The 121,896-nt window shown below is 44.9% G+C and overlaps 2 protein-coding genes and 2 long non-coding RNA genes across 7 annotated transcripts in view; 3 read left to right on the top strand and 1 right to left on the bottom strand.

The window, feature by feature from the left end:
- Positions 1–15,355: 15,355 nt before the first annotated feature.
- CNIH4 (cornichon family AMPA receptor auxiliary protein 4) lies at positions 15,356–34,661 on the top strand. Of its 3 annotated transcripts, none has more exons than XM_044267428.1 (5): positions 15,356–15,493; positions 18,792–18,860; positions 23,545–23,657; positions 24,893–24,894; positions 30,601–30,692. In XM_044267428.1, the coding sequence occupies exons 1-5, from the start codon at positions 15,425–15,427 to the stop codon at positions 30,690–30,692; spliced, it is 345 nt and encodes a 114-aa protein (XP_044123363.1). In that variant the 5' UTR covers positions 15,356–15,424. The 3 variants fall into 3 exon arrangements, with proteins under 3 accessions (XP_044123363.1, XP_044123361.1, XP_044123362.1); XM_044267426.1 differs by lacking the exon at positions 24,893–24,894 and adding an exon at positions 34,026–34,661 and having other exon boundaries at positions 15,382–15,493; positions 30,552–30,692; XM_044267427.1 differs by lacking the exons at positions 15,356–15,493; positions 18,792–18,860; positions 24,893–24,894 and adding exons at positions 15,547–15,568; positions 34,026–34,661 and having other exon boundaries at positions 30,552–30,692.
- Positions 34,662–42,937: 8,276 nt separating this feature from the next.
- Positions 42,938–83,141, bottom strand: WDR26 (WD repeat domain 26). Of its 2 annotated transcripts, none has more exons than XM_044267425.1 (14): positions 82,632–83,141; positions 80,706–80,805; positions 80,504–80,608; positions 74,903–75,039; positions 70,736–70,833; positions 69,476–69,632; positions 63,740–63,878; positions 57,230–57,370; positions 53,939–54,058; positions 52,111–52,256; positions 51,736–51,814; positions 51,341–51,470; positions 47,271–47,456; positions 42,938–44,944 (listed from the first exon to the last, which is right to left on the bottom strand). In XM_044267425.1, the coding sequence occupies exons 1-14, from the start codon at positions 83,036–83,038 to the stop codon at positions 44,919–44,921; spliced, it is 1,971 nt and encodes a 656-aa protein (XP_044123360.1). In that variant the 5' UTR covers positions 83,039–83,141; the 3' UTR covers positions 42,938–44,918. The 2 variants fall into 2 exon arrangements, with proteins under 2 accessions (XP_044123360.1, XP_044123359.1); XM_044267424.1 differs by having other exon boundaries at positions 80,552–80,608; positions 82,632–83,107.
- A 661-nt stretch (positions 83,142–83,802) lies between these two features.
- Positions 83,803–85,825, top strand: LOC122918697. The gene is made up of 3 exons (XR_006386658.1): positions 83,803–83,918; positions 85,068–85,136; positions 85,556–85,825. It is a non-coding gene; the product is annotated as an uncharacterized LOC122918697 (long non-coding RNA).
- A 35,278-nt stretch (positions 85,826–121,103) lies between these two features.
- The window catches only part of LOC122918696, a 2,777-nt gene continuing 1,984 nt past the window's right edge, over positions 121,104–121,896 (top strand). Inside the window, exon 1 of the long non-coding RNA XR_006386657.1 lies at positions 121,104–121,896. This exon is cut by the window's right edge and continues 498 nt beyond it. This is a non-coding gene — a long non-coding RNA (uncharacterized LOC122918696).

Raw genomic sequence — 121,896 nt, 5'->3', positions numbered from 1 at the left:
CAATATCACAATCCCAGACCTGTGGATTTACTTCCTTCCAGACATTGGAAGCGACAGTTGGGTATGGTTCTAGCTCTCCAGATATTAAAGAGAACAGGCCATCCCCCTCTACAGGAAGAGCAAATTGGCTACCCAGTTTATACATTAAGTCTCATCCAAGTAATGGACTGAGACAAGACAAAGGACTAGAAAAACATGAGTGACCAACTGACTTTTGTATTTATAGGTTAAGGACCTTGTCTGACAGGATGTTTTAGTTTCCCCTTCTATGCCACAACTTTAAGGTTAGAAAGGCAAGTAGGGCTGGAGTGCTGAATAAGGACAGAGAAAGGGGCTCCTGTGTCTGTAAGAATATTGATAAATTTGCCTCCCATACCTAGAGTAACCCAGGGCTCAGTCGTCCTGATGTCAGAGGGAGCCGGACCAACCTCAGGGCCCCGTTATGGCAGCTCCTCCAGCTTCGACTCTCAGGCAGGGAAGTGAGTTCCCGTCTTCCTCTCTCTCTGGAGATGAGGACAGTCTCTCTTCCAACGTTCTGCTTCTTTACAGACAGGACACGGCCCTAGTGGAGAGCACATGTTTGGATAGTCTTTGCTCCGGTGTCCGAACTGGCCACATGTATAGCATGGGGACTTACCTAGTTTTCTGTCTATTACTGGCTTTTTTTTTTTTTTTGGTCCCCAGTTAGTCTGGTGCTGTGTGAAAACCACAATAGCAGCAGCCAGTATTTTCGAGCCTGTATCTTTCCCTGCGGTTTAGTTCTCCGGTCCTTTTCTTGCCTTAAGGTCATATCTCTGTTATTAAAGACTTCAGTTGCTACTTCTAGTAGGTGCTGGATGAGAGTTTGAGGACCTAAAGCCATTTTAGTTAGTTTTCAGAGGATGTCAGGTGCCAACTGGCTTATGTTTAGTATGGTTACTCCCTCAGGTGAGGCTGGGTCCAAATTTCTGTATTTACAGACGGCCTCTACCAATTGTCCCTGAAATAGAGCTGGATTTTCATCAGTTCCTTGTGTAATTTCCTGAAGTTTATCAAAGTTTAGAGGTTTAGAAAATCCTTTTTTCATTCTTTCTTTTAAACAAGTGATCATATGGTCCTGTTTTTCTCTCCCTGGACTATCCTCTCAGTAGTTCCAGTGTGGTTTGGTGCCAGGGACAGCAGCACCCCCAGCTGGAGAATGTTCCTCTTGTTGCCGGCTCATCAGCGAACTCCTGTGCTCCCTCCCAAATTCGTTTTTTTCCTCAGAGGGGCAACAACAAGTTAAAATGATATATATATCCTTCCAGGTCAAATCACACATAATAGGTTCTTCTTGAAAGCCTTCAGTAAATTGAGAAGTATTTTTAGAATGTCATCGTAATTGTGGTTTTACCTGACCCAGGTCTGCCATGGAGAATGGGACATGGACCCTAATTGTGCCCACTTCTCCACTCCTGCTGCAAATCCTAAGAGGATGCATCCCCCACTTAGATGGAGCTCCTGCAAGAGAGGGAGTCCTGCTCCTGGTATGTCCACCTGGGCTGGGGACAGAGGGGTCTTGGTGTTTATAAGGAGGAGGGTTAGCAACAGAGCCAGTGTTCTCTTTCTTTAGACTGGCTGGAAATTCCTCTAACCCAGATTTATTAAGAGGAATATGTTTATTTAGACAGTCATCATCCAGTATATCTGGGGAGGGGGCTTCTGTTGGCTGGGCTGAGGGTTAGACATACTCTACAAGAGGTTTGCAGGCCCAGATCCTGATTTAGGGCCATAAAAGCTTGGACGTATAGGACTTTAGTCCATTTGCCCTTCTCCCTGCAAAAGAGGTCTAACTGACAGATTGACTTGAAACTTAATGTCCCATTCATGGGCCACTTTCCCTCATCTCCTAAGGAGTACTGAGGCCATTCAATGTTACAGAAGAAGATCATTTTTTTCTTTCTTAAATCTTGCAATCTGAATTGATTTCAGTGGGTTAAAAGGGATCCCAAGGGAGAACCCTTGGGAACAGAAGAAGAGGATCCCATGTTCCTAGAAAAGTAAAGAAGGTCCATTACCAAATTCCCCCCCCAACTCCTGGGTGGCGTCTCATGCCGTATATGTCAGACATTCCAGGTGTCAAAAGTGACTGGAGGCATCTCTCAATAAAAATCGCTATTGATCACCGTTCTACCTTCCCATGAAGGCATTCCTGCTATAAAAGGCCCTGAAAGGGTGCTGGCATCCCTCCTCTTCCCCCTTCCATCCTAGGGTACAGATGGGTGCCTGGTGAATGGACTAAGATACTGTGCCATCCTATAGTCTGGAAGTTGTGTTACTGCCCTGCCATTTTTAACCCATGGAAAATACTAGAGAAGTTTTACAAGGGGAAATTACTGAATTCTGTATCTCTAAGTACTTGGTAGAGGACACTGACAAGAAACAGTAAAGATTGAAATCTGTCATGGTCTAAGCAACATTCCAACACATGTGGTCCTTACAGCCAACGTCCCTAGCAAGTGGTTCCCGGTTGGGTTTTAATTCAGTTGGGTACTGGTTTCACCGGGCTCCCGGTGGAGGTACAGTGGCCAGACCAGGGATGTGGAGGAGATCACATTAGATCAATCAGGAGGAAACTTCACCCAGGAGTCTTAAGGTTGGCAGCCGTCCTGGTGACTTAGGTGGCTGTCCCATGCTCAAGACAGACAAGTTTGTATAAGAAGAGGAACAGAGAGAGGACATCAAGTTTTTGGGTCTTACTACCATTCCGACCAGGGTACTAACTTCCAGCCAAAAGGCAGACTTTCTCCTCCCCATAAGTAGTCACGGGCTAGAAGATTACAGCCCGAGCAATCAGCATGAAAGTGTTCCAATAAGACCATACTCTTTGAAGGGCTCCTGAAATGAGAGTCAAAGAAAAGGAGAGAAAGTACTCACCAATTTTGCACCAAAGTCCAGAGTCCAGATGTAAAGACTCAAAGCCCCACGTTGGGCACCAAATGATGAAGTTTTAGAATGTAGTAAGGTCCAGAGCTGATGGCCAGGAAAGAATTCTTAAGATGTCTCTGGTGCAAAAAGGTGATTTGTTAAAGCACAGAACAGGACCTGTGGGCAGGAAGAGTTGCTGCCCTGGGGTTGTGAGGGGTGGAAGGTTATATACCATGGGGTTGGGAGAGGTAAGAAAAAAGGGAGGTTTCAATAGAACTTTCATATACCAAAGAAGACCTACAAGACAGGATACCAGAGGCCTTGCCATTGTCAAGGTCATTTTCCCCTTCTTAGCAAGGTATTAACATTAAGATAGCTGGGAGATTCCTAAAGAATGTCACATAGGTGCCACCCAGGAGTGGGGGTGGGGGAATGTGGCAGGGTATCAGCTTTTGCTTTGTCAGCTGGCCTTCTGTTCCTTCAGCACCCATGCTTTAATAAAATCACCTTTCTGTACCAAAGATGTCTCAAGAATTCTTTCTTGGGTTTTGGCTCCAGACTTCACCCCATATAACCTCATCTATATTCCAAAACCACAGCAAGGAAACCACAGGCTTCTTTTTTCCTCAGAGTTCTGATCACTTCACTGCCCTTTTCAAATGGTTCTTAACTGTACATTGAATATATTTTATCCCTCTAATATTCAAAACTTTGGTTCATTTGGCTCCAGCTTCATCTACTTCTCTGCATTTACTGGGTCAGTCCTGAAGGCCTGCTGGGTCACAGGTGCTGGTCTTAGCTGGGAAGAAACAAATCCCCACTTTTAGGAGGCATCCAGTTCTCCTGAAAGGTAATACAGCACTTTGCTTTTACTGACATTTCCTCTTGTCTATAATGCCTTTCCTGGCCAGTGTGTGACTTCTCTAGAATCCTAGCTAGCCATCTACCTTTTGCCTTTCTTGATATTTCCCTTTGTGAAAATCTCCACCCACTGAATGAATATTCAGCAAAAATATATTGAGTGCTTACTAGTTTCAGTCCCTGCCCTGTTCTTGAGTCTTGGGAGGAAGAGCAAAAGAATTCTAACTTTTTAATAACATCTTTTTTTAAATTAGATTATGTATGTACTCAATTATATTGAACTTTAGCAAAGATTTCCTACAGTAAATAGCACAGAGTCAATGCTTAATAACTGTTTAAATGTAATTTAATTGTGAGCATGCAAAATGTAAGAATAAAAAGGGGCTGACAGGGCCAGCAGCTTCACAACATATCTGAAGCATCCTACTTTGTTGGTCTGTAATTTGTCACAGAACACTATCTACATTTTCTGTTGGCTTCATGGATGTATGACCTGTGCCTTCACCAAGGCCTCAGTTCTTAGAAGATCCCCCCTTGGTTTCATGGTCTGCTGTGGCTGCCTGACATTCCTTTTTCTTTTTTCCCCAAGTTTAGACAAATGGGGGTCATCAGGGTCTTTGCCCTGAGATTATCAAAGTCATATGTCCAATCTAAGAATCTCTAGTGTCATATGGGAGCATGGTGAGAGGGCCAGAAAAGGGGCCTCACTTATGAACCCCAAGGAAAAGAAAGTATACAGCACCCATATAAACCAGTCCTTGCTTCTCCCTATGGTTTATCTGTGTTATGGGTTACAAATGTATTATTATTATTTTTTAATATTTTTCTTAGGGCACCTGGGTGGCTCAGTTGGTTGGGTGACTGCCTCTGGTTCAGGTCATGATCCCGGACTCCAGACTCCTATGTCAGGCTTCCTGCTCAGTGGGGATCCTTCTTCTCCCTCTGACCCTCCCCTCTGTCATGCGTGCTCTCTCTCTCTCTCAAATAAATAAATAAAATTTTTAAAAAATGTTTTTTTAAAAATAAAACTATTTTGCTTAATAGTATGTACAAGTGTTTCATCATGAAAAGCACTGAACATTTTAAATATGTTATATGAAGTGCACTATCTTCAGTAGTTGTTTTTATTGACAATATTCATGCCAACTTGGATTTTATTAAGAAATTTAATACCCTGGGCACCTGGGTGGTTCAGTCACTTAAGCGTCTGCCTTGGCTCAGGTCATGATCTCAGGGTCCTGCTTCTCCCTCATCTTCTCCTTCATCCTCTCTGTCACTATCTCTGTCTCAAATAAATAAATAAAATCTTAGAAAGAAAGAAAGAAAGAAATTTAACTCCCTGACACTGTAGAATTTTCTTTATTTTTTATTTTTTTTTATATTAGCATGTATTATTTGTTTCAGGGCTATGTAGAATTTCAAACTTGCTCTTTTTTTTTAAGATTTTATTTATTTATGTGACAGACAGAGATGACAAATAGGCAGAGAGGCAGGCAGAGAGAGAGGGGGGAGGGAAGCAGGCTCCCTGCTGAGCAGAGAGCCAGATGTGGGGCTGGATCCCAGGACCCTGAGATCATGACCCGAGCGGAAGGCAGAGGCCCAACCAACTGAGCTACCCAGGAGCCCAAAACTTGTTCTTTTTAAAAAATTTTGTGTGGCTGTCAAAGAAAGGTATTACTTTATTTATTTATTATTATTTTTAAGATATTAAAGCTTTTGTTTATTTATTTAACAGAGAGAGAGAGAGAGATAGCAAGAGAGGGAACACAAGCAGGGGGAGTGGCAGAGAGAGAAGCAGGCTTCCTGCTGAGCAGGGAGCCTGATGCAGGGCTCGAACCTGGACCCTGGCATCATGACCTGAGCTGAAAGCAGATGCTTAATGACTGAGCCACCCAGGCACCCTGAAATGTATTACTGTTAATAAATAAAGTATTCCTCATTGTTCTGAATCAAAGGATTTCTTTCTCTTTTTTTTTCTTTTCTTGTCACATAAAGTTTCCACCTTGAAATTCTTAATACTTTTTGAAGAAGTGGACCCTTATTTTAATTTTGCATTGGGCAAAATTTGCAAACTATGCGACCCATACAGATCTTAAGTACTTTCCAGAATGCCAGCTTCTCAAGGGCAAACAGTATGTTTTTCATCTCTTTACCCTATCAAGGGCAGCAGGCAGTAATTGAAAGTAAGTTAATACTAGGTATCAGTAATGATATGCCTGAACATTCTCAGCTGGAATTACTTTTAGTAATTACTGCCCTGAAGACAAATTTCCAACAAGTCCAGTGTTCAGTTTGTACCCTTCCATACATCCAGACCAAAAAGATGACTGACTATGTAAAAAAAGATGAGTGCTTGCGTCTGTCCAGAACTTCCCACAATGATGGAAACGTTCTCTGGTCTGTAATGGCGCAACCCCACCTAGTGGTACATTTCACATTCTGTTCTTCACACCTTCATCCTCCCCGACTTGATCTAGCTGACAAACAGGTTCAGGTTCGGGCTGATGGTGTTTATAGTTTGGGTGATCTAGTCCTGACTCTGAATAGTCCCGATTTTTACCTCTTGATTCAGCATAGTTATTAACAGTGTAGTGATTTGTGGAAATAAATGAAAATCACCCAAATGAGAACGGGTAAAGACTATTCAGAGCTCACAATAGCAAGGGTGGCCACCACCGTAACATAATGGCAGAGGCTCAAAGGCAGGCAGACCAGTGACTGAGATTTGTGGCTGGAACAGAGGCAGCTTCTGGCGGGCTCTGGCTGGAGGCTGTTGGCCCCAGGGAAGCTGCGGGACTGCTAACTAGAAGGAGGGCATCCTGTGTAACTAGTCTGGTGAGTGGTTTTGGATTTTTCTGGCTGGTCCTGAAATGGGAAGTGGGGACCAAAACCAGGGAAGGTGTCATTTATTAATGGAGTCCTGGCCATCTGGGGCCAGTTGATACAGGATTCATTGTTTGGTCTCCTGGAATGTTTGCTGGAGTAACGGTTTGATGTTCTATGAGCCTAGGACTTGTAGGTAGCAGGCTGGCTTCCTGGGACAGATGCTGCCGAATGTAAGTCAGAGCTCTGTTTCTAGACAGGCTCAGGCTGTTGTTCATCTGTGTATTGTGTTTCTTACCTTGATCTCTCAGAAGGGTTTAGTCTGGGCAATAAAGGATGTGGTCACCCCATGTAAAAGAGGGGCAGGGAGAAAAGGAGAGAGAGTGTGCAGGGCATAGATTTCCTACCCAGGTTCACAAGGGAGGTTGCCTTTTTGCTGGAAGCCAGAGACTGAGTCCGTGTCCTTGTTTTCTGAGGTTTGGGGGGGAAAATCTTTGATGTATTTTATCTGGCTAAAGCTAATAATTCTGTTCAATAAGAAGGTGAGTCCTCCTTTGAGATGTTTGCCTCATTCATGTCCCTGCTTTTAAATAGAATGAAAATAAGATTTTGAGCTGGGATTTTATGCCTTAAGTCTACAAATGTTTATTGTCTACTCTATGTCAGGTCTGTGCTACCTTGAGAGGGTGACAATCAGATACGGATCTGGAGCTTATTAATGTTCTGATGAGAGGGGCTGGCCATAGGCTGGCAAAACAATAAATCTATAATTAGAATAATGAGAAATAATAAGGACTTCACAGTAGTCCCTTTCATAAGAAGGTGTTCGATGGAGGAACATGGTGAAGAAAATAATCAGGGTCCTGTGGTATGGAATAACAGAGGGAGCCTGCCTCCGTCTGTCCCAGGGGTCAGAAGAAGACTTTCTGAGAACATTATATTTAGGAACCTTGAGGTCAATGGGGACTGGTTTTGTCAGAGGAGAGTTTCCAAAGGTAGGGAGTGTGTGCAAAGGCTCTGAAGCCTTTGACCTGTTCAAGGAACAGAGAGAAATAAACTTCCTTCTTGTTTAAATCATCATCATTTGAGGTTTCTGTTGTTCACAACCAACATTATTTGGAGCAATTGTAGGTTATTTGAAGAAATTTCGAGAGCTGAGTCTAAGATTAATGGGAAAGAGCAAATGGCTGAGAAGAGCCCAACAATTCTTGAATGAGAACTCAGCACATCACTCTTTCTTTCAAAACTCTGTTGAGGGACTCCTGAGTGGCTCAGTCGGTTAAGTGTCTACCTTCAGTTCAGGTCAGGATTCCAAGGTCCTGAGATTGAGTCCTTCATTGGATTCCCTGCTCAGTGGGGAGTCTGCTTCTCCTGATCCCTCTGTGCTCCCTCCCCTTAAGTAAATACATCTTTTTAAAAAGCTCTATTGAGGGGTCAAATGTATCTGATTTAAGTGTACAATTCAGTGATTTTTAAAATTGAGGTAGTTTTACATAACAAAATATTCACCTTTTTTTTTCCAATTTCTTTATTTTCAGAAAAACAGTATTCATTAGTTTTTCACCACACCCAGTGCTCCATGCAAGCCGTGCCCTCTATAATACCTACCACCTGGTACCCCAACCTCCCACCCCCCCGCCACTTCAAACCCCTCAGACTGTTTTTCAGAGTCCATAGTCTCTCATGGTTCACCTCCCCTTCCAATTTACCCAAATATTCACCATTTTAACTATTTTGCAGTGTGAAATTGAGTGGTGCTCCGTATGTTTGCCAGAGCTGTGCACGCGTCAACACCATGTAGTTCGAGAACATTCTTCTCAGCCCAAGAAGAAAGACCATGCCACTGAGCAGTCCCTGGAAACCATGAAGCTTCTGTGTGTCTCTACAGATTTGCCCGAACAAAAAGCCCCCACTTCCCCTTCAGCCCAGCCCCTGGAAACCACCATTCCACTTTCTGTTTCTACGTGTCTGACTACTACAGATACATCATATCAGTGGAGTCATACAGTATTTATCTTTTTGTGGCTAGCTTGTTTCAATTTAGTGTCATGTCTTCAACGTTCATCCATGTTATGGGATGTGACAGGGTTTCCTCCTTTTTAGAGGCCAAAAATATTCTACTTTCTTTATATATCACATTTTTTAATCCCTTCAGTGGAAATGTGAGTTGCTCCCACCTCCCTGCTATCCTGAACAATACTGCAGTGATCATGGGTGTGCCAATATCCCCTTGAGATTTTGCTTTCAATTCTGTGAAGAGATACCCAGATGTGGGATTGCTGGATCATGTAGTAAACCTATTTTTACTTTTTTCGAGGCATTCCATACTTTTTTTCATAGCAGCTGCACCATTCTGCATTCCCATCAACAGAGCATGGGGGTTCCAGGTTTTCACATCATTGCCAACACTTGTTATTTTCCTGTTTTTGGTTTTTGGGGTTTTTTGTTTTTGATAGTGCTAACCTACTGGGTATGAGATAATATCTCATTATGGTTTTGATTTGCCTTGGTTTGTTAGTTAATAGTGTGGAGCATACTTTTATCTGCTTGTTTGCTATTTATATGTTTTCTTTGGAAAAAATATCTGTTTGAATCCTTGCCAGTTTTGTAATCAGGTTTTTTGTTGTTGTTGAGTTGTAGGAATTCTTTATGTATTCTTGTTAAACCTATACAGATGTAGAATTTCAGAGCTTCTCCCATTCCATGGGTTGCCTTTCTGCTCTGTCAGCTGTTTCCATGGATGCACAGGAGTTGTTTTTTTTTTTTAAAGATTTTATTTATCTATTTGACAGATAGAGATCACAAGCAGGCAGAGAGGCCGGCAGAGAGAGAGGAAGAAGCAGGCTTCTGGCTGAGCAGAGAACCTGATGTGGGGCTTGATCCCAGAACCCTGGGATCATGACCTGAGCCGAAGGCAGAGACTTTAACCCACTGAGCCACCCAGGGGCCCCTTGTTTTGCTTTTTTTTTAAGATTTTATTTATTTATTTGACAGAAAGAGATTACAAGTAGAGAGGCAGGCAGAGAGAGAGGAAGGGAAGCAGGCCTCCCGCTGAGCAGAGAGCCCGCAGAGGGGCTCAATCCCAAGATCCTGGGATCCTGACGTGAGCCGAAGGCAGAGGCTTAACCCACTGAGCCACCCAGGTACCCCTGCACAGGAGTTTTTAAGTTTCATGTGGTTCCATCTGTTTTTGCTTTTGTTGTCTGTGTATTTGGTGTCATATGCAAGAAATCATTATCAAATCCAACATAATGGAGCTTTCCTGCATATTTTCTTATGGGAGTTCTGCATTTTTCTTTTACTTCTAAGGACAATTTTCTGGATATAGAATTCTTTGTTTGGGACTTTGTTCTGTTTTGTTTTCTTCTTCTAGCACTTTGATTCTGTTACCCCAGTATCTTTGGGTCTCCAGGGTTTCTGGTAAGAAATCAACTTTAATCTCATTGAGATTTTGACTCTAATCTTATTGAGATGCATGAATAGTTACTTCTCTCTTTTGCTTTCAAAATTCCATCTTTGACTTTAAATAGTTTGATTATATTGTGTCTTGGTGTGGCTGTCTTTTGAGTTTTCCTATTTAGCATTTACTGAGCATATTGAATGTGTAGATTCATGTACATTGGTCATTATTTTTTTCAAATATTCTTCTTGTTCCTTTCTCTCTCTCCTTTTCTGGCACATATGTTGGCATTTAATAGTGTCCCTCAGGTTTCATAGGGTCTGACCATTTTTCTTTGTTTTTCCTTTCTTCCTCTTAGACTATGTCATTTCAACTAGTCTATCTTCAAGTTTGCTGATTATTTTTCTGCCTGCTCAAATTTACTGTTGACACCCCACTGTGAGTTTTTCATTCTAACTCCTTAAATCCTACACAGTAGTGTGCCCCCCAGGGGTTTTTTCTTTATTTTTTTTAAAGATTTTATTTATTGATTTGACAGACAGAGATCACAAGTAGGCAGAGAGGCAGGCAGAGAGAGAGAGGAAGGGAAGCAGGCTCCCTGCTGAGCAGAGGGCCCGATGTGGGGCTCCATCCCTGGACCCTGAGATCATGAACTGAGCCGAAGGCAGAGGCTTTAACCTATTGAGCCACCCAGGCACCCCTGTTTTTGTTTTTTTTAAGAGAGGGAGGGGAAGGCACAGAGAGAGAATCTCAAGCAGGCGCCATGCCCAGCACAGAGCCACATGGGGGGCTCAGGGCTTGGAGCTAAATCTCACAACTCTGAAATCATGACTTGAACTGAAATCAAGAGTCAGACACTTAACCAAGTGGGCCACCCAGGTGCCCCAGCCTCTGGAGTTCTTATATTCAGGCTTGTCCACACTGAGCCTCCAACTTCTTGACAGTTACTGTTCAGGTTTTCCTGCCCCAGTGCTGGTTCCTGAAGTTTTCAGCCTTGGTAAGTTGTGATTTTATCAGTCTGTCTGTAACACCTATTTGGAGCAGTGACCTCACTTCTCTGACAGATCTAAGATTTTTCAGTGTGCCTGGCTTTCTGATTGTTTTTAGGACCCAGTGGTAATCTCCAAGCTCTCCTTACAAGCCAGACTGGAAGCCAAAACAGTTCAATTTGGACTTTTATTTTTTATTTTTTTAAAAGATTTTATTTATTTATTTGAGAGAGATACAGTGAGAGAGAGCATGAGAGGGGAGGAAGTCAGAGGGAGAAGCAGACTGTCCAAGGAGCAGGGAGCCTGATGTGGGACTCCATTCCAGGACTCTGGGATCATGACCTGAGCTGAAGGCAGTCACTTAACCAAGTGAGCCACCCAGGCACCCCAATTTGGACATTTATTTATTTATTTATTAAAAGATTTTATTTATTTATTTGACAGAGGGAGAGGGATCACAAGTAGGCAGAGAGGCAGGCACAGAGAGAGGAAGGGAAGCAGGCTCCCCACTGAGCAGAGAGCCCGATGCGAGACTCGATCCCAGGACCCTGAGAACATGACCTGAGCCAAAGGCAACGGCTTAACCCACTGAGCCACCCAGGTACCCCCAATTTGGACTTTTAAAATAGAACCTATAGGTACGCCTGGTGGCTCAGTGGGTTTAGCCGCTGTCTTCGGCTTCAATCCCAGCATCCTGGGATCGAATCCCACATCGGGCTCCTTGCTCTGCAGGGAGTCTGCTTCTCCCTCTGCCTCTGCCTGCTACTCTGTCTGCCTGTGCGCTCTCTCTCTCTCTGACAAATAAATAAATAAAATCTTTTTTAAAAATTAAAAAAAATAAAATTGAACGTATATTTTCAGGTCCCTGCGCAATGGGGAGTCTGCTTGTCTCTCTCCCTTTGCTGCTCCCCCTGTTTGTGGTCTCTCTGTCAAATAAATAAATAAAATCTTAAAAATAAATAAATAAATAAAAAATACGACCTATATTTTATTTTTTAATTTTTATTTTTTAAAAGTATTTATTGGGGGTGCCTGGGTGGCTCAGTGGATTAAGCCGCTGCCTTCAGCTCAGGTCATGATCTCGGGGTCCTGGGATCGAGTCCTGCATCGGGCTCTCTGCTCAGCGGGGAGCCTGCTTCCTCCTCTCTCTCTGCCTGCCTCTCTGCCTGCTTGTCATCTCTCTCTGTCAAATAAATAAATAAATAAATAAAATCTTTAAAAAAAAAGTATTTATTTATTTGACAGAGAGACACAGCAAGAGAGGGAACACAAGCACTTTTGGTTTAAAATATAGGTTGGGGGCACCTGGGTGGCTTAGTGGACTAAACCCGCTGCCTTCAGCTCGGGTCATGATCCCAGGATCCTGGGATCGAGCCCCTCATCGGGCTCTCTGCTCAGCAGGGAGCCTGCTTCCTCCTCTCTCTACCTGACGCTCTGCCTACTTGTGATCACTGTCTGTCAAATAAATAAATAAATAAAATCTTTAAAAAAAATCAAAATAATAAAATATAGCTTGTATTTTGGGGCACCTGGGTGGCTTAGTCATTAGGTATCTGCCTTTGGCTCAGGTCATAATCCCTGGGTTCTGGGATGGAGCCCTGCATCAGGCTGCCTATGTGGTGGGAAAGCTATTTCTCCCTCTCCTGTTTCCCCTGCTTGTGTTGCCTTTCTTGCTGTGTCTCTCTTTGTCAAATAAATAAGTAAAATATTAAAAAACATTTAAACCAAAAGTGTTGATCTCTCTCTTTCACATATAGGTGCATGCACACAAACATGCACACAGATACACACACACACACACACACACACACACACACACCCTACTTACTGTTTTTTAACCCTGATCAATATCCTTCTCTCAAATTTTACTTTCCCCATAATTGACATTGCAATCACGTTTTGAGTTTTCAAGTAGGATGAGACAAAGGCTATCTTAATTAAAACTGGTAACTCTAACCCTTGATGGTGGTACCAGCTTTTTTTTTTTTTTTTGGTCAGGATAAAACAACAGTTAAAGAATATGGGATAGCTTGTGTTTTCTGCTCCAACGTGAGAGGAGTGGGAGATGAGGTTTATGTTTTTAAGAAAATCTGCAGGGGCGCCTGGGTGGCTCAGTGGGTTAAAGCCTCTGCCTTTGGCTCAGGTCATGATCTCGGGGTCCTGGGATTGAACCCCACGTTGGTCTGTCTGCTTAGCGGGGAGCCAGCTTCTCCCCCACCCCACCTCCTGCCTCTCTGCCTACTTGTGATCTATATCTGTCAAATAAATAAATAAAATATTTTTTAAAAATATGCAGCAATTTTAATGAAATCTCTCCTCACAGTCAGTATAGGTCATTCATTTGGCAAACAATTCCGAAACACCAGCTATTTACAGGATGGAAGGTGCTAGGGGGCACAAATACTAGTAAGATTTTTTTTTTTTTTTTTTTTTTTTTGCAGTCCAAGCCATGGCTGGCTGGGCATGTCAAGGAGTGTTGTGTGAGCTCTCTGGAGAGGTGTGGACAAGGTGCAGTAGGAGTGTAGTAATAACTGGTGTATAGATAAACTGTTACCTGTCTGCCTGGCTTTAACCTATGGACCCTTAACAATCCAATGAATTTATGCTTTGTCAGGCAAATCCTGTTGGTTTGCCTTCATACTAATTCCCCTAGTCATCTTCTTCTCTCCTAATTGGTATCCTTGCAAACTTGTCCCCCTTTCATACATTTAGTGCACCAAACAGAAGGATGTTTTTAGAATGTAAGTCAGAACAAGGTACTTTTTTGTTTTTTTAAGATTTTACTTATTTATTTGAGAGAGAGGGAGAGAGAGAAACAGCACACGTGAATGAGCAAACATGAGCTGGGGGAGTGGGGCGGGGAGAGAGGCAGACTCCCCACTGAGCAGCACCCCCACTCCTCCTTCCACCCCCCCCCAATCCCCTCCAACTCAGGGCTCAGTTGGAGGACCGATATTGTGACCTGAGCCAAAGACAGATGCTTAACCAACTAAGCCACCCAGGTGCCCCTACACCAAGGTACCTTTATACTTAAAACTGTCCAGTGGTTTATCATCACATTAGAATAGAAGTTAAACTCTTTGGGAAGGGTCCCCAAGACCTGTGTGACCTTACCCTGCTCCCTCTGATGTCCTCTCAAAACTCTCACATCCTTCTTCATCCTAGTATGGCCACAATGCCTTCTCTCCTATTCTTAAAGACTACAGTATCTGTGAGCAATAGGGTGTTTGCAAACACTCTGCCTGAAAATCTTCAGGGAGCTGTTCAGATTTCAAATTAAAAGTTCCTCAGCCTGGGCGCCTGGGTGGCTCAGTGGGTTAAGCCGCTGCCTTCGGCTCAGGTCATGATCTCAGGGTCCTGGGATCAAGGCCCACATCAGGCTCTCTGCTCAGCAGGGAGCCTGCTTCCTCCTCTCTCTCTCTCTCTGCCTGCCTCTCTGCCTGCTTGTGATCTCTCTCTGTCAAATAAATAAATAAAATCTTTAAAAAAAAAAAAAAAGTTCCTCAGCCTGCCTTTCTCTGATGGTTCAGTTGGCAACAGTTTCCCCTCCTCTGTCCTCTTCAAATTACTTATAACTGCCTGTCATTAATACAGTTTGTTGTCCTCTGTCTCCCCCACTGTAATGGGAGCTGCAGGACCGCGAGGACTTTCCCCCTCTTATTCATCATGTATCCCTAAGGTCCAGTAACTGGCATATACAAGCTGCTCAGAAAATATTGGTTGAATGAACGTATGACTTTGCCCTAATATGAGTTTAAAATGACATTTCCTCTCTATTTGTTCGCTACCTATTGCCTGTCTGCCTCGCACTTTCCTGTATCTCGGGTGTAGGGCAGGTCCTGGCATGCCGTGGGGGTAGAGTCAGTAAGTAGTTGTTGAATGAACGGATGAGATGACCTGCAACACCTTCAAAAAATCTTACAATCTAGAGTGGAGAGAATCGTTGCTGTCACAGAATAAGCAAGGGGCCGTGAAACCTCCGGAGAAACGGAGATCAGGAAGGACAAGTCTCAACATGCGAGCCAAGGATTGTTGCGGAGACACTTGGGCTTCAGGAGGAAAACGTCTTAGCATTGCCAATTCGAGGATCCTATGGGGCCTGCGCGGAATCCAAAAGAAAAATCGCACACTATAACAAATTGTACCAGGTATGCAGCAGATTACCAGCGTTCAGTAACTGCTCGTTGACTAAGTCTTGTCATAATTTCTGGAACGAATCAGATTGAGGGTAGAGTTCCACCCTTCCCTGTCGCGGGTGTTGGTGCTGACGAACTACACTTTCCAGCATGCATCAGAACTACGGCGGCCGGGGTGGTTCGCGGGACGGACTACAATTCCCGGCACGCCGCGCAGTGGCGCCCGCACTACGCGCTCCAAGCGGCCTGGGCAAGGGCCTATCAGGGGCGGACGGGCGCGGCGGGCGCCGGAGCCGGTTTGACGGAAGGAGCGGCGGCGGCGGCGGAGGATGGAGGCGGTGGTGTTCGTCTTCTCTCTCCTCGACTGCTGCGCCCTTATCTTCCTCTCGGTGTACTTCGTATCCTTGCCTGAGGCGGGCGGAGGCCGGCCGAGCCCGGCGCCCGGGAAACGGGGCTGAGGCGGGGCCGGGCAGGTGCGCGGGGGCGAGGGCGGCCCGGTCAGGACCGGGACCGGGACCAGGGCGGGGTGGAACGACGGCCCAGCGAGGGAGGGCCGTCGGGAAGCCCGCCACTCCCGCCGCCCCCGCCCCCGCCCCCGCCCCCGCGCACCGGCCCAGCCCCGAGCGGCCGGGCGGCGGGCCTCCCTGGCGGGGCCGCGGGGGACGCTGGGGTCCCGGGCGAGCGGATGCGACGAGCCGGCTCCGGTCTCTGTGGGAGACAGCCACCGCCGTCCTTGTCGTGGCACCGGGGCCTTGGCGGCCTGGCGCCGCCTGGGACGTGGGCGTCGTGCTGGACCGGCCGGGGCTGGGGCCGGGGCAGCCCTCTGCTGGGGACCGTGCGGGGCCGGGTGCCCGTGTGTCTGTGCCGAAACGGCGCCCGCACGGAAGACTTGCTCCTGTGCTGGTCCTCAGACTGGTGTCCAGGCCAGCGCGCGTGAGGGTTGGACCCGCACCCTGCATCCAATCTTGGTCGTCCCCCAGTGCACCCTCCAGTTTAAGTTTAGGATACTAGGAAACAAATACGGGGACTTGCATTTTCTTTTTCTTGGAATTCACTCTCAGTGCTTTCTGATGGAAAGCACTTTTTGCCAGAGCATCCCGGCTTTAGTATGTTTGTAGCGTGAGTTTTCAGCGTGACCTCACGCTGTATTGTAGTCGGGCGGTCCGTCGGAGAGGAGAAGGACAGAATTTGTAGTCAGGACCTCTTGCTTTACTAGATGTTTGCTGTGCACAGTGCTTCACCTCTCTCCGTCTGGGGTTTCTTATCTTTACAAAGGGACCTTTTACTTCCCAGCTCTGGGTGTCTACAAGGGTTCAGCCCTCAGCACGGTGCTTGCCTCCCCCGCCCCACTTCAGCTGCACTTTTTACCTGAACTGATGAATTCTAATGAGGAGAACTTTGAGTTGGCTTTGTTTTGTTTTAAGATTTTTTTTTTAAGATTTTATTTATTTATTTGACAGAGATCAGAAGTAATCAGAACGGCAGGCAGAGATAGAGGAGGAAGCAGGCTCCCTGCCAAGCAGAGAGCCCGATGTGGGACTCAATCCCAGGACCCTGGGATCATGACCTGAGCCAAAGTCAGAGGCCCCAACCCACTGAGCCAAGCAGGTGCCCTGTTTTAAGATTTTTAAGTAATCTGTGTAGCAGAAGGCTGGGGCTGGAATTCACAACCTCAGGATCAAGGCTCACATGCTGTACCAATGAGACAGTCAGTCAAGGGAGAACCTTGAGTTTTATTGGGTTTGGTGAACTGAAAGGGCAGAATCACAGGGCCAAGTTTTGACGACCTATGCCCCTCTTGTGGCCTAAGGATCTGGGACTTACAGAGAAATGAAACATGAATTTCTGTGTTTGCAGTTTGGAAACTAGGCTTGATAATTTAAAATGGGCGTGGCTTGTACCAATTTGTGTGTATGGAAAAAACGTTAGGTGGAATATTTGACTTAGACAATCAGGTACATTTAGGGTTTTTTCAGTTTTTTTTGTTTTGTTTTGTTTTTTCTTTTTTTTAAGATTTTATTTACTTATTTGACAGAGATTACAAGTAGGCAGAGAGTGGCGGGGAAGCAGGTTCCCTGTTAGCAGAGAGCTGGATGCAGGGCTCAGTCCCAGGACCCTGAGATCATGACCTGAGCCTGAGCTGAAGGCAGAGTCTTAACCCACTAAGCCACCCAGCCTCCCTAGGGTGTTTTTCGATGAGATTCAGCATATTACTGTATTTTTGGATAGCTGGACCAACTTAATTCTAGAGGCAAGAGGTAGAATGGTAGAATATGATCCAGTAGGGATAGAAGTTTTCCCAGACTTTGAAACATGAAGGAAACGGGTGGAATTCAAAATCAGGCAGGGCAAAGGTGAAGATTCAAGTGTGTTTATGGCATTTCTGGATGACTGGGTTAAGAAAGAGAGGACATACTTAATTGAGGTGGTAGTAGAAGGTCAGATGGGAAATGCTGGGTTAGAACAGATTTTGAAGAGTTTGCTTATTAAGGCGGGAAGGCTTTCACTTTATCCTCTAGCCACTGAATATTTTTGACATGAACAAATGGAGTATTAAGAAGATGAATCTGCAGAGTGGGTTGGAAATGGGAAAGACTAGAAGGTAAACCACTGGGGAATGGGCCCCATGTGGATTTGAAATAGTTCTGACTGTGGGCAGGTGAAAGGAGGGATTCCTGGGTGGAGTGAAGAGGAGAGCATTGCCCAGACCTGTGGAAGGCTGGTTGTAGGACATAAAACAGAGGACAGAAATAACTTGCCATGTTTTGAGCTTGGGCAAATGGTGCTTGTGTCATCAACAGAAAGAAAACACATTTGGAGGCGGACAATCTGTGGAGAAAATGATGCGTTTGACTTGAATTGTGTTGAGGTGTTAGAGAGAATATCCATATGGAAATGTTTAGAATTTAGGTGAGAACATTTATTTTTACTTTTCATTGGACATTTTGAAGCATGAAAGTAGAGACCACAGAGTAATAACCCCCCTGTTTCTGTGACCAACAGTGATTTTCAGCATTTTGCTTTCTCCTTTCCTGGGGGGAGGGGATGTGGGAACATTTCACAGCAAATCTCAGGCCTTGTATCGTTCCGTTGAGGACTTTTCCTTCCGAGTCACATGTCCTCAAGGAGTTTACATGTGGTACTAAAAACCATTTTTTGCTTAATTCTAGTAGAAAGTATGTTTAATATGGAAGGTTTCGGAGATTGTAAAAAGTATGAGGAAAACAGGTCATCTGGAAGGAGGCATGGCCAGTGCTGACATAAGACCGTCCTTTATCAATAGTTTTGTATCTTACTCTTTTGTCACATCTTGAGTCTTCAAAGACAGTTTATGGATCTGTCATAGAGAAACACTTTTCGTACTAGTGGGAATTCAGGTTTAAATTCACATTTAAATTGTTTTTAAAGGCCTTATTTTCTGTTTCTTAACAGTTAGTGTTTGATTTTTTTAGGAACTCCCATTGAACGTGCTCAGATGGGTCACTTTAGAATTGAGCACAAGATTATTTTGTGAAAATAACTTGTTGAAGGAACAGAAGTCAGAAAATTGAGTTGTCGAATGAGTGAAATTTACGGAGATAACTACAGTCTTTACAAGTCAAATCTCATTCTGCGTTGCATTAGGATTTCTGTCTGAAACTTAAAAACAAAAATTGTTGTTCTCAAAGAAGTCTTATTCCTTATCTTGATCCTCAGATAATTACATTGTCTGATTTAGAATGTGATTACATTAATGCTAGATCATGTTGCTCGAAATTAAACAAGGTAAGACATTTCTTTACTCATTTCCGGCGCTGAAGGTGGTTCTGCACTTTCTGCGTCAGAGATTACTTACAGATAACCAATGTATGTATATTTGATTTTGAAGTGTTTATCTGCTTGTTCATTGGAATGTTTGTAGAGCTGTGTTTTTGCAGTATTTTAGATCATGAAACTATACTAGAGGACCTCCCCGGAAATTTTCTTTACTGTTCTTCTTCCTGTGCCCACCAGTACTTTATGAGGGAAAGGCTCATTATGAGGGTAATTGTCTTTGTCTTCTGTGTCTAAACCCATCCTACCTGCTCATGACAAAAAACCTCAGTCTTTTTATTTTTTTAAAGATTTTATTTATTTATTTGACAGAGATCACAAGTGGGCAGAGAGGCAGGCAGAGAGAGAGGGGGAAGCAGGCTCCCCGCTGAGTAGAGAGCCCGATGCAAGCCTCAATCCCAAGACCCTGGGATCCTGACCTGAGCCGAAGGCAGAGGCTCAACCCACGCGCCCCAACCTCAGTCTGTTTTTTGTTGCATAAAAGACAATCTTCTTTTCGTGGCTTGCTGAAAAATGGAATTAATGAGTTGGTTTATTTCAAGGCCATTTTACCTTTAGTATATAGTCAGAACTTGATGTTGCTAAGAATACTCTTGAATTGCAGGGTTGTCTGCATGGAGGAAAACCAGTTAGTCCTGATTAATTTTATGGGCTGAGCAGACAGAAGAGCTTTCTGGATAAAAGTTCATGTTAACAATTCACTAAATACTGAGAGGTGCTTTTGGCTTGACCTACACATCATTCTGTGTGTCTTTTCACCTCTTCATTGACTTAACGAGGGGAAAAAGTCACATGTGGAAAATTAAAATTTTTAGTAAACTATACTCCTCTTGTTTTCTTTATTTTGGATTTTCTGGAACATGGCTTAATATAATGACAGATTTTAAGTAAAAGATTTTGTATGTATCCGCTGTACTTAAAGACTTCTAAAAAAATTGAGATGTAGTCCATATTATATTAGTTTCAGTTCTCCTCACCTTCACAAGAATGATTAAATATATATCTTACCAGCTGGGTTGTATTTCTTTTTATATTTCTTGCTTACGCAATATTTTAGGGGGCATTTAATTGGGTTTTCTTTTATAAAATTAAAAATTAAAATGCAAAGATAAGATTACCTGGATTTTTCTACTGAGAAAATTACCCTTCAATTTGAAGTTAAGTCATTTTTTATTTTATTTTTATTATTTTTTAAAGATTTTATTTATTTATTTGACAGAGAGAGATCACAAGTAGGCAGAGAGGCAGGCAGAGAGAGAGAGATGAGGAAGCAGACTCCCTGCTGAGCAGAGAGCCCGATGCGGGACTCGATCCCAGGTGAAGTTAAGTCATTTTTTAAATGTAAAATTTTATTTTTGTTAAGGTAATATTTGCACACAACTAGTCAAAGATATTACAAATCTTACACTGAAAAATAGCAGTCCCTATCTGACCCCTTTGAATCATCTGTCACACTTTTTAGGGGAAGCTGATTTCCGCACTTGAGCTGTTAATTTTTTTCTGATATTTATGTCCATATTTCTTTTATATACTCGAACTGCTATTTCTTGATTTATGATTTTAAGTATCCCCTATTGACTTCTGAGGCAATATGATAGATTTCGTTCTTAGGTACCTCCTTCCCTGAACATCACCTCTCCTATTTTCCTTTCTGGGTTAAATTGATATTCAGTGTTTGTGTTTACATTGTTACTATGTAGTGTTAAAATAACATGCTGGGGGAGCCTGGGTGGCTCAGTGGGTTAAGCCTCTGCCTTCGGCTCAGGTCATGATCTCAGGGTCCTGGGATCGAGCTCTGCATCAGGCTCTCTGCTCAGCAGGGAGCCTGCTTCCCTGTCTCTCTCTGCCTGCCTCTCTGCCTACCTGTGATCTCTGTCTGTCAAATAAATAAATAAAATCTTTAAAAAAATAACATGCTAATTCTTTTTTAGTATTGAGCCTCACGATAGAACAGTCATCATATTTTTCTTTCTTTTGTGTTTTTCTGGATAGTTTTCTCTTTCTCACTGTTAATAATTGCTACGTTTTTAAAATTTCCTTAGTTTTCACTTACCTGTTACGAAGTCTTTTCAGATACATCTTTAAAGTTTTCCTGTACTATTTTCTACACGGGTCAAACATTAAAATAATCTATCAGGGGAGCTCTTTTCCAGGTGACCTTTCTTCCTGACACCACTTTCCTCTTGCTGTGGTCTGGACTGGCCACTTCCAGGCCTGCCTGTAGCCCGCATCCTGGGATACCTGGTCTGGGCCCTCCTTGGAAGTCATGTCTCCCTTCCGGTCTGCTGTTCTGTTTTGCTGGAGTCGCTTCTTGAGATATGGTACACGGGGACTAAATTTGGAGGCCTTACCTGTTTGAAAATGTCTTGTCCTTACCTTCGGCAATAGTTTCTCTGAGCAAAGCGTTCGTTCGAGGTTGGCAAGATTGTTTGTCAGAGTTTGAAAGACATTGGTCAGTCGTCTCCTGACTTCTAGTGTCATTCACATGGGGCAGTATGATGCCCTTTTGATTTCTTACCTTTTGATGTGACCTTCCCACCCCTCCCCTCCGTCTTTTCTTTTCCTTGTTCTCTCCAGAAGTTTTGGGAATTTTGCAGGGCTTTCCCTTTCTGTGCCTTCCCTGAGGCTTTTTTCATGTGCTGTTTCCACCCCCTGTGGCTCTTTCAACCTGGCACATCTCTTCTTTCTTTGATAATGTGTGCCCCCCCACACACCCCTTTCCTTCCCCTTCTTTTTCAACAACTGGATAATTCATCTGCTGGATTATCTGCTGTTCTATTTTAAAAGTTTTATCTGTTTTTTTTCCTACCTTTTTGTTTCAAGTTTCCTGTGCTTGCTCTTCTGATTTTCTAGGGTGCACACCATTTTACGTCAGGTTTTTGTTTCTAAGAGCTTGTTGTCTTCTTCGTTCAAGTTTGAGTTTCTTAGCTCTCTGAGAATCTTGATTTCATGGTTTTTTAAATTTCCTTGTGCTTCCTCCATTATCTCTGTTCCCTCCAAGCTCCTTTCCCCCTGTGTTCTCCCCTCTCAAATTAGAGGCGTTCCTCAATTTTTGGTACTGGCTGTCTGTCCATATGCAAGGGTAAAGCCCTGAAATGCTCACAGGAAGCTCTGTGTGAGCTCCAGGCTGCTGGCCAGCTGGGAGACAGACTCCACTGTCGGGTAATTGGTATCTTCCTGGACTTTTGTTGGGGTACCCGAAGGGCAGTTGTTTTGTCTGTGTTCTTTCTTGTGCTGTTAGGTTACTCCAGGGGAGAATTTTCCAGGCTCCTGCTGGGGGCCATAAGCCTAGTGCTGATTAGGGGAAGAACAACACAATCGCTAAGGAGGGAAGAGTATGAAAACATAGGGCTTGGTTGAAAGTAAGTAAAGCAAGCATCATCTTGTTAAGTATCGCCTCCTAAAACTTTTGCTTCCAGTTGGTCTATGGAAAACAAGGTAAGGAATAGAGTTTGGAAGCTCCTGCTGTGTGGACGGAGGGCGCAGAGAGGGGAACTGCCCGCTCTCCCTAATTCTGTGCAGCAGGGATCGTCAGCTCTGCATTACAGATGAAAAAGGCTAATGAGAAAGTCGTGGCTCAGAAAGGGCAGGCGACCTTCCTAAGATTGCTAAACTCATCAGGAGGCTAGAGGATGAATTCCACTCCAGGTTTGACTCTGCAGCTCACACTTGTCAGCAGTAGGCGCAATCGGTTACACTTTTAAAAAAGCTGTATTACATATAAAAAGTGTCTGTTGATTTCATATTAGGTCTAAGGCCTAGCAAATCCCCTTTTTGTTTATAAAAACAAGTTTCTAAAATCTTAATGCAGAGAGCCCTGGAGCCCATGGGTTTGGGCTTACACTGAGTAGCTTTGTAACCCTGGGCAAGTTACTTAAGCTCTTTTGAGTTTTTCTCATTTCTGCAAGTGCAGGTTACCAGTTTGTGTCTGCATGGATATATTAACTTCCTTTAGAAGAAAAACCTCTATTCTTAGGGGAGGAAGATTACTGGTGAATGGAGGACCTGCTGAAATAGCTCTCTTGTGCAGGAGAACTAGATAGAGTTTGCACAGTTGACAAGGGGAGCATAGAGGGCAGTGGGTACTGCCCAACCAGTAGCTGACATCTTGGTTCATTACCACATCTGCTCAACTTTGAGCTGTTAATGTGAGCTGTTAAAGAACCCGTGTGTGTGTGCGTGTATGTGAGAGAGAGAGAGAGAAATGATTTCCTTCAGGATTCTAGAGATTGGAAGATGTTTCAGATTGATATTCTGACTTGCAAGGCATTATATATCTGGATATAAACCACCCCAAATTAGAGTAAGAGGCTTTAGCATAGATGTTGGAATAGAAAGTAAATGATACTCCATTTTCCCTCTAGTTGTCATTCATGCCTCCTTCGTGAATGAATCTGAACCTTTGCTCAGGATAAAACATAATTGAAATTTAAGGCCGTTATTTTTAAACTGTGCCCTGATGTATTTGCATGGGGTACGCAGTTTCTGCAGTACGCAGATCTGGGTCATCTGAATCTAAAAATAATCTTGAAACAGGAGCTTGTAAATTCTGTGTATTCATGGATTTAACTTCAAATAATAGGTGCATTCAGGAAGAGCACAGGGGCAGATGTAACACTGTGTTCTTCCCTTGCAGTGGGTAATCCCAGAGTTGATTGGCCATACCATCGTCACGGTATTAATGCTTGTTTCACTGCACTGGTTCATCTTCCTTCTCAACTTGCCTGTTGCCACTTGGAATATATATCGGTGAGTATAGTTTGTTTACAGCTTTGTGTCATGGCAATTTAAAGAAACATTTAAAAAAAGTAATAGCTTTTTCTTCTGCAATAAAATATGTGCCAGTCATGAAATAAATGACCACAGAATGCTACATTAAATCAGAATACATTTTTATTTTCTTTGGTATGCTGGGCAAGTAGCAATTTGCATGGTCTACTCTTGTGCTAAAAACACAGATTTACAGGTATAAATTTAGACAATATGGCATGTTTAGTTGAGTTGTCTAAGGAATTGTGTGGTGGTTTCCATGAAGAATGATCCAAAGTTGGGGCGCCTGGGTGGCTCAGTGCGTTAAGCAGCTGCATTCAGTTCAGGTCATGATCCCAGGGTCTTGGGATCGAGCCCTGCATCAAGCTCCCTGCTTGGTAGGGAGCCTGCTTCTCCCTCTCCCTCTGCGTGCCACTCAGCCTACCTGTGCTGCCTTTCACTGTCAAATAAATAAAAAAGCCTTAAAAAAATACCAGAAGACCTTGTTTAAAAAAAAAAAAAATCAAAAGCCTGAGAATGTAAGATACTTTTTTTTTTTTTAAGTGTTGAATGGGAATTTTTTTTTTAAAGATTTTATTTATTTGACAGAGATCACAAGTAGGCAGAAAGGCAAGCAGAGAGAGAGAGAGGAGGAAGCAGGCTCCCTGCTGAGCAGAGAGCCCGATGGGGGACTCGATCCCAGGACCCTGAGATCATGACCTGAGCCCAAGGCAGAGGCTTAACCCACTGAGCCACCCAGGCATCCCAGAATGTAAGATTCTTGTTATTTATTTATTTATTAAAAGATTTTATTTATCTATTTGACAGACAGAGATCACAAGTAGGCAGAGAGGCAGGCAGAGAAAGATGAAGGGAAGCAGGCTCCCCCCGCTGAGCAGAGAGCCTGACACGGGGCTCCATCCCAGGACCGGATCATGATCTGAGCCGAAGGCAGAGGCCCTAACCCACTGAGCCACCCAGGTGCCCCAGATTCTTGTTATTTATATCTGCAAGTTTTAATTAGTGTATATCTGGAATGCTCTAGAGCGACTTTCATTTTAAAGTCTGCAGACTAGATAATGTCAGAATTCTAACTTAATGAATTTAGGAACTTTTCAAAAGCTTGGTGTAAACCCTTATTGGATGTGATAGTATAGTTGAGCGCTTGTACAGACAGTATGTATTTTCTTTGAAGAACTGTGGGATAATCTTGGCAAACCTAAGATTATTTTTAGTAGTTTGCTATTCTGCTAAATTTTTAGGTTTGTTTGGTTTTCTGTGTTTGTTTTTTTTTTCTACTTTTATCTAGTTTTGGGGGAAAATCATCAGTTGATTTTTTTTTTTTTAAAGATTTTATTTATTTATTTGACAGACAGAGATCACAAGTAGGCAGAGAGGCAGGCAGAGAGAGAGAGAGGGAAGCAGGCTCCCTGCTGAGCAGAGAGCCCGATGCGGGGCTCGATCCCAGGACCTTGAGATCATGACCTGAGCCGAAGGCAGAGGCTTTAACCCACTGAGCCACTCAGGCGCCCCATCATCAGTTGATCTTGATTTGTGGTTTTTAATTTTTATTCATTTTTTAAAAGTTTATTAATTTTTTAAAAGTTAATTTATTATGTTTAGTAATTTCTGCATCGCATGTGGGTCTCGAACGCATGACCCTAAGATCAGGAGTCACACGCTTTTCCAGCTGAGTCAGCTGGATGCCCCATACCTGTGAGTTTTTAAAAGTGCAGTTAGAGGGGCGCCTGGGTGGCTCAGTGGGTTAAAGCCTCTGCCTTCGGCTCAGGTCATGATCCCAGGGTCCTGGGATGGAGCCCCGCATCAGGCTCTCTGCTCAGCGGGGAGCCTGCTTCCTCCTCTCTCTGCCTGCCTCTCTGCCTACTTGTGATCTCTGTCTGTCAAATAAATAAATTAAATCTTTAAAAAAAAAAAAAAAGTGCAGTTAGAGGGCTCCTGGGTGGCTCAGTTGGTTGAGCCTTTGGCTCAGGTCATGATCCATCGAGTCCCGCATCGGGCTCCCAGCTCCTTGGGGAGTCTGCTTCTCCCTCTGACCTTCTCCTCTCTCATGCTCTCTCTCACTCATTCTCTCTCAAATAAATAAATAAAATCTTAAAAAAACAAATTTAAAAGTGCCGTTAGAGTAAGAATGACAAAGAAAATAATAAAGGAGGGGTGGAAAGAGGCTAGGGAGTACATGGTAACGGAAGGCCTGAGGATGAGGAAGTGAGTGGATTTGGGGGAATGAATTTATACATAAAGATCGTGGGATTAGAACCTGAGCTATGGAAGAGAGTTTAAATCTCCATACCTTTTTTTGGGAGGGAAAGACTTAATTTTTCTTTCCAGTTTCTTTCTGCTCTTCTGTGGTCATCCCATAGTCCAGCCCCCTGACCCGAGTTCAGCGAGAAGCATGCGCTTCTTACCCACCTACTGAGGTGCAGGTCTGCGCAGACCTGGTGCACAGCTCCATGCCCCTGGGGTCCCTCCGAGCAGAACATGAATTGGGGAGTGAGAGTGGGACCTTCTGAGGCTGGATCTTAGCCATATCTCAGTGCACCCCATCAGTCCTCTGCAGGCCCTAGCAGGTGCCAGAGGAAGAGCAGGCTTGGGTGCAGCTGCTTTATGCAGAGGATAGACTGTAGCAGGAGGCTCTGTGAGGTTTTAATGGGGAGGACAATAGAGTCCATGGCTTCTGTTCCCTGTCATCATAGAGATTGTGTGGGTTTATTGCCCTGATGATGGCTGCAACAGATTGATGGTTGTTCACAGATTTACCTTCTCTTTAGAAAGGTTGGGGTGGGGCACTTGGGGGTTCAGTCGGTTAAGCATCTTCCTTCGGCTCAGGTCCTGATCCCAGGGTCCTGCGATCGAGTTCCGCCTTGGTCTCCCAGTGGGGAGCCTGCTTCTCCCTATCCCTCTGCTGTTCCCCCTGCTTGTGTACACTCGCTCTCTCCCTCTCCCTCTCTGTCAAATAAATAAAATCTTTTTAAAAAACAAAATAAAAAAAGGTTAAAAAAATAGATGGCTTATTTCCTCTTTTCAGCCTTTTTTTTTTTTTTTTAAAGATTTTATTTATTTATTTGACAGAGAGAGATCACAAGTAGGCAGAGAGGCAGGCAGAGAGAGAGGAGGAAGCAGGCTCCCTGCTGAGCAGAGAGCCCGATGCGGGACTCGATCCCAGGACCCTGAGATCATGACCTGAGCCGAAGGCAGCGGCTTAACCCACTGAGCCACCCAGGCGCCCCATGTCTGTGCTTTATGCTTTTGGGGCTGCAGACATCTGAAATGGACTCTGCCGCAGGACAAAGAGGCAAAACACAGGATAACAGAATATCTAGTTCAGTTCGAGGTAGACTGAGATGCCGGAGGAGCGGTGGGAACTCTGGCTGGGAAGAGAGGCAGATGGCTGCGCTTGGGCTGCTTGTGGAGAGCTTGTGTGACTGGAGCTGTGCACGGTGGGTGAGGGGTTCCCCCTGGGCATGTCAGAGGTGGGGAGGACTGGAAGGGAAACCAGGAGGCAGACGAACAGGGCAGATTTAAGGACGCATCTGGCGGCAGTCACAGAGTTGAGGAATGGGAGCAGATGAAGCACGGGATGGGTCGCACAGAATCTTGGTCCTTGGAGTTGGTATATAAATATGAGAGTACTGTAGCGTGGAGTTCACCCATTTTGATTTTTTTTTTTTTAATTTATTTGAGAGAATGAGAGAGAGCGTGAGAGGGGAGAGGTCAGAGGGAGAAGTGGGCTACCCGCTGAACGGGGATCCCGATACAGAACTGGATCCTGGGACTCCAGGATCATGATCTGAGCCGAGGGCAGTTGTTTAACCAAATGAGCCACCCAGGCACCTCAAGTTCACCCATTTAAAGTATTCTTTTAGAACGTGTAGAGATTTCAGCAGCCATCACCACAGTCTATTTTAGAACAGGCTCATTACTCCAAAGGAAAGCCCCCTCTACCCATTAGCTGTCACTCCTTCCTGCCCTCCCCAGGCCCTCAGCAGCCACCCTCTACTTTCTGTCGCCCAAGATGACCTATTCTGCACAGACGCATCCTAGAGGAGAGTTCAGTACGTGCTCTTTTGTGGCAGGCTTTTTTCACTCGCTGTTGTGTTTTCAAGATCCATCTGTGGGTGGCTGATATCCGTTCTTCACTCCGTTGTGTTTCTGAATGATAGCCCGCTGTAGGGGTAGACTACGTTTTGTGTGTCCATTTGCACTGGATGGGCATTTGAATTGTTTGTTTTTGGCTCTTAAGAGTAATTCTCCCGTGAACATTCATGTGCACGTGTTTGTGTGGAGATCCATTTTCATTTTTCCTAGGAGTGGACTTTTATCTAGTTTTGGGGTAAAATCTAGATAAATTTGGGTCCTACGGTAACTTTGTTTCACCTTTGGAGGAACTGCCTAGATGTTCAGAAGCAGCTGTGCCGGTTTACCTTCCTGCCGGCTGTGTATGTGAGGGTTCCATCATTTCCATGTCCTCGCCAAGCTGTTGTTGTGTGTTTTTATTTAAGTCCTTTCCACACCCTGCGTAGCGCTCGAACTCATGACCCAGAGGTCAAGAGTCGTGTGCCGTTCACCTGAGCCAGCCAGGCACTCCGTGTCTTTTAATTTGGCCATCCTGCTGGGTGCGGTGTTTGACTGTGGTTTTGATTTATATTTCCCTAATGACTAAGGGAATTGAGGACTTTTTAATGTGCTTAGTAGTCATTCATGTATCCTCTTTGCATGTTTTTTTTTTTTTTTAAAGATTTTATTTGTTTATTTGACAGACAGAGATCACAAGTAGACAGAGAGGCAGGCAGAGAGAGAGAGAGGGAAGCAGTCTCCCCGCCGAGCAGAGAGCCCGATGCGGGACTCGATCCCAGGACCCTGAGATCATGACCCGAGCCGAAGGCAGTGGCTTAACCCACTGAGCCACTCAGGCGCCCCATCCTCTTTGCATGTTTTGAGTAGGTAAATTGATCAAATATCTTTGCGAAGACTTTTCTGGAAGCATCGTGTAGTATCGATTGGATGGTGGAGAAGAGCCAGGAGGGTCGGAAAGCCCGTTCAGAGTCTGGGCTGAGACTGTGCAGCTGGAGCGAGGTTGGGATGCAGGAATTGGAAAGACCACCTCTGTGGAAGCAGGATGAGGAGGGAGGGGAAGGGTGAGGTGGAGAGAGTCTGTGAGGACCACCTGGAAAATGGTGACAGTGCTGGTAGGTGACTTGGACATCAGAGGAGGACAAGACTTATCAGAGACAGAGCTGAGATGTTGTCTGGACACTCACCTGTCAGGCCCTCCACTCAGCTCTAGGTGGGATTCCAGATTTGGGGGAGAGTTTCAGATTTGTGGGACTCAGGGACATTTGGTTTCACAGAAGTTGTTGTTGAGAAACTGTGTGTGGCAGGAAGGATTCGGTGACAATGCAAGGTTGGGACTAGTTTCACTAGTGGCGCAGTCTGGGTGTCGCTGCCTATACTTACGCTGCTGGACCTTCCAGAAGTGGCCCGATTTCCTCACTTGGAAAGGGAATCGTTTGGGGAAGAAGACTGTGACATACACGATGACATGAAATAAATATGAAAGCCTTAAATACTCCCTGGTATGTTGAACATAGTATCTTCAGGATTTTTTTTTTTAAGATTTTATTTATTATTTGTTTGACAGAGAGATCACCAGTAGGCAGAGAGGCAGGCAGAGAGAGAGGAGGAAGCAGGCTCTCTGCTGAGCAGAACCCGATGCAGGGCTCGATCCCAGGACCCTGAGATCATGATTTGAGCCAAAGGCAGAGGCTTAACCCACTGAGCCACCCAGGTGCCCCTCTTCAAGATTTTTTAAAACCAGTTGAACTCTTCTGAGTGTGTGGGAACACTGGGAGGAATTGGTTCGGAGTCGGAAGGAGGTGCCCATTCGTGTCCCACTGTGGCCAGGCCTCCGCCGCTATAAAAAGTACATTCTTGGCTCATCAGGTTATCATTACTTAATAATAGCTTGAATTTGGCCTGTTTTTGTTAAGACTTCCATAAACTTAGACATCGGGTGTTGACTCTGAACTCTTTAGTGTCTTAACTAAAGAGGAGTTCTGTCTTCACTGTGGAGGCACTTGCATTTCTGTTCTTTCGTCTCTGAATTGTGCTTATAAGCTGGGCGCCATTTATAAACCTGCAGACTGAGGCGTATTATCTCCAGATCAGCAGGAGCACAGAGGAGGGCTCGAATCTGGACACAGAATCTCTCACTGTCTTCTGTGAAATGGGAATAATTATGTTTGTCACTACTTCTTCTAAAGATGTTGCCTCAGGGGTGCCTGGGTGGCTCAAATGGCTCAGCCAGTTGAGTGCCTGACTCTGGTTTCGGCTCAGGTCACGGTCTCCGGGTCGTGGGATCAAACCCTCAGTTGGGCTCTGCTCAGTGTGGAGTGTTCTTGAGATTCCCTCTCTCGTTCTCCGTCTGCCTCTCTCCTTGCTTGCTTCTGCACCTGCTCTCTCTCATGAATTAATCTTTTTCAGAAAAGATGGTGCATTTATTATTTTAGAACTTTGTTAGATAAAGAAGTTTCTAAGAACTTGGTAAGATTGGTTTGGAGTTCCCTTTATGTGTGTCTGGTGGAAAATGGCTGTAGGTAATGACCAGATTAGGAGTTTTCTGTGGGTGGGTAAACGGGTCTCGATCGTAAAATATTCTTCTCTAGCGTGTCACTGTATTTTTTTCAGAGAGCAGGAAATCGCAGTACAAATTAACAAGTATATCTTTCAAAGGAAAACCACTGGCACCCTGTTCCCATAGGGTCTGGACTTAAGGTTGCTACGATTGGTTCACTTTTCAAGATTGGCTCTTACTGAATACCTACTTTTGAGTATTTATACTGATGATCTGATTTCCCTCTAATGTGTGCACACCAGGTTCATTATGGTGCCGAGTGGGAACATGGGAGTGTTTGATCCGACGGAGATACACAACCGGGGGCAGCTGAAGTCACACATGAAGGAAGCCATGATCAAGCTTGGCTTCCACCTGCTCTGTTTCTTCATGTATCTTTATAGGTGAGTTTAAAGAGGCCTTGCGGCGTTTCCGTGTATGTGTTGCCCGCTCTTGGGTGAAGTGCCACTGGCCTGTCGGCCTTAGTGTGGGCAATGCAGAGCTTCGGGAGATCCTGCAGAATTCTGGTGGCTGTGTGCATTTTGTATGTGTCATTGAATCCGTGTGTCGTGGGACCTGCGGTGGAGCTGCTCTGTGGCGTTCGTTACGCCTTGGCTCCGAGGCTGTCTTGTGCTTTCTCTTCTTCCCATGTCTAGGCCTCACTGCTTATCATGAGCAGTGCAGGCCGTCCTCCTGGGGACTGGCCCGCTGTGGGTCTCCTGGGGGTCAAGCACGGAGAGCTGAGAGTTGGCCTGGTCTTTGTCCATGGTGAGGACCTGAGCATGGCGCTGCCTCACCAGCATCCCTGGTGGCCCATTCTGGTGGAACCGCGTCAGCCTTCCGGTCGCGGCACATGGGACATGAGGGCCCCCAGCAGAGACTGGCCCTCAGACATGGGATGCCTCGTTATGTCCCATGTTAAACTGTGTTGTAGAGGTAAGCGTGCCATTTACTCCTTTATCTGTCCCAGGCTGATGGATAGAGCAAGGAAGAGAAACAAGATCATTGTGCACACAAGATTTGATGAAACCTTTTGGAGGCCAGAAGTCAGACTTAACCTTTGTATGCAAGCTTACCTAGATCATGCCTATTCTTTTCCCTAGGTAAATTTAAATTTTCACAGAGGCATGAGGACTCTTAGGAAGAACTTGTGTTGAGCTAAATTTCTAACATTCAGAGGGTTCCAGTAATTAGAAACTGCATAGAGATGGCAGTTTTTAAAAATTGCTGTTTTGTCTGAAAAAGTTTTGAAGTCCGAGCCATTCGTCTGCCTGATAAAGCAGGCTTTCTAAAATCCTTTCACTGGGCTTAGTCCATCCACAGACTTATATTTGGATTGAAATTAGGTTAGATTCTTTAGTTTTCATTATTGGTCATATTTAGTTTTCTTAATTTTTTAAAGAATTATTAATTTTTATTTATTATCATTAATTTTTTAAAAGATTTTATTTATTCATTTGACAGAAAGAGATCACAAGCAGGCAGAGAGAGGGGGAAGCAGGCTCCCTGCTGAGCAGAGAGCCCATGTGGGGCTCGATCTCAGGACCCTGAGATCATGACCCGAGCCGAAGGCAGAGGCTTTAACCCACTGAGCCACCCAGGCGCCCCATCGTTAATTTTTTTGAAAAAGTAATCTCTAAGCTCAGTATGGGGCTTTAATTCTTGGCCCTGAGATCAAGAGTCCTACACTCCACCAGCTGAGCCAGCCAGGGGCCCCTTTCCTGGTTTTTAAAATACAGAAAAGCAGGGATGTTGGGCAATAGAGGTTACCAAAAAAAAAAAAAAAAGAGGGGTGCCTGGGTGGCTTAGTGGGTTAAGCCTCTGCCTTCGGCTCAGGTCATGATCTCAGGGTCCTGCGATCGAGCCCTGCATCGGGCTCTCTGCTCAGCAGGGAGCCTGCTCCCCCCTCTCTCTGTCTCCGCCTGCCTCTCTGCCTACTTGTGATCTCTGTCAAATAAATAAATAAAATCTTAAAAAAAAAAGAATTTATCTATATAGACATTTAGATACATTGCTATCTATAGACATCTATGTTAACTAACTTAGATTTAAATATAGATCAAAATAATTTAAAAACTGGGATAAAAAAGCACACTGGTATCGTTTTCTGATTCTCATACCGCACCTCACATTTTCCGTGTTTAATTTTCAATCCTTACTTTAAAGGTGAAGAATAAAGAGCAAAGAAATGTACTAGTAACACGATAACACACCCCTTTGTAACATGAAACTACCTGAAGGTGTCTGGGCCGCCAGAGAGGCAGGCTGTGGGCAGGGTTGGAAGCAGCGTTGATCACAGTAGAGCCCTTCGTGGGTGTGGGGGTTGGGGGATGCGGGGTCTGGGAGGAGGATCCTGCCTAGTAGATGCCAAGTCCTGGGATTTGAAAGTGCGCATCAGTCTCCGGGTGGGCGGTGGTTGGCTTCACGGTAGTGGGACAGGACTGGAAGTGGGCGGAAGGGTTGGGGTGCTACTGGGGCAGGTTGAGGGAGACCCCACACAACCAAGTGTTAGGTAGGCAGCCTTCGAGGCTGGTTTGGGAGACACCACATCCTCTTTCTTGCCTCGCGTTCTGAGCTTGTGTCTTCTACCTTGCTGTGGCCTCACCCCTGGTTGTCACCTGCGGCTTGCACCCCGGACAAGGGAGCAGTCTCAGAGGACACACTGGTCACACTTTCTCCCTCTCGGGGCTGCTCCTATGTCCGGTGGCTTTATTCCCAGTCATCTGGTCCCTCATGCTGGCCCTCCAGCTGGTCCTCTCCGGGTCGCCTGCTGCATGGTGGACGCTCACGGTTTGTCCCATGGAATTAGAGGGGGAAATACCCATCTTCTTAGAGAGTGCTGGAGCCCATGCCATTGGTGTTGGGTTGGGTGTCGGCCTAGTGCAGGCTGGGCCTGGCCACTTACTCTGTGACCCAGGACTAGTTTCTGAAGCTCTCTGCGCCTCAGATTCTTCGTCTGGAAATTGGATTGTAACCAGTACCTACCTCACTGGGTCGTGATCTGGACTAAATGAGATAACACACATAAAGCACTTGGGTTTGTGCTGACCTAACTTTAACGTGCGAACATCTTTCCAGAGTGTTAGTTTGTGCTGTGCACGGCGTACACTGATGTGGTGGAACTTGGACAAGTAAGGACACCATTAGTGCTCTGTGCTCTGGTCCTCTGCTCTTAGCACAGCCAGGCTGACATCAGTACAAGGACATGATGGCGGTCCTGTCGCCGCTGTTGGCTGTGGTTTTAGCAGAATGTACTGGATAACTGCCCTGGTCCCGACATTGCGCCTGGGGGGCCACACAGAACCTGGCGCAAAAGCAGGGTGCCGCTAAGCTCAGTGCTCAGTGCCTGCAGGGGCGAGTCCTGAGCCCGCCCTCCTGGCCGCTGTGCAGTCTGTGCAGGGGCGTCCCAGGGGGACAGGGATCAGTGCTCGGTCCTCGGGACGGCATGTGTGAGGTCCGGCTGGACAACTAATTTTGGTTTGTTTTCTGGCCATGGCTGCTTCTGAGCTGTAGCCCAACATTGGTTTTAGGTTACTCTGCCACCCCCTCCCCAGTTATTTATTTATTTTGGTTACATGAAAAAAGTCGGGGCTTTGAGGGGCCCAAAGTAGATACTCTTTTTTTAAAAAAAAGTGCCAGTGGTTGCTGAGCCTCGGAGATGTGAGCCCGGACAGAGCAGACCCCGTGGGCACTGTGCTTGGGAGACGCTGGTTAACACTCTTCTCTTCTCTCCGCAGTATGATTTTAGCTTTGATAAACGACTGAAGCCCGAGGAGCTGTGCCCCAGTCTGTCTGCAGTGCGCAGCCCGGGAGCCACAGGCGGCCGAACAACTCCTCAGAACCGCGACCATAGCAGTATATTTTTTCCTCTTTGAACAAAAGAAAAATATTTTTGCTGTATTTTTACCATATAAAGTATTTAAAAAACACGAATTGAGTTTTTGTAGATTTCTGGTTCTCAACTTTAGCCCAGACCCTGACCCATTTCTCATCGTCTGTGTGCTGAAGATTGTCATCCGTACGTAGCGGTGGGAGCGCCACACGGGCCTCGCGCTCCAGAGAAACAAAGGACACACGTCAAAGGGAAAGCCCTCCAGACGCTCTGCTGAGAAGGTAGAGTGCAGAGCAGTGCTGTTAATCTGGGCAGAGGAAGAGAGAAATTATCCCTCTTGCAGCAGCTTTGTTGATTTAATTCAGTGTAAAGATGTATGGGACTGTCAGCTCTAAGTCTTTTCACAAGAATGTTAACAGAAAATGGCATTTCAAAAAATATATCTTTCTTTGCAGAATCTGTGAAACCCCATAAGCCATTTGTCCAGGTATGATGTAATTCCTGCTTCTAGAAAGGAAAATAAATCAAAAATTCAAACTTTTATCAAGAATTTTCATTTAAAGCCACTGCCTTCAAAATCATCTTCAAACCTATTCTGGTCTCAGATGCATTGCCTGATGGGTTTGGAGAGGTGATTTGGTATAAGATGCTTATCAGATTAGAGCAGGAATAGCCCAGTCACCAAGTGACCACGGAGCCATAACCGCGCCGCCTCTGACCTGCCATGCCCATGTCCACCCTGTGACCAGGGACAGGCCGTCTCACGGACTTGGAGCTCCCCAGCCAAACTCCGTTCCCTGGAGCCGGGCCTGCTCTTGGGCTTGGCGTGAGTGTTGAGCTCTTGGGCTCTGTTTGCTGGGCAACGTGACCCAGCTATTGATTCTCGGTCCTGCTTCTTGCCCTGGTGTCGCCATCTGGAGCCCTGGCCTCGAGGTCAAACATGGCTGTTTCATGGCAGAATCCGAGGGAGTTGCCCATGTCCGGGCAGAAGTGTGCAGCTACGCAAGGTGTGGGGTCACCAAGAGGTCAGACGCCACGTGTCCTTTCTGTCCAGGACTCTGAACGTCCTGGGCAGAAGTGCCAAAACTGATTAGCCTGACTCCCTGGATAGCAGGGCCGCATGTGGCAGAATGGGGACTGGTAGATGAGGGAAACTGTGGCTGTCGGCCTCCAGGGCCTCCTAAGCCCCTCCTGGTGATGGGTATAGCTGATGCCCAGAGCCAAGCAGCTATAACATGGAAGTGACTGGGCGGGGTGGTGGGGGTGGCTTCCCTACCTTTTCCTTCGGAGCCAACTTCTTGTGCCTTAAAAAACCCAAAACCAACCTCTCACTGGCTTTTTCCCCCTTTTCCAGTGCCCTCAAGGCCCTGCTCAGGGTTTTGAAGCCATGAAGCCATGGGGGGACTTCAATCCCAAGAGCCGAGAGACAGGTCGATGCAAGCTGCCGAAGGTGGTGGAGGGTTTGCTCTTCCCTGGAGAGTCTTCTAGGAGGCGAGTGCAAAGCCACGAAAGTGGCGAGCACGGGCTGTCCGCTGTTCTGAAACGCAGACTGTGGTTGAAAAGGGACAAAGTCCCCGATCTTGAATTGCTCGTCTGCATCAAAGCCAGGAGATGGGGTGACTAGTGTTTGTATTTTCTCGGGGTGCCTGTATAAATGATGAAAAGAGGGGAGAAGCATGGACTTCAAGAGCTGGGATTAAGGTGCCAGGGATTCATGCTCTGTGCTCTCCCTTGAGGGGAACCCTGCAGAGACCTTCCCGTTCCTTCCGTCTCACTGCTGCTTAGAGGGAAGGGAGGCTGGACATGTCCTTGGGATCTCCGTGCGGGCAGGACCCAGCACCCACAGGGTGCTCCTGCCTGCAACCTCTGCACCTGCATTGCATCCTGTTCCTCTGTCCCTGTCCTTGCCAAGTGCTGAGGAAACCAGACTGGGGACACGGCCTGTTCCTCCAAGCCCGGCAGCCCCTCCAGCAGTTCTCCTGCCTCGTAGGCAACAAGACCGTGGTAGTCTGAACCTGCTTCCTCTCCCAAGGTCATTCTCTGCAGCTGAGAGCTGAGGATGCCTCCCATGGACCTGACTTCGCTGGCACCTAGCGTGTCCTCTGCGAGGTCAGCATTTGTGGTCGGGAGTCTCCTCCCGCTGCCACCACCTGGCCCCATGGCTCCCACACAGAGGCCCTGAGTGACTGCTGGACGAACAAAAGGGTCTGACAGTATGGTTCCATGGCTCCTCTGGCAAGAAGTACGTCTGGGAAGGAAGGAAGGCACGGTGGAGGGTCACAGTTCGGGCCCCTGTTGTGCTCAAGATAGTCCCACTGAGACCTATGCGGCCAGGATTGGAAACCAGTGCGCCTGCTGCCTTGTGACGGAAACCAGAGTCGTGGTGGTGACAAGATGCCGGGCAGGTTTGTACCTGGCTTGCAGCTCCTGCCAGCGAGCGAGTGGAAGGACCATCGGGACACGGGCCCCTGGAGCTTGTGCTGAGTGGGCTCCTGTGGCTTCCAGAGTCAGTGAGGCCTGTGCTTTTCAGCCAAGCCTCTTGTGAGAGTTCTAGGAGTCCATGGTCAATGTGTTTCGCTTTAGTTAAATCTCTTTGGTCCTGAAGTAGCTGACTTCCCAAATGAAGGTCATTCCCAGCTGAAGGGTTGGCACCGTGATCTGTGGTTATCACATGAGACGTTAGACTATTGCTGTCCCGGGGGTTGTTCACGGGGTACTCAGTCCCGCATTGGGCTGCTCTTTCAAGCCTGTAGTAAGAGCTTTTTGTGATCAGTCGCTGCTCTGGAGGCTGGTAACCTTGGTCCGGCACGACTCTTCCTTGGGGACCTGTGACCAAGCAGTCCTGTCATCTGCACCAGGTCCCACTGAATGTTAGCACCTCATCAGAATGTCCACTGGGCAGACAAGTTCCCACTCCCACCGAGACTCCTGTGTGCACAACCTTGAGAGGGCATGGTAGGAGTCCGCGTGACGCAGGAAGGTGCCTCCCCTCTGTGGCTGCTCAGGGGACCTGATCTCGTCCCCTGTCGGCTGCTCAGGGGACCACACGCTTTTGGGGCGAGGGTTTGGCACTTGAGCTTCGGGAAGGGAGCTTGAGTCCTTCCTTTGTCCGTTTTCACAGCTCAATACATGGAAATTGATAATCTCTCAGTGAGGATGTGATGTGCAATCAAGTCAGATGAGGAATGAATCTCCTTGGAGGGCTGATCTTACCGCTGATGGGAGGAGCCTGTTTCACAGAGGGCAGGCACGGCCTGTGCGAAGCTGCACCCAGCAAAGCTGCACCCAGCGGCTCCCCGAGAAGGGTTGTGTCCTCTCCATCTCAAGGAGGCTTGTGGGGCAGGGTTGGGCCACATGAGGCTCCACTGAGACAGTAATAGGACTCATTAATGGTGCTTGGTCCTTTTGCTCTTACCAGTTACGTCCTTGGTTTATCCATGATCTACCCCGAGGTTGACGTCATCACACCTGGAATATTGTCATATTTTTGTACACATCTCTGTAAGACAAGGGTCCTTGAAACACATGACCATGGTACCAACAGCAATACTGCACATGAAATGCAGATTCGTAGGACTGAGCCCGCAGGTGGGGTGCTCACACATCCCCCTTGGCTCAGTGGTTGGTTTGTTGTGCCTGGGATGTGGACGAGTCTGTTTCATCTGGCTAACGTCCCTGCATGTGCTGGGCTCCCTCTGGTTTCCTAGCAGTCTTGCAGAAACCAGGTTGTGTGACCTAGCTGTCAAGTGGTAGAAGCCCCCATATTCTGGATTCAGTTGGCCTTCAAAACTCGTTTGCCGATTTACCGCGTGTCCTCTGAGGCCACAGACCCCAGCATCCAGTGCCATCAGCTGCCACTGTGGACGCGGACACCTGGCTCTGGCAGGTGGAGGAACATGCCCGGAGGATTGAGAGGATTGTGAGAGGATTGAGTCGGGCCCAAGGACTCCAAAACACGATTTTAACCACTACTCTTAATATTCACAAAACAATTTGAAGATACTCCAATTTATTGTGGGGGCTTTCCTCTATCGAGCTCTGTGAGTCTGTTTTATTGATTGTTTGCATCATGTGGGCAAAGGTCTCGATACAATTTCAAGTGTCCTTTTCTTCTCTGATCTGTGCAGTTAAGTAGGATTGGTAAAGTGGGCCATTCTCCATCTTGGACAAGTTTGATCAGTTTTTAGCCTGAGGTGACTGGCTGTGACTGAGGGAAGTTCACCATCGTAGTCAGTGACGCTCAGGCACCCCCAGACCAGTTGCTTTATTTCAGTCCACTGCCCTCTGTAAATTTGGGAGTCGGAGTGTCTGCCCCACGCAGCTAAGCAGCAACTGGCCCGAGGTGAGCACCCAGGATGCCAACACAAACCGTGTGTACATCATGCTCCTCCACAGCCAGACACGTGTGCTGTGGCTAGTCCCTCCTGATGCCTGCCTGCTTTTAACTCCTGGGCTCCTGGCTGAGGAGTAGAGCACAGTCCTGTGGCTCAGAACCCACCAGGAAGGGGCGCCTAGGAGGCTCAGGCTGTGACGCATCTGCCTTTGGCTCGGGTCATGGGTCCTGGGATCGAGTCCCAGGTCTAGCTCTCTGCTCTGCAAGAAGACTGCTTCTCCTGCTCCCTCTGCCCCCGCCCATTCATACTCTGTCTCTCAAATAAAATCTTATTAAAAAAAAAAAAGCCTTCCTTAAGTTTTAAGTTTTTGGAAAACCAAGACATCATTAAATGATGTAACCAAAAATCATCCACTTTTAAGTTGGAGGAGCGGACTTGTGTTTTAAAATACAGCTACGGGGGCACCTGGGTGGTTCAGTGGTTAAGCATCTGACCCTGGATGGCGGCTCGTGTCGTGATCTCAAGGCTATGAGAGCCTCATGTCAGGCTCCATGCTGAGTATGGCATCTGCTTGAGATTCGCCCCCCTGTCCCAAACATAGGCCCCAACTCTGGGATTTGTTAAGGCTGGAAAATTCTGCATCCCAGGTCCTGGGGTCTGGCAGGAGAGATTAGTGTAGATGAATAGTCTTGCACGTCCAAATCCGCAGAGTAGAGCTGTTTTTAAAGAAAACAAGTGGAAAGACTTCTCCCACCTGTTCCTCGGGACGCTGCAGACTCCCAACTGCCGGCCTGGCATGGGCTCTTCACGGGGAACGTCCTTCTGGGCAGGACTCTGCTGCTCGTGGGAAGCCTCCTCAAGCTCACTTCTGCAAGAACTCTCCCCAACGGGACGACTGCTTTTCTTTCCCTTTTCTCATAAACACAAATGTGCTGTGGGTTTGTATATAAGCAATGCTTTCTCCAAGATCTTTTCGTATTAATTAAACAGGCTCCATGCCCAGTGCAGAGCCCAAAGTGGGGCTTGAACTCACAACTCTGAAATCAGGAGTTGGACACTTAGGCAGCCGAGTCACCTGGGTGGCTCTTTCCACGGAGATCTCTAAATAACTATGTAACAGGGCATCTGGGGGTTCAGGTGGTTCAGTGTCTGCCTTCCGCTCAGGTCATGATCCCAGAGTCCTGGAATCGAGCCTGAAGTCTGGCTCCCTGCTTGGCGGGGAGTCTGCTTTTCCCTCTCTGTCCCTCTCCCCTGCTCCTGCACACACTCCCAAATAAAATCTTAAAAATAATTATATAATTATTAGGAAAGAGATTTTAATTTCAAACTGAAAGTATGTTTTCTCTATTAATCAACATATGCAATTCCCAACACGTGGTGTTAGATACAGTAATATTTTTGAGCAAAATGGGGCAGGCACGTAATTCCTTTATAATCAGGTTCCTGGGGCACCTGGGTGGCTCAGTTGGGCACCCGACTCTTGATTTCAGCTCAGACTGTGATCTCAGAGTTGTGAGATCGAGCCCCACATCAGGCTCTATGCTCAGTGGGGAGTGTACTTGGGATTCCCTCTCCCTCTGCCCCAACCCCCTGTGCTTGCTCTCCCTCTGAATAAATAATTCTTCAGAATATAAGTAAAATCCAAGTGTTCTCTGAATTCTCCTAAAGTAATCCATGATTGCACAATTGCCCTTTATTTTTTTCAAAATTTTTTAGTAAGCTCTACACCCAACATGGGGGTCGAACCCACGACCCCAAGGACTGAGTCACACATTCCACCGACTGAGCCAGTCAGGCGCTCCTGACACAACTACTCTTTGAAAAAGACACTGCAACAGGTGAAGTGATGAAGTGGAGAACACAGGTAGGTAAGTGGGCGTCAGATTCAGCCAATCAGCCATTTGAGGTTGGAAGGACACAAGGAAGCTCAGCACAAGGTCTTACTCATTCTGTTTATTGGACTGAAGGGGATACAAACAATTGGGTAAGTGCGACGCATGGACAGGGAAAAGGTGTATTAAAAAAAAAATCCCAGTAAAGCAAATCAAAGTTAATGGAGTTTCAATTGAACAAAATTTTAAAGACGTTTAATATACTACACATTTATAAAATAAAAGTTAACAGGGTGTTTTGTAAATAATTAGTAGAACAAGTGAAAATAAATATCAGAGACCTGAAGTTTTTATGCTTTAATGAAATAATAAAGCGAAGAAATTTAAACTACTAAATATAATCTGAAAGGCAGTTAAAAAAAAAAAACAAAAACAAGAAACAAAAATACCAGAACCCCCCAAATTTAAGAACACAATTCTCTGAAACACTGAATCCATCCATAGCAAATAGTTATTACAGATCAAAAGCTCTAAGTGTCAGCTAGTTCCACCACAACGCCATGGAATCTGGACAGTTTAGCCATCTTGAGATCAGCACATAAGTTCTTTTCTTGATCTCTCCAGCTTGGTTTGTAAGTACAAACATGCGTCTGTGGGTCTGTCCCCTCGCCACACACACACACACACACACACACACGTTTTCAAGGAGCCAATGACATGTTTTTTCCATCTGTGCCTAAAAATGTTACAATTCGGTTTTAGCACATTGACCCTGATAATGAAAATGCTTGAGTCAAAGATGGGGACACATCTCAATCTTATAAAAATAGAGCAGTATTAAGCAGACCCTAAAGTCGAGAGAGGGCACTTCACACGTGCATGAGACTAGTAAAATTGACAAGAACCCAGAAAGTGGTTTCTAGGACTTCTGATGACTTAAGTACGCTCTCTCTCCCACACGGACACATGACACACACACACGCACACATTTTTATACTATTAGTTTCATTAAATCCAGCCTATCTGGATTAAATAGACAGGGGATGGGTTTTTATAGTTTTTGTTTCTGCAACTATAGGGCAGCTACTGTAACAATAGCTTAACAACACTGGAAATTTCAATTCACCCTGTTTTTAGAAAGTGTCTAAGTGTAAATAATGCAGATTCACCTCTTCTTTTAAAGTTAGCCGTTTGTAGGAAATCAGATGTGGTTTTTGAAAATGCAAGTGGTATTTTGGAGAGTAAGGCCAAGAGAGAGCTGCTGAAGCCTAAATGAGAGGCTAGTGGGAAATTAAACCGGGATGTTGGTACAGTGTAGAGCTGGGACACAAAGGAGATTAAGAAAAAGGTCTTCTTTCCTCCCCCTTCAAAAGCAGCCACTCTCCTGCTGTCAAAGAAACGGACACACAGAGCGCCCTTTCAAGAGATGTGCAGTCTATTTAGCACTGAGCAGAGGTGATAGGGTCAGTTCGTGTGCAGGAAACAAGAGCCTAAAAAAGAAAATTTCAAGATGGGGAGGGGTGGGAAAGAAGGGTTTTCTATTAATGTCACAGAACGCCGTTCTGGAGGGAGAACATGCCCAAAACCAGAAACCGCTCTCTCTCTGGGTGTGGGTACGGATGAAAACACAGACCATAACTGGGACTTTTTCCCCTTCCTTTCAACTAGCCGGTTCCTTTCCTCACCTTGTCTGGATTTAGAACTTGGTAACCCATCTGTTCTCCCACCCACTAAAATGGGCCCCTCTGTTGGGACGCCTGCCAATTTCCTCGTCTGAGACGACTTACCTGGTTTTATAGGACACGTTGGCCTGGCCTAGGACAGTAGCAGAAATGGAGCCCGTTAGGGAAGCTATGTCGGTCCCCTGCCCACACTGGACCCTCACCCCTGGCTCTTCATCCCCTCCCTGCCCCAGTCCTGCTCAAGTCCGACGCTGTACTAGTCATAACTGATTGTTTGGAGGAAAAAGACATTTAATTTCATACTTGCTCCAGCCCTCAATCAATGAACGACAACAAAAACATTTTTAAGCACATGGGAATGAGCCTACTAACCTGATTTTTGGAGCCCAAATTCTCCACTGTTTTGATCTATGTGCAAAAAGTATTGGTACTTTTCAGTTTATACATTTGTTAGCCTCCTGTGCTGGCCGGCCCGCGTCCTCGCTCTCCAGCCTACAGCACTGTCAGGTGATCCTAGGTCTCTGCCCCATGACCTCACTTAGCATGGTCCCCACACAGCCCTGGGGGGTCCACTGCCTCCGCCAACCCGGGACGTGCTCTTCCCTGGCCACTCTGAGGACCCCTGCACCCTCGTCACCCCATGGCAAGGAGTTACACTCTCTGCAGTGTGCCTCACCTCTATGCCACTGTTTTGTGGTTTTTTTACAATGTTTTTAACAGAAAAACTCTGACGTGGGGCTGGCTGGGAGAAGCCCGGGCCAGAATGGGGGCCAGGCTGGCCCTGAGTAGGCAGCAGTCTTGGGGAGCGTCCGTGGGGCCCCAGGCATGCTGTGCTGGCTCTGCCCACCGCTGGTGCCCACCTTGCTATAGCGACTGGGCTGCAGGGATGGCTCTGGGGTTTGGGGACTCACCGAAAACACGAGTGGGTTTAACTGCACTGAGGTAAAGAGAAGTTGCCACTTACTTATATACAGTTACCAATGAAGACTTTTATTCAAGCTCAAAGTAAAAAGTAATTTGAGTTAAGAAAAGTGAAGTACCAGATAAACTGTAACATATAGTTATTTGTAACTCAGAAGTATCAAAACAGGAATTCTTGATTCTCTAAGTGGTGGTCTCTGCAAAATGGAGCTTAAAGAAATCTTTTACATACCAATTTGATAAAATAATCTGCCGACCACGGTCTGTCACTTTCTCTTACTGTGAGCTTTTGGGAGAATCCGTGCTATTTAAGGCCAATTGTGTTTGTCTTTCTTCTCCCCTCCTTGACTTGCCCGCCTGTCCCTGGGGCTGGCCCTGCCCCGTGCCCATAGGAGGGTTCCTGCTACCCAAGCCTTTCCTCGTGCTGGACAGACTGCAGGCGTGGCTGGACCCCAAAAGGGACTTAGTACAAGCCCTTTTCTTTACCAGAATCTGATCTCGGGGGTACTCCCATTCCTCCTCCCAGCATTAAAAGCTGTGGTTCCCCCCTTCCCCGAGCCTCTGCAGAGAAGGGGAGGGAGTCTGGAAGGAGACCAAGTCAGCTGCATTCTGCTGTTAATGGGGTTTAAAAGCACAATGTGAACGTCAGGCTTTTGGCTTATTCTAAATGTGAAATCCTCAAGATTCAAAGTGCTTTTCCTCGAAGGAGACCGTTCTTTAAACTGAAGGGGGAAGGGAGGCAAGGACTACCCACAGCACCAGTTTGAATGAGGCTCGGTATGGCAATATCGGGAAAACGGAGAAGGAGTAATCTGTCAATTTATGTATCTCTACAGGTCAGAATGTCAAGGGCCATTAAGATAAAGGACTATGAGGTTTTAAACCCAGTTTCGGTCCATCTGGAACCTGCTGAATCCTTCTGACAAACTCAAGGAGACTATGAACTTCCCCAATGGTTACGCCTCATCTCCGCTCTCCCGTGGGATCGCACCAGAACACGTTCCCAAGCCAGGAACAGCTTGGAGCGGGCTTTGCTGCGAACCTAAGCTGACTCCTGATTTCTCCTGTTGGTAGAGATTTAAAATTCTCTTTTTGAATCTTGAATTTCTTCAACATCAGGTATTGATGTTCCATCAGGAATAAAACAAAAGGGGGGACACCTTCACGGCAGGACTCTGGATTTCCTGGGCAATGTCCTTCAAGCACTGTTTCTGGGCAAGTCTCACATGGGATTCCAGAAAAGCATCAGTTATACTGCATATCTAAATCAGAGAGAAACTTTTTGAAGCTGGTTTAGATTCCAAATGTATACAAATGAAGTCACTTTAATCCTATAAATACTTCTTAATTTATTTTTAAAAAATTGTGCTGTTAACCCTTTTACGGGGCAACAAGCTATGTGAAAAGTACAAAACTTTTTGTCAAATGTAATATTGAGAGTGCTTTTGACATAGTTCACTGGTTTATCATCTGGATCAGTATATACTGCGCAACGGGCAAGGCTAGAATCCATGAACCAAGCTGCAAAGATCTCAAGCTAAATAAGGCGGAAAGATTTTGGAGAAACAAAAGAAGGAAGTTCTTTCCTATCCAATGTATACTCTTCAGACTAATGCACTCCTTCTATCAAGCCTTCTAAACTGTTAAATAAAGTTTTCCAAACAAGCATTTAAACTTCATTACACAGAAGAGCAACAAGAATGGTATCCCACCAGACAAAAGGCAGGAGGGAAAAAAATATATATACTGAGTTCAATGGGTAAGCCTGAATGTAGCACAGTTCTTCACAACCGATGGGGGGATAATTCAACATGGTGTCCAACAACGTTCTAACGACGTGCTTCATCTCAACTGGTTACTATGAAGCAAGGTGTAAATGTTTGGCCCCAATCGGGCTTCAGAAATGGTTCTTTTTTCATGACGAGCATGTCTGTCCAGCTATCAATCATGTTTGTTTGCACCAAATCCCAAGCCATTAAAATACGACTAATTTTAAGTTAAACAGAAGTCGTCTGCTCCACATTCGCCATCAACTATCCATGCTACTGCATTCCTCTGAATGAAGACGGGATGAAATGTGTTTCGGGGGTGGGGTGGGGAGGGGAGAAGAGGGGAGGGGAAGAAAAAAGTCATCAGTTAGAAAGTTTTAATATCAGCATCATGATATTACAAAACGTACTACCACTGAGAACAATCACACCACAGCCAAGTTCTCAGTTATTTCCATCATCATCTTTAGAACAATGTGTCCATGTCATGTCTTAGCCTGTATATTATAGTCTAAATTCATTACTTTGATTACTGGAGAACCCAAGTGAATAATCAAATTAGAATCTCATACTTTAAAAATGAACTTTCAAGTAGTTCTGTAGAACAGGAAATCTTTATGAATAGATGACAAAATAAGAGGGGGGACGACCTGGCGGTCCAAGGTAGGAGGGCATCTGGGACCGTGTGCTTCACTCACTCAGCCCGAATTCTGTGCTATCTTCCAACTGTCTGTTTTTGGGAATGGGTCAACAAGCCTCCTGGATACAGTTTAGCGGCTGTACCAGGCACATTCCCGGGCTGGCCAACCATCTCATCACTTGTCGGCAGTCACACACAAATGCCAGCACCCAGCCCTCAGCACCCCACTGGGCTACTTTCAGTCTCCATGGACCTGCCCACTCATTTCACAGAAATGGGGCTGCACTAAGTGGTCTTCTGTGTCCAGTGTCTTTCACTTGGCGTATTGATCTGAAGATCCGCGTTACAGCGTTGGCCTGCTTAGTCCTAACCTACTTGACACTTTCCTTAAAACAACACCGTATGGAACTCTACTGTTAGAATGAAAGGTCAGCAAGTTCGTTTTTGAAATGGGAGTCAAATATTTTTGCTTAAATGACTTGCAGTATGCTAGGGTGTCATGATTTTTGAATGTCATTTTCTTCAGCCTCATCTATGTTTTCCAAAATTTCTATTCCAAACAGGTATTACTTTAATTAGTTAAAAAAAAACCAAAAACTCAAATAGGGGAAAGAACCCAGAAGATACCTACATAAACGGCATATAGCCAAATACCTAAGTTTTACAGAAACTGTCCTCCTGTTTCAGGTATCTGTGAATGTATTCCTGGGGCTGCACCTGCGCTGCCAGAACCCAAGGCAGGGCCGTGGCGGTGGAGCGGACCCCATGAGGCCCAGCTCTGGCTCCCCTGCTGCCTTGGTGTCCACGGCCACTTGCTCCACCCAATGGGGGGGCAGCACAGGCATTGTCTCTGAGCTGGGTCTGAGGTGTACCTGCTTACAAGGAAATTCTTTATCTACCTAATGTTTCTCTGTGTCTCCAAATCGAACATGGTTCCTTGAAGAACAAACTTCCAAATGACTGATAAAACGAGAGAAACAACTAGAATCATGGTTATGGATCTGTAAAACACCAGTCGTCCAGAGGGTCTTGATTCCAGCAACGGTCCCAGAGGCACACGGGCTGGTTCCGTGGGGACACGCAGACACAGGAGGGCCTGCTGGGCTCTGCACACGTGTGCAGCGGGTCTCAGTCTCACCGGCGTCCTCTTCCGGCCTGGCACGCGTACCAGACCGTGGGTGCTCCTTCTCGCTGATGTCTAGGTGGGACATGCAGGGAACAAAAGCCTCTTCATCTGTTTTCTGGGTGACTCGCTTCCTTCTAAGGAAACCAAACATTTCGCTTGCTCTGTTTCAAAGAAGAGCAGCACATCCTTCCCGTATGAGCTCTCATGGAGTCTTCCCTCCAGCGCTGCTGTCTGGCTCAACTGAGCCATGTCCTCAAGGGAAAACCCTTCCACCCGGTCTGTGCCTCTGTCTTCTCCCCCATGGAAACAGGGGAGGACCCTGCTGTCACAGGGCTGTGATGACGGTGTGCCAGCTGGCTGGACACGCTGCCTGGCCCTGAGGCGCAGGGCAGATAGCGGTGTCCTCTCTCCTGGTCATGCCCGGTGCACAGGGAACCACACGGTGTTACAGGGACTTATTCGTAAGAGCAAATCGTTCTGAAGTTGTTCAAATTTTGGAATATTAGCTAGTTCTTATGGGTGTGAAAGTAGAAAACGCTTCCTGCATCACGAAGCAAGACTTTCAAGATTTGTCGAATTGAAAAAACTAACCAGCTACACAGCTATAAATGCGGTAGCGTGCTCCCCTTTGTGCTCCCCAGTGTCACACATGTGCACACAATCGTGTACCACAGACACACAGCCACACACACACACCTGTATCTCAGGTTACTGAAACTCCTTCTGAGGAGAGAAAGTACACAGTCTCTAAAAGAGGGAGGAAATGAACTCTATCCCACACTTCCAAGTACTGTTGGGCCAGGTGTCACCAGGAAGAAACACAGGGATGGTGTGCGGTGGTGTTACCTTCGATATTCTGGTGGTCTATAAAAGGTGCTGGTCCCCATATTCTAACAGTGCCATCGTCTGAGGCGCTGGCCATCATGGATGGGATCTGTGGGTTCCAGCTCACACAGTTCACTGTGCGTGTGTGCCCTGTCAGCTCCGCGATTGGCAGTTCGCTACGTTTGTGCCAGATGTAAACCTTGTGATCTGAACAAACAGGAATTCAGAGAAAGTCAGGGAATTGACTTCAGCAAAACCAACTGATCTGAAATTTATCATCATGACACACACAACATAGGACTCAATTATTAGAACTTAATATGACGTGAATAGTTGAATAAATCACCTTATGATCACCTTTTTGACCCAACAAACTTTTCCCCTGCTAAAGCTGACTGATTCTCTCAAGTCATCATAAACTCTGCTATGTTCCTTAGTACCTGAGAGGTGGATCACAGTAAAGATCTCCTGGTGGAAACAGACAGGACAGAGCCAATAAATGCTCCGGTGATGGGCGGCGCCTGAGCTGCACTGCGCCAAGACAACGGCAGCAGGAACGTGGGCACAGCCAACCCTCTGCAGGGCGATCTCTGTGGCCGGGTGCTCGTGTTTGGCTCCGCTGCTGCGAGGTGGATGCCACGCTCCTGCCCTTTCTGGTGAGGGGGCCTGAACTGCTGAGGCCGCCTACCCAGGCTAAGTGGCCCGTAACTGGTGAGTCTTCGCCTGCTCAGGAGGACCGGACTCACCCCACTACGTAGTGAGGGTCCAACATGTTTGTGTATGAAGAGTTCTGAAAAGAGCCTGGCATAGAGTATACCCCAGGTGTCATCGCAGGTGACGGGGGCACACAGAGGGCAGATCCCGCGGGAGGCACAGGAGTGTTCCGAGTGGAGACGTGGGAGCCCCCGGGGACAAGCTTCCCACTGGGCAAACTTCAGCGTGCTGCGGGGTAGCTCATTTGTGGTAACAGAGTATGTCCTGGTTTCACAGCGTCTAACTTGAAGATGAAAGGCTGGGACTCCCTCTGAGCATTCTATGTGCATGTGGGAAGCAAGAGCCAAGACACTCACTGGAGAACTGAATTATACTTTCCTAGAAGGTATATGTTGTTCAATCATTTTCCCTTGCATAAAATCAAGTAAGCAAAAAAAGTGAAAAAGGGGATGCCTGGGTGGCTCAGTCTGTGAAGCGTCTGCCCTCAGCTCAGATTATGATCCCAGGGTTCTGGGATTGAGCCCTGGTTTGGGCTCCCTGCTCGGCGGGAAACCTGCTTCTCCCTCTCCCACTCCCTCTGCTTGTGTTCCCGCTCTCTGTCAAATAAATAAAATCTTAAAAAAACAAACAACAAAAAAACCCCAGAGAGAAAAAAACAGCAGATTAGTTACGCTTCCCCTTGAACCGAGGAAGTTCTCAAAGAAAATCACATTGAAAAGTGTGAGTGAGTGGGGACCTGCTCACCACCAGGGGGAAATACCTTGTGTGCACACACCCAAGGACGGTGTCTGCTAGAGAGGCAGCAAGCCCAAGGACAGAAGGGGTCAGGGTCAAAGTGACAGGCTTGCTGACTGAGCTCGGCTGACTGCTGTGGGCCGTGGAACCCATGGCTTGTGCTACAGTAAGAAAATAAAGCAGGGTTTTCTACACATTGCCTGCCCACTGGAAAAGCTTGCATAATGGCATAATTTTCTTGGGAAAACATTTTAATTGCTCTATTTTACACTGACATTCATGTACTTGGTGATTTGGAAGGTTCTTAGAACACATTTGTTGCAAATAAATGACAAATGGATTAACATGACCATCTTGGGACATGATGCATTCACCATGCCCAGCTGGTGTTGAAAATGTTCCTCAGGACCATTCTAAGGCACCTGAGTTGTCAGAACGCTCATCTCTTCACCTCACAGTTCATTTTTAGCCCTAAACAGAACATAATGTGGTCTGATTAATGATGATTCATCATTAGTTCAAAGTCAGTTTGGGCTTTAAAACAAAAGGACTGACATCACTAGGGATAATGGTAGCCACATGTATTCGGAAGCATTTCTAGGGCTGATGTAATGTTTAGAAAGGCTGTGGGGCATAACCAAGAGGGGAAGCCCCCCCAGAAACAGAGCTGAATGGAGCTCAGGAAAAAGACCTGGTGGGGGTGGGGAGGGCACCTAACGAGCAGGCAGAAGGCTTCGGGTGCTTGGACCGTGCCAAAAGAGGAGCCAGTGCAGAATCTGCAAGAAAATAACTGAAAAGATGTGAACTTTTCCAAAGTGTCACCTACAAACCAACTCTCCTCTCTCCTCAATCTTACCTGATTTTTTTTCTTTTAGAGAGAGTGTGAGTGGAGGGGAGACGCAGAGGGAGAGGGAGAGGGAGAGAAACCCAAGCAGACTCCCCACTGAGCATGGAGCCTGACGCAGGGCTCAATCCCATGACCATGAGATCATGACCCGAGCTGAAATCAAGAGTCAGATGCTCAAATGGCAGAGCCACCCTGGTGCCCCGACAGATTTTTTTTTTTAGAGAAAGAAAGAAATAGATACATTCCTATGCTTCACAGGACTCCCTGAAAGTCTTTGTCCTAATTCCTAAATATACCTTATACATAAAGGGAAAACTCATGTGTTAGGCTTATCCATCGAAATCAATTTTTTGTCAAGATAGGAGTGGTCAACACTTTGGATGATAAATGGAACATTGACAAAGAATCCAGTTTCCTGGTCTATGTTGTAAGACTAGATTCAGCATTTTTAAATTTTTAAAGTTTATTTATTTATTTGACAGAGAGCGAGAGAGAGACAGCGAGAGAGGGGAACACAAGCAGGGGGACTAGGAGAGGGAGCAGCAGACTCCCTGCTGAGCAGGAAGCCCGGTTCGGAGCTCCATCCCAGGACCCCAGGATCATGGCCCGAGCCGAAGGCAGACGCTTAATGACTGAGCCCCCCAGGCGCCCCTAAACTCAGTATTTTTAAAAGTGACTGAATTAATGTGCTACTGTAGTGCTCAGAGCAGCACAGCGTGCACTCAAGAAAAATGTGCTGAATGAGATTTTGCCATTATTTATGCTTCTAGCGCCTTGAAAAGCACACTTTTAATACTCAGCTTTTAGTACTTTTTAATACTCTTTTTAATACTTTTAATAGCTTTTATTTATTTATTTTTATTTTTTTAAAGATTTTATTTATTTATTTGACAGACAGAGATCACAAGTAGGCAAAGAGAGAGGAAGGGAAGTAGGCTCCCCGCTGAGCAGGGAGCCTGGTGTGGGGCTCGATCCCAGCACTCTGAGATCACGACCTGAGCCGAAGGCAGAGGCTTAACCCACTGAGCCACCCAGGCACCTCACTTTTAATAGCTTTTAATACTCAGCTATCTGTGTTGCCTATTGGAAACAATTTCTTTTTTCTTTTTTAAGATTTTTTAATTTATTTGACAGAAAGAAAGAGAGAGCAAAGTAGGCAGAGCATCAGACAGAGGCAGAGGGAGAAGGAGGCTCCCCACTGAGCAGGGAGCCTAACCTGGGATTTGATCCCAGGACCCCGGGATCATGACCTGAGTCCACTGCAGATGCTAACCCACCTGAGCCACCCAGGGGTCCCTCGATTTTAAGCAATTTCTATTTTAAATTAGACTGATGACTTTGGGAACAGGCCTGCCTGGAATACTGATGTTAGCAGGCTGGAGAGTACATGTATTTAGAAAGTAGCAGAGACAATTCTAGAATTTCAGCTTTTCTGAGACTATGAAGAATCATGAAACTAAATTACTCTCTTCGGCCATTAAAGAAACACTGCAGATCCTAACTAAAGTCGAATTTGTCTACAATCAGGTAACACATCATAATTGACCCTGAGTTCACAGATCCTACAAGCCTCTGCACACCACCACGAAGGAGTACTGATTTAACTAAATCTTGGTTTGATACAGAGGACTCAGGCATTCCAAAACGGGGAAATGAACAGTGTACTTGAAAAATAAAACTCAAATTTTTAATCTGCATTTACTCGGAGACATGGCTACCCTCATGCACTGAGACGAGGACAGAGCCCCCATGCCGTCCAGAGACACGAATCGATAGTGGCGTGCACACAACTCACCTTCACTGCCACTAGCGATGAAGTCTTCGTTATGGCCTCCGAAACATGAATGGATCGTATAAAACCCTTGCGTGACACCTTGATACTTTCTTACTAAAACTCTGTCTTGCAAGTCCCATAAATGAACTCCCTGCAGGCAAAAGAAAATAGATACACTTATTCTTCCTCAACTCAAAAAAGTTTTACACTGTGAATATCCCTTTGCCTGATGGAACATTTTCAATTCCATTACACAAAATAACGTTCTGACACATTTAAGGTTGACTTTACAAACTTAAGAATCAAACCCATAGGTGAAGTTTAAGAATTTGTAAAAATATTTATTTATATAATCATGTATCAAAAATCATGTATTTTGAACTAAGCTAAATCTTTATAATTATAATAAACTTTACCTGAGTTGCTACATTTAACAAAGCTAATCGGCCATTCTTGGAAATAGTAAAAGACATAATGGGATGATCTTCTTGTACTCTGTAACCAGAAAACAATCTGTCAAAAGCAACATACTAAAAATCAAGAACATTCAAATGACCAAAATATAAAATGTTCTAGCTTAAACACTGCAATTTTGTCTATAATCAGTATGACAAACTGTATTTCAATCAAGAAAAAAATTCTGAGTTCATGGTTACAAAGCACCACCCGACCACCAATCAATTTTAGGGTCAAGGTCAAACCAAAACATAAAAACTCTTCTCAAACAGCGAGTTCCACCACACATTTTAATACAAATCAAATAGTTATTTAACGGATAAAAAAACAGTTACATGTTCCTATCTGTAAGGTCCTCAAAGTTGTACCCCCGGATCCGCTGGTGTGTGTCTGATGCCAGAACAGTCTTGCCGTCGCTCAAGCACCAAAGGCATTGCACTCTCACCCCTTCCCAGGAATCAAGGAGGTTCCCGTCTAAATCCTGAGGAGAAATTCACTATTAACCCCATTATGAAACAGTGCTCGGAAAGCAAAGAACCAAACGAATCTCAGCAGCATCTTTTAGTAGTAAGTCTGTTTTTTCCTGTTCCACTTAATTGTTCCATAAAGTGGTTTTCATCATGAAAATGTGACTATAGGTCCAATTTCATTACAACAATACCTCAGAGGGAGGGGGACAGAATCTCTGGGAAATCCATCTTCCCTTCAATAACCTGCCAGGCACAAATAAATACAATACACACAGGGAAAGAAGAATCCCAAGTTCCAAGTGAAGGTCTCACTTCTACTGGGAAAGAATTCAAATGTTCCTTTAAAATGCACTATACTTGGATCTGTCCTCTACTATTCAGAAGTTGGGATATGGAAAAGATTACTATAAATGTTAATTACAGCTTTACAGAACTCAGAAGCTGTTAGGACATTTTAAAAACATTACCAAATTTGCAATGTGTTTTACAGATCAAAGCTCTAAGAGGCATCCCATTTCTGTTCCACAGATGGGGGAGCTGCCGAGTCCTGGGTCCTGATGGTGTCAACACCATAGGGGACAGTGGGGTCAGCAGAGATACACAGGGTCATCCTGCAGCCAAGGATTCAAGAGTAAAGGGCTTCGCTGCCGGAAGTACAGCATGGGGACCAGCGGGACTGCGAATCTCGAAGTTGCTAAGAGAATAAATCTTAAAAGTCCTCATCACAACTGTGTATGGGAACAGCTAATTTCTGTGGTGTTCATTTTCAATGCATATGAATATCAAATCATTATGTTCTACACCTGAAGCTAACATAATGCTACATGTCTATTATACCATGTTGAAGGAAAAATAAATAAAAAAATCCAAGTTGTATATTAGCCTATGGATAGAAACTCCAGAAATAACTTTTTAAACTACTGGGAAAATCACAATAGACCAATAAAGTGTATTAAGACAAATGGGGGAAGAAAAGAACTCAAGGCTCATGGCCGGCTTATCAAGACACCAGTGGTTTGCAGTGGCCGCATGGAGGCCTTTAGGCTATGTGATCTTTAGCTATACTGAATGATTTACGGAATTCATGATCTTGTTTAATCTTTGTTTAATCCTAAGACCACACGTGGAAGTGCTCACTGGCAGTGGTCCGGGCTATGATGCCAGGCACGGACATCAGACGGACAGCCATGGCAGTCTGCCTTGTCACAAGATTGGTCACTGAGTCCCTACTTTCATCACCCCATGAACCCGAGATTAATGGGGCAGACAGTAATCAGAAGTTACTTCAAATAAAGACTGGAAGGTTCTCTGGTAGTGCCCATCACCACTTTTAGTCCTCACATATTTAAGACTGTCAATTCATGAAATTCAGCAGAGTTTGGATACAAAACCTAGAGCCTCAAAAGAAGTGTTAAATATTTTCAATCCTGTACATTAGAAACTTATTTATGAAGACAAAATATTTAGTAAAATAATTTTTTAACAGTTTACCAAACTTGAAGTCTAGACTTTGTATAAGCATTTAAAAATGGTTACAAAAAGAAAAAACTGCAGAAAGTTCTACTGTACGGTACTTATTAGAAAGATAGCTAAGTAGGTCTTCACACAATCTATTTCCTAAAAGATAGCAAGTCAAGTGCATTTTTTATTTGAACAAATGGAGCAGGCCGTGGACAGGGCAGGAGGTACTCACACACTGGTAGAACTGGCCGCGCTGACCTCCAGTTACGAAGCGTTTCCCATCTGGATTCCAAGCCACGCTCGTCAAACTGTCCTCATGAGACTGGCTCATTTTTGTCCTTAGCTCTCCCGTCTACAAAGAAATAAAACTGTGGCTAAGATCTTCAAGATAGGCTTCTTCTTCTTTTTTTTTTTTTTTTAAAGATTTTATTTATTTTTTTTGTCAGAGAGAGAGCACAAGTAGGCAGAGAGGCAGAGGCAGAGAGAGAAGCAGGCTCCCTGCTGAGCAAGGAGCCCGATGTAGGACTCGATTCCAGGACCCTGGGATCATGACCTGAGCTGAAGACAGCCGCCTAACCCACTGAGCCACCCAGGCGTCCCTCAAGATAGGCTTCTTTTTTTTTTTTTTAAAAGATTTTATTTATTTATTTGAGAGAGAGAGACAGTGAGAGAGAGCATGAGCGAGGAGAAGGTCAGAGAGCGAAGCAGACTCCCCATGGAGCTGGGAGCCCGATGTGGGACTCGATCCCGGGACTCCAGGATCACGCCCTGAGCCGAAGGCAGTCGTCCAACCAACTGAGCCACCCAGGTGTCCCTCAAGATAGGCTTCTAAAAAATAGTAACTGGGATATCAGGTTCGTTTGGTGTTCCTAACAAGAGAAACAAACTATTCTAACTGGACTTACAAAAAAACCAACCAACCAACCAACAAGACTGCAGTGCTCAGAGGAGGAAGAATCGGGAGCTCAACAATGCTCTACACAGGCGACTCCAACAATAGATCTGATGACAGAACCTCTAATAAAACTCTCATTCTCAATTACATTTATAAATCAAATCATATTTTCTTGTCAGCAGCTCAGTGCTACACGCTCTTCTCCCTGCGAGATCCCCCTACTTGTCCATGTCCCAGACTGCCAGTAGCAGTTCCTCAAGAACATGATGAATGGACAGAAAAACTAGGTCCTTGAACTAAGGCAAGGGGGCAGCAGTTCTCAATTATGTGAAATTTCATATCTGAGATGCTAGAAAGGTAGTAGGGAAGATGGGAAGAGAGAAATGAAAATTATTTTTCTGATATCTAATTTCATCTCAACTAAAAGTACAGAAAAGAAGCTTTTGTACAGTTTAGCATAGCTGTTTTAAAGGATTCCCAAGTAAGAAAGACTATTTACTGGTTACAACCCGAAGATGCCCATCTGTTATTTTTTCTAAGTTACTGAACTTAGAAGGTAGACACATACCATTTAATCTAGTCTTGATTCCATTTTGTTCATGGATTAGAAATAGGATCTGAGAGATAATAGCTGCCCTTGGCATAATAAAAAGTACCTGGGCATAATTTTCCTGTCAGAAATGGGTAATCAAAAGTAAAAAAAAAAAAAAAAAAAGTGAAAACAAAGTGTATGATCAGGGAACAGGGGCAAGTACTAAAGCAAAGAAGGCATGAAAACAGAAAGCCAGAGGTCTCCCTTTACACTGGAAAAAAAAAAAATCAGCAATTTAAAAATCTTCCCCCATGCTGCTAATAGGTCTCATCCATTTATCTTTTTTGGACTGCTGGGTAGAAACAGTTTTAAGTTCAGAATCCCACATACACATGCAGAGGCTGAATCTTCCGCATTTTGTGTTCACACATACGTTAACACACTAAGTGCTGAGGCAGAAACAGTCTTTTCTTCTGCTGTGCTGATGACAGTGGGTATATGAGGGAGTTGATCATGAGCAAACGACTGCACGATAGGAGGAACAATGTGAAAACTGACTGAAAACCCAGCCTGTAAAGTAATGCACAAACAGTTCAGCTACAACATCCTCTAACTGTCTAGAAACTCAGAACTGACTCACAGGAGGACTAGAGACACCATCAATTTCGAGTCTATTACTAGAGGATCAGGACTCCACACATCTTCTCTTGAGGGGCAAACAAAAAGCTTTAATGGGAAAAACAACAACAACAACAACCCATTTTGTCTTTTAGGTCAGATTCATCCCAGTCTGTTCTACTGAGAGAAAGAAGTCTCCTCCTCTGGGCTTTGCTGCCCCCGAACCCAATCACAAACACTGATGACACACTGGTTTGATAAAAATGGCCTAAAGGCATTTGGGGAACAACTGGGGATTTTTAACTATGAAACAAAAATTAGATATTAGAGAATGATAGCTAACGTTCTTGAAAAAGCTGTTATTTTTTAGAAGGTACATGCTTCAGTATTTGGTATCAAACATCACATCTATAATTTCCTTCCAAATGTTTTGGACATGGATGTGTGTGTGTACACGTCTACATGCATGCAAGCGTGTCCACACAAAATATACAGAATGGTCAACACAGAATCCCAGGTGGTGGGCAAGGGTTACCACTGTATTCCACTCTTCTCAATATTCAATGACCTTCCTACTGAAAAGCTAGGGTTGAAACGTTAAGTAGTTAAGTAAGCAGTAAGAAGACTGCTATGTAACAGCAGAGCAGGAATTACAGCGGATCACCCTCAGGGACATCTCAGTATTCGCTCTGTCCTTTGCATGCTTGTGTGTAGTTTTAGCTCTACTCTCTCCGTACAAACCAAGTCACATACAAACCAACTCACAGTCCTACCCTATCAGTGCACAACAGTACCCTCAGACCACAGCATGGACCATGCCCTCACCTCGGGGCAGAAAAATGAAAAGAATAGCATCTAACCAGCCACCTTACAGAAAGAAGTTAAAAAAATTAAATCAGAATTATAAGGTCTTCAAAACACCGTACAAAAATAATGGAACTAAATGCTAATTTTTGTAAAACAACAACAAAGGGATCCTGGATGAAGGTCAAGTTTGGGTTTACAAACAGGAAGAGAGCCCTTAATAAAAGCACTGAAACATCATTACTTTTCCTGAACTAGATCAACATATAAAACAGTTAAGGAGATGACAGTATGACCGCCACCAAAACGAGAGCTCTGGCTCCCTGCAGACGTTTGCACACTTGAAAAGGTTAAGTTTCATATACAATCATCAGATTATGAGACCATCGTAAAAATCTGCTTGTAGAAAAAGTACCACAGTAAACAGTAGGAATTCCACAGCACAAAGCACAACATTCCTGAAAATACTCTTTCGTCCTTCTTTTAAATACTCTTATGCTCAGCATGACATTTGGGTTGCTAAGCGTGGACACCTGGGCTCTGTCACGTGGGACCCACTCTGGTTGCTGAGGCTGGGTGGCTGGCTGTGTTCTAGCGAGCATAAAGCTACAAGGAATGCGTGCAGGATGGGCCCACTGAACGGAAAGGCTCAAGGACGGATGGAACGTGCTCACTTGGACATTCCAAAGCCACAGCTCAGAGCAGTCGTCTGGGCCACAAGCAACAAGGTAGCTGTCGTCCGGACTCCACGCGATGTAGGAGACGCCGTAAGCATGTCCTTCTAAGGTTTTGAGCAGTTTTAGCAGGTGTGTATCCTAGGAGGGAAGGACACGACTTGGTTAGAGTCCCCAAAGTCCCCAGTTTTCTGGCATCAGAACTGGAACAGCAGTAAGCATCTATTTGGACAGTGTAATGGACTCTGAGGAGGTGCTCACAGATTCACCAACGTTCCCTCCCCAAAGATCCGACAGCTCATGTCATAAAGCCTCACTCACGCTGTGACATCTCGTGGGCATCTACTCCACGCCAGGCATGGTGTGCCAGATGGAACTCTAACGATGACACAGGCTTTATGCCCGTGAGGCTTCTGAGGAAACCAAAAGCACTAAGAGCGACCTCTCATTTATTTCTGAAAACACTTGACTGAGATAAAACTTCTGCACCACAGAATGCACCCTTTCCAGTACACAATCCCATGACCTTGAGTATGTTCAAAGAGTTATGCGGCCACCACTGCTATCCAAGCTGAGAACTTTCTCATCGCCCCCATGAAGCTCACACTTGTTAGCAGTTCTTTCCTGTCCCCTACACTCCCTTCTCCACAGACTTGCCCGTTCTGGACATTTCACCCATATGGGATCCTACAACGTGGGGTGTTCTGTAACTGGCTTCTCTCGCTCAGCGGAATGTTCCAGAGTTCATCCATGCTGGAGCGTGCATCCCTCCTTTCCATTGGTCGATAGTCCATTTCATGGATCTACCCTCTTTTGTTCATTCATTCAGCAGCCGATGAGCATCTGGCCTGTCTCCAGCTTCAGCTACTATACACAATGCTGCTAGGACTGCACAGACTCTGGGCACACGTGCCAGAGCAGAGCCACAGGCTCTAGGTGTCGTGTTCTGAGGAATCACCAACTGTCTCCTGAGTGGCCGCTACTAAGTTGCTCCTCGGAATGAGTGCTGGCCACCAACACTACTTTGGCCAGGTCTCCTAACCCGAAGGCTATGTGTCCCTTCCCTGCCCCATATGACAGGGATGGAGACCAAGACCACCCTGGTGAGAGCTGCTGGCCTCTCAGTAGAACGGACACCTCTGCTTGAGGTTAAGGGGCTCAATTTCCCTGTAAGGGGCAAGCTGCTGAAGATTTTTAAGCTGGTGAATACATAACAAGGGTGTCTGGTTTTAGGAGGAGAACATGCATGATGATGTGGCAGATGAATCAGAATGAACAGATCAGGACACGGACACCCCAAAAGGGCCAACACAAGCCACTACGGTCACAAGAAACGAGGTCCCAAACTAACATAGTGTGGACTCCGAGAGGTCAGACCAGAATGTACTTGGGATGTAAAATACATAAGACAGAATGAGACGAGAAATGTCCAAAGACCACCTGCAGGTTTCTGTTGTATGGGGCAGGATGTGCACAGCAAACAGAACAAGAGGGACTTGGCTGGAGGTGGTTAAAAGTGACTAAGTGTTAGACTTTGGTCAAAGATGGACTGAGACTGGTACCATGCCTGTGGAATTCTGATGGTGAGGACCCAGAAACAGTTAAAAATGGGTCTGGGTGGTGCCTGGGTTGCTCAGTCGGTTGGGCATCTGACTTTGGCTCAGGACATGATCTCGGGGTCCTGGGACAGAGCCCTCAGTTGGGCTCTGTACTCAGAGGGGGCATCCACTTCTCCCTCTGCTCTGGCCCCCTGCCCCACTCGTGCCTCTTTCTTCCTCAAATACAATCTTAAAAAAGGGGGGGGGGAGAATGAGTCTGGAACTCCTCTGATAAAACTAGGTTGGGAATTTTTTTGTCAGAAATGTCACTAACAAGTGGATGTGTTTAATATACCGACCCTACGTTTATTATTTATTCTATCACCTAGTCCAGACCACCATGTCTGATAAAAACTAGCTAACACCGTCACTGCTTCTGACCCCTCGCCAGGAGAAGGCAAACAGGGCAGGGGTTTGTGCAAGAGTGTGGTACCACTGGTCAGAGAGGCCGCCATCACTGAGCAAGCAGGATGCCTGGGCTTTGGGATGGTGCTTCGGACCCACACAGTCTCTTCTAAACTGATGATAAATGACCTCAGAAGTATTTAACTAAAACACTAATTTAGCACATTAATATAATCCTGTAAAAAACTAAAAATGGGGATATGAATGCTAGATCTTCACAAGTACAGTGTCTCTACACTAACCTATGTCAAGTGGAAATACCATGTTCATGGAATCCACTTAACTGTCCTCAGATTTTGGGTCAGAGAATGGGCAAAATGTTTTTGGGGAGCAAAGGTAAAAAAAAAACCTGTTAAAAGAAACCAGGTTTTGGGATCACATCACCTCAAATCTTTTTTTCTTCTTTAAGGAGGCGTGGGACCCAACTCAGGGCTCGATCCCATGACCCTGAGATCACGACCTGAGCTGAGGTCAAGAGTCAGATGCTTAACCAATTGAGCCACCAGATGTATCCATTACCTCAAATCTTAATGTCCTTCACCATGTGTTGTTTTTCATCCATTAAAACACATACACAAAACACACATACTCAAAAAGATCACCAATTTTCTTTTAAGTTTTTCCAAACAGTATTTGACATAATAAAATACTATCATACTAAACTCTCAAATCCATGGCATCTCAGATTGGAGTGAAAGCATTAACTCTACGTTTCCCAAGCTAACCTGGCCATAAAAGCCCTTTACTCCTAACACCTACTCTGACAAAGGCACTCTGGTCTAAACTCCTTAGCCAAGTGCACCAGATCCTCCTGGACTGGTGGCCTCCAACTCTGCTAACCTCATCTCCTACACTGCATTGTAACCCTGAGACTGCCCAAATGCCAGCCACGTTTTCCTTTCCCATGTCCTGCAGGGGACAGTACTAACTGGTTTGCCTCGGTAATAGCTGACTCCTTCTGCTAGGACTCACTTGTCTTACTTTCCACTTCCAATGGGTTTCTCCTTTGAGCCCCTGTAGCACCCATCACAGAACAATTACTCTGTAATTGTTATGAACTTGTGGTAAAGCCTCACCGTAAGCTTGCACTCAACAAATATGTGCTAAGTGAAGGACATGGTTATATACTGCTGCCAAAAGAAATCGTAATAAAGCACAATTTAGTATGCTTTCTGTTCAGATATCTTGCAAATAATTGCTGAAATACAACTCCTCAGAACAGTGTTCAGAAGCCACAACTAGATCCACACTGTTTCTCTAGTCTAATTTCCCACTCTTTGCCTTACTCATCTTATTCTCTTATCTGACGGTGGGGGAGGGCAAGATCCCTCCCTTCCCAGAATGCCCTCTCCTGTCCCCACCTGTGTTGTGCCTGTCAAGGCTCAGACCAGGTGCTCTCACCTGGGCAGCATTCTGCACTTTCACAACACTCTGCACATCCTGTGTGAACCGTACTTCAGGGTGTAAATTACTTCCCTTTCTACATCGTGTGTTCCTTTCCCAGATGTCACTCTGCAGCCTACAAGCAGTCACTTAGGGAAGAGGCAGGGATTCTTGAACTTAAATGTGAGGACAAACGCACATCTCTATTTCTGGCTGAAATTCAGTATTTCCTTCAGTCCTGAATGAAGGCAATAGCCAAGGTGGCACCAGGTGAGACACAGGTGCATCAGCCTTCTATATATCAGGGGACTGTTAATATAGAAGTCTCCAGTATTTTCATACAGTATCACAGCTATTGCAGCTATCTCAAAATCTTTATGCTCATCACTACTTCAAAATTTGATGGTGGTTAGAGCTCTTGCTAGAATTTGCTGTTTAATGTGTTAATAAAAAAGCAACATGGCGGGGGCCTGGGTGGCTCAGTCAGTTAAGTGTCTGTCTTTGGGTCAGGTCATGTTCCCAGGGTCCTGGGATCGAGTCCTGCGTCGGGCTCCCTGCTCAGTGGGGAGTATTCCTTTCCCTCTATACCTCCCTCTGCTCATGTTCTCTCTGTTAAGTAAATAAATAAAATCTTAAAAAAAAAATAGCGCAACATAATTGTTATACTGGATTTGTTTTTTTTACTATTTAATAACTATATTTCAATAATTGGGTTTCCTAGATAATTAATATTATCCCACTTGGGTTTACTACATGTTTTAAGCATTTAACAACATTACTCGGGGGGAGGGCGTTGTCCCTAGAGCCATCAGAGTGTCAGAGTACTACACGGTACCAGGAAAGGAAGCCTGCTTCATGGCAAAGAACAGGTCTTACTACCTTTCATCATTCATAGGATATTACAGGTACACAAATATTGGGGTATGTTCTCAACTCGATTTTTTTTTTTTAAAGGAAACTCTATACCCAGTGTAGGGGCTTGAATTCCCAACCCAGAGATTGAGAATTAAATGCTCTACTGACTGAGCCAGCTAGGCACCTTTGATTCTTTTTTATTTAACCATTTTATTTGTCAGAGAGCACAGGGAGCAGCAAAGGCAGAGGGAGCCCGACACAGGACTCCATTTTGGGACCATGAGATCATGACCTGAGCTAAAGGCAGATGCTTAACCAACCAAGCCACCCAGATGCCCTGCACCTGTCCCCTGACCATTCTTTTTAAAAAATATTTCCTTCTATGGCCCATTTTGTCTATTTTTTTTTTAAAGATTTTTTAAAATTTTATTTTATTTGACAGACAGAGATCACAAGTAGGCAGAGAGGCAGGCAGAGAGAGAGAGAGGAGGAAGCAGGCTCCCTGCTGAGCAGAGAGGCTGATGCGGAACTCGATCCCAGGACCCTGAGATCATGACCTGAGCCGAAGGCAGCGGCTTAACTCACTGAACCACCCAGGTGCCCCGTCTATTTTTTTTTTAAATGTAAAAAGTCGGGATGCCTGGGTGGCTCAGTTGGTTAAGCAACTGCCTTTGGCTCAGGTCATGATCCCAGCGTCCTGGGATCGAGTCCCACATTGGGCTCCTTGCTCCGCGGGGAGCCTGCTTCTCTCTCTGCCTCTGCTGCCACACTGCCTGCCTGTGTGCACTCTCTCTCTCTCTCTCTCTGGCAAATAAATAAGTAAAATATTAAAAAAAAAAAGTAAAAAGTCCACAACTTTATTTGGGACAAATATTATATTCTAATTCTAATTAAAAAATTTTTTGGGGGGGAAGATTTTATTTATTTGACAGAGAGAGAGAGATCACAAGTAGGCAGAGACAGAGGGGGAAGCAGGCTCCTTGCTGAGCAGAAAGCCCGATGTGGGGCTTGATCCCAGGGCTTGATTGAGATCATGACCTAAGCTGAAAGCAGAGGCTTAACCTACCAAGCCACTCAGGCGCCCCTAATTCTAAATTTTTAAAATAAGATTACTTAGTTATGATTTAAACCAAATATTTCTCCTTAACTTATTCGGCATATACTTCTTTTGATAGGTCAATAAATGTCCCACTGGCTAAAAGAAACAAATACTTTTTTCTACAAATCTGTAAGTCATCTTGTTATAAACAATGACAAAAATCTGATTTTAGAGAGAACTCAGAATTTTAAATCCAAAATACAGTATTTTTTGTATATAAGGTGGAGGGGTTGTTCAACAGAAGTTCCACAAATCACACAAGACAGGGGCGCCTGGGTGGCTTAGTGGGTTAAAACCTCTGCCTTTGGCTTAGGTCATGATCCCAGGGTTCTGGGATCGAGCTCTGCATTGGGCTCTCTGCTCGGCAGGGAGCCTGCTTCCCCCTGCCCCGCCCCACCTGCCTCTCTGCCTACTTGTGATCTCTGTGAAATTAAAAAAAAAAAAAAAAAAATTACACAAGACAATGAAAGATTTCAGAAGGCAAACGGTAATGAGTCCTTCCGACCTTGTGACAAAATGGTAAATTGAATATTAACAACAAAGGTACAAACTGGGGGCGCCTGGGTGGCTCAGTGGGTTAAAGCCTCTGCCTTCGGCTCAGGTCATGATCTCAGGGTCCTGGGATCGAGCCCCACATCAGGCTCTCTGCTCAGTGGGGAGCCTGCTTCCTCCTCTCTCTCTGTCTGCCTCTCTGCTTGCTTGTGATCTCTGTCTGTCAAATAAATAAATAAAATATTAAAAAAAAAAAAAAAGGTACAAACTGGCAAGGGGCATGAAGAGCAGTAGGTCTGAAGTACAGCTCTTCCTGGATCTGGGTCTACCTGTACCACTCACTAGCTTGGACAGCCTGGGCACTTAATATCTACCTCAGTTTCCGGATCTGAAAACAAGAGACGTGAATGCCCCACAGAGGTATTCTGAGGACCAAACCAGACTGTACACACACAGATTATGAACACAATCACCAGCACACACTCTGTATCTATCTACATATGCCATCTAGAAAACACAGGAAGAGGTAAGACATGACAAAAATGACAGCGAGATGCTCTTAGAAGACACTTACATATACACACTTAAAACCTATGTAATTAGGTTTTAGATGAACTACCCTTTTGTAGTCTACAAACACACACACACATACACACCCACGCACACTGGAGTACCTACCGGATCAACTTGCCATATGATAACCGTGGTATCTTTCGATCCTGTTGCTAGTTTCGTGCCATCATTGGAGAATTTACAGAACCATACTTCATTACAATGCTCCGTAAGTATCTGCTGAGTATAACATGGGAACTGCCTCCTAAAACAAAGAAGTCCACACATAGTTATTATTTCAAAATAGAGTAATCTAATATTGAAAAAGGTGAAAAAAATGAAACTTCTTTAGACATAAAAACTTTAAAATAAGATATGAATGCTTTGCAGATCTTCATCAAGTTTACAGTGGTATGTTGAAAAAAGATTATTACAACATCAGTCAAGGCAATCTTAGGGGAAATCAGTAATCTGAAGTCTGGTTCAATGTACAATTTATTCTTTTTTCCCTTCTCAAGATTAAAGAAGAGTAAAAGTATGTGTCCATCACAGAATTTTTTCATCTGATTAAAGTCAACTCATATAAATAAAAATTAATAATCAGGTTTCAGGTTTGTTTAAGTTGGCTGGCATCATGAGGAATGCGCATTTTTATTTACATAAAAGCAACCTGACTTAAAAAGAGACAAGGCACTCCCCTTGGACAAGCTTGGGTCACAAGCTTTCATGTCTTCGGCAAGTTATTTCCCTCCTGAGCCTCAGTTCCCTTGTCTAGAAAAGGAGAGTAATATACACCTAACAGGGTTCTTCTAAGGACTAGAAAAACATCTATGATTCCTGGAACGCAACAGATACAAGTGATTATTGATATACTTCGGTGCAAGCAGAGAAGAAGTGCACCAGAGGGAAGGGGCTGCAGGGACTAAGAATAAAGCCTTAAGAACAGGGACAGCAGGGGCACCTGGGTGGCTCAGTGGGTTAAAGCCCTTGCCTTTGACTCGGGTCGTCATCCCAGGGTCCTGGGATTGAGCCCCACATCAGGCTCTCTGCTTGGTGGGGAGCCTGCTTCCCCCCTCTCTCTGTCAAATAAATAAATCTGTGATCTCTGTCAAATAAATAAATAAATAAATATCTTATTAAAACAACAACAACAACAAACAAACATACCCCCTTCTATCCTCCTCCAACTCGATGGCAGCAGCCTTCCTTAGAGCTTCCTGCACTGACTTTGGAAGGTTACACGCCAAACTGCCTAACCCAGAAGCCCTGGCTGTGCATGCTGCCGAGCACTGAAATGTATCCAGGACACCTGAGGAACAGGATCAGTAAATCTAACTTTAATTTCTTTATGTTTGAATTTAAATGGCTACATGTAATCAGTGGCTACTTTTTGGATAGTATAGTCCTCTGTTAGAATCTCTGCGATCATAGAAAAGTTATTTGAACATTAGTGGATAAACTTTTCTTTCTTGTGGGGGGAAGGGGCAGAGGGAGAGAGAATCACAAGCTGACTCTGTGGTGAGCGTGGAGTCCAACACGGGGCTCAATCTCTCGACTCTGAGATCATGACCTGAGCGGAAACCAAGAAGTGGATGTTTAACTGACTGAGCCACCCAGGAACCCCACAAAGGTTTCTCTTTTGAACCAAAGTACAGGTGACATGTAACAGTACATCAGTTTCCGCTGTACAATAGTACTCTACCACTCTATATACACACAGAACACACACACCACAGTGCATTACAGTATCATCCACTAGATTACCTATGCTGTACTTTTCATCCCCATAACTTGATAAACTTTTAAGTTTATCCTGAAAAATGATCTTCCCTGTTTTTTCCCCAATCTATAATTTAAAAATTTATTTTATCAATTCACTAGCCTATAAATAATATATATTCAATACTAAATTATTATTTACTTTTTCTGGCACATACACACATCTACTTTAGCACTTGGCTATTTGGAGGCTACATTCAATTTTCAGATTGTCTAAAAATTGCTTTAACTTTAAAATTGCTTTAATTTTAAATTATTATTCTATACGTGAACTTAAACAGAATCAATACCAGTTGACATTTATTAATGTTCTAGATAGGCCAAGCCCTGTGCTACACGTTTATAAATAGTACTGCTAATTCTCAAAACTACCTCGCAATACTATCTCCATCTTCATGAGGCTCGAAGAGGGCAAGTAACTTAACAAATCATAAACTGGTAACTGAATTAGGTTTAAATCTATGGCTGATTCTCCAACACCAGTTTTCTTTCAAATATCATTTTTAAAAAAAAGATTTTATTTATTTGACAGAGAGAGAGATAGATCATAAGTAGGCACAAAGGTAGGCAGAGAGAGAGAGAGATCACAAGTAGGCAGAGAGGCAGGCAGAGAGACAGAGAGGGAAGCAGTGTCCCTGCTGAGCAGAGCCTGAAGTGGGGCTCAATCCCAGGACCCTGAGACCATGACCTGAGCTGAAAGCAGAGCTTAATCCACCGAGCGACCCAGGGGCCCCTTAAATATCATTGCCTTTTTCAAGACCCTGTTGGATAAAATTTCAGTCAAAGTAGTACTTTCAGTATCAACAATGTTTTCCTGCCTCTTATGGATAGTAATCAATAACGATGTCTTTTACCAAGTGAGAAACACTTTATATTTAGGCACAAAATACACAATAATTCAAATGGGTAAAACTGATCATGAATGAAAAGATATATCTAAAGTCAGAGTGTCAAAATGTCCTTACGGAAGGACCATTTCATAATCAGAATTGAGGGCACAAGTCACCTAGTCTACTGACGAGTTGTAACTGAAAGTCTTATTAAAAGGGTACTTAAATTAACATTATGTTTATTAGTTAAATCTTTGAAAAAAAAATAAAAACAGACCCAGTTTATTAAAAGCCTAATTTTAGATGTATACAAATCAAAGTCGCTGACTTTGTTTTCAAATAAATTTAAAAATATCAGTACCTTCCCAAATGAAAGTGAATACTGTATTTTAATTAAACCGAATCTTAACATTTCAAGTTTTCATAAATATTTCTTAACAATTCTTTACTAAGAAATGAATACTATAAAGTTACCTATGGAAACATCCTTCCACTGGTTGCTGAATAAAACCCCACAAATTTAACCAAATATATGCATACACTGTGGAAAAATACAAGTAATACACAATCTAATGAAAACCCATCAGTGCTGATTAGGGTTTTAAAAAGTTACAGTTCACTTATTCATAATCAATTCTCTATTCCCAGAGGAGAGAGAAAACTTGGTATTTAGATTTCAATGCTAAGAATTACTTTCCAAAAATAGAGTTTTCTAGTTTCAATGCTAATCTAATTTCTACAAGGGAATAAAGCAGATATTAAAAAACATCAACTTTTCTTTTGAAGATCTCTAGATGAAAGTGGAATACTAGGAATTAAATCACATTCAGGTTTTCTTCTTCTAGTTCAGCAACATCTGCAGAAACTGTGCACACTACCTACTTGCCCGACATGTCCCTCCCTCAGGGTCTCACTCGGACAGGCAGAGGAGATGGCAGCCCCTTACAGAGATTGGGACTCCAAGAAGAAAAGCAGACTTTATGGGGACAGCAAGAGGAAAGGAGAGTTCTACTTCTGCTATGTTTCGTTTAAGGTCCTTGAGCCACACACATAGTTGTACGAAGGTCGAAGGCTTAGGAAATCAACCCTGTGGAGCTAGCCCAGTCCCAGCCTACATGAGAACCTAGAGGAGGAGTGTGGGAAGACAGAGAAACTTTTTGGAACACATCCTTATTGAAGAGACAGGTACAGAGGAGGAGCTGAGAAGCAGCCAACAGTGAAACAGAGTCTGCAATGTTTTTGAAGTCAAACAAACAGTTTCACGGCAAAGCAGTGAAATGCTATAGAAAGGTCTAGATGTAGGCTGGAGAACAGTCACTGGATTTAATAAAGAAGCTGTTCCTCGCCAACAGCAGCAACAGCCGTGGTGTTGTGTTGGCTGCAGAAATCTCAAGAGTGAAGGACACAGATATTGTGAATGCACAGAAGGGCATTACTTCAAGCAGCAGTCTCTAAGGCGGGTGTGTGTGTGTGTGCATGCATGCTTGCAGTGGTGACTTGGAGAAGCACAGAGTCAAAGTTTTGTTCCATTTTTAAAAAGATAATGGGGAAGACCTGCCTATCACCAGTTAGTTGTGAAGAGCATGAATGCCATCCTCAGGAGTGCTTTCTACGCAGCTTTACCGGAGAGGCTGGTCCCTGTTCTGAGCTAGAAAAAGTCAGACTACACATTTTCCATCACTCCTTTCACAGGTACTGTAACAGAAATCAAGGCATTCAGGAAACACGTAGGTCACATTCTCCTCGATTTCAGTTTCCACGGACACCCCCTGAATCCTAAGGTCTACCCTAAATACTCTCCAAGGCACTCCACCAGCAACACTGAGGAACCAGAAGACGTCTGGGGTCACATCTGCCTTAATTTCAACACTGGTCTCAGGTTCCCTAAAGGAGCTATGAAAGATGAAGCCACATATCCTTTTAATTTAGTATCTCCTACCTCTAATTCAACTCAAATGAAAAGATTTAAAAACTCTCATAAGCAAGTTAAGAACAACAACAAAAAAGACAAAAAGGAAAAGGATCTCTACTGACTTTGTTTTAGGACACTTTAAAAAAAAATATTTATTTATTTATTTGACAGGCAGAGAGGCAAAGCAGAGAGAGGAAGGGAAGCAGGCTCCCCACTGAGCAGAGCCCGATGTGAGGCTCGATCCCAGGGATCATGACCTGAGTCGAAGGCAGAAGTTTTAACCCACTGAGCCACCCAGGTGTCCCTGTTTTAGAACATTTAAGACATAAACCATGTTACTACCCAATACGTTAAGATGAATGGCACTTAGTCACTTTAAGCCAAGAGCTCCACCAATCATCCTCAGGTTTTCACTGCATTTGGGGAGGGAGAGGTAGGAACTCAACCACTTGGGAAGCAGTCTGTGCACACTTCCTCCATGTCACCCGCAGTCACAGCGCTCACGCATGAAGCATCTATGGTTGTTTCCAAAGGCTGCATGTGGTCTACACTCTGGTCCTGCCTGCTTATACCACTTTCAGTACTTCGTCCATGAATTTTTACTAAAGAAACTGGCATGTGTACTACAACTGTTCATGTGCAGTTCACCAGACCCAAATCATTTCCCTTCTGAAGTCTGAAACATTTCAAAATTAATTTTCAGTATCTTAAAAAATTGAAGTTTGGCTTTAGTTTTGGAGATTGTTTTCAAAATAGCAGGAACATTATTACTCCCAATATCTAAGGCGGAGATGAATTATGGACATAGACAGGGTTAGTAACAAAACCCAACCCAGAAAGTTACTGCCTGTTATTCTAACCATTTTTAGTTTAGAGGACAGGTTCTACTAAAAAGCAGAACTTCCATGAAGAACCAAGTATTTCCATCATCTTTATGGGCAGAAAATAATCAGGGCCATTGTCAAAATAGCCATAAGGTCCAGAAAATGTCACTCTGTGACTCCTGGCATCCAAGGACAGCAAAGCCTCTGGCTGCTGGCGTCCCCACCCAATACCACTCATAAGCCCTTACAAAGATGGCCAGACAGACCAAATGACCAACCGATACCCAGATGAGAAAGGAAAGCTCAGCTTTCCAGCTTCCCATCTTGAGATGCGGTCTGCTACACAAACACAAGCCAAATTCTCTGAAAGTGTCCACTTCAGGAAGTTCTAACTCTGCCCAGGAATGCTAGATTGGACATGAATGGTTTCGCAGCAACAAGACAAAGTTCCAAAAAAGGAACATTTTAACCGAGTTCATACTGAGTCTGTAAACTATAGAAGAAGTTTGTCTCTTACCTACTACAAACATGATCTATAAGCAGAGACACAGAATCTAGATTATTATCAAGTTTGGTATTGTGATATAGGCACCGATCCCTTTGTAGTTCCACTGCCTGCCGCAGCAGCGTCTGTAAACGCCGGGGGGGGAGCATCACTGATGGTGGCAAATACGCTGTAAGAGAAGACATTTTTAAGAAAAGAAGTAACAATAAACATTAAAAAACCAAGACAGTATAACCTTTATTCACCCCCCTTCTGTTCCATTTGCCCCTGCCCTAGAAATCTCATGTCCCTTAGAGCAGTGATGGGAGGGGACACAGTGGGAATAGCAGCTACAGTTATGTTACCACAAAATGGAAGAGACAGGACGGCTTTAGTTTGTATGTTAGTTTCCAAAAACACAAAGGAACCCCCTGCCCAAAAAACCCTATTACCAAAAAACTCCCCCCAAAAGCCAATGATGATGAAGAGCAAATCTGCAGAAGACTGTGTCCTGGAGAGACCATGCATCCCTGACAGTGTAAGAGGAACCTCCCCCCAACAAAGGGCCAGCTGACGAGGCAGGATAAGCGCCAGGTCTCATCAGATTGCTTCTAATGCCAAGGATCCTGTGAAAACTCAGGGAACGACTGGTGCTTTGACGTGGATAGCCATCTCTTCCAAACCTTCCAGGCCTCACACCTCCCCCACCACACAGTTTTCTGATTCTTAGGATCTCTACTGCCATACCCCAATGGGAAACACATAGAATAACATGATTTAATATGAGAGGGAATAAAAAAAATGTTTTCTCTGTAAAAGTGTGTAAAATATAAGTATAAAAGTAGCAAGAATAAAACCCCTAATCTGGAAGTTATGAATAACATAGCTGAGGGGAGGGTGGAAAGGAAAACAGTTTATATAAACCTGGGCCTTCTTACTGAAATCAACAACTATTTAAAACACTTGTAGATTACATTTCTGGTTTCTGTATTTCTCTCTCCAACCACAGCCCTTCTCCCCCAACAAAATCTTAACTGGAGCATCACCACATAGCATAAATGAAGGGAGAACTGCTCTGGGACCCTCTCCCCGATTCATAGGGAGGTAAGCTGCTTCTCAGACTCCAAGGCAGAATTTGGAAACCTTTACTTTAAAGGGCTTAATGGATTTTCCCTTCTTCCCTACATAACCGCTCACTGAGAGCGTGTCTGGATGCAAGTCTTCCTGATCAATTCATAGTATCTATTTCTAATTAAGAGAAAACACAGAAACACCAAAAGGTAAGACTCTTACTCTGCAGTTTGTCCAATAGTTTGGATCGGGAAGCTGTCCCTTTGCCTTCCCATTCTGCTTTTGCACGTAGGTCTTCTGCATGGCTACACATCAGATACCTAAAAACAGGACAGAGAAAGCACCAAATATCAAACCCTTTTCCTTGGGTAACATAACGATAATGACAATAATAATGATAATAATAATATAATTTTTCATAATTGAAAAATTTTAACCATACTTTTACTAAGAAACATATATCAAGTTTTTACTAAGAAATACATACCAAGAAACAATTTCTACAGTGGACCCAATTCATTAACACACCCCAGCATGTGGATGTATTTATTTCTAATATTAATAAAGCACCATTACCAAGTATATAATGTTACTGTCAAGACATATGATCGCATTAATAAAACACGTCTGTCCCCTCTCCTGCCAGCCCACGTCATGCTGCGTACGCCGCTCTCACAACACGCCAGGCTTGGCCCCAAGCACTCAATGTGTACTACTCTACTGGCTGGGCACCAATATCCTGGGTAAGGCCAGCACTGGCAGGCTGATTCACAAACGAACCACCTAAGGCCCAGAAAGCCTGAGTAACCGGGTGAGGGTTAAGACGCAAAAAAGGGGCTTGAAGCAATGGCCATGGTCGCCAAACTGTGGAAAGAACCAAGATGCCCTTCAACGGACGAATGGATAAGGAAGATGTGGTCCATATACACTATGGAGTATTATGCCTCCATCAGAAAAGATGGATACCCAACTTCTGTATCAACATGGACAGAACTGGAAGAGATTATGCTGAGTGAAATAAGTCAGGCAGAGAGAGAGTCAATTATTATATGGTTTCACTTATTTGTGGAGCATAACAAATAGCATGGAGGACAAGGGGAGATGGAGAGAAGGTAGTTGAGGGAAATTGGAAGGGGAGGTGAACCATGAGAGACTATGGACTCTGAAAAACAATCTGCAGGTTTTGAAGGGGCGGGGGGTGGGAAGTTGGGGGAACCAGGTGGTGGGTATTGGAGAGGGCACGGATTGCATGGAGCACTGGGTTTGGTACAAAACAATGAATACTGTTATGCTGAAAAAAAATGAATAAATAAAAAAAAGGGGGCTTGAATTCAGACATTTTTAGCTGCAAAACTTGCTCTAACTACTATGCTAACTGACTTACTTCTCAGGAGGAGAACGACTCCCCCCGCCAAACCTCAGATAAGAAAAAAAAAAACACTTCCGGGGGCACCTGGGTGGCTTAGTGGGTTAAGCCTCTGCCTTTGGCTCGGGTCATGATCTCAGGGTCCTGGGATCAAGCCCTGCACTGGGCTCTCTGCTCAGCAGGGAGCCTGCTTTCCCCCCCTTCTCTCTGCCTGCTGCTCTGCCTACTTGTGATCTCTGTCAAATAAATAAATAAAATCTTAAAAAAAAAAAAGACAAAAAAACCCTTCATAGACATTTATAATAAGTTAAACAAAAACAACATACCTGCAAGAGTTTATCATAAGTGTCACTCAAGAAATGGTACAACTGGATAATCATCCTTGGGTCATCCTGTGAAAGGGATTGAGATCCCAAAGCAGAAACTCTGGGAACCGTTTCATCACTATGTGTGCCGAAGGAGGCATAAATGCTAAAAAGTCACGGGTTCTGGAGAAAACATGAGGCCCCCTGCTGGGAGTGTGACCCTGACCTTGCTCTGGCTCTTCTAAGAACGGGCTTTCAACGTAAAAGAAGTGAAGGCATTATTCAGACATGGAGATTAGACCTGGCGAGTCCTACTTTGTCTGGTACTCTGTTCTCAGACCTGTTCTTCTCACTTGTAAAAAGGGTATTAAATAGGGAAGTAAGGATTAACTAAGAGTATATGAAGTACTTGGTCCACTACCTGATATACAGGTAGAGCTTATAAGTATGAGAAGCCTCTCAGTTCATTTGAGTGTCACCTTCTCTTTTTTTCACCTGCATGAAGCAAACTGCATTCAGCATTGAGTAAGTTACTCGCCTCTTACCCTGGAGCAGAGAACTACCTGCTCTCTTGCAATTTACTTAGTGTATGGTGTCGTAGCTGATGAGAACTTACTTTGTTTTAATGGCGTGAGTAACCTGACTCAAAATACAAAATATAAAAGAAGCCAGGTATTGCAAAACTATTGGTTTCTAAAATAACTTTTTTGGGGGTAAAATTTATTATCAGCAATTTCAGAGAAAAATTGTTCACTTTTTAAATCTGGCTAAAGACACCTATGATTGCTTTTGCCACTTTCGAAAATACACATTACACCTTAAGGGTTTCACAAGAATGTCTGTTTATGGGAAGCTGCGTGGCATGACTGAAAAGATGCTATGCCAGTGGGAAAAACCCCTAGGTCCTCATGCCAACTCCACATCTGGTCATCTTTACGCAACTTCCTTATGGGAAACAGTCAAGGGACACACTGGGCGAAGTTCATTTTGGAATCAAAACTAGGTGATTAAGTTACATGTTCTGTTACCAGAGCAAGAAAAAAATCGTCATGGGAATGGTCTTTAGGTGACAGAGAAATCAGACACCTTATTAAGGAGATAAACAGAACCAGGTAGTCTGTCAACTACAGACATAACACACTCAGCATGCTCCAGTGTCTGAAGATGCTGTGCACGCAGACCACGACTCGGCCATCAGTCAGATAAGGCTTGGAAGCCGGGCTTCTGCTTTACCAGGCAGACTGGTTACTTCACTTCTCTAAGGTTCAGTTTCCTTTTCCTCAAAAACCCTAAAAATGAACCTTACAACACCTCCTTGGGTCCATTGTTTTGTCCATTATTTTGTATTTGAAAACTTATTATGTGTCAATGTTGTTCTAGAGGCCGGAGCCATATCATGTAATAAAAAATGATATAAAGAAAAAATTAAGAACAGTGATGTGACAAGAGAATCACAGGTAGGAGGTTTTAGGGGAGGATGTTCGAGCTGGGGCCTGAGCACCTAGTAGCCTGCTATGGAAAGATCAGGGGAAGAGCAGTTAAGATAAAGGGAAGTGTGAGCAGCTTGGCCAGTTAAGGAACAGAAGAAACATTAATATCGCTAGAGAGTAAATGAAGGAAGGAAAAGATGGCAGGAAAAGGTCAGGGACTCTGCAGGCTTGAGCAGAGATTCTGGATTTAAGGGGGCTAGAAAGCCAGTGAGAAGTTTTAAGAAAGGGTTTAAGCATAGTATTAAAAAATTAAATAAAGAAATTAAGAAATGGTTTAATGTATTAGGAAATGGTTTAATGTATGGTATTACTTATGTATTTATGTATTCATCTGACTGCTGTGTGAAATGTGCGTAGTTAAGGGAGTGAGAAGGAAATCAATGGGAGGCCACTCAAATGTTCTAGGAGACACGTTTATGGATTCACTAGGACAGAATTTGTGGAGATGGAGCGAAACGGACAAATCTGGAATGTTTTAGAAAGGCCAACACATGTCAGAGTTAAAAAGATTTAAGAAATGCAAGGATGAGGTTTGTTTTTTGTTTGGACAAAGGTCTTACCGCTAACCGAGATGGGAAAACTAGGGGAGAAGCAGGTGGGGGCAGGGGGTGGGGACGACAACTGGATTCGAGAAGCTCACTGTGGACAGGCCCCTCTGAGACACCCAAATGGAGACCGTCAGGGAGGCAGCTGGATACACACACTGGGACATGAGGTGAGAGCTTCTGGCAGAAACAGTATGCGATGGTGCGGCACAGAATGAGGGGACCTAGCGGGGTAAGCGGACTGAGAACAGATGTGGGGTCTGGATCCGAGGCCTTGGTTCCCTGACATGGAAAGAATGGACATGAAGATCAAGAGAGACCATGTACAGGATATGCTCACTCAGTAAGGACCCGGGGAAGGACAGGCCCATGTTAGGGAAGAGTGTCAGATGCGGTGCACTGGAAGGTTCTCTGCTCACTGTCTGCACAGAAGGGGATGCCATAAGGTTTTTATGAAAGACTATGAAATGGTGATAACCTATTTCTTCTTCCTAGTCTCATATGCATTGTTTCCCAGGACGACAAGAGCAGCCTGAGTGTGTTTAAATGACTGCATCCAGACAAACACCGTCCTGGGACGCAGCCCGATTCCCACCCTGGAGGAGCGGCAGCCGAGTCGGACCAGGTGGTGCCTCTGTCATCCGGCATCCGGAGTCACCCGGTGTCCGGAGTGGTGCCCTTACCCGCTGAGGACATGAATGCGCTCCGTGTTGTACTTCAGGGGCGTCAACTCGCAGCGCAGAACATGAAGGGCCTCTAGGACCTTGCCATCCTCTAGGTACTCCAGGTACTTCTGCTGCAGCAGCAAAAACTTCATCCTCTGACAGGACAGAAAGCAGCGGTCAGGGGAAAGAAGCTGACGGAAGGTTCAGAAAATGTTTGTGCCTAAACAGAACAGTAGAAACCATTCTACTATGCCCTTTGAAAATCACTTCTTAAAACGCTTTAAGATGATTCAAACTATTTTGGTTTAATATAGTCACAGAACATTAAATGTTGACTTTGCTCAGTTCCACATCTTAATAAAACTCTGCTTTGAACCAATAATCTCAAATTAGGTAAGACCATTAGCAACCAAGGATCACCAGAGGAAAAAATGAACTCTGCCCTTAGAACATTCACCTAGAATTGTATTCTTGCATGAAAATTCAGAACCCTTCCAGGTATTCTAAGTTTGTTTTACAAGTCTGACTCTTACAATAGGGCTTTAAGGGGTTTTATGACACAAGTTTTGAAAAGAGGGCAGAAACACTGGTTAATGGAGTACAATTACTTAAAACCTGCAATGTGTCAGAAGGAGTAAGCAGACTGCCAAGCAGAACTAGAGGCTTGGGGCAGAGGTCACGAAGCATCAGGAGTGCCTTATGGAAGAAGAGCTGTCCAGCAAAAGGCCTAGAGGTCCATGCACAGAGTGGGCCAGCGTGAGTCTGATGGCCTCGCCCTTGCTAGGAGGTCTATGACAGAAGGCTGAACTCTAAAGTTTGCAAAAGGAGTATTCCTCTGTGTGTTCTGCTCATAGCCTGCTCGCTGAGGCATTTAACTACAGGACACAGGCAAATATGACCAACTCGTTTCTCCCAAAAGGACAAACTGTTTCTAGCTTGTGGTGAAGCACTTTCGCACTGAGTTTTTCCCTGAAATGTGTTTGGCTCTAATACTCTTTAATGTCCCTTTACTCTATTATGATACTTTTAACTGGAAAGTGATCATCATGATCTTAGCAGCTTTTCTGTGAAGAGAAATACTTATGACTATCAAGCTGAAACTTTTCTATAATAGAAGACCACAGCTCGGAGGGACTCTTTCATCTGATCTGCTACCTTCGGCTCTGGAGCAAGCCGACAATGCAGGTACGGATGTCAGTGGATGGAAAATGTCAGCCATATTTAGAGACCCCAAGGCATACAGTGGTCAAGATTTTGAACCTACTTAAAAGAAAACACCGAACAAGAGCTTTTTCTTCCTCAGTAAAACATTAAGTATACATATATTGTTCTAAAATGGTGTGGAGAAATGACCATTTTTTCAGAGTACCATGAACTTCTCTGCAAGATTTTCTAGTTGGGAGTATTTAGAACAAAAGCCTACCTACAAGCCTCTAAAAATGGTTTCTAGGGAAAGTAAACAAAACAAACCCCATCAGTTAAGGCAGGCCAACATTTAAACACTTCTTTTGTAAGATGCACTGCATATGTTTGGTGGTAATCTAAACTTAAATCTGTAACTAAAGAACAGAAAAAATTTCAAACTATCAGATGAGCTCCTGTAACTCTAGAAAAAACTACCTTTACCAAATTTTACACATCAACTTAGACAGACTAATGAACGCTTCAGAAACAGATCGGTTATTATCAAGATGCATTGAAAAGTGTGTTGCTGCATGTGGGGCCCAAAGTTAACCTGTATTATGTCAAAGAAAAAAATACTCTGATGTCCATCAGGTGACAAAAACCAAAGACTAAATAAAACAATTTAAGAATCAAAGGATTTTACATCTGAAGTTCTTCTGGATATCCTCCCCATTTTATCATCCGAAAACAACCCATACTCTTTATGAAAGGCAGAGTTTATAGATTTCCCTCTACTGACACGGTCACATTTTCATTTCACATAGTGTTTCTGATTCAAACCTGAGAATCATGTTTGGCTGCACTATTTTTTCATTTAAATGCCACACAGAACTGGCCAGTATGTGTACTTGGTTTCTCCACTCAATTTTCTTAGCAATCAGAAATCTGGAGAAAATTATTTTCCATTATTTATTCTTGGGGGTGTCAACCGTGAGGTCCTAGGTACAGCCCCCATTCCAGTGTGTGTAGGGACAGTGCCCCAAGTGCTATTTCCCCCTTATTTCCCCACCAAGATCCTGCTGGAACATGCTCCTGTCTTTCTACAGGGCAGGGCAGGAGCGGGCCAAGGGAAACTGTGAGGGGAGCTGACTCAAAACGCATTTCTGGACACACAGGGCACACTATAAAGACGGCGTGCAGACATTTTTCTAGGAGTCATTTTTTCCAGATTAAGACAAAGAATAACCTCACACAGGTATGGAATCCTGGTAGTGTGCACAGCAGCTGAGAGGTTGCTGGCCAAGCACAGCTAGAGATTTGGTTGAAAGATAAAATGCTTATTCTCCTAAAAATCAGTTCAGTTTGTATTTGACACATATGGTACAGGTGGAGAGTAAAACTGCATTTTACTTCCCAAAATGTGAACACAATTTCAAGAAAATAAACACCTATCACAAATGATGCTAATTATTTAAAGTTTTAAAAAATCAGGCAAAACTGAAGTTTGTTGAGGTGACCCCCCCCCCTTTTTAAAGACCACAAGTTGGGCGGCGCCTGGGTGGCTCAATGGGTTAAAGCCCCTGCCTTCGGCTCAGGTTGTGATCCTAGGGTCCTGGAATCGAATCCTGCACCGAGCTCTCTGCTCCATGGGGACCCTGCTTTCTCTTCTCTCTCTCTGCCTACCTGTGATCTCCGTCTGTCAAATAAATAAAATCTTTAAAAAAAAATAAAGACTTCAAGTTTCCAAAATGAAGAAAAGAAGAAAGAGGCTGAGAAAACAAACTGCCCTTTATAGCTGCCCCCAGCTCCCAATGAGACCTCTGCGAGAGCACTTCTGTTCTCTGATCATCTCCTAGCATCTTTCGGCCCAGGGTGTCTGTCTGTCTCTTACTATCCAGCTGCACCGTGAAAGACAGCTCCACGTGGTAGGTCCTGCTGCTGTCGCGCCTCCCTGATCCTACCCAATTTTGGGACCGCTGTACCCTATCCTCCCACTGAAGTGTCCTGACCTATTCGAAGGAAAAGTCCAAGGCTGTACGGACTATACGGGGGGCCTTCCAGCTAACTCAGGAGTGGTTCTGACTAACTCTGCCATAAGGGTTATAACCAAGTTGTATCAATTAAACCATGACTCAGAGGAAAGGGGAAATGAATTATATTTAAACTATGGCTTTCAAAGCCCTATTTAACTTTAAAAAAACAGTAGTTAATTTCTGTATGAAATTAGTATTTGAACACTTTTTTAAAGCACATTTCTATTATATTAAAAAATAAATATGGATTTTAGATAGAGGAGTTTCCCATATTACTGGCCTCTACTACCCATCCAAACTCCCCTGACATGGTGAAGCACATCTGAACCCAAACTGAAAAATGTTGATTCAGGAGCTCACTTTCCAGAAAATCCAGAGCAAATTCTGCTATTGCTGGTACCATCTGACTGGATATCATTAAGAAATATGGGGGGAGATCAGAGAGTGGATTGGGTCAATAAAAATGTTCAGGCTTAAAAAGGAAAATATAATTGTAGACTTGAGTAAGTCATCAAATGTGTCTGGGCATACAATTAAAATAATTATGCTAAAAAAAAAAAGTCCCAAATAGTTGACTTCTATGGTATTATTACAGTTACCCTGGGATTGGGTTCTTTTCTGGAGATAGAGTCAGAGAGAGGAGTAAATCTGAACACAAATTAGAAGGGTTAAAAAAGTGCTGAACTGAATCTTAAACCTGGAACCCCCTTCTTTGTACAAATACCTAAACAGTTTGATGGTACGAGGCTTAGCCAGAGATTAACCTTCATTTTATCAGATGCTGGAATGTTCTATAGACTGAACAGGCTGTAAAAAGAAAGGACTCTTCCTCATCATCTACAAACTGCCTTTCCTGAGTTTACATGTTACTTCTAATGAAGGTTTCAGGTGAGATAGTCATAATCTAAAACCAACACAGTAGCCCTACATTTCTATAAACAAGTAAGAAAAAATAGGAAGTGACCCTATTTAAATTTTTACTACTAAATTACAAACACAATTTGAAGTGAAGCTTTAAAAAAGGTAAAAAATTCTTCCAAAACTCACACACTTAGTTTCTGTCTTTATTTTTGGGTCACCTTCCATTCCATCAGAGCTAGTAATTTATGAGAAACTGCCCAATTAAAATCCACTTAGATTCCTTTTTTTTTTTAAACCCCAAACACACCGATTGGGAAAAATTTAAGTTGCTGAGAAATGTATAATCCTTCTAAATGTAGGTGTTTATTTTAACTTCTGTGTTTTCATTTTTTAATATTCACATGGAACTGGTCATTCCATGAGTTAATTTATTATCAATCACCTGATTCCACAGTAAGTAAAAATTTTAGTTTATATGTTCATACTTGTTTGTACCATCAATTTGCCTGCGGTCCATTCTTTAGAAGTATACATTATGGTATAAAATTATATTATGAATTTGAAAACTTTTGTAATTAAGATTCCCCCCCAACAAAAAAAAGCCCAAAAAACAAAAACAAGAGGCTCTATTAGGTTTACAGACAAAGGCAGCAAGATTAATGTTTGACCCAATTTAAAAAAAAAAATCAAAAGGTAACAGTAGTCATTTACTAATATTTAACAAACAGCTGGCTTCCCTACTTGACTTCCTATTGGCCTCCTTTCCCTCCCCCACCAGACAGGAAACTGCTTCTGACAACAAATGAATCAGCTAGAAGTTAAAAGGCCAGCAGCCAGCAGCTGATTCTTCATGGTTTCCAATCGTAGGCACTTAGAAAAACTTATCCTCCTCCTTTCCCTCATTGACATCTATAGAAGAATTAAAGCCTACCAGTAGAAAAGATTCAGTAAGATTTATGAAAGAGGCTAATAGGTTGGACTACTGAACTGATCTTGTCGGGGAAATAAGGCCTGTGAGTATAGCCCAATGGTCAAATCTGCACACAAACCCTCTACCAGCATCATCCACAATGTACACACTTGGACATTGTCAATGCACACAACTGGAATGCAAGAGTGGAAAATGGTGAGCACACCAAAGGAGCTGCTTTGAATTAATTTAATTCCCAAAGATTAAAAGAAAGAACAACAACAAAAAAGACAAATCATGTACCAGCTACTTAAGGCCATAGGATACACACACATCCAAATACATTTCCTCTGCCAGCACATTCAGTATAAATAATGTGAAAGTATAATTTAGCTTTGATTCCACAAATATAAAACTGCTATTAACAGCACTGAAAGCATGAAGATCTTCCAATTAATTTTTAGAAGCTTAATTTATGAAATAGGTTCAAATGACACATTTACTAAACATGATTTTAAAAAGATAAAACTCAAAAATTTAAAACATCAACACTCATCTTGGTTTACAAACTTAATTACATGAACTTTAACTATTTTTAGGCCTTATCTCTTATAAGAGACAGAAACCTAGGATTATCAATAACCTATGAAAATAAGCATGAAGTGAAACTAAGAACAAAAGTGTATTTACCACAATTATTCCCAACAACGTTTGAGAGATTTCAAGTGCGCCTCTTACCACAATAGCATGAGGAGAATGCACTAAAGGCTTTAGTTCATTCAGGTCATTTTCTGCCTGCAAAAATTGGCATAAAAGAAAAACAAAAATGTCACAAAATGCACATTCCAATATATAATTTTAGCAGCACACAGCTCTATATGCCCTACTTTACCTTCTCCCAGTCTCCTTCCATGACATGATTTCGGAATTTGGTGGCAGAAGGATGTTCTAAACGACATCCTGACTCTTGCATGAGGAGATCAACAGTCTGGCTGCAGGAGAGATACAGTGTAAAAAAGACCTGGCCAACTTGTAGGATTCACTCTTCTAAATCAACTCATGTCCATAAAAACAGTTGCAAAAGTTTTCAAGCTAACCTCATGATGGAGAAAAAAGAAATCTTTTTTTTTTTTTTTTTTAAAAAAACTGTGCTTGGCTCAACAAACTTGCATTTTGAAACGGCCACCATGGAGTTTTATCTAGTCAGATTAAAAGCCTTCTTGAAACCAGTTTCAAAATAAGTTCTTCCAATTTTTACCATTTAATGCCTCAGAAGTTTAGTGAGGTATAAAATCTCCAAGAACACGTTGTAACCAAGTGGTTAAATAAATAAAAACCAGGCTTTCCCTACTAACCACGTTACAACAGTTCAAAAGATAGAAACTGTTAGCTCCAGACAAGGCAAGAGAGAGGACCTGGGTCAGGGAAGGGCCTTACATCCAGACATGATGTTTGCACAGATATTCTACTAGGTCAATCTTCAAAATTAAAATAAATTCGGCATCAAAAATCACTCTCTTTCTCTCTATACTAAAAATAGCAAATTTACTATGGTGTAGGTTCCAAACAGTCACGAGTTATTTCCTCCTGCTGCTGTCAGCTTGCTTCTTGTCTCAATAACATGTTCTGTTAGCATTTACAAAATCTGTTTTCATACTAATCCTTCTCCTTAGGGAACAAAGTGAAATCTTTCAAAGACCTATTTCTCTTTGAGAGCTGAAAAAAATCTACCAAATGCAGTTTGTCTCATCAGATATTTTGATACCTAAAATCTTCACCAGTTTTCCCTATTTGTGTTTATGTTTCAATGCTTTCTCATTCATCTGTTTATTTTTCAGCTAAACAGTGCCACAGTCTGCCAGAGAATCAAAATACTTGGGTCACTTTTAAAAAGTGCTCCCCTCACTTCCCCTTCACGGGAGAACAAATCTGTAAATCCAAAACTACACCTAGGCTAGCCCTAAGAGCTGCTTTTGGCCTAGGATTTGAAGCTAGGAAAGGAACTGCTGCATATTTCCCCCTTTGGTCTTCCTCTGGCTAGGCTTCACCCCACCATCAGGACTCCAGGGCACTCCCCACCCTGGTCCTACCTTCCACCACCCCCTCGCTTTTCCTTTGTGCATACGGATTGGTGGGTTCACCCTATTTTAGGTGCACAAGGCCACCGAAATAAACGATTCCCCTAGATCAGAGTTCTCTTTCTCACAGGCACTCTCTTGGAATTCAAGAGGGATTTCAGACCGGTTAGTGGTAGGCCTCTCGCACATACACAAGGGCCTTTAAATGACATCAACAGGGCATTTCACTCGGTTGCTCCCATCAGATTTATTCCACAACCTCCTTCCAAATTCTCCCAGCCTCTCAGTTCCCATGAACACTTGTAGGCGATTGTCTTTCCTGATTGGTAGTTGGCCTGGGTTGTCTGTCATAGTTGGGGGTGGGGAGGTGTCCCACAAAGATGCCTCTGAGATATACTTGAAAAACAAATCCTCCAAGGTTCATTATTTCCAGCAGCTCGAACGCACCCCTCCCCCACCACGCGAAGACACACTCCCGCATCTGTCTTTATTGACAGACAATTCAGCTCCGAAGGTGTTCGGGCAGGGGGCAATATCCGCGCTTCCTGTCCCCCTCCCCGAGCCCGCCGCCGCCTGTCTCCGTCTCCCCTCTAAGCCCTGCAAGTCAGCTGCTCTTCCCCGTCCTCCCCGGGCCCGCAGCACAAAACGCTCTCCCCGGCCGAGCTCCGTCCGGCCCCCCTCCCCCACGCGGCCTCTGGCCCTCGGTCGGTCCACACCAGCCGCCTGGAAAGGACACTTACTTGAGCCCTAAGCCATTCAAGTGCTGTCCTATTAGCCTAATGACATCCTCGTCGGACTGGGAGAGCCGCTTCTTCTTCTTGAGGCTGCTGCCCAGCTCTGGGGTGGCCGAGGAGGCAGCGGCGGCGGCGGCGGCCGAGGCGGCGGCAGTGGCGGCCCCGCCGGGGACCCCGTTATTGACATTCAGGCTGTTGCTATTGTTGCTGGCGGCGGAGGGGGCGGAAGGCAGTAGCCCGTTGGCGTGGGCCAGGTCCCCCGCGGACGACGACGACGAGGGGGACGACTCCCCGTTCTGGGCCGACAGGCAGGCCAGCTCCTGGGTCTGTCCCTGGCCCCCGCCGCCCCCTCCGCTGCCGCCGCCGCCGCCGCCGCCTCCTCCTCCTCCTCCTCCTGCCCCGTTGGCCTGCATGATGCTGCCGCTGACCAGGCTGTGGCCGCTACTTCGGTGGGGGGCGGCGGCGGGGGCAGCGGCCGGGGGCAGTCCCACCACCACCACCACGGAGGAGGAGGAGGAGGACGACGACGACGACGACGAGGACGAGGACGACGAGGACGGAGGGGAGAGGCCTGCTCTGCCTGCCGAAGCCCCGGGCTCTCCTGCTCCCTCCGCCGCCGAGGCTCGGGGTTTCTTCCGCGGGGGCGGGGAGGCTCCGCCGGCGTCCGAGTCGGAGGAGGAGGAAGCGGAGGCCAGAGTTTCCTCGCCGAGAGAGGCCGTGGTGGGAAGCCGGCGGGGCGAGGCGGGGACCGGGGGAGGGTCGGGGCGAGAGGGCCGGGGGCGGGAGGGGTCGGGGCCGGGGCGGGAGGAGGGAGAGGAGGAGGGGGAGCAGGAGGGTCCGGGCCTTTTCTCCCCCCCCCCCCCGGGCGGCTCGGAGCGCGGCGGGGGGCGCGCCGGGGCCCCGCGGGCGGCGGCGGGGGCGCGGGGCCCGCCGCGGGGCTGAGCCCCGGCGCTGGCGGCGGCGGCGGCGGGCGGCGGCGGAGGCAGCGGCCGCCTCGGCGCTCGGTGGCTGCGCTCCGCTCCCTGGTGTGTTGATTCTTCCCCCAGCTGCTGCCTAATGGAGTCCAGGCGCTCGCGTCACAGGAAATGCCTATACTGCCCTCCTCACTCACTTCCGGTGGCAGGTATGGAACCTATGGGGGGCCTGTCAGGCGGCACGTGCGCGCGGCGGCGGGGCCTCGGGGCGGGCAGCGGGCGGCCCCAACCCCGACCCGCGATCTCGACCTCGGCCCTGGCCCAGACCCTGTCCCCCAGACCCCGGACCCCGGCCTCCCCGACGGCCGCCTTGACAGGAGTAAGTGCGGCCGCCTCAGGCCGGGCTCGGGTTGGCGCGGGCCCGGGTCGCGGCGGGAGTCCGGGGGATCCGGGGTCGAGGGGGTCGGGGCCCGGGAGTGGGGTTCGGGGCCGACACGGGCCAGGTCTGGTCGAGGGGTACGTGGCCTGGGTTGGGGCGGGAGTCTGGGGGTCGGCGCGGGCCGAAGTCGGGGTCGTCGGGGCTGGGGGTCAGGGAGGCCGGAGTCTGCGGAGGTTGCGGTCAGAGCGCGCCCGGTCGGGGTCGCGGTTGCGGCTGAGGGGGTCGGGGCCGGGGCCGGAGTGTCGGGGGCGGTGGGTCTTCGAGACCCGGCCATGGAGGCACAGGGCGGGCAGCCCCGGCGGCTCACCCAGAGGTCACCTGGACCAAAATCGGGGTGACCAGCCTCCTTGTCTTAGTTTGGAGAAACCCGAATTTCTGAGCGGCGTCCTGCCGTCGCGGCCGGGCCGCCCGCCCACCCCCCGAGGTCTGGGGCTGTGGGCAGACAGGAGCCCTCGCCGCGCGGCCAGGGGAGGTGGGCTACTGCGGGAGAACGGGATGGGCGCGGACTCCTCGTCTTGGGCACCTGCCCGGGGGCAGCCCCTTTCCCTTCCAGCCACCTCCACCGAACGTGCATCCCGAGTAGGGTTTGGACTCGGCTTGAGATCCCGTCTTGACAGTTGTAGGTGAAACGTGATGGTTCCGTGTCACTGTGACGTGCCCGTTTGTGTGCATGCAGAAATGCAGCCACAAAGACTGGGCTGAACCCTGACCATGGGTGAAGGGTCTCCATTACCCCAGACGATGGGGTATGCGTCTGTGGCTGGTGGCATGTATACCTGTGTACAAACATTTTCTCTGAAATTAAAATAAATCTTCTTTTGAAGTAGTTTCATGTGGAAAAAACCGTAAATTGAACAGATGCGACTTCTAGTTCTGAAATTTGTAGTGTTAATAACTCAAGGCAACTTTAGGAAGGCCTTAGGAGACAGTCCCTTTAAATTTAGAAAAATGATTTAAAAAAAATGATGCTTATGAGAAATTAGTGAAAGAATCCTGAGCTCTATTGATCCTCAGACTGGAAGAGAGGAGAGGAAGTCTGATGCAGGAGCGTACACCTTTGTAGTTCTCATCTCTTAAATATGCTTCCAGGTGGCGGTGTAATTGCAAGATGACTCACGCTGGATGTTTTTATTCTCCTGAGACCCAACGGAGTGCTAGGTGAGGATCAGAGGGCACTGTCATTGTGTCCAGCAGAGCCTGAATTACTGGATGCTGGACACCTTCAGAGGTCCCTGTGTGTCTGCGTGCTTTACAACCTTATTATTAAAAGTGTTACTGCTGATACAAAATTTAATTTTTGGAAAGTTATTTATTGGATAGGCTCCTAACAGTGTTGAGGACACGCTTCTCAATAAAGTGTATAGTTTTTGTAAAGGAAATAATTACTTAGTGGTTGCTGCAGATAAGGCCAACACTGTATTAACAGAAGTAAAAGGATGAAACAGAAATGGCTCAGTTGCTGTCTAAACTTAATATGTATGTCCCAGCTTTTCTATTTTTTTGTGTGATCCAGACTCTTGTTAGAATTCTGAGTTTATGACACCTGTGTGCACACATTTCTCTCCTTGCTGAAATAGAGCTGGAGAACCTGGTGACTGAGCTCCGGGTGTTTTTAGAGCCAGCTTCAAGTCCGCATGCAGATGCACAATTATGGAAGAGCTCTTTGCACAATCGGAGACCGTCATTCAGAGCGTTATTACCTCCAGGATGAAATCCAGTCTGTCTTGCTCTCTGCAGACTGACCTCAGGCTTGCTTTCTTTTCTTCCTTTTTTTTTTTTTTTTTCTTTAAAATTTTAGGAAATACTAATATCTTTATCCTGGCATAAAGCAGTATTTTATACATTAACTCAATTTTACAAAAAAAAAAAAAACATTTTATATACAGTTGTAAAGGAACTGCTGCATGGATAGCTCCAATGTAAAAATGGATTGTATCTTAAAAGCTCGTTGAGGGGACACCTGGGTGGCTCAGTTGGTTAAGCGGCTGCCTTCGGCTCAGGTCATGATCCCAGCGTCCTGGGATCGAGTCCCACATCGGGCGTCCTGCTCAGCAGGGAGCCTGCTTCTCCCTCTGCCTCTGCCTGCCACTCTGTCTGCCTGTGCTCACTGTCTCTGACAAATAAATAAATAAAATCTTTAAAAAAAAAAAAGCTCGTTGAGTTTGATACATTGGAAAATATTTTCTCTGTAGAAAATAGTAAAAACCACATTTCCCAGGCTAGTCTAACAAGCCCATTAAAATCAAGTAATAACTAGATTGAAGATTTATAAATATGGTGTGGATTCTGAGATCCAGGAGAAAATTGAGCTTCCCTTATTGAAACATCCATGTTTTCTTTGTGTAAAGTGAAATGCCCATTAATCTTCCCCTTACTCTTGATTTCTGCCTGATTATTTTTCTGTTGGCCAATCCATAATCCACATCAAGGTTTTAACTGCTTCCTAAAGGACAAGTACCGTGTTGTTTCAGTCTGCCTGATAAGGTATCCATTCCTATCCAAACTGAAATATTTTGGTTGTTATTAAAATATGCTCAGTACTTGAGCAAAACCAGATTTATAATCTACACAGCACATGAGCTGTCAGTCATCAACTTCTCCTGAATCCCTGTGGCTTGATGGGAAGCCATAAGGAGTGGGAGGAAAAGTGGGAAAATTGACAAGTGGATCCAGAAAATAAAGCCAAGAGAATTTCTGAAAACAGAAACATCCAGGACTGAAGGATGGAACTGAGGTCCGAACAGAGTAAGGACACATTGCTCAGGCTTTCTTTTTGATTATCCTTTACCACTCCCTTTATGAACCCCTTGTCAGTGTCCCCCATATGTGCTGGGTTCATTTCAACTTCTGAGTCTCTACCCTTCTGATTCCAGCTCAGCTTTCAAGATCAGGCTCGTTTTGGGGCCTCACCAGGGGAGCCTTGCCTGACTTCCAGCCTCTTGGCCCTCAGTGTGAGTATCGCTTACCAAGGCCTTCAGTTCTGAAGGCTGTTCGTAATCTTTGCTAATTTACTAAGACCCCTTCTTCAAGTCAGCAGAGAGGAGCCTCTCTTGATTTCTGTCCCCAAAGGTATAAAAGCATAGGAAATATCTAAGTAAAACACAGGAAAGGTAATTATGATTTTGTGAAAGTTTTGTTTCAATGACATACATGTTTCACAGAACGAAATCTATTTCTTCTGTAGGACATCCTCAAAAAAGTTTAGAAAATACTCACTTAGGACAGCCCTAACTGACAAAAAGACAAGACCCAAGTGTTAGATACTGAAATGCAGATTACTAGTACTGTCCAAGGCAGTGTCTAACTGGAAAAATTGAAGAACTACTAGATTAAAAAAAGCTAAGGTGGTATGTGTGTTTATAATAAAACGTGAAACCACATTTTCACAAAAGTCTCTTTTTAAAAAAATGATTTGAGAGAGAACACATGATGGTGGGGCAGGGGCCCGGGGTTGGTGGAAGGTGGGAGGAGAGGGAGAAGCAGACTTTTTGCTGAGGAGCCCAGACCCAAGGCTCAATCCCAGGACTCTGAGATCATGACCTGAGCTGAAGGCAGACACTTAACCAACTGAGCCAGCCAGGTGCTCCAGAAATGTCTTTTTTTTTTTTTTTTTTTTTTTTTTTAAGATTCTTAAAATTTTTAAGTGATCTGTACACTCACCATGGGACTTGAACTCACAACCCCACGACCAAGAGTTGCAGGCTCCACTGACTGAGTCAGCCTAGTTCCCCTTACACAGAGGTTTCTGTAAAACTAGTAAAGACTATTGTTGTGTTGTGGTGTGAGTTTGGTTTCTCAGCCTGGTAATTATCAACATCAATATTACTCAATTCATTAAAGTTTTGTTTAGGAAAAGGTAGTTTTCATGATCTCAGGTATTCCTGGGGAGGGCATGTTTTCACTCTCTAGCTTCTCTTGTGGCTCTTTGTTGAAGGTTCTGAGCTTGGCTAGCTTGCTGGGGGACTGGGGGTGCAGGTGGGGCTGGACAAAGGGAATGCAGGAAAGAGCAGTGCTTGGAGTCCGAACACTTGGCCCACTGACCAGGGGTGAGTCATTTCCCTGCACGCATCCCATCCTGTAGGTGCAGAAGGTGACACCGGCCTTCTTGCTGAGTTGGTGTGCTCAACCAACTCATTGGACCCGAGAACAAATAGAACAGGTATTTGGAAGAATGCTCTGTCGAAAGATGTCAAAATAGAGTTTAACCCCTCCATCATTTCCAAAAGGATTTGAGGAAGCTAAATGTAAGATGGCTGTACTGTTCATATTTCTGAGCCGTGGGCTCCGTGGTCATTTATTTAACCCTGATTCGGCCACAGGACTGTGTTCCTGTGCCCACCCCCCCTCCCGGGCCAGCAGCCCTGAATGCCATGCTTCCTGTTGGTCTTTGTGAGCGGGGAGCTTCCAGTACCTGCGGAATAACCTGGCAGTCTACCGGCCTGGTGTCCCACGCATGTCTCCAGTGCCCATGCCTGCTCCCCATCTCCAAACCTTCCGTTCCTTCTCCCAGCCTTCAGGACATGCCTGGCAGTGGAGAGGGTGACAGTAGGCAGATCTAAGTGCAAGGACAGGACTCCTGTTTTGCCACAGGAACCCTTCCTCTCAGACATGAACAGAGAGCAGTGTCTGCCTTCCTTGGCTGCAGGCAGCCCTTTTTTCAAGGTGGTGTCTCCGGAGATTTTCTGAAGGAACCGAAGTGAGCCAAGGGAACTAGATGGTCCTTTTCCAGCCATGCACCTGGGATAGCGTGGAGTGGCTTGTGCTTGCTGCTCTCCCTTTGGTGGCTGGCCATACTGAAACACTACATAGGACGCTGAGCTTCGTGTGCAAATATCTTCCCTGAAGCACTGGGTGTCAGAGCATAAAGAATGCAGCAGGGGCCTGTGCTGATCTGGAAACGGCATCAAGATGCATTATTAAGGGGGCGCTGGAGTGACTCAGTCGTTAGGCGTCTGCCTTCGGCTCAGGTCATGATTCCAGGGTCCTGGGATGGAGCCCTGCATCCGACTCCCTTCTCAGCTGGGAGCCTGCTTCTCCCTCTGCCCCTCCCACCTGCATGTGCTTGCTCTCTCAAATAAAAATCTTAAAAAAAAAACAACACACACACATACATACATATATGTTATTAAGTAAAAAAATGGATGTCACAAAACTGCATGATAGGATTCCTTTTCATAAATAAATCAATGTACACGCATACATTATTTTCCTGGTAGGATAGAAAAGCATAAAGCTTTGGGGGGTAGGACAGTGGTGAGAAGGGGGCTGTTTTTTCCCTTTGATACTTTGGTGTTTGCATTTTCTAACTAAGTATTTTTTTCAAGTGTCATTTTAATCTTGCTCTCTTTGTATTGATGTTTTTTAAGTTCTCATGTTTTTTGAAGTACACTCAAAAACCATCAAAATATTCATGAGAATTTAGTCATAATAAAAATGTGCCACATAAAGCAGTGTTGTGCATATTTGACATTAAATATATATATATATATTTTTTTTTTCAAATCTCCTTTTCATTGCCTGTACCCCTGTGTCCTCAGATTGCTCGCTCTGTGCACACACACCCTCTCCCTCATTTGGTTAAATTCATCTGGGGAATAAAGGGCAAAAAGACATTCCTATTTATTAACTTTGAAAAGTAGCTAAATAATTAATAGTCCCTGGAGTCTGCAGGGTAGACAACAGGCCCTTTGGGCAGCCTTCCTCATTCTCAGTTTCATATATGCTGTTCATTCGTCTGGCATTATGATAATCATAAAGAATAGTCAATGGTAAAACACAATTATGAGTGTTAACAAGAAAAATTCTAATCATGAGAAAATATGTTTTCAGAATGTATGCACAGGGCATATAGAAGTAATGGTCTAATGGCAAGACTTAAAAATTTTAATATTTTAATTCTTTGGATCTCTTCAGTTAATTAGTTTTATTTGGAAGTCATGCTTCTTATTAAATAATACTAAACGTGTAGGCAAACGTGAAGCATTATAATAGCCTCAATTAAAAAAAAACTGTCAGTCACTAATAACAAAAGAGCGAAATCAAAGCTCTTAGCTTCTTTTTGTGATGTGTGGAGCAGTGCTAGACTAAATCAAGACTAGCCGTTGAGGGGCGCCTGGCTGCTCAGTCAGTTATATGTCTGACTCTTGATATCAGCTTAGGTCATGATCTCAGGGTCGTGGGATCCAGCCCTCAGCTTCTCACTCAGTGGGGAGTCTGCTTCTCCCTCTCCCTCTGCACCCCGCTCTTGTGCTCACTGTCTCTCTCAAATAAATAAAGTCTTAAAAAAAAAAAAAAAGACTGGCAGTTCAGAGCCTTGCTGGCCCTTTGAGTGCAAATAGGGTTTTACTCCTCATACAGAGGAGCAGCCTTTCTGTATGCATTTCTGAAATATAAGGATGTCCACTTTTCCTGCACCACCTCTGACCTTTTAGAATATTTTTTTCTTTATCCCCAAATTATTGACAAATATTGTTCTGTGGCAAGTATGCTAACAGCTGGAGATAGGTGTGTTTGAAAGGTTTAGCCACAGAGTTTCAGCAAAACCGTTTCCTTCCTTTGGTTTCTGAGAGCCCACCCTCCCTGTTCTTTCTGGCAGTGGCATAGCTTCTCAGCAGGGGCTTCTGTAGTCCTAGAGTCACGGCTAAGGGCCAACACCAGGCATTGTTTTAAGTGTTCTACACAGACCGTACTATTTAATCTCAACAACCTTGTGAGGTGTGTACTGTTACCTACCTGCATTTCACAGGTGATAGACTGAAGCATGGGACAGTAGAGGTCATGTGGCTGGCACGTGAAGGGAGAGCTGGGTGCGTGATCCCTACACGATTCAGAGAGGCCTGGCATTAGTCTGAGAAGTACCCACTGTTGAGGTTCTTAGGGATCAGAAGAAGAAACGGTGGAAGTCCTTTAAATTGATTTTTTATCCTTGCCCTTTTAGTGGGTGTGAATCCTTATTCCCGCCTGTGAAACCTTCACAGGTGAGCCTGGAGGGAGGGCTTCAGGAGCCACAGCAGGAATCAGAGAGCCAGTTCATTTCTCTGAGAGGCCCTTGTTGAAATGCAGCATTTTGCCCAGAAGGGAAGCAGAGTGAGCTAGGTGCAACCTGGAGATGTGCTTCTCAATCGAGTGGCTTCCCTGAGAGGTGGTGAGTGAACGAGACCAGCCCCAGCCCCAGAGGGCTTCCTGGGTGCCACAGTGGGTCAGGAGGCCCAGCCAGGTTATGTGTGCAACCGTTCCTGTCTGTCTCATGAGGGCTTCTAGACTGAAAGCTCATATAAGTCCAGGATCCTGGAGTAAGAAAGAGCCAGACTTGTTTTATACAGGAATGTTGATTCCTCCAGTAGCCACTCCAGCCCAGTCGGTGGGTTAAGGGAGCCCCAGACCTCTCACTGAATGAGGCTGGACAGCACAGCGTCAGTATCTAGGGATGGAGAGGAAGGGTTAGCTTAGGGAGGCTGCAGGGGCTCCTGTTTGGGGTCTGCTTTTCCAGGGAGGGCACCTGGGCCGTGTAGAGACCTTCCATTGGCATACCCCCCAAAGGGTGTGGATAACTGATTGCTCTTTCATATCCGAGGCCCTAATAAATATTGCCTATTTAACCCCTTCTCTGAGAGGGGGCACGCTGTTTTCTCTGCGGCTCAGCGCAGATGTGGTGTGAGTCTTCTGTTTCAGATCCTCTCCTTGATGAGGAGGGAGTGGTCAAGATGACTTCTTGAGGTCTCGAGGTCCTGGTAGCCTAGGGGTACAATGTTGATGATTTCCATTGTCACTATGTAATATTTGATTTGGTTCAGGAGGGGTGGAAGAGAGGAGTCACAGCCCCAGAGCATAAGACCTTGGCTTTGCTATAGCTTTAAAAAGTGTTACTATACAAGATTTTAAACACACACAGAAGTAGAGCACCACCGTTGACCACCACCGCTGACCCTTGAACTGTGCAGTTCCACTTAGATGCGGATGTTTTGATAAATTGAGCACAGTCCTGTAGATGTATGTTCTCTTCCTGATGATTTTCTTCTTATTCTTCTTCTTCTTTTTTTTTTTTTAAAGATTTTACTTACTTATTTGACAGACAGAGAGAGATCACGAGTAGGCAGAGAAGCAGGCAGAGAGAGAGGCGGGGGAAGCTGAACAGAGAGCCTGACTCAGGGCTCAATCCCAAGACCCTGAGATCGTGACCTGAGCCGAAGGCAGAGGCTTAACCACTGAGCCACCCAGGTCCCCCCTTGATGATTTTCTTAATGGTATTTTCTTTTCTCCAGCTTACTTCATTATAAGAATACAATGCATAAGACCATATAATATACAAAATACATGTCCATCGACTATTTATGTTATTGGTAAGGCTTCCAGTGAACTGCAGGCTATCAGCAGTTAAGTTTCAGGGATGTTAAAGGTTATACATGGATTCTTGACTATGGGGGGAGTCAATGCCCTCAACCCTTATGTTGTTCACAGGTCAGCTGTACAGCGATCCCCACGTACTCACTGTCTAGCTCTACCAGCCATCAACTCCTCCGTTCTTGTCTTACTATTTACTTACAACTCCTCCCTCTTTGGACTATTTTGAAACAAATCCAAGGTATTATTTTATTTATAGTATGTGTATTTATACTTCAGTATGTAGCTCTAAATGAAGAGAACTCTTGTTGCAAACATTGATGCAAACCCATCATCTCAACTAAACAAACAATTGTTAATAATCATCAAATAAGCAGTTCATGGACCCAAGTCTTACAAATTCTTTTTTAACAGCTGGCTTGTGTGCAGCAATATCCAATAAGGTCTACAGATTAAATTTGGTTGATATTTCTCAAGTCTCTTTTTTTACGAGACATTGTTAAGAAAGTGTAATAAACAGAGAAGAGTGCACAAATCCTTATAGGTACAACTCAGTGAATTGTTTCCTATGAGCCCACGACCCGTGTCATGAAATAGAACATTGCCCGGACCTCAGCGGCATCTCACTGTAGTTTTAATTTGCATTTTTCTGATGATTAATCATGTTAAGCCCTTTTAAAATATATATTTTTTAGCAGGGGCATTGGGATATTCTGTTTTATGAAGTGCCTTTTCAAGTCTTTTGCTTCTCCCTCCTTTAAAAATTGTGTTTCCTTTTTCTTATTGATTTGTGGAATTCTTTATGTATTCTGAATATGAGTGCTTTGTTGGATACATGTACTGCAAATTTCTTCTCCCACTGTGTGGTTTGCTTTCGCTCTCTTAATGGTGTCTTGATAAGCAGAAGTTCTTAATGAAATCCAATTCATCAATTGTTCCCTTTATGGTTTGTGCTTTTTGTGTCCTACTTTGGAAGTCATTCCCTGTCCTCAAGGGCATGAAGATATGCTCCTAAGATATTGTCTGGAAGTTTCAGTGTCTTGTCTTTCCAGGATATATCTACAGTCCTCCTAGAATTTAGTTTTTTTTTTTTTTTTTTTTTAAGTTTATTTGTTTAAGTAATCTCTACACCCAATGTGAGGCTTGAACTCATGACCCTGAGACCCAGTGTTGCATGCCCTTCCTACTGAGCCAGCCAGGCAACCCTAAAATTTAGTTTTGGAACTGGTGTGACATAGGGGTCAAGGCTCACTTTGTTTATCCATGTTTATATCCAGATGGTCCAGCACCATTTTGAAAAGACCATTCCATCCTCTTTGTTGTACAGTGTGGTGTCACTATCAAAAAAAAAAAAAAATTAAAGGCCTGTACATCTATGGGTCTGTATCTAAACCCCCTTTTTTCTATTGGTCCATTTGTGTATCTTTACGCTTTTGGTGACAAAAGTTTCTGCTAATACTATACTGGCTTAATTGCTGTAACTTTATAATAAGTTTTGCCATCTGGTAGTGTAAATTGTTCAACTGTGTTTTTTTTCTTCAACATTGCCATGACTCTTCTGGCCGTTTGCATTTCATAAAAAAAATGGAGTCATCTTGTCAATTTCCACAAAAAATGCCTGAGATTTTTGACTAGAATAAAATCCATAGATCAGTTTGGGGAAAACAAATATTTTGTAATATTGAATCTTTGTGCCTAGGAGCACGCATGCTTTCCCATTAACATAGGTCTTTAGTTTTCCTTTTTTTGTTTTATTTATTTATTTATTTATTTGACAGAGAGATACAACCAGAGAGGGAATACAAGCAGGGGGAGTGAGAGAGAGAGAAGCAGGCTCTCTGCTGAGCAGGGAACCTGGTATGGGGCTTGATCCCAGCACCCTGGGATCATGACCTGAGCTGAAGGCAGACGCTTACTAACTGAGCCACTCAGGTGCCCTATTCTTCAGTTTTTCTTCATATTGTTTCTGGATTCTCTGGAGCGGTCTTGCACATCTTTTATCTGATTTATTCCTATGTGTTGGATTTTTTTTATGCTAATGTTAAGTGGTATCTTGTTTAAAATTTTGTTTTCCTCTTCCTGTCCTAATGTTAAGATTATTGACAGGTAGTTCATCATGAAAGATAAATTCAGGGACGCCTGGATGGCTCAGTTGTTAAGTGTCTGCTTTCGGCTCAGGTCTTGTTCCCAGGGTCCTGGGACCTAGCCCCACACCGAGCTCCCTGCTCAGTGGGGAGCCTGCTTCTTCCTTTCCCTCTGCCCTACCCGCTTCTCACTGCTGCTCACTCTTCTTTCTCTCATGTTCTCTGTCTCCCAAATGAATAAATAAAATCTTTAAAAAAAAAGAAGGTAAATGCAAAGTCCTATATCAGAACTATTTTTAGTCTCATACTTAGCATGTGTTTACAGCTTATACTTGTTTTCCACTTACAAATAATTTAACAGTTACAGTTGGTCCTCCATTCTTTTAAAGAATCAGACTCACACTCAACCTTTGGAAGAATTGGGACCAGGGTGACTCCAGAAATCTTTTTAGGTGAGGAACGAAGGATTCTTCTGGGAAGAATCCATCTTAAGGCAGCGGGAGCCAGGCTGGACCCACTTGACCCCGTAACAAAGCCCTTCCCCGAGGGAGGAAGATCGTGTGGCATCTGTCACTCATTTGTCTTCTAGCTCGGGTGTCCACAACTCATGTCTTATTCCTGGGAGGACACTGTGGAGAAGGGAGGGCTGCAGGTAAAAAATGGAAAGAACTCTTTTATTTTCATTATTATTTTTTTTTCAAAATTTTGTATAAATTCTAGGTAGTTAACATATAGTGTGATATTGGTTTCAAGAGTGGAATTCAGTGATTCATCACTTTTCTATGACACCCAGTGCTCATCACAACAGGTGCCCTCCTTAATACCCATCCCCCATCTGGCCCATTTCCCACCCGCCTCCCTCCATCAACCCTCAGTTTGTTCTCTATCTTTCTCTTCTCTTCTCTCCCCCTCCCATATGTTCATCTGTTTTGTTGGTAAATCACTCTTTTAGTGATAATTTCAAAAAACACGGGGCAAACTCTCTGGGGCAGTGTATTACGCCAGGAGGGCGTTGTCCCTTGCCTCACAGCACAGATCCTGTGGCTTTGGCTCTGTGTGGTGGGAGTTAGCAGAGGCTTTCCCAGGGCAGCAGTGGTAGGAACAGCAGGTTCCTCATGTGGGCTACTTGCCTTGTGCTAGGTACTGTTCTGAGTACTTGACAAATACTAATTCACTGAATTGTCGCATGATTTTACCAGGGTGGAAACTGAGGCACAGAACGGCTGGATAACTTGCCCCGGGTCTCAGAACTCCCAGATGGCCAAGTCAGGATTCAGAGCCAAGCTGGCAAGTCCCAGAGCCCGTGCTCTTGACAGGATGTGGCCGCACAGGTAATGGCGGCAGAGAGGGGCTAAAGTAGGAGAGCGGGAATGGAGCGAGGACCCTGCGGCATGAGATTTCCCTTGAGGACTGTGAGAAATAGCTTGGGGTGAGGCGGGGGCTGCTTTAGTGGGGGCCAAATTAGCAGTTTAAGGTCAAGAGAAGTGAAGCAGGTGAGGCCATCATAATTTGACCCCCTGTTCAGATTTCCAGACTTATGAAACCTTACATTGATTTGTTTTTTAATTTTATCACCTGCAAATTTCCTTGGAGTGAGTGCAGTCATGACTTGTGGTCTGCTCTTTCTCTGGGGTGACAGGCACATCTATATTTAGAGCGATAGTCATGCTTCGGCGATGGATCAGTGTGTGCCTCCAAACAGGGTCGTGTGGTAAGGAAGTGCACGTGTAGCTTTAGGAGCAGAGAAATCACCAACGTGCTCCAGGCTTGATGCACACACACCAGAAGGACTTCTCTGCAGACTTCCTGATGAACCAGGTGCACTACGGCAGCACGGGGACAAAGATTCCCAGCTGGGCCAGGGTCACAGGCACACAGGGCACCTGTTGTGTCTGTGCGTGAGGCATTTAGGGCTTCATGGCCCCCCACGCCAAGACCATTGATTCTGATGGGATTTCCTTTAACCCCGTCCATTCTCTTGTCTCCCACATCTTGTGTGTCACCGGTGATTCTACCCTTTCAACAGCTTTCCATCTGTCTCTTCTTCCTTCTCCTCTTTTGCTCTGGGTAGGCGATCTCAGATGTGTTTTCACCTGGTTTGGATCTCTGGCACGTTTTGCTCTCTTCTTTCTTAGTTGCTTTTGCTGCTTTCAGAATTATCATCATAGACAGAAAGCCATCCTGTCACCTCCCTCCTTAATATGTGCATGGCTCCCACAGCTCAGAGATGGGTTGAGGCAGCTCTTTAGGAACTGGCCCCTGCCTTCCTTTCAGGCCCTGTCTCCCTCATGCCTGCACCCGGGGCTGCTGGAGCCCATGTTCTACTTTCAGACATGGTGCCTCGTTCTGCTGCTGCCCCACGGGGTGCCTGCCCCACCACGCCTCTTCGTGCCTTTGCCCATCTGGCCAGCCCTTCACTTTCCTTAGAGATTGTTCCCACACTCATCCTGAGCAGACAGCACGGTGTACTTCCAGAAGCATGGGATAAATGTCTGCCTTCCTGCTGGACTCAAGTCTGTGTGGGTGTATTCCTCCCCACTTGCCCAACAAACCACAGGCGTCTATCTGCTGGAGGCCTTCCCCACTTTAGCCAGCCAGCCAGCCATCCCTTCCTTCCACTCATGCTCCCCGAGCACTTGCGGTAGGCAAGGCATCGCTCTAGCAGCTAGAAAAGTGAGCTCGTATATTAGTGAGAGAAGGCAAGCAAGGAAGACAGAAACAAATTCGGTGGTGTGAAGCAGGGTAGGGTCATGTGACCCATGTGTGGGTAAATCCTCCGAGGGCCAGAGAGGGCCCGGTCTGAGGGGCGTCCTGGAGGCTGTGACTTAAGCCAGCCACCCCCAGGAAGATCAAGGTAAAGAGCATTCCAGGCAGTGACAACAGATAATACAAAGGCCTCGGGCTAACACTGAGCTGACAGTGCACTGATGACCTGAGGCCAGGGTGGTCACAGGGCAAGGCAGAGAAAATGTCTCCAAGAGACAAGTAGAGAGAAAGGTCATAGCTAGTTTTGGAGTCAAAGGTAAGTCGTTCTCCGAAAGGTACTGGATACTGGCAGTCTGTCTGTCAGTCTTTCCGTAAGGTCAGGGTGGCTCATGTGAGGGAGCTGTGCTGTTTCAGTTCCTCCTCCTCTTGGGGCCTTCATTTTGCCCAAGGCACACACACGTCATGTAACTGCAAGAATGTGAATATTCCTACTGGGACTGAAATACGCCGATTTTTACCTTTTGCAGTGGAAAGGCCCTTAGCTTACCCCTCCGTCATCATTCCCCAGCTTACTTTTCTCTTCTTCCCTTACCAATTCTTCATCCCTTTCCTTCCCTTCCCTTCCCTTCCTTTGTCTCCTGGAAACCCTGAGTTTAGGGTCAGGAGACCCACACTAGCTCTGTTTCTTAGAGAGGTGCTCCCCAACACAGCCAAGATAACAGGAAGAGAGCCACTTTTTCTTTTCCCTGGTGGGTGAGGGGTGGCTCTCAGAGAGGATTGGACCCCGTGGAAGGGCTTACGTCTTGTGGCTGTGTTAACCCAGGAGGTTGGCCACACTGAGGGCATGTCTAGACAGTGTAGCAGACCCTGCTAGGGTCCAGTGATCTATTTCTGTGGGTATTTTCCCTTTTAATTAGGTTCGTGGTTATTCCTGTGGGAGTTGACCATCTAGAAAACTTATATAACTATACAGTATAATAATTTAGTAACGAGAGGAATTTGGACCTCTAAACTTTTCGACCAAGGTGACAGAGACCCACGACGACCAGGTGTCTTGCCCAGGTGTCAGAGTGAGGTCTAACAGCCTTATGTTCCTGGCTTCCAGGTCAGTTCTGTTCCCAGTGACTGCCGTCAATCATTAAAGAGGGAGGTAGCAAACTGGTGACCTGAGATTTTTTTTTTTTAAAGCTTATACTCCTTGTTTAAACACTGAGAGGTTACACATGAGAATCTGGATTTCTGGTTTCTTTGGAAAGTGCCGAGCCCATGCTTCTGCCAGACTTACCTGTTGGTGTGACAGTGGCTTCTGCCTTCATGAGGTTATGTGTGCTGTAGTTCAGCATGGTCCCCACTGTTCCCTGCGTCCTCCCCAACATCGAGGCTGACAGCCAGTGGCCATTTAGGGTTAAACTTGTGCTGTCGTAGTTCTGACAGTAGAATTAAGAAGCAAATGATCTGTCTCTCATCTCCATGTCTCTCTTAAACATGGATGTGTTTCAAGATGAATGGGTATTTTTAAAAAGTAAAGTGTTTCAGGGCCAGAGGAATACAGTTTGAGGTGATATGATGAAACAGGCCTGTTTGGCACCTGTAGGTGTTAGAAGGTGCAACTCTCAATAGCATCATTGTCGGAAGAACTCTGGGTACGTCTTTTCACTGGGGGGCTGCGGTCTGCCCTTGATGAGTTTCGAAAGGAGATCTTCTTAGAGAAGTCGGGACCCAGAGAGAGGACATGGGACCCTTCTCTCCCCTTGCCCCACAGCAGAGATTCTAAAAGAAAGATCAGTCTGTTTAGATCCCGAGTCCAGTTGTGCTTTGGGAACTCTCCGCACTGGCTTTCGGAAGATTCCCTCGATCCGTTCCATGGGCCGTCACGCAGCAGAGCTACTGGGGAAGCCGGAACTCAGGGCTCCTCTGCCATTTGCTGACTTGACACTGACGTTGCCTCAAGGACATACACTTCTAATCCAGAGAAATAAATTGCAAATAAGCAACAGCCCAAACGTCCCACACTTGTGGTTCCCTGGGACAAAAGGTGCCGTGCTTTACCCGCCCAGTCCCACACATGGTGCCGCTGTGGGGTTCATCCCTGCCCATGAACTTCTTTCTGGTTTTGGCCTCTAGCCATCCTTCAACTGCACCAACTAATATTCCTTTTGTGAAGCCAGGAGACTCCATAAAGCTTGAAAATAATGCCGCGATATTGTGCTGCACATAATTGAAATGTCACGAGCCATCTAGAGAGCAGGAGAACCAGTTCTCTCTTGCTTCTATTGGTTTAGTCTGTTTACTCTTCTGGTGCGCGTCCCTGACACCTGGGCCGGGAGGCCTGCTGAGGAATGCTTCCTTCCTGGGTTTCCACGGGCACGACTATTTGTCATGCCTCAGAAGCTGCTTGGCTACAGGTAAGGAAGGCTGCCCTTTTGGGAGGGATAATTATGGCCAGTGACCTCGAGCTTGAAGCTTGGCCTTACTCTGTGCCCCAACTCTGCACCCGAACTCAGGTGTGATTCAGGAAGTGATCTGTTTTTGTGTATCCATGTGGGTGATTTCCTTACCGCTTTATGGAAGGGAAACAGCCTCGGGTACTGCTGAAGAGACTGAGTTCTGAATCAGGCCTTTTGCCTGGTTGAGTACAGGGCTTGGAGGTGGAGTCCCTGTACAGGAAGGATTAAGTCGAGGGAGGAGTCATGGTCATTAGGGGACCAGACATCTGGCAAAACTAGGCACAACCACCCACCTCCTCCCTGACTCACCCCTAAAGCATGATTGAAGTGAAGGGGGTATGTGGCAAGCAGGGATCTGATTCAGTGAGGTGGGTGGGGCCTGAACCCCATCCCTTCCCACCCCCAAGACCCCTTGGTTGCTTTTTTTCCAGGGAGCTGGAAACTTGAGTATCTCAAGATAGACCTTGACCAGTGAAGTCTGTCTTGGCCTAGTGTAGCCTTGTCACGTGAGCAGCCTGATGAAGTAGAACTAGCAAGGACTAGCTTGACTTTTCAGGGGGCTTGTGAGGCTATTTGTTTTACCAGGAATCCAGTGGGCCTAGGATTATCCAGGAGTCAACCCATTCCATGGTGCCTGCAAGGGAGGCCCCGTTGTTAACCAGGCTTCCTTGAGCAGATTAGGGTGGCCCCTCCCCTTGGCTCTGTCTGATCCTCCTCAGAGAGAGTATTCCCTCTGACATGATCCAAGAGAGTGGGCTGGTTAGCATTAAGAGAGATTCTTCCCGTTCCATACCTCTTCTGTCATATGTAAGAGGGTAATGGAAGAAAACCCCTCAATGGCCAGACATCAAAGCTGTGGTCATTATACCAGTCGTGGTAAATGAATGTGTATCTCAGTACAGACAGCGGTTTAGCCTGGTTTGTTTTTAAATGAAGCATTCGGCTTGTATATGATGCTTGAAACATCGAGCATCAAAATGCATGGTCATATTTGGATGTGAATGCCACCTGTGTTTTCACGATAATTGCCATTTTTATTATGTGTATGGTAGCACAGGTGTGTTATTGTAAATGACATAGATGACATGTGAGGTACAGAGTGAGTTAAATAATGAGCGTTGCTTCTTGGGGCCTGGGTAAGATGTACCAGTTTAGCAGATGAGGTCATCTGAGTCACAGAGAAAGGTCACCTTTGCCTACCTGTCAGAATGTGTGGAAATCACAACTATCAGCAGTACCATCCAGGGGATGCTGAAGTCATTTCTTGCCCCTCCCTCCCTGCACCCCACCTTCCACCCTCTCCTGCAGGCTGGGGATCATTCTGTGTAGTAAAGTTCCACCGTTGAGAAGCCCCAGGGTGCCGTGGGTCCGGACCCTGTCTGAACTCTTCTCTGGACCCACCGCCAGAAGTGGGGTGTGGTCCGGGGAGTAGCCCAGACATATACCAGCTGGGGCTTGTGGCGAATATCCTTCCTTTCATTCCTACACTCTCAGGGAAGGGTCTGCTCCTCCGGAGCCAAGGTTGTGGTCCCCCTCTCCGCAATTCCCCGATGGTGTTGTACCTGCCCCAACATCCCCTTTGTGCTGGCCTGCTTTGGTGATCTCAGAATTACAGGCTGAGCCTAGGGGGTGGGGGTGGGGTGCCACACAGAGCCCCTCCACAGCATGTCTGTCTGCCGAGCCCAGGCCACCATCCCCAGGACCCAGGCCTGCTCCAGCCTGGCAAAGTCTCCTAGGTCAGTGGCTCCAGATGACAGCCAGGCTGGCCAGTGAGGGGCTCTGCTGAAGTGCCCAAGAGGCCATGACCCCAAGGTTAAGTCGGGGAAGCTCCGCATACAGAAACTGTGAGACCAGGCTTGCCATCGTAGAGCCCTCCTCTGCGTGTTTCCCTCCACACTCGCCCCTCCTTGGGTCTCCCTGAGCTTCCAGAAGTGCCGCCCAGCTGTGGGAGGCCATCCAACAGCGTTTCAACAGCTTCTCCAAGGATCAAAGGCTCTCCAGCTGAATGGGAATCTGTGGTCTGAGAATTTAATTGCTTTCTGCAGCTCCCCTTACTCCTCCCGCCCCAACCCCAGTAGTAGACAAAATATTGGGCCAAAGGGGCAAACAATGGTGGGAGGGGGTCTCCCCTTTTCATTTCCAGTCGGACTTTTCCCTTCCTGAAGCTTCCCTGCAGGAGCGTGGGAATACTATTGGTGGCTCTGACACCTGCTGGCCGTCCCGGAAACTGCGCCCTGGGAGGAGGCCTTTCTGCTTGGATCATATTTAGTGGCTGTAGCTTCCCTACTTCTGATTTTTTTTTTTTTTTTTTTTTAAGATTTTACTTATTTATGACAGGCAGCAAGAGAGGGAACACAAGTAGGGGGAGCTGGAGAGGGAGAATCAGGCTCCCTGCTGAACAGGGAACCAATCAATGTAGGCCTCGGGTCCCAGGACCCTGGGATCGTGACCTAAGTCGAAAGCGAACCCTTAATGACTGAGCCACCCAGGCACAGCCCCTTCTAATTTTAAATAATGTAAGATGTTCTTTATATGTTATTATTGTGAATCAGATTATTTATAAGTAACATACTTTGGCAAATACACATGGACAGAAAATTTACAAAGATATACCAGCACTGTAAAGGGAGCGTAGCCAGGTCTGGGGAGCGGGGCTTCTTTGACTGTGTACCTTTCCGTTCTCTCCGAAATCTATTTTAAACAAAAAGGGTTGTGTTACTTTAGTGCTTGTAGCCGAGGTACTGCGCTGGGGCGAGAGGCCCAGTGTGCAGGACATTCCCTGGGGTGCCCCTATCCCTCCCCATTCCTTGTTTGGGCACCTTTAGTGCCTTCATGCATGTGGAGGGAGCACGGTATGGCTGGACTCACTCTGAACTTGGTTAAGAGTGGAAGTTGGTCCTGGAGCAAGTGGTATTTCCCGCAGTGGCTCTCCTGCTGGGCCTGGGCCGCTCAACCCCAGGGGCAAGCTCAGGGCAGGGGCTCCAGGTGGAGAGCCAAGCCCTCACTCAAGTCCCTGGAACCTCACAGGCAGGAGAGGCCAATTCTTTTCCCCCACCCCCACCCCACTGACACAGGGAGCAGGGTTGCCGGTGGGTGTGGCCTGTGGCTGGCTGGCAGGAGAGCCAGGTCTGATGAAGACACACACCTTCCCTGTGCCTCTCACTGTCCGATACCAATAGGTCCTAACTCTGGTGAACAGACTTGCTGCTTTCCTACTAGGCCCCAACTGATGACATGCCTGCTTTGACGATTTGTTGAGGGCACCCACTTTTCAAGTATGTGCTCGGTGACAGCAGAAACTCCTCGCTTGACTGGGTCTCTTCCTCCAGCTCTCCACTGGCAGCCCAGAAACCCTGGGTGCTGAGCGCCTTAAGGAGCATTCAAGGTACTCAGGAGCAGAGCCTTGGTCCCCAGTGCCGGTCTGGGTTCACGCCAAGGGGAGCTCCTTCCTGCACTGGCCGTGTGGATGCTAAAGGCTGGGACCAGAGCACCTCAGCAGAGCTCCTTGGCAGCCATTCTTCAAGGGGAGAAAATTATAGCAACAGTCAATGGTTGGTCTTTAGACCCAGAGGACATGTCTCAGCTCCGGTGACTGGCTGTTTTAGGGGGCTGATAGCACAAGTGCTATCCCAGTATTGGTTCCAGTGTCTGCTGTCTTTTTGACTCCAAACAGCCAGGCCCCTGACCTGCTGGTAATTGCCCTCTCCCTCCTCTGGGCAGCACCCCTGTTGCCTTCCAGGACAATCAGAGCTCCTCCCTTTGCCTGTCCCCCTTCCTGCTCCTGCTGGTCAGATCACAGGTCTTTGGCAGACTTCATGGAACACAGAGGGTGGAGGCCACATGCCCAGGAAGACAGCGGAAGGCTGAGACCCCGATGGCCTCACAGAGCTGCTCTCCACAATGCACCTCTAGTCTCCAGTAAAGGAGAAGAATAAATGCAGGCGTGTCAATGATCAGGTTTCCCGTTACATGAAGCCAAACCTATTGGAACTGATGCAGGGACCTGCCCAGCTATTTTCCTGATCTTATCTACACACTACAGCATGGGGGCAAATCCCACAACTCGAATCTCTAGGACCCTGTGGACACAATAAAATAGATCTGTTTGTGCTCTTGTTCTTAGAACTATGGAGTTTTCAGTGTTCTTGCCATAGGGTGGGGCTGGATTTCATAAGCATGTTGCAGTGTCTCTCGGCTTCTGTTTAAATATGGGGGTGAGCAGGGAGGAGGGGAATGAGGGTGCAACGGGGAGAGGCAGGCTGCTCTGACAGCCTTAGTGCAGTGCACATTTGTTGTTGGCAGAAGTCCTGGTCCTAATCCTGAAAAGCCCACTTCTGTTGTAGGGGCACGGAGATGCTGGGTCTTGTCCCAGCCCTAGGACCCAGGTCTTTCTTGATCCTGGACTCACCTTTTGTTAAAAACAGCTTTATTGGGCGACTGGGTGGCTCAGTGGGTTAAGTCGCTGCCTTTGGCTCAGGTCATGATCTCAGGGTCCTGGGATCGAGTCCCGCATCGGGCTCTCTGCTCAGCAGGGAGCCTGCTTCCTCCTCTCTCTCTTCCTGCCTCTCTGCCTACTTGTGAGCTCTCTCTGTCAAATACATAAATAAAATCTTTTAAAAAAACCAGCTTTATTAATGGGGCACCTGGGGCATGCAGTCAGTTGAGTGACCCACTCTTGATTTTGGCTCAAGTCAGGATCTCAGTGTTGTGAGATCGAGCCCCACATCAGGCTCCATCTGCACTGCCTTCTGTCGTTATGGCCATAGTTTGCGTTCTTAAAGTTTTATGCAAATGCAATCACATAGCATATATTCTCTTTTTTGGGGTCTGTTTTGTATCAGCATATTTTTTTTTAAAGATTCATCTATCTCATTGTATGTATCATTTCATTTCAATGTGGAATGCTCCTCCATTGATAGTGTTGTGGGTACACCACAATATCTGTGCTCCAGTTCATGTGTTTGGGTGATTTCTGGGATTGGCTCTAAGAGTTGCTGAGAGAGTTATGTCCCAGACTCTCTGTACTCTTGGGCATATACCAAGCAGTAGAATGGCTGGGTCATATGGTAGGTGTATGCTTAACTTTTTATTCCTAATCAGATGTTCTTTACTGTGCTTACATCTTACCCTTGATTCACTGCATGTTTTAAATGAAAGTTGTTTAATACAGCATTATCTCTGAGTCCTTACACATTCTGAAGGGAAGATGTTTTCAAACCCAGTTTGACTTTCACTCTGTTTTATTCCATGGGGAGATGATCATGCCAAAATTCTTTAGAAAAATATCCATATTCCTGAAGATACTGGTCTGTAATTTTTATGATGCTTTTGGTTTTGGTATCAAAGAAGTGCTAGCTCAGAGAATGAATTGGGAAATTTTCAATCTTCAATTTTATGAAACACTTTCTGTAGTATTGGTATTACTTTTTCCTTAAATGTTTGGAAGAATTCACCAGTAAAGCTGTCTGGGCCAGGAGCTTTCTTTGTGGGAAGGATTCAACCATAAATTTGATGTCCTTAATAGATATAGGTTTATTCAAGTTACTTATTTTTTCTTGAGTGAGCTTTGATAATTTGCATCTTTCAATCAATTGTTCATTTTATCCAAGTTGTCAAATTTACATAAAGGCATAAAGTTGTTCATGATATTTTCTTATTACCTTATTAGTATCTGTAGAGTCTATAGTGATGTTACTTAACTTCTTTCCTAATACTGCTAATTTGTATCTTCTCTCTTTTTATCTGATTAGTCTGGCTAGAAGTTTATTAATTTTACTGAGATTCTCAAAGAATGACCTTTAGTTTTCATTGATTTTGTATGTTGTTTTTCTGTTTCTGTTTCATTGATTTCCTCTTTGATCTTTATTATTTCCTATGTTTTGCTTACTTTGGTTTCATTTATTCTTCTTTTTCTAGTTTTGTATGGGAGGACCTGATTTGAGACCTTTCTTCTATTCTAATATAGTCAATTCATGCTATAAATTTCCCTGTAAGAACTGATTTAGCAGACTCCCATAAACTCTGATATGTTGTATTTTCATTTTCATCTCATTAAAAGCATTTTCTAGGGGCGCCTGGGTGGCTCAGTGGGTTAAAGCCTCTGCCTTTGGCTCAGGTCATGATCCCAGAGTTGTGTGATTGAGCCCCGCATGGGGCTCTCTGCTCAGCAGGGAGCCTGCTTCCTTCTCTCTCTCTCTGCCTGCTTCTCTGCCTTCTTGTGATCTCTGTCTGTCAAATAAATAAATAAAATCTTTAAAAAAAAAACCACTTTCTAATTTTCCTTTTGACTTCTTCTTTGACCCATGGGTTACTCAGAGGTGTGTTATTTAATTTCCAGACATTTCAAGATTTTTCCAGATATCTTTCTGTTATTGATTTCTAATTTAATTCCTTGTGATCACAGAATATACTTTGTATGAGTTAAGCCCTTTTACATTTATTTAGACACATTTTATGGCCCAGAATATGGTCTGTCTTGGTAAATGTTCCATGTGCACCTGAATGTATTTTGCTCCTATTGGTGACAGTGACTATTCATATGATTAGATTTAAATTTATCATTTATATTTGTTTTCTCTTAGTTTCATCTGTTCTTTATTCCCCTTTTCCTCTTTTGCTGCCTTCTTTTGGATGGAATATTTTCTGTTTCTGTTTTATCTTCTATGCTGTGTTGTTAGTTATCTCTCTTCATCTTGCTCATTTAGTGGTTACACTGAGGTTTATGTGATCATCTTTAACTCATCAGCCTGCTATCAAGTTATATTAGGCCACTTTAAGTGTAGTAAAGGGCCTATGGAATATACCTATGCTTTTCTCCTCCTGTTTTTTTTTTTTTTGCCATAGCTCTTACATGTTTTCCTTATATATTTACTGTAAACCTTAGTTTATAGTAACCCTATATTATTGTTTTTATGTTAAATAATAAGTTTCTTTTATTTTTGACTCTTTATTCTTTATTTTGAAATAACTATATTTACAGGAAGTTGCAGTGAAACATATGGGAAGGTCCTGTGGTGTACCCTTCACCTGTGCCTCCTTCAGTATTGATCTCTTGCATAACTGTAGGACCATATCAAAACCAGGAATTTGGCATTGATACAACCCAGAGTTTATTCACATTTCATCAGCTATACATATACTCATTTGTAGTATGTGTGTATTTATATCTGTGCAATTTTACTTTTTGTGTGGCTTTGTGTAATTGCCACAAGTGAGATACAGTATCTTTTATTATTACCACAAGGCTCCCTTATACTTCATAGACAGTCTGTCCCCCTTCCTCTAATTCATGACATCTGGCAACCACTTATCTGTTCTCCATTTTCATATTATAGTTGTTTCAAGAGTGTTATGTAAATGGAATAATTTACATAGTATCATGCAGTATATAATCTTTCGCTCTCCCTCAAGGCTAGTCTAAGGTCTCATTGTATCAGTAGTTTGTTCCCTTTGATTGCTCGGTAATATTCCATGGTTTGGATGAGCCACAATGTATTTATTTAATCATTTACACATTGAGGAACATTCCTGTAGAGTCTATAGCTTTTGGCTATTACAAACAAAGTTGCTATGGACATTCTTGTATAGGTTTTTGAGTGTTGTAGGTTTTCATTTGCCTTTAATAAATGCCTAAGAGTGCTAATGCTGGGTTGCATGGTAAGTACATTTTTAGTTTTAGAAGAAAATGCCAAATTATTTTCCAGAGTGGCTATAACCTTTTATATTCCTACCAGCAGTGTATGGGGGATCTAGGTTTTCCACATTCTTGCCAGCATTGGGATTTCTTACTTGGTGGCTTTAAAAAAAAAAAAAAAAATATATATATATATATATATATATATATATATATATATATATATATTTCTTTATTTTAGAGAGAGAGGGCTTGTGAGTGGAGGGAGGGGCAGAAGGAGTGAGAGAATCTCAAGCAGACTCCCTGCTGAGCGTGGAGACTGACTCGGGGCTCAGTCTCACGACCCTGAGATCATGACCTGAGCTGAAGCCAAGAGTTATATGTGCTGCCGAAGCGAGCACTGAAGCCAAGAGTTAGACACGTAACTGACTGAGGCACTCAGGTGCCCCGATTTGGGGGTTTTAATGTACATTTCCCTGGTTGCTGATGTTTTAGAGTGGGTCATTTGCTTACTTGCCACCTTCATTGGCATATCCTCAGCCCACTTTCTTTTTTTTTTAAATAAATTAATTTATTTATTTTCAGAAAAACAGTATTCATTATTTTTTCACCACACCCAGTGCTCCATGCAATCCGTGCCCTCCATAATACCCACCACCCAGTACCCCAACCTCCCACCCTCCCACCACTTCAAACCCCTCAGATTATTTTTCGGAGTCCATAGTCTCTCATGGTTCACCTCCCCTTCCAATTTCTCCCAACTCCATTCTCCTCTCTAACACCCCTTGTCCTCCATGCTATTTGTTATGCTCCACAAATAAGTGAGACCATATGATAATTGACTCTCTCTGCTTGACTTATATCACTCAGCATAATCTCTTCCAGTCCCATCCATGCTGCTACAAAAGTTGGGTATTCGTCCTTTCTGAGGGAGGCATAATACTCCATAGTGTATATGGACCACATCTTCCTTATCCATTCGTCCGTTGAAGGGCATCTTGGTTCTTTCCATAGTTTGGCGACTGTGGCCATTGCTGCTATAAACATTGGGGTACAGATGGCCCTTTTTTTCACAACATCTGTATCTTTGGGGTAAATACCCAGGAGTGCAATTGCAGGGTCATAGGGAAGTTCTATTTTTAATTTCTTGAGGAATCTCCACACTGTTTTCCAAAGAGGCTGCACCAACTTGCATTCCCACCAACAGTGTAAGAGGGTTCCCCTTTCTCCACATCCTCTCCAACACATGTTGTTTCCTGTTTTGTTAATTTTGGCCATTATAACTGGTGTAAGGTGATATCTCAATGTGGTTTTAATTTGAATCTCCCTGAGGCTCAGCCGTCTTTCTAACTGTATAATTTACTTTTGTACTATTGGGTATTTTTTAAAAAAAGATTTTATTTATTTATTTGAGAGAGCGAGAGGAGAGAGAGAGAATGAGAGTGAGAGTGTGAAGCAGACTCCCCACTGAGCAGAAAGCCCAGTGTTGGACTCCATCCCAGGACCCCACGATCATGACCTGAGCTGAAGGCAGATGATCAATCAACTGAGCCACCCAGGTGCCCCTGTACCGTTGGGTTTTGAGAACTCTTTTTTTTTTCAAAGATTTTATTTATTTATTTGACAGAGAGAGATCACAAGTAGGCAGAGAGGCAGGCAGAGAGAGAGAGGAGGAAGCAGGCTCCCTGCTGAGCAGAGAGCCCGATGCAGGGCTCGATCCCAGGACCCTGGGATCATGACCCGAGCCAAAGGCAGCGGCTTAACCCACTGAGCCACCCAGGCACCCCTGAGAACTCTTTATACATTCTGGACACCAAGCCCTTTGGTAGATATGTGGTTTCTGAAAATTTTGTTCCAGTCTGTAATTTTTCTTTTTGTTTTCATGACAGGGTCTTTCACAGAAAGAGCAAGAATTTTTAAGAGGTCCAATTTGTAAAGTTTTCCTTTTATAGATCATATTTTTTTTTTAAAGATTTTATTTATTTATTTGACAGAGAGAGATCACAAGTAGGCAGAGAGGCAGGCAGAGAGGGAGGAGGAAGCAGGCTCTCTGCCGAGCAGAGAGCCCGATGCCGGACTTGATCCCAGGACCCTGAGATCATGACCTGAGCCGAAGGCAGCGGCTTAACCCACTGAGCCACCCAGGCGCCCCATATAGATCATATTTTTAATGTCAAATCTGAACACTTTTCCTAACCTAAGGTCTTCAAGACTTTTTCCCATGTTTTTTGTTTTTTCAAAATTTCATAATTTTACAGCTTACATTTGAATTGTAACGCAATCTTTTGTCTGGCTTATTTCACTTAGTGGTGCTATCAAGGTCCATGATGTCATGAATATCAGGATTTCCTTTCCTCATGGCTGAATGATATTCTGTTGTATGTATGTGGGTATGTGTGTATGTGTTCATTCAATGATGGACACTTACGTTGTTTCCATATCTTCACTATTGAGAAAATGCTGCAATGAACATGGGGATAGAAATAACTCTTTGATTTCCTGCTTTCTTTTGGATATATACCCAGAAGTGAAATTGTTGGATCATCTGGTATTTCCATTTTAAATTTTTTGAGGAAACTCCATACTGTTTTACATAGTGGCTTCACTGATTTACATTCCTTCCAACAATGCACAAACATTTTAGTTTGATATAGTCCCAACTTATTTGTTTTTGCTTTTTAGTGTCAAATCCAAAAACTCATTGCCAAGACAAATGTCAAGGAGCTTGTCACCAATGTTTTCTTCTAGGAGTTTTATGACTTAAGGTCTATATTATCTAGAAGTTTGATAAGAGTCTTTAAGAAATATGTTTCATGTGTACACTTAAATTTTGAATGTATTTGAGTATTTATTTATTTTAAAGATTTTATTTATTTATTTGACAGAGAGAGAAAGAGAACACAGGCTGGGGGAGCAGCAGGCAAAGGGAGAAGCAGACTCCCCAGAGAGCAGGGAGCCTTACCTGGCCTCGATCCCAGGACCCTGAGATCATGACCTGAGCAGATGGCAGGTTCTTTTTTTTTTTTTTTTAAGATTTTATTTATTTATTTGTCAGACAGAGATCACAAGTAGGCAGAGAGGCAGGCAGAGAGAGAGGGGGAAGCAGGCTCCCCGCTGAGCAGAAAGCCCGACGTGGGACTTGATCCCAGGACCCTGAGATCATGACCTGAGCCGAAGGCAGCGGCTTAACCCACTGAGCCACCCAGGCACCCCAGATGGCAGGTTCTTAACCGACTGAGCCACCCTGAACATATTTAATACAACATTAATGAGAATTTTTATGTACCTGTCTGTTAATTTTAACATCTGGGGCTACCAGTTCTGGGTAGCCCCTGAGCCACCCTGAACATATTTAATACAACATTAATAGGTGGCATTAAATATGCCACCCTGAACATATTTAATACAACATTAATGAGAATTTTTATGTACCTGTCTGTTAATTTTAACATCTGGGGCTACCAGTTCTGGGTCAGTCCATCTTGACTGATCATTCTCCTTGTTAAAGGTAAGGTTTTTCTATTCCTTTGTATGATTAGTAGTTTTTGATTGGATGCCTAATATTGTTAATGTTACCATATTGAATGGTGGGTATTTTATATTCCTATTAATGTGAAAAACAATTTTTGGGAGATTTTATTTTTAGGTAATCTCTACACCCAACTTAGGGCTTGAACTCACAGCCTGGAGAGCAAGAGTCATGTGCTCCACGGACTGAGCCAGTCAGGTGTCCTGAAAAACAATTTTTGAGAAGAATTACCAGGACTTTTTTTTTTTTTTTTGCTTAATTTTATTAAAAAAAATTGTCATAAAGCTTTTTTTCCTTTAGGGAGGTTAAAAAAAAGGAACAAGTTTCATCAAGTCAAATAAACAACGGTAACTTGAAAAAGATTGGGAATCACTGGTTTACAACTTATAACTGAACAAAAGAACAGCAGTCACAGCCCTGGCTGCTGGCCATCTCATGCCAAGGGCAGCAAACAAGATCAACTAGACAAAAATATAACTGTGTGGAAGCCCCAAACTGTTTATATATTGATATATATATTGAGACATCAGTATATATATGTCTTTGATAGGTGTACTTTAAAAAAAGATTTTATTTATTTATTTGCGAGAGAGAGAGAATGAGAGAGAGAGAGAGAGAGCACACGAGCACATGAGAAGGGGGAGGGTCCGAGGGAGAAGCAGACTCCCTGTCGAGCAGGGAGCCCAATGAGGGTCACAAACCCGGGACTCCAGGATCATGACCTGAGTTGAAGGCAGTCGCTTAACCAACTGAGCCACCCAGGTGCCCATGTGTACTTTTTTTTTAAAAGGCTTATTTGTATTTGAGAGAGAGGTGGAGAGCATGTGCCCAAGTGGGAGGGGCAGAGGGAGGGAGAGAGAGAGAATCTCAAGCAGACTCCCTGTTGAGTCCCAATGTGGGGCTTGATCTCACGATCCTGTGATCGCAACCCGAGCTGAAATCAAGTCGGACATTTAACCGACTGAGCCACCCAGGCGCCCATTATGTGTATTTTAATATATCTTAGTGATGTTTTTGAATTTTGTGCTGGGATGTATTTAAGTTCATTGTAAGGAGGTGTCTGTTGTAAACCTGCCCTTCGTTCACAAGCTCCACATGCACCTGCTCCCAGCTCTGCCATATTGGGCCACCTGGTGGCTCTTCCAACAACCAGGTTTTTCTTGATCATTCAGAATCCCTCATTTCTTGTAAGAACACACTCAGGTTTTCACAGGAGGACTTTCTCTTCCTTCCCTGAGTTTTTTCCCCTTGACATGCTATAGCTGTTGGCCAACAAGGGGAAGAGTCCCCTTCACATGTCATTTATTTTATCAGGATTTCTTCTTTGATTTCTTCTTTGTTTTCAGGCATCTCTCTTCCACCCCAGGCAGACCACCATTTTTCTTTTTCTTTCTCTTTTCTCCTTGCGTCTTTTAAAACTTCAGTTATGGGAAATTTTAAGCCTGCCAAAACAGAGAGAGTGATGGTACAGTGGGCTTCCGAGCTTCATCAACAATCGTCTACTCGTGCAAGTGGCTTCCGAGCTTCATCAACAATCGTCTACTCGTGCAAGTGCATTTTTCTAAAGCTGTGGATTTGCAAACATTAGGGACTTCTCTTCAAGTTGCATCTGGAATCATGTGGTAGGGGATGCACAACCCTTTTTGTCCTGCATGGTGTGGCGGTGGGACTCCTGGTTATCATTCAGGTTAGGATGCATACAGCCTGAGAACTGAGAGTCTCCAGTGGGACCCACCAAGCATCTCAAACACTGTCTGACTTTTTGTTGTATGCACGGTCCCTAAGTGCAGCCTGCAGCTCTCACTCTGTGTGTTGTTATAGTCTCTAGTTGATTTAGACCATATCTCCTTGTTCATCTAGATTTATACTCCATGAATGCAGTTCCTAAGCATTCTTCTTCCTCTTCTTTTCTGAATATATATATATATACACACACACACACGCACATACACTAGAGTGTCCTTTCATATATCAACTATGCCTAATGAGTCAAAGCAAACTAATGTCCTGTAGTGAGAGGCATCCGATAGAATCCTGGTGCTGCCGTTTACTGGTTGGTGTGACTTTTCCAAATTTGCTAGATCTCTCTAAAATCCAGTGCCATCATCTGCAGACTGAGTAGTGCCCACCTTCAGGATGATTGCTAGGGTCAGAAATCACGCAAGCAGAGTGCTCCTCGCCATACCCGATGCACAGGAGCGAACTGTGGATGACGGTTCTGCTATTGTGATAGATGTGGCCGGCTGTGGCATGGATCACGGAGGGGATTATCCCCAACTGTCTGGGTACATAGGCACCGGCGAGACTAAAATCCTGACCAAAGTCACTCTGAGAGTCAGGGACAGAGCCATAACCAAACTCATAAATACCACTTCCTGGCTCAGAGGTTCCTGCACACACACCAAAATCTAATTTCTGTTGTATCTTGATGGATGAGTTCTTTTTTATAATAGAAATAAGACATTTCCAGCAGCTCATTTCAAGGGGATTTACTAAATTTATGGGTTCAGGCATCTGGTTTTGGGCATTGGGAGGAGGCACATGCCCAAAACCATGTCCTTATATCCACAGTGATACTGGAAATGAGCACGTCAGTCCAGCAGAGACATCTCTGCTAGGGCGCTTTGCTGAGTGTATTTGTGCACAGGCTGCTTCTCAGAATCATGGACTGCTGGTGGACAGTATGTAAACAGTCTGAGGGAAATGCTTCACGGTTTCACACAGAGAAGGGGATGTTAAGAGTCTCACTTTCTCTGTTTTTCTCTCTGTGTTTCTGTCTCTCTGACTCTCTTTGCCTCACTGTCTGTCTGTCTGTCTGTCTCTCTCTCTCACACATACACACGCATACACACGCACACACACATAAACTGGTCCTTTTGATCTTATATTCATACACCTCTGTGTATCCTTTCCAAAGTGGAAAGATGGTCTTTCTCAGAGATTTCTCCCTGTATGTTACAGAAGTATCAAAATATGTTGTGGCTAATCATCTGTAGGTGTCTTGAAGGTATAAATTCTGTCTAAAAGCTAAAGGCACTGGCCAGCAAAATCAGTGAAAATTGTATAGAGAGCCTCACCCTTTTGTCCTAAATGAACAAAGTTAGGGGAGAAAAGGAGCATTTGAAGAGGATCAGAAAGAGATACATGTAGCCATCAGCTGCATTTTCACAATGTCATAGTTTCCTTTTGGCAGGGACCACCGTTAACAAACAAATCAAATTATGACAAATTGCCTACGAAAGAATGAAACCTTTTCCTTCCTCAGAAAGAAGCAGTGGGGCTTCTCCCTCTTACCTTGTGCAAAAGCTCAGCCTTCCACTAAGCGCAGTGGTTATTAATCACATCATCTCTGTGTTTCTAGCCCCTTTCATTACGCTTTACGCACAGTATGCACTCAGCAGGTAATTATTTTGAATGCTGAATGTATCAATACATATTAGTTGCAAATCTGCTCTGTGGCCTGACTTTGTTAGGTGCTGTGTGGACTGCGAAAGAGGTTATAACCCAGAATTTCTGGCTTTCACTGAGCTTGCCATCTCGATGGGACATAGTAATTTTGGGAAATGTTTAGCCATTATTTCCTCAAGTATCTTATCTGCTTCGTTTTATTTCTCTTTTCCTTTGGGACTCCAATTGTACATATGTTAAATCTTCTGGTAATGTCCCACAGGTTCCTGAAGCTCTGTTAATTTTTTCCTTCTGCTCTTCAGATTAGAAAAGAAATCTGTTAATCTGTCCTCAAGGTCACTGACTCTTCTGTATGTTCATTCTGCTGTTAAGCCCATTCATTGAGTTTGAACATTTCAGATATTTTTCAGTTCTAGAATGTCTATTTAGTTCTCTATATACTTTCTAGTTACCTGCTGATATTTCCTATTTTTCATTCATTGTAAGCATACTTTACTTTATGTCCTTGAGCTTAGTTATAATTGTTTTATAACCCATGTCTGCTAATTCCAATACATGAATTGTTTCAGGGTTGATCTTCATTTTTTTTTCCTGGAGTATAGATATGTCTTCCTGTTTCTTTGAATGTTAAATAATTTTTAAAAAAGATTTTATTTATTTATGTGACAGACAAAGATCACAAGTAGGCAGAGAGGCAGGCAGAGAGAGAGAGAGAGGAGGAAGCAGGCTCCCTGCTGAGGAGAGAGCCTGATGCAGGGCTCGATCCCAGGACCATGGGATCATGACCTGAGCTGAAGGCAGAGGCTTTTAACCCACTGAGCCACCCAGGCGCCCTAAATGTTAAATAATTTTTTAAAAAGGTTTTATTTATTTGAGAGAAAGAGAGAGAGCGAGCAAGTAAGTGAGCATGAGCAGGGTGAGGAGCAGAGGTAGAAGCAGACTCCCCACTGAGCAGGAAGCCCAATGTGGGACTTGATCCCAGGGACCTGGGATCATGACCTGAACCGAAGGCAGGCGCTAAACCAACTGAGCCACCCACGTGCCCATTGAATGTTAAGTAATTTTGAACTTTGTCCTGGACATTGTGAATGTGAATATGTTGTAGAGATTCTCAGGTCTGCTGTGTTCTCCTGAGGAGTACTTTTTTGGGGGTGGTGGGTGGGTATAGTAGACAGTTACCTTTGCTGAATTTAGACTGCTAACTTTGTCTTCACTGCTGTGAATGGTAGGTGAAATTTCTGCTCACTTCATTTAGTCTTTGCTGGACTGCTTGAAGTCTGCTTCATACATGTGTGGCTCTGGAATTATCAAGAGATTTGGGCAGAATTTATACACACAATTTGGGGCTCCCCCTTTATGGCTCTCCACTTTTCAGGATTTTCCCCTTTGTTTTACAGCAGCTGTGTCTCTCTCAACTCTGTGCTTTGGTTCTTCAAGTCAGTAAAACTTTGAGTTTTCTTTCTGACTTTTAGCTGCCTTGCATAGTGAGGCCTTACCTCAGGAGAAAAGCCATAAAAAATGGGAAACACTCCCAGTTCTTTTCCCTTCATCCAAGTGTTGATTTCCTTCCGGTATCCACCTGTTTTTGGTTCATCTTCAACGTTTTCAGATAGTTGTTTTTATATTTTGCCCAGAGTGGATAGTTGTTATTTGTAGGAAGGTTGGTCTCACAGGAGCCACGTGGCCATGACTGGAAGGAGCACCTTGTTCGGCATGTAGGACCATGAGATCGGGACAGATAAGCAAGTTACCATCACAGAAAGACTCAGAGATGAAAATAACTTCTACAGAAGTTTGTAAGGGAGACCAGGCTTTGGAAAGACAGGTTCGTTAAGGAAAAAAATGTGACGTATTGAAAGAAATGAACAAATATCTGAGTTTACAGTCAGTCCGTGTGTGGTAGGAAAATATTTGTTTTTTGGCATGATTTTAGTACTTACAAAGGATAGGCATATCTCCAGATACCAACACTGCAAAAGGTAGGGAGAGAGATGTTTTTGTGGGGGGGTCAGTAACCTGCAGGAAAGGCTCAAGTTTTCATATTTTGGGGTCCAGAGTAACACAGAGTGATCCTGGTTTTTGTGTTTTTGGTTTTGTTTGTTTGTTTTGTCTCTGGGTGCAAAGGGGACAGGTGTGCACGTGTCCCGTAAGTGTGGGTCAGCAGAGTGTTGGATCTTCGCCATCTCTCCTTTGAGCCCTACCATGATGTTCAGATTTGATCTCACAGAGTGTTTTGAGTTTTTCCAATTCAGTGTAACTCAACTGCTATTTTGTTTTGTTCCACTGGTTTTATTTATATAGTACATAAGAGACATTAATACACAGATCTTCCTGGACTTACAACGGAGTTATGTTCGATAAACCCCTTGTTGGTTGAAAATATTGTTAAGTTGAAAATACATGTACTATATCTATCCTACCAAACAGCTTAGCTTTGCGGACCTCAAAACTGCTCAGAAACCTACATTAGCCTACAGTTGGGCAGAATCATCTGACACAAAGCCTGTCTTATAATAAAGTGTCAACGATCTCATGTAATTTATTGAGGATTATACTGAAAGTGAAGAACAGAACGGTTGTACAGTTACAGAATGGTTATCAGTGTATAGGTGTCGAGCCTTGTGATCACTGGCTGACGGGGAGTGGGGGCCACTGCTCAGCATCACCAGAGAGTATCACAGATCGTTAGCCTGGGATCAGGGCACAATTCACAATTGGAAGCAGGGTTTCTTCTGAAACGATATCACCGTCATAGAGTTGAAAACGAGTAAGGGTTTTCTAAGTCAGGAACCCTGTACAGTCAGCATCCTTGTTACATATCAATACAGCCAGGCCACTTCTGCTTCCTGAGTTAACTTGTAAATCCTCTACAGTTGTAATTCACTTTTATGTACCAGAACGATTTCGTTACCCTTATCAGCTCATCTCCTGAGCTAAGGAAGAAGGACCATCCAATTTGCTTCCAGAGGTCGGCCTGCAGTCGCCTGTAAGGGTTAGAGTAAGGGTTACTCTCTGTCTGAGATGCTCAGGTTTGTCAAATTCCTGGCCTGCAGGGAAGCTTCATTACCTGTAAAGCTGATACTCTAAGCTGTGTGGGAGGTTCCAGGACCATTTTCTGGGAACAGTGTGCTAGAGCTGGCTCATCCTGGCTCACAAGAGTTGTTAAATCTGCAGGAATTTTTTAAGCTGTGCATCAAGCAAAGCCATTACTAGAAATTTTTATCTTTATCACTTACAATTCAATGCACTGTATTTAAGGCAGTGGTAATAAATACTCAAAACCAATACTTCCTAATTATTGTATGAGATTTTGTTTTTTGATGTACACTCTTGAGGTCATTCCCATCTCTTGGATCTTCGTGGTGGAGACACTCGGCAGTGATATGCTACCGTGTGTCCACACCCAGCTCTGTGCTCAGAGACATCATGTTGACATTGGCCGTCATGGGAGTGTTTATAAAGTAGAAGTTGGCAAGTGTGGCCAGGTAGTGCCTTTCCTTTGGAGAGCTGGTTGTTAAACACTTATCAACATTTCAGTGCTTGTAGGCATTTCCCTTCCCTATAAAGCACAGCCCTTGGTCCCAGAACAGTTTTGCCACTTCAGATTAAATGAGGTTTGTGTCTTGCTGATGGTTGCGAGTTTGATTTTTCCAGTTCAATCTTACAGGAAAGAGGGTGGATTTTTATTGGTCCTCAGTAAATAATTACATAATCATGAAAAGTAAAGGAACTTAGTAAAAGAATTTTGAGTAATATTTAACCATTTTGATCATTATTTCAGGTGGTTTGTAAAGCCTACTAATCTATTCTACAGAATCAGTATTTTCAAGTTTCTCTGTAATTTCCTCACTTCAACACCATACTATGAATTTTCATAAGAAGTTTTTTTTTTCCCTCCTGAATTCTAAGGAGCGATGTTGGAATATTATATCACTGGCAGAATGTTCCAGTCCAGTTTATGGAAGCATGTTAAACAGAAGGTTAGAGACAAAGGAGGAAGAAAAGTACATTTCCTCACATACTTACTCAAAATAGAACATTAACCATAGTTAAATGCATTCACTCAATCCCAGGAAATTGATTTTTATTTTGCCAACCTTGAGCTGGGCAGCCTGTGTTCACGAGGGCACCTGTTCTTGTGCTTGGAGCCCTGGCAATTCTAACTGAGTGCCTTGTAGGGACTGGACAGGTGTTTGGGACATGCGGTCTACGCCCGACAGGGAAGCCCGCATGCCTGGGTCTGTTCACTATGGTGTCCATAGTTAGGAGTGCCTGCTACAGGTTTTATTACATTTCTTTTTTAGGTTATTTCCAAAAGTTTCTATTTTATTTCTGAGTTTAGAGCAGGGGCCTTTAGGCCAGAGGAAGGGAAAAGCTGGCGTCGTCTGTTGATGGCACCACTGAAGGACTTTGGCTCTTTTGTTGTAACATCCAACGGCATCAGAACTGAGGAGAGGAGCCGTCTAATCAATTTAGAAGGGTTTAGTCAGTGATTTCCCTGGAGAGTTAGGGCGCTGACCCCAGGGCCTTTAATTTATCCTATAATGTGTGTTTTATTTGTCACCAGTTGACAAGGGCATTTTGGGCTGAGAAATAAGATCTTTCTTCTTTTTATTTATTTTTTAAAGGAATTTGTTGAGAGTTATTTGGTTTGTCTTTCTGTATAAACTTGAGAGGGTGGGTAATAAATAGGTTGCTGGGTAGATGGCTGATTTGTGTAACAGGTGGTGATTTTATAGTTGCTGAGCATAAGGGACGTTTACCAGCCTTTTTGGGGGGCAGCTTTTAAAGTTGTGCTTAACAAACCAAAAGGCCAGGGAAACCTACCAGAGCCTCTGGAGGGTTTGACACTGAGTGAGTGTGCGTGAGAGTGTGCATGTGTGGTGTGAGATGGGTGAGTGCCAGTAGTGTGTACGTGTGTGTATATGTGAGTGTGATTGTGCCAGTAGTGTGTATGTGTGTGTATATGTGAGTGTGATTGTGAGCGATCTGCATGCGTTTGCAAGAGTGTGAGTGGTGTGTATGTAAGTGTGTGCATGTGTGCAAGCAAATGTGCATGTGTGAGTGTGTAGAACTGGGGGGGTCTCTGAAGCAGTTGCAGTCTGTCCCAGGGGCTCCAGGAAGGGGTGTGATTGCTGTTAGGAAACATACTGAGAAGTGAACATCCACAAGGAGAGGTGCAGAGAGGAGTGGAGAGTCTCCAGTACAGGGCAAGGCGCAAAGGTGAGGGAGACACACCACACAAGGTACCCAACTTTTTAAAAAAGATTTTATTTACTTGAGAGAGAGAGCACAGAGGAAGTGGGAGAGGAAGTGGGAGAGGAAGAGGGAAAAGCAGATTCCCCGCCGAGCAGAGAGCCTAATGCAGGCTCGATCCCAGGACCCCGAGATCACAACCTGAGCCCAAGATGGACATTTAACGGACTGAGCCACCCAGGAGCCCCAAGACACACAGTTTTGATTAGGACTTTTTCTTCTTAACTCTGATGCATAAGCATTTTTCATTTTGCCACAGTCTTTGTAGCCAGCATTTGGTATTTGCTTAACATGGAATTCCTTTGTTATTTTTTAAGATTTATTTATTTATTTTAGAGGGAGAGAGAGAGCTAGAGCATGGGGGTGTGGAGGGGCCGAGGGAGAGAGAAACTCAAGCAGACTCTGCACTGAGCATGGAATCTTATGTGGGTCTCAGTCCTGTGACCCCAAGATCATGACCTGAGCCACAAGCGTGAGGAACACTTAGCTGCGCCGAGGCGCCCTTGGAATTCCTTTACATAGGAAGCTTTCCTTAGTACCTTTCAAATGTGGGGCTGTTTGCAGAAAACTAAATGCACCCAGGTTTTCAGGAGCATGGTTATGTGTGAAGTGCGACAGACCCACAGAGAAGCTGGACTGAGGCCGGACTCTCCCCTCTGCTCGCAGGGGTGGGAATGTGTGGATGTGGGCCGGAAAACCAGTGTGCCTTGCTTTCCAGGAAAGCAATCAGGTCCTTACTGAGTTTCTCACCCAGGTGTCCAGATGCGCTGGAAGGTGTATCACATGGGATTTTTTTTTGGTTATAGTAAAAATATTATCATTTGGGGATGATTTGCTGGTATCGTGCATCAGCAATAATTCGGGTTATTCTCAGTACCTGGCAGCTTCAGGTGCATGGGAGGCTGGGTAATGAGGGTATGGAGGTGAGGGGCGGGGAAGGAGGGAGTGTGGCTCCTCTCTGCCCTCCGCCGGAGACCCCATACCGACACCCCAGTCTGCACGCAACCCAGAGTCCCTCCATCCACACCACTCCACAGTGGTGGCCCCCGAGCCAAACATTGTGTAAGCGAGCTGCAGGACCACAACATCTCAGCAGATGGTACACTTGAACATACTGATCCGATGAGAAGGGGCTGTGTCAGATCAGGTGTGGCTCTTCAAAGTAACTGCACAATCAGTAATAATGTCTTCCTGACTCCTAGCAGCCCCCAGGGCCGATTCCTAAATAGGTCTCATCCCAGGTGTTGGGGTCAAAAGCTGTGATCATGTGATTTCTGGATATTGTATCAGCAATGTCGGTATTTCACATCCTTATTGATAAAATTCACTGAAGGGACTTGGAAAAATGAGATCTCCTGTCATTTTCATATGAAATTTCAGAAGTCACCAAGCCCTTGAAATGCCGTGTAGTCCCAGGGATGAGAAGGAACGGAGTCCACGCACATCTCCCTGGCACTGGGCCCCTCCCACTCCCCTGGTGCTTGTCCCTGTGTCCTCCCCCCGAGCCCTGGCAGTGGGGGGTGAGTGCATCTGACAGCAGCCAGGCTCCCCACCCAGACCCTCCTTCAGTCCGTGTTCTGGAAGCAGGAAGGCAAGCAGGATAGAAAAGACCAAAGGTAGGAACCGGTTTATCAAGCTGTCTGCCTGCCCGTCCCTGTGCTTGAAGGCGCATTCCTGCCGAACCTTTGCCTGTGGTCAAAGCAATGCGGGAAGCAGCTGGATGGTAATAAACACCAGTTTTCATCACCAGTGCTGGGTTCTTTAGAGGTTCTTTTTGCAGCCTCTTGATCTGGAGAGCTCATAGGGCTTCTTCCTGACCATCACAAGAACATAGTATGTTTGGTAACTATGTATGGTGACAGATGTTCACTAGACTTAATTGTGCTGATCATTTCACAACATACATACAAATATTGAGTCATTGTGTGTGTCAGTTATGCCTCAATCAATAAGTAGGTAAGTAAAAACAGAGAAACAAAACCTGACTTCATTTGTTTGTCAGATCTGTATCTAACAGGGTTGTGCCAGCTGCTGGGGGTACCGGAAGAGATGGGTGTCTGTGGCGTGGACCCTGATGAAGCCATCACCCTGCATGTGCCTGGCCACAGTGGTGGCCGGTGTCACCCGGAGCCTGATGCAGCCAGGAGGGCACGGAGGAGTGGCCGTGTGGCTGGTGGCCGAGGGGTGCTCCCTGGGCAGGGATTCGGAGGTCCCCAGAGCGGTGCACACTGTGGGTCCTGGGGGTGGTTGTGGAGAGAGCCTGTGGAAGCCCAGGCTCAGCGCATGGAGGGCAGGGTGCAACCTGGGCCAAGTGTCTGGGGCCAGAGCAGCAGAGTGAGTCCCAGCAGGTGACAGGAAGCCAGTGGGTTGGGAGGACAGAAAGGGGTCCGGGGATCAAGGGAACAGACTTTAAGGAGAAAAATAGAGCATTTTCACTCTCATTTCAGCAAGTTTAAGAGATTTATGAGATGCCCATGGCAAGAGACATGCTAGCTGAGCAGTTCCCACTGCTTCT

The sequence above is a fragment of the Neovison vison genome, chromosome 10, assembly GCF_020171115.1.
Source record: "Neovison vison isolate M4711 chromosome 10, ASM_NN_V1, whole genome shotgun sequence".
In the NCBI taxonomy this organism is placed as follows: domain Eukaryota; kingdom Metazoa; phylum Chordata; class Mammalia; order Carnivora; family Mustelidae; genus Neogale; species Neogale vison.
This window is presented reverse-complemented; position numbering and strand designations above follow the sequence as displayed.

Bases quoted from the DNA above. Each gene is read 5' to 3' on its own strand.
- CNIH4 (XM_044267426.1), top strand. From the start codon at position 15,425: ATGGAGGCGGTGGTGTTCGTCTTCTCTCTCCTCGACTGCTGCGCCCTT. The intron at 18,861-23,544 runs GTAAGACATTTC...CTTCCCTTGCAG, and splicing joins GTTGCTCGAAATTAAACAAG to TGGGTAATCCCAGAGTTGAT. The intron at 30,693-34,025 runs GTGAGTTTAAAG...TTCTCTCCGCAG, and splicing joins TTCTTCATGTATCTTTATAG to TATGATTTTAGCTTTGATAA.
- WDR26 (XM_044267425.1), bottom strand. From the start codon at position 83,038: ATGCAGGCCAACGGGGCAGGAGGAGGAGGAGGAGGAGGCGGCGGCGGC. The intron at 75,040-80,503 runs GTAAATACACTT...CTGTCCTGTCAG, and splicing joins CGTTGTTGGGAATAATTGTG to AGGATGAAGTTTTTGCTGCT. The intron at 51,471-51,735 runs GTAAAGTTTATT...TTTTGCCTGCAG, and splicing joins TGTTAAATGTAGCAACTCAG to GGAGTTCATTTATGGGACTT.